The sequence below is a fragment of the Trematomus bernacchii genome, unplaced genomic scaffold (assembly GCF_902827165.1).
Source record: "Trematomus bernacchii unplaced genomic scaffold, fTreBer1.1, whole genome shotgun sequence".
Taxonomy (NCBI): domain Eukaryota; kingdom Metazoa; phylum Chordata; class Actinopteri; order Perciformes; family Nototheniidae; genus Trematomus; species Trematomus bernacchii.
Genome location: NW_022987728.1, coordinates 1220365 through 1327864, shown reverse-complemented (window position 1 = coordinate 1327864; position 107500 = coordinate 1220365). Strand labels below are relative to the sequence as shown.

Below are 107500 nucleotides of genomic sequence, written 5' to 3'. Positions count from 1 at the left end.
TGCCCAGGGACACGACGACATGCTGACTGCAGTGGGGTTTGAACCTGTGCTCCCCTGATCCGAACACCAACGCACCATCCACTGCGCCACACACACCTCCCATACCATATGATGAGTTTGAAGACAGAGTGTTTCTTTGTACTACCTGCTGATATTTCCTGATTTCCTTCTGGGAGCGTATGGTGCTGAACTCCTCTCTCTTCAGATTGGATTTCCTGAGATCCCGCTCCGTCATCCACAGATGGAAAATCCCCACGCAGTTCACACACATAAACAGAAACGCATTCGCCACCAGCTGCGAGAAGAGAAAAGGAGATTATTTACACTTGACTAATTATCCAGCGGAAACAATATTGTCAATCAATCACTGACAGAGAGTTGGAAAAACAAAAACATTATATTATATATCCAGAACATGTCTCTGAAGTGTTTGGCTCCAAACACCAAACAGATCATTGCAGCATCCCATAATCCCCTCTGTTTCAGCCCTGTTTCAAAAGTGCTGATTCTCTGGGTGTTTCTCAATGTCGAGGACGCTTCCTTGGTAGGACATGTCTTCCGAGTCAGGTCCTTCAGAAGCGAGGCAAGAATCCTTCCTAGCCTCGGAAAACGAAGAATGGTCGGAACAGGCTAACAGGTGTGCCGGTGTGCGTCATATGCGAGGCCCCGCCTTACATTTTCCACCAAAGATTTTGGAAATTGGTCCGTGCGCAAAGCATTGTGGGGATTTTAAGACCGCGGAGGATACACATGTGCAGCCTCGAAATTTCCCGCAACGAAGGACGCCGGCCTCGGTAGGATTCCAAGGATCCTGGACATTGGAACAGTCTTTCGGTGGGACTCGATGACGTAGCATCCTTGAAATAGTGGCTCTGGAGGATCCTTCCTCGACATTGAGAAACACCCTCTGTCTGTTACTTTAGATGAAAATAAGGAGCCCCTCCCCACGCCCCTCTGAGAGAGATTTGGTTCAAAAGAACACAATGGTGCTCTAGGAGGAGATTCAGGTGATAAGGTGGGGGGGGGGGGGGGGGGGGGTGGTTACCTTGGTTGCTGATTGGCTAATGGTTACACAAGCCAACACATCGTTATGACATCATAAAGTGGCCAAAATGATGTAGAAGAGACATGGAGAAGTGGATTTTGCATAATAAGTGACGTTTAACAAAGTAGAGAGTGATGCAGATCATTTGCATCTTTCCAGGAAACTGTAACACCTGCTGTTCACACACATTCCCCACAAGTGTGATTTGAATAAGGATGCTATTTTCTGGCACATGCGAAAGATGCTTATCTCTTTAGATGGCCGAGTCATTTGTTCATATTTGTCTACATTTACACATGTACTTTAACATGTACATGTGTTTTTTTAACCTTCACACTTTGTATGAAGGTAGATATGGTGCAAAATGCGAGAGTGCTGATATGAGCACTTGCAGAAGAAAAATCTGAGCTTGTGTGCATACATTTACACTTGTATAAAATATCCACGTATCTGTGAACCACATTTGAAGTCACAGAAGAAAAAAAAAAGTTTTGTAGCTTGTAGGAAAAAAAATGAACTTAGTGATGAAATGTTCACTTGCAGAAAAATATATATTTTTAAAATATATTTTCCATTACAACTGCAACTTGGTTATTACCACCTCTCAAATCAGTCATTACAACTTCACGAATCTGCTCTGTGGCAGTATAAATCGACGAATCTGCGGCCTTGACTTTTGCTACACTTCTTGCGATGAATGTGTCGCTCAAGTAATTTTCACCTATAGATGTGGGGGGAGGGAGGGGGGTTGGAGCGAAGGGGCGGAGCTATCAGAACGACAAGGCGCAAGCTCGGGTCAGTCACACACAAGTGACGACTGTTGCCCCTTTCACACCAACGCAGCTTTTATTATATAATAATAAAGCACTGGTTCTTACTATCATAATGGTTCAGGTATTATGCGATCATTTTATTAATTTATTCGTTTATTTGGCAGCGACATTAATGAACACTTAAACCATGAAATATGCCAAGTGTAAATATGCCGGATTTAGCTTTGAGCTACTTTCCATCCGCAGTCCCTCACATAAATGTATGTTAAGTTCAAAAATAAATAATAATGTTTACCTGCACAGCCAGGTCGGGTGTCTTTGGGTTGGTGATGGGGACGTAGACGCTGATGATGACGATGTGCGAGACGCTCGTCCAGATCCCAACCATGAGGGCCCAGGCCATGGAGAGAGGAAGCACCGTGTACACGCTCAGAGAGAGGAAGAGGAAGAACGCCACCTGAGGAGTTAGGGAAAGATGCACAGAGTTACTGAACAGCTAAAGAATATATAATATGGGATGGTGTTCATCAGGGGTGTCAAACTCAATTTCATCGCGGGCCACATTCGCATAAAGGTTGCACTCAAAGGGCCGGTTGTAACTATATAAATATATAATATATACATAATATATTATATTACATTATTGCCTCTGAATTGGATTATTATCGGATAGGATAATAACTTAGTAATTAACTACGTCTGAAAGCAGAAGTCCAGGGCAAATAATTGCAAGTCTCTTCAGTGAGCATGTCACAAAACGAGATGCATTGTGGGACATGTAGTTTATGGGCAACCTGCTTCTGTAAAGTGGCATGTAACCGTATAATAAACGTATTATATTCTTTGCAAGCTCTTTTGCGGGGCCACATAAAATGAAGTCGCGGGCCGGATTTGGCCCCCGGGCCTTGAGTTTGAGACCCCATGGTACTATCAGAGAAGTTAAGATATGAATTTCACCTGTCTCTCCTTTTACCTTATGGACTGTGAATCGTCAAAAAGTGACCAAAATCTTTTAAAGATCTTCATGACAGTGAGTTAAAAAGGCCGTAAAAAGGCAAGGGGCTCTGTAAGGAACCTCCCACTATCGACCAATGGGTACATTCAATTTATGGAACGTATGTCGTTCATTTTAAGACAAAATGGGGCATATAACTCACACAAAAGGGGTGACAACCTTTCTTGAATTTGATGTATTGATATATTGCCTTTATATTCTCTGATGGCCTACTCGTGATCCCTTGGTTGTAGCTGTGTTTGTTTTGAGTTACTAAGTATTTGATGTCTCTTTATCCGCCTTTTGTCCTGAAGTGTCCTTTCTACTGATGTACTAAACCTCATTATTTCTTTCTGTGTTTCCTTCTCACCTGTTCCCACGCAGTGACGGGTCCTCCAGTGAAGATGAAGACGATGGCGGTGACGTACAGCGTCCCCCAGACGAAGAGCGCCAGCGCCCCCCCGCAGCGCCGCACCGTGGCCAGCCAGGGCAGACAGACGAGCAGGAAGAAGCTCACACACAGAACCACACACAACACTGACAGCGCACCCACGTGACGAAAGATGTTCTGTGGAGGGATGGGCGAACGATTAAAAACATGTTATCATTCACGTTGTTTAAGACACTTAACTGTCATGGATGTTGTGTAGTAGGCAGAGTTAAAGGTCCCCTATCATACTGTTTTTTATCAATATATTATAGGTCTCAGATATATACAGAGCCTGTCTCTGATTGGCTGAAACATCAAACAGATCATTGCAGCATTACCCATAATCCCCTCTGTTTCAGCCCTGTTTCCAAAGTGTTGATTCTCTGTCTGTTACTTTAGATGAAAATAAGGAGCCCCTCCCCACGCCCCTCTGAGAGAGATTTGGTTACAAAGAACACAATGGTGCTCTAGGAGGAGATTCAGGTGATAAGGTGGGGGGGGGGTTACCTTGGTTGGTGATTGGCTAATGGTTACACAAGACAAAAAAACGTGATGACATCATAAAGTGGCCAAAATCTGATCAGCTCATTTTCAGACAGGTTTTTATAGAAATGGATCAGGACAAAAAAAGAGAGAATCTTTGTTCCTGAAACTTTCAGAATCTCTTTCCACAGAGGGGACACATGTTGATGTAGAAGAGACATGAAGAAGAGGGGACACATGTTGATGTAGAAGAGACATGAAGAAGAGGGGACACATGGTGATGTAGAAGAGACATGAAGAAGAGGGGACACATGTTGATGTAGAAGAGACATGAAGAAGAGGGGACACACGTTGATGTAGAAGAGACATGAAGAAGAGGGGACACATGTTGATGTAGAAGAGACATGAAGAAGAGGGGACACATGTTGATGTAGAAGAGACATGGAGAAGAGGGGACACATGTTGATGTAGAAGAGACATGAAGAAGAGGGGACACATGTTGATGAAGAAGAGACATGGAGAAGAGGGGACACATGTTGATGTAGAAGAGACATGAAGAAGAGGGGACACATGTTGATGTAGAAGAGACATGAAGAAGAGGGGACACATGTTGATGTAGAAGAGACATGAAGAAGATGGGACACATGTTGATGTAGAAGAGACATGAAGAAGAGGGGACACATGTTGATGTAGAAGAGACATGAAGAAGAGGGGACACATGTTGATGTAGAAGAGACATGAAGAAGAGGGGACACATGTTGATGTAGAAGAGACATGGAGAAGTGGATTTTGCATAATACTGTAGGTAACCTTTAAGAACTGTAAATTGTAAATACAGGTAAAGCAAGTTCATAGCAGGGATTACAATGATGGTTTTTAGAGATCATTAACATGTTTCCAGGGTTTAGGATCATCTAGTACAATAGACGCCAAAATGATAAATCTGCACGTAGAGAGTTTTCCTTACGCTTTTTAAATTAAGGTAAACCTGCTTCCCCTTATGTAAACATACAGTCTATGTCAGGAAGTTGCTACTTAATTTAACCAACCAGAAACTTGACACCTTAATTTGTCAAATCTAGTATTAATTAAAACATCTTTGGGTTAAAAGTTGGACTTGGTGATGTAGAGAAGACATGAAAAAGTGGATTTTGCATTATAGGTGACCTTTAAGACACTTAACTGTCACATATGTTGTGTAGTGAGCAGTGTCAAAGGGGTCTCAGTCTGCTTTTTGGGCTTTTCCCTTTCCTGTAGTGTGTTATATAGGTTTTTTCCCGCATGTAAATGGTCTGCAAAGGCTCCTTTGTTTACTTCTGCAACAATGTGACATCACTATGTAATGATTCCCCTTCTATTGGCTAACGCTCCAACACATTTTACGTGATAGGCTAAGGGGCGGGACATCTCTAAGCGGTTGACCAATCGCAACAGAGCCGGCCAGCTAACCAATCAGAGCAGACTGGGCTCTGGTTTCAGACAGAGGGTGAAAAGAGGTGCTGGAGCACAGGCAGTATGAGAAAAATAAAGAGCTTTCTGAACATTAAAGCATGGAGACATGTAGAGACACTACATACTGATATACACCTGAACATCAGCAGGAGAGGACTCTTTAAAGTAGAGACACTACATACTGATATACACCTGAACATCAGCAGGAGAGGACTCTTTAAAGTAGAGACACTACATACTGATATACACCTGAACATCAGCAGGAGAGGACTCTTTAAAGTAGAGACACTACATACTGATATACACCTGAACATCAGCAGGAGAGGACTCTTTAAAGAAGAGACACTACATACTGATATACACCTGAACATCAGCAGGAGAGGACTCTTTAAAGTAGAGACACTACATACTGATATACACCTGAACATCAGCAGGAGAGGACTCTTTAAAGTAGAGACACTACATACTGATATACACCTGAACATCAGCAGGAGAGGACTCTTTAAAGTAGAGACACTACATACTGATATACACCTGAACATCAGCAGGAGAGGACTCTTTAAAGTAGAGACACTACATACTGATATACACCTGATCATCAGCAGGAGAGGACTCTTTAAAGTAGAGACACTACATACTGATATACACCTGAACATCAGCAGGAGAGGACTCTTTAAAGTAGAGACACTACATACTGATATACACCTGAACATCAGCAGGAGAGGACTCTTTAAAGTAGAGACACTACATACTGATATACACCTGAACATCAGCAGGAGAGGACTCTTTAAAGTAGAGACACTACATACTGATATACACCTGAACATCAGCAGGAGAGGACTCTTTAAAGTAGAGACACTACATACTGATATACACCTGAACATCAGCAGGAGAGGACTCTTTAAAGTAGAGACACTACATACTGATATACACCTGAACATCATCAGGAGAGGACTCTTTAAAGTAGAGACACTACATACTGATATACACCTGAACATCAGCAGGAGAGAACTCTTTAAAGTAGAGACACTACATACTGATATACACCTGAACATCATCAGGAGAGGACTCTTTAAAGTAGAGACACTACATACTGATATACACCTGAACATCATCAGGAGAGGACTCTTTAAAGTAGAGACACTACATACTGATATACACCTGAACATCAGCAGGAGAGGACTCTTTAAAGTAGAGACACTACATACTGATATACACCTGAACATCAGCAGGAGAGGACTCTTTAAAGTAGAGACACTACATACTGATATACACCTGAACATCAGCAGGAGAGGACTCTTTAAAGTAGAGACACTACATACTGATATACACCTGAACATCAGCAGGAGAGGACTCTTTAAAGTAGAGACACTACATACTGATATACACCTGAACATCAGCAGGAGAGGACTCTTTAAAGTAGAGACACTACATACTGATATACACCTGAACATCAGCAGGAGAGGACTCTTTAAAGTAGAGACACTACATACTGATATACACCTGAACACCAGCAGGAGAGGACTCTTTAAAGTAGAGACACTACATACTGATATACACCTGAACATCAGCAGGAGAGGACTCTTTAAAGTAGAGACACTACATACTGATATGAACCTGGACATGATACGTCTCTTTATAGCAGATACAAACAGATAAAACAGGAGCATTTTATGTTAATATATATTTCTAAATACCTTCCCATTTCGACTCAGGTGTCTACTATATCCAAAAAGCCTAAAATGCCTTTAATCATCAGACATGAAAGTCAGGCTGAGCTTTAAACAGCTGGTGCAATGCCTTTTAATGTAATCCTGCCATGAGTTTTTTATTTTGTACCCCTAGGGAATTAACATTGTTGATATTGATGTCAACTTACTTTTTCAAAGCCTTTTAATGCAGTGGACGATTAACAAATTCAAGTTCAGCTCAGGTCGTGTCCACTGATTCATGGAAGCCATAAAATGTTGAAGAAAGAGCTCAAAAATTAATCTGTTAAATACATTGAATAATTCCTGAAAACAACGGCTGTATTATGAGGCCAACAATGTGTTTTCAGTGCCTTTTACTTCCTTTAATAATTGAGGCTTAAGAATGCTGTGGTGTTTTTGGAAGAACAGGTTTATTGATCTATTTCCTTGAAGTTGGCTTTGTTTCTCTTGTGAGGTCACTCTCTAAACTGTTTTTAATATCCTCCTTTACTTGGTCTTCCTTGTCTTCCGAGTAGGTCAAACTTAACTGTCTCTAACAACACTGAACTGTGACCTAAAAGTAGGGCTGTGCAATTAATCGTATTTTAATCTCGATTACGATTTTGGCTTGCAACGATTACGAAAACAACGTAATCGAAATAAAACGATTATTATTTTTATTAAAAAAAAAAAAAAAAAAAATGTAATTATTTTTTTTTAGTGGTTTTTCAGTTGAATTATACTTAAAGTTCAGGGTAATCAACTGTTAAAAATATACTGTTCCAATTTTTTTTTTCAATAAATAGATGTTTTCAAAGTAAATGGATAATCGTTTTTAATAATCGTGATATCAATTATTGACCAAAATAATCGTGATTATGATTTTTGCCATAATCGCACAGCCCTACCTAAAAGTGTGCAAAATATTAGCCTTAAACCCCAGAAATGTAGACTGATGAAATACATGTATGTTATGTTTATTGACAGTGGTCAGGGTTAGAGAAGGGATTTTGGTTAAAGTGGGGTATGTTTTTGGCTTCTAATGTTTCTGTATAATACATGAAATCTCTCACTTCTACATGTATTAATGATATATAATGTAAATATGTTATGTTATTTTGTGGGCCCCTATTGTCTAGTTTCCTATAGCTTATCAGGGTGTCTCCATTATGTCTTATGATTGTATCAAGTGGATTTGTATGCAAAATAATATTGAATAAATGCAATAAATTCTCCTGATTTGAGTTCTCCAGAGTGAGGACTTCTTGCTTTTCTTTCATATATAAAAAAAATTTAAAAAAAAACCTTTTGGTCAAAAAAATTTAGGACAAATTAACACATTTAAAGACATCATTATGAATGATTGTTTAGGGGCTTTAAAATAACTTAAAGTGGCAATAGACAAGAGTGTTGCTTTAATCTATTATTAAAAAGTAATGTAACGACATGATCTGAGTTTTGGCATCTAGATAAGTAGACTTTTCTGGGACTTTTTAAATAACTTAAAGTAGCAATATACAAGATGTTGGCCCCATCTGAGTTTAGATTGGTCCCCAAGCCCAATGATAATAATAATAATAGGTTAACAATGAGAAGGGGAGGGTTTCAATGTAAACTGTTGTTATATTGCAAATGTCTACTACTCCCTGTAACTGTTGAAATGTCCTCAACTGTCTTCTACTGTAAATAAAAGTAATAATAATAACAGATTACATTTGTATAGCGCCTTTCAAGGGACCCAAGGCCGCTTTACATGGTGAACACACACACAAACTAACAAAAGGGGCAAATAATAAAGTAAAAATGTAATAAATAGCAGTAGGAGTGGAAGCAGGGGGAATGTGATGGGTTAGGGGTCACACACACACACACACACACACACACACACACACACACACACACACACACACACACACACACACACACACACACACACACACACACACACACACACACACACACACACACACACACACACACACACACACACACACACACACACACACACACACAGTCTCACCCTTCCTGTGGTGGGGATCAGGACGATGAGGGCGACGCAGAAAGCCAAGGACAGCACCAGACCGGTCAGCATGGCGGGAGTTTCCTCCACACACTGCAGGAAGGCCCTGTGAAACACCTGATAGCAGCAGCACACCCCCTCCTTCACACTCTGCCTCGACCGGGTGCTTTTCTTGTCTTCTCCTATGTCCTCGTCGTCCCACCTGACGTCGATGCTGTCCCGTGTTTGTGGGAGTTTGAATGGCGTTGTTGGTGAACTGCCACTCAAAGAAGAGTCTGTTTTAAGAACGCCTCGATCATCATCCGGACTTTTTTTGCTGTTTTTAAAACTGTGTGCGGAGATTTTGACAGGAGAGATTTGATTTGTCTTTTTGAATCCATCGAGCTCCGATATCTCTTCGCCAAAGTTAGATTTTGTGCCTTTTTCTACGGCTTGTAGCCTATCAGAGGAAGAGTTAACCAGGTTAGCATGATCTGTTGTTGTTGCTCCCTTCATCAAAGACTCCAGAGGTTCAGGGCTCTGCACTTTTTTAGCCACACCGACCTCTACGGAAACAGGAGATTTGCTTTTATTTAACGCGCCGTCATTCCCTTCATTTCCTTTCAAAGTGTCACTGCTTAATCCGTCTTTTGTTTTACTGAAGTCGTCCAGCTCCATGATGTTACCTCCGGTGTTTTTCCCCTCTCCATCGATAGACTTTACCACAACGTCCGGCACTAAAGCCACTTTTGGTGCTTCGTCTTCTCCAGTTCTCCTCTTGTCCGTAAAACCTTGCGACTCGTCTGGCATCGTGACCTGTGTGAGTGAGAGGGATCTCCTCGTCTAGCGCCTTGTCACTTTACTTTTTCTTGCTGTCTGTCTCTGTCTACATGATAAAAACACACGAGGATAGCGACTTCTTTCGTTTTTCACCTGTCAGCTGCTGTTTATGTCCGTGCAGAAGGGAGAGCGTTCACCTTTGACTGCATGTCAGATGAAATGAATTAGAACAAAACAAAAATCTGGGATTTTTTTTTACACCAAATCCTTCTTTGACGATCACTGAAGCATACTGGATGAAATCGCTGCCCAAAAAAAGACATAAACAATAAGAAAGGTTAAAACACAATAACAAACATAATCATTCAGAGATTAGCTGAATTATTTTGTACCTGTGTCCCTAGCAAAGTCCACTAATGAGAGCAGGGAAGTCCTGCTCATTGTTTTCATGCCATTATAATGAGACACTTCTTCTAGTCATTTCCCCATTATGCAAAAAAAACTTGTTCTTCTAGCTACAAATTCTTCCACTGCAACACACACACACACACACACACACACAACACACGTATACACACTTCCAGGTGTGTAAAGGAATTAAGTTTCAGCGACGCACCCAGCTCACATTAAAAAACATTTTTTCCCAGTAACCTCCACCTACATTCAGTCGCTTCTTCCCCATCATGTGACTGCACAGATTACCTTTGTCAGCTCCAATGTCACCATCAATTTCAGGATTTAAAATGTTTAATCTTCTGCTACAGGTATATCTGATTTAATAGCGAAGAGAGGGATTAAACAGTATCTGATTAATAATGTTACCTAAATTGACCTGCGGTGAGTGTTAAAAACCTCGTGCTTTGTCCTTTACATTACATCAATATGGCTTCTTTGTTGACTTTTACAAAAGGGTGTACTGTGTGTCTTTTTTTTTTAAGTCTGACACACTTTAAACTCTGGCACTGTGTGGTAATGACAGTGCATTTTTTGTTGTCCACTGGAGTCCCTTTTCCCTGTTCTAAAGAATAAAGAAAGAGGGGTTTTCCGAAACTTACTCAGATGTTTTTGGCTTTAAAATCAAACCATGGAAATGTTATATTTTCACTTTATTCAGTGTCTTCCAAGTTCGGATGAAGTTAGACACCGTTAATTTGACTTACAGTCACTTTTAGAGAACTAACAATAGAAAATAAAGACAGTTATTGAAGATTATTATGTTGTATTTTAACCTATGGATGCAATTTTACCAACTTAATAGATACACTCAATCCATAAGCCTTGTTGTTTTGATATAAAATGCCTATCGTAAGACCTCCAATTGCTTGTTTGAAACCCCCCACAGATATTTCCATTATCATATCAGACAGCAAACAGCAGAAAAAATAAAAATAGAAATGTGTGTAAGTGGACCAATATAATCTGTCCAACCACACCATTCACAAATACAAAGCTGCATATTGAATGTTTTATTGTTGAATTACCAAAGGAGTATTATGGCAAAATATGTTATCACAAATAAGCGAAAAGTGACTGACAGTGTTAACAAAGCTATCTTTCAATTTAACTTGCCTTATCTTTGGTTTAACTTGGCAGCAGGTGTAAGCTTTCAATAAAGTCATTTATAATAATTCAATATCATGTAAAAATAATCAGCTAGTTAGTTATCATTGGTTCTAATAAATGCACGTCCTCCTCTCTCGTCATTAAAAACTCATTTAATTATCAAAAAGGACTACAAACTAGAGATTCAATTGATTTTCTGTTCTGAAAAGGTGACTTTTTATTATTGGAAGCCAATTTCTGGCAATTCTTTTGAAATACTAAGCCATTATTTTGAGAAAGGTTTTCAGTAAAATTACTTACAGGATATTTTGAAGCATACAATTGGCAGAAATGTGCTTCCATACATAATTGCGGCTATTTTTCATGGCATACTATTAGGAACAGTTAACAATTTCCTTTAATAGTTCACTTAGTAGGCTCTATTATCGGTTCAGTAACTTATTTCACGTTAATAAAGGCTCACTGTGTGACAGGACAAAACAGAAACACCGGGTTTGATCATTAACATGAGAGCTGAAGCACAGAAATGTAAGGAAATAAACCAAATCATATTCTTACCTCATCGTTTATTAATGTTCTCGTCGCTGTTTCCCTTTAACTTCAACGAGATAAAGTAAATTTCCCTTTGTGTTTTTAATCGCCCAGCTCTTAAATACACTTTGGGCGTTTACATCCGGGTAAATATGTCGAAATGATCCCGTAAAAACAGTCTTTTCTTCCAAAAAAAACAGACGTTAGAAAGTCTGCGTCTGGCTCTGGGCGCGAGCGAGTCTGTGTGAGGTGGTTGGAGCGCGAGGCAGGTGAATGCGGGGGCGTGCACGCGAGAGCTCTGGTCCTCCTATTCAAATATGAAGAGGTAAACAGAGATGGAGAGGAAGGTCAAAGGGCACACTGTCTGCAGGTGTTTTGTCTTAAAACGAAGTACACACTTAAAAAGACACTTGAGGTGGATTTAAGGCTTAGCTTGTTTGAACTAGTCTTAGGAATCAAAAGGTTGTTGGTTCGAGTCCCACAACAGACCAGGAGGGCTGCATGCAGAGGCTAAATGTCACTTTATTTGCAGTGTTGCTTTAAAGGGGCTCTATAATGCTCATGTTCAGGTTCATATTGGCATTTTGTGTCTCTACTGTGACAACAAAATGACCAAAAAAACTTAGAACGGTATTTGTATTACATCAAATGAAAAAAGAGAAACAGTAAACGACACACTATTGGAAAACCTTCAAGGCAAACATAATATATCATCCTCTCTGAGTTTATCTCTCCTCTGTGTACCCCTGTGCGTCTTTTTCATTCAAATCAAACATGTTTATTGGTGTAGTAATATGTCCCTATATTGCCAAACAACTTATTTTACAACATCTGCAAACACACACACACACACACACACACACACACACACACACACACACACACACACACACACACACACACACTGTAGTCACGATGGTGCAGCTGCAGGGTTCAGTGCCAAGTATAACAGGGATACATTTACTCAAGAAGAAAACTTAAGAATAATTTGAAGGTGATTGTCCTTTACTTGACTATTTTCATTTATTACATACTTCAACTCCACTGCATTTCAGAGGGAAATAGTGTAGAGGATAAGACTTAATTGATCATGAAGGGTACATTCAGATGTATATCAGTATTTATAAAACGGACAAGTCAAATCAAGCAATCTGATTGGTTCTTACCCGTGATATAATGAGCGTATATCACGGGTAGAATTGTATTATACTTTTCACAACAAGTCAGTATCCCTCCGCCTCCGCGTCTGAGAAAAGCTACAACCGTTACAACTGTTACATTACGTCCGTTACGAAACTAACTAACTAACAAAGCTTAAGATGGAAACATGTAAGGGATAATGTGCAGCAAGGACTTATTGACCGTTGTTAAAGGACGCTCACATCTGCAGAAAGAAGTCCGGTCGATTTAACTGTATACAGTTGGGCTGAAAAGCAAACTGCCTGTCGTGAGCTATTGCTTTGAAAGTAAGCAGTAGTACATACAAGTTATAAAAAACGATCTCCACCATTTAAGTGTTACATAAGTGACACATACATTGACGTAATTATAATTCAATATGGAGTATATTATTCTGAAATCGGCCATACAGTAATTACAACATTTACTTTATTTGTTATGCTTGTACTTTGGATTTTGATATATTTAATGCAGGATGTTTACTTGTATTTCTTCACTGCAGTATTGCTTTTTGTTCTTAAGTGAATATCTGATAACTTTTTCTACTACTTGGAATCCGGATAGATCCTAAACAAATAAATACCAGCAAGATACGGACAGTTAAATGTGCACAAAGGCAACAGGAAATCAAACAGCTAAATAAAGAGTCAAATTTATTAGAAGAATATGGTGCCAGGAAATACGCGGGAATGCTACAGGCCACGCTTTCTCGTCATCTATTTATCCGCCTCTATAACCTATAATATGCTCCGTAAACATTATTTTAACCAATATCTGGTTACAATAAGTAGTTCATTTGAAGTTAAGTTGAGAAAAGTACAGTCTACAAGACCACTAAGAGACAGAAAATGAGAAAACCGGCACAAAACGAGGCTTAACAACTCTGCATTTTGAGTGTCCTCTCATGTGTTTCCCCAGAGGCCAATAGTCTTATGATTCGTCAAAGCCTTCCTGTACTTTTCTGTTGTTGTTAAATACGCAAATCAATTAGTTACAAAGCCACAAAATACCTACAGCCACCACTCACTCACTCACTGAATGTATGTCACTCTATTTTAAAATATCTGCCGAGGTGAATTTAGGCGTCGGAGGGCAAGTCCATTGAGTCGAAGCCTGGAGACAATTCTCAGGTTGTTCCCAAAATAGATGTGCGGTATATTTTCACCATTGTTCACAAACTCACCTGACTGGTTTACATGTCTATTTATTAGAAGGATGCAACCTAACCTTCCTCTGTGAAGATACAACACATGCATTGGGTAGTAACAATAATTCAATTATTATTATTATGCTCTGAACAAGCGAAGAGGAAGTAAAGGACGGTAAACAAAATATGAAAAGAAGGATTAAAATACATAGAAATAAAACAAACTCAACAAATCGCTGTCAGAGTGACTTTGGAAAAAAAACCTTAACTGAGAAAGATCCTATAGGTTATTTTTAGTTAAGTGATCTTCACTAAGTGTCTCTTACAGCAAGAAATCAAAGAGGCTCACTGAGTTAATATACTACAGACTTCACTCAAATAATAATCTTATTGAATACTTGTGTTCATTTACTAATTTTACTATAAAACATATGAATAGACACATTCTTAAGATGTTCACATTCAGGGCTTTGAACGTCTTGTCGAAACATGGATGTATCCTTAAAAACAGAATACAATTTACTGCATACTTATAAGAGTGTAATCTTACCTATGTACTTCCAGAGTGAATGGTGAGTGGTGCCATCTTGTGGACATTGTCATTAACAGCAGTACAGTTCATGCTTCATTTATTGTCAATTAATTATCTGAATGAATAAATGGAAACATATTGTCTTAAAATGTACAATAACTACTTGGGCTATATGTAATATACAGAAAAAAGAACTCTTTAACAACAGAACAGGAACAAAACACAACTGTGACCTCTGTGCAGCACACACAGACCAGTCAGTCAATTTCTGGGGAGTAGCTACCTTGTGCTAGTTATATTAAAGTTCATGTTTGACTATTGGCTGTGTCTAACCTGTCTAAAATGAGCCGAATCCCCAGGTACATGTTTAACCGGACGGTAACTAAGACAGTAACAACACTTCAGCCTGAACTCACTCTGGGGCCTGTCTTCATGGACCTGTAGCATAACACCCTGACACTAAGAATGCACATACTGTCCCTCCTCTGTCTTTCAATGTAGTCAAACTTGTTGAGGAAAAACAATAAGTTTAACGTTACAGAAATAAAAGCTTAATTACTCACCCTCCTAATTGTTGACGTAACTTCACAAGTACAACTTGAAACATTTATTTTGAAAGATGTTCTTTAACTTCCGGTCCACCGGACTGCTTTTCTTCATTCTTCAATACAAAATGGAAAGTTTAATGAAGTTGTTATCAAAAACCAAAATCGGACCGTTTTCTTAATTAGGTCTTCTTGTTATCCGTCTTTTGATTCAGACAACAAAAACGGGAAAACGGCTTTGGTTTCCCGTTTTTTCGTTTTAAATCAATAGGCGCTTTCACACCGGAGTACTTTTCCCTTTTAGTTCCGATAGTTCCTGGGATTTTGCGTTCACACCAAAAAGAGAACTAAGTTCATGAGAACTTTTCCCCCCTTTTCAGTCCCTGCTAGAGAGGTGGTACTTTCCTGGGGAGAAAAAAGTTCCAATTTCTGATTGGCTGGGCGAATTGCAAACCACGCCCCGTAAAACTCTGAAAAGTTTTGTGAAGCCGCCATTGTATTTGCTGGCATTAGCATTATTAGCATTAGCATTAGCCCAGCGCACCAACGGAGAGAGACTAACTTATGGCAACACACACAAAAAACATGGGAGTGGTGGAGTGATGAGGAGGTGTCGGTGTTCTGGAGATTTACTCGGAAGGCTTCAGTAGAAGCTGCTGGGACTCCCAGCAGCTTCTACTGAAGCCAGTCCCCAGCTCCGGGGACTTCCGGCCGGGGACTTCGGGTGGCAGTATACGCCATGAAGTGGTTTGCGGCCTGCCAGTAAACCCAAAGCAGAAGAAGAAGAAGAAGAAGAAGTGACGTCAGCGGCTTCATTTGCGTAATCTTCCCTCAGGGACTTATTCCGGTGTGAACGCGATCTGCTCTTTAGTTCCATGGGGGAACTAAGTGCTGGGAACTAAGTGCTGGGAAATAAGTACGGCAAAGTACTTGGTGTGAAAGCGGCTAATAACAAAAAAACGAAAAAAGGCTGGTATTTTCGTTTTTTGGCTTTTGGTTTAAACTAAAAATCAAACTGAGAAAACGTACACGGACCATAATCCTATCCGTGACATATGGATCTTAACAAATATCTGCTATATCAGATACCTGTACTGTGGTGTCCCACAGTGGCTTACAATTGGTCTTCTTAGTTTTGAGAAATTCTAATCCCAAAACGTTCTTGTTTATGCACGATTATTGCTATTTACTGATCGGAAAGTTGAGTGACATTGTCATAGCTAACATAATAATTCTTGTTACTGCCACAACATCGTGTTTTGTGAGGTCACAGAGACTTTTGGCCTCTTGACCACAATCACAAGGTCAAAAATGTGACAGAAATGGATTCATCCTTGAGTCCAAGTGGAAGATTGTGCAAGACTTTAATGAATTCCTCACGTTCTCCTGAGATATAGCATTCACAGGAATGAAATAGCTGGATGGACAGACTCATAAGAATAGAGACAACAAAGAGATAATGTTTTTGACTTGTTGGCTGTTTCAGAAAAAATCAACTATGTGACTGAAATTCAAATAATTTTGACACACTTGTAATATGAGGGGCTCAAATACAGCCAGAATGTTCTCTTAAAGCTGTTTGACATATGGTAACAAGCAATATCCGAACAAAAATATAAAAAATATAAACATTCAATAGTTATCATTAGTGCATATTTTGGAATGGTACCTTTCTTTCCGTGTGTCAGACAGTCAACAAGGAAGTGTGTTCAACTTTTTTCCCTGTTACATGTAAATTATATTCTTTCCATCAATGGATCCTATATCCACCATGATAGACGTCTTTGACATCTGAATTTTAATATTCAAATGTTTGCCCAAAGCTGACTCAAAGAGAGCAGCGACCTTGTGGATATCTGAGTCTTCACCAGCACATCGAGAGAGACGGAGAGAGAAGCAGCTGACAGGACGACTCAGGAGAAGTAAGTGTGATTCTGTTCAGTCATTTTCATATTTTGTTTATTTTTGAGAAAGATATTCTCCTTCAGAATATTTTCCAAAGGGAAGGAACATTTAATGAATCACATCTCAATCAGAAGTAATGAAATCTAAAACCCTATTATGTTCATTTATTCCCTTAAATCATTTGTTTCTCTTGAAATCACTTGGAATATTTTATGTATTTGTATTAAAATCTCAATGTTTCATTTTGAATCATAAACTTTACCTAATGTTCATTTTAAAACTTTAAAACCACTATTTTCCTGCTTCAAAAAAACCATGGTAAATCTTAAATGTTTTATTGGAGACGATGTGTATACACACAACCCAGTCTCACGGCATTTCGTGTTATAGTCACGACATTTAATCTATTGATTCGTGTTCACCAACACCAACGATTTTAAAAGCAAAGTATGGTAGTATGTTTCGTGCCTGCACCACGTCTTTTTGTCCGGTCGGGTCTTGGAAGACCGGAAGCTGTATGGTTCATAAACACATTTTCTCACTCAATATCAAGCCACGATTATTGTTTTTATTTTAAATCGTATAATGTCAGACTTTTGTTGCCGTCCGTGAGGAAAATAAATGGGGCTCAGAGCCTCAGAATACTGAAATATGTATTTATTTAAATATTTTTTTCCTTCTAATTTGTTATTCTTTTCTAAATAACACACTGTTATTTACTCCACAATAACACACAATTATCTTTGTTTTTATTTATTTGTTTAATTCTATAATATCTTTTTTGCCGTCCGTCATGCAGGAACTGAATTTCAAAATAAAGTCACCGGAAACAGACGTAGGCGATACTAGTGTTAATTTCGTCAGCTATTTTTAAATTTAGTTTTAGTCTTAGTCCTGTGTTAAATTTCCTTTTTAGTTTTAGTCATATTTAGTCACCTTCATCCTGTTTGTATTTAGTCAAGTTTTAGTCGACTAAAAGTCTGAGCATTTTAGTCTTATTTTAGTCGAAGAAAACTAATTATTTTAGTCTACTTTTTGTCAATGAAAACTGTTGAGTCTTTTTTAGTCATCAGATTATATAGAACATTTCAGTCAAACTAGTCTAGCCAAAACCAATAATTTGTCATTTTAGTCAAATTTATTTCACAATAAGATTATATCTTGTCCTTATTTGATGAAAAACACAGGCTGAATGATTAAGAATGCAGCTTTGCAGAAAGTATCTGGTCAGGTTTGTGGTGTTTTTACCAGCTGTGTTATGGCCACATTGCTTCCCTTCTATGGTAGACTTTTTCGTTGTCAGTCATTTTGACGGACAGGATCGTAACATTTCCGTCATAATCCATTATTACCCGTCGAGTCTGTACACAACTCGTCACTCACTCGCGCTGACGGGGGGGGGGTGTATTCGGTTAACGCGACCACTGCTCCCAAGCCCTGTTGTTATCATTTTATTTTCTGTTAAATAAGGTCAGTTAGACCATGAGTTAGACCCCGTTATATACAGTCTATGGTTAGACCCGAGTCTTCCTGACAGTGCACAGTGTGCCGCTGGCCCGGTGTAATTCAAATGTACCTCCGCGCGCAGCACAGACACACAGCTGCTGCCCAGCCGCAGCACCAGAAATGGAACTGCTGGGAGAAAAACTGACAATCAGAGATGTAACGTTAACGTTATCTTTGATAATATTTCGTCTCCTCATTTTTCGTCAACGAAAGTAAAGAGAGATTTTGGCATAGTTTTTATTTAGTAAACTACATTTTCGTCTCGTCACTTTTAGTCAACGATATTGCATATTGATTTCGTTACAGTTATTACGGAGCGTCCACACAGCAGCGTTAAAAAAATCTTGGAGGTGGGCGTATCTGAAGCTTGGGGATTTTTTGCGAGCAACGCGACCAACAACCAATCACATGAATCTCCCGCCCCCGATATACAAAGCAAAAAAGCCCGAAGTAAACTGGATATAAACTCCCCAAACAGGCAAAAACATACCACTGTCTCTGCCACCTCGAAAGTAGACGAGAATAGCCGATCGCAGCCAGGGGAGGTCTCAAAAAGCTCGCCTGAAGTCGGACAGCTCGGAGTCGGCTTCTTCTTCTTCTTCTTCTTCTTCTTCTTCTTCTTCTTCTTCTTCTTCTTCTTCTCTCGGTTTTTTGGCGGATTGCAAACAACTTTAAGGTGTCGGCTTGACTCGGTTTGCATTTATAAAGAATGCACACATATGTTTAATCGTTAATGTCAGATATGTACTAAGTAAATACATTTGTTCCTGCTCAAGATTAGATTCAACTTTATTGTTATTGCACAGATTACAGGTACTGAGACAACGAAATGCAGTTTAGCTTCTAACCAGGAGTGCATAAAGCAGTAAAGTGAAAAGTAATGTACACAATCTACAGAATAAAATATAGAATGAATTGAATGATGAATAAACAGTGAGGGGTATGAATACACTATACACAGTAGCCTAGCCTAGTATGAACAGTGTGTTGTATGAATATGCTAAGATATATAAAGTATGAAAACGGTAAGCAGTGCAAGTATAGTATACAAATATATAGATATTAATGTCATGATGATAAACATTGTGGAACAATGATGAAAAATGTGAATGGAAGTGGCGACGTAAAACTGACACAAAACAACAACACACTTTTGCCGAGCCAATGGAGAGTTTCATCTCCAGCACGGGGTAAAACCCACCAATGAGCGCTCAGCTCGAGATACCAGCGAGTCGTTTCCCATCAAGCATTTAGCTTCCGAAGCCCGTGGAGAGAAACTGCGCCGCCTCGCCTCGCTCTCAAGTCTGCGGGCGTCTTTGTCCCGCGAGATTTCAACGTCTCATGGAGACGAGCCTCCAGAGCAAGTCGGACAAAATGACTAACCATCATGCAACGCACTAGCAAGACGTTGATCGCAATTGCGCAGGTCTGCGTCGGTCTCGCTTGTCTCAAACAAGCCTATAGTTTACTGCCGTCGGTGCCGTCCAAGCGGCAAACTATGGGGCAGAGCCGGGACGCCAATAAGGAAGTGCCACAAACTGCAGCTCATCTATTGGCCGATAGGCGATGACTGCAGAAAGGATCAATTTCCATCGACCCCCATGTTAAAATGCCCAACTTCACAGCAGAAATAAACACATTTCTACCCCTGGATGCAATACAAATTATTCGGGATATAGTTAGATTCCACCTTCATGATTATGAATTGGTGAGTGAATTGTTTTACAACATGACCCTTTTATTTATATTAGGTCTTAAAGTTTTTGCATAGATTAGGGTGTGGTCACATTGAGTGATACAGTAGCTCTGTCAAGTGACTGCTGCTGTTAGCTTCTTGTCTCTCTGCTAGCAACTCCGTGAAGCTACAGGGACTCTCCCCTAGATTCCACCGGGTCCGTCTGCGGCGCGTTACGGGCGCGTTACGGGCGCGTTACGGGCGCGTTACGGGCGCGTTACGGGCGCGAACGTTACGGGCGCGTTACGGGCGCGTTATGGCTGCGCCGCGGTGCTCACGGCGATCGCGGCCACTCTAGTCAATGGGTGCTATTCCACCACACGCGGCGCGTTACGGCTCAGAAGCGTCCCAGAAGCGTCCCAGAAGCGGCTCGGCGCAGGGCTCCTCTAAAATTAGGATGAATCCTATTTTTGACGCGGCGCAGCCGTAATGTAAGGTCGGGCAGGCAGGAAGTGGAACGGTCAGAGCATATATAGCATATATATATATATATACACACACACAAACTAATTTTGCAGACCTTATCCCTCCGTAGTCTTTCAAGTAGGAGGAGAAATGCCAGCGTTCTCCTCCGGTTTACAGGCACTGTGTAAATTATATATATAGAATAATTATGATGATGAATGCATTTTTTTACCACTAAAATACAGCAACACATCTTTGATTCATGTCGTTTATAACTGGAATATTACAGTTATTATTAACTTTGTCTGTACAAAGTAGCCTGTCCAGGAAATATGCCCAAATCAACAAAAAATGCGAACCGGCAGGCAAGACGCTCCGCTTCTGAAATGCTTCTGAAACGCGCCCGGTAGGGTATGACGCCGGAGGAGGCCGGACCAAAACCGCGGCGCAGCCGTAACGCGGCGCAGATGGACCCGGTGGAATCTAGGGGTCTGCCTGCTCAGTTCATCCAGGGAACACAACTTGAACCCGGTGTTGTGTCAAATTATGCACCCCCATCATGAAATGCCCCCCTTGTCACGGGAACGCGCATTTCTAAATGACACGTTTACACCTTAAAACGATGTTTAAAACGAAAAGTAAACGTTCAGGGTTTTTATTAATGGTAATTTTCAGACTGTGAGTTGTTTAGTGGTAGCTCATATAGTCTTGATTCTTGTGGTTAAACTTTTCGTTCCGTATTTGATGGGAGTGGTGTCGAAATTCATTCGTCACTTCCTTTTCAGTTTTTTTTTATCTTTTTTTTTATTATTATTATTGTTACGTCCTGTCTGTATACACGTGCTTTAAAATGTATTGTTTAATTTTACATATTTGTCATATAATAATCAAAATATATGTTTACAAATGTTACATAGTCTTTGTCAGCATATTTTTGCCACGTTATGCACCCCTTGCTATCTTACATAATAAAAGGGTCACATTCATGAAACTTGCTCCATTCATTGGTACTAGTCCTACAACTATACCCTGAAAAATGCTTGAGGGTGGGATTAATACAAACATCTTTTTGGGTGGGGTGCATTTTATGACAGGCCTGGTTATCACAATATGCCCCCCTTGCTATCTTACATAATAAAAGTGTCACATTCATGAAACTTGCTCCATTCATTCGTACTAGTCCTACAACTATACCCTGAAAAATGCTTGAGGGTGGGATTAATATAAACATCTTTTGGGGGGGGGGTGCATTTTATGACACTGTTGAGGAACCTTCCCTGAATTTTACTCAGGTGTAACTAAAGTCTGATTTAAGGGTTGTTGATATTTCACATCATTAATCCAAATCTGTAAAGTAACTAAAATAAATGTAGTGCAGTAAAAATACCAGGTTAACCTCTGAATTGTAGTGGAGTAGAATTACAAAGTAACAATGAGCTATTATGTGGGTAATGCTGCCCATTATGGACAAAACCTATTTTCACCCATTTAATAATTATATGTTTTAAATGTGATAACACCAATGTGTTTCTTATCCCCTAAACCTCCAGGGCTGTACACAGTTTAATACTGGCAACTTCTAATTGTGGGAAAAACGAAAACGTATTTTAAAACTACAATTCTCAGTAGAGACGCTATAGAACATGTTGCGAAACACAATAGCCAGCATGTGTAGTTCTGGGGGGGGGGGATAGCTGGGCTGGACCCGTTTGAGTCCAGTTTTGGATATTCTGCCGTGGGTTTAATTCCATTTCATAGAGCTGTTTGACGCTCGGCTTAACCTTGTCGCACTGCCACTCCAACATCCAATCACAGAGCTTGAGGACTAATAATCACAGGGTTTGTCAAGCAAAGCGGATGTTGTAGTCCCAAACGATAGCTGAGGATTATGGGTAGTGTAGTGTCTTCGGCCATCCTAAATTCAGAACAAACTATTTGTTTCTCGGAATCGAAGGGGGAAAACACAAAAGCATTGTACACAATTTAAACCAATCAATGTTGTGTAATTAACAAGGATAAACTGATGTTTTGAGTTGATGAGTACTGCAGATTACTATGCAAACTTCGAGACCGGAAATACTGTTTTCACCCCAAGCTGTTATGTTGATAGTTATTTCATATCGCATTAACACCATATCCCAACGTGCATTGTGGCTAAAACATCCAATCACCGAGCTTCAACCATAGCTGAGGATCTTGGGTAATCAGTTCAGTGGGTGTGTAGCCTGCGTCTGTTTCCGGTGACTTTATTTTGAAATTCAGTTCCTGAGGAACGGCAAAAAAGCCAGATATTATAGAATTAAACAAATAAATAAAAACAAGGATTTAATTGTGTGTTATTGTTGAGTAAATAACAGTGTGTTATTTAGAAAAGAATAATAAATTAGAAGGAAAAAAATATTTAAAAAATACAGATTTCAGTATTCTGAGGCTCTGAGCCCCATTTCTTTTCCTCACGGACGGCAAAAAAAGTCCGACATTATACAATTTAAAATAAAAACAACAATCGTGGCTTGATATTGAGTAAGAACATGTTTTTATGAACCACACAGCTTCTGGTCTTCCAAGACCCGACCGGACAAAAAGACGTGTTGCAGGCACGAAACACACACCAATAGAAATACATTGCTTTTAAAATCGTTCTGTGTGACACGGAAAAAGGGCAAAGTCGTGTTGGTGAACACGAATCAATAGATTAAATGTCGTGACTATAACACGAAATGCCGTGAGACTGGGTTTGTATACACAGCAATCTCACTCTCAATTCAACTAAACAAAATGTAATTTTCATTACGGTTAGTTTACCTATGATAAAGAAATGATCACACATCTTGAAATCGGGCTTATAAAAGCAACGATACACAATTTAATTAAGCTTTAATTTCAGTTTGCTTCTCTGTTCCGGTTAAAGCACCCAGAAAGCCTCACCCACACCTAAAACATAGTGTTTGTTTCTGATAGTAGGAGTAGGCTACATGTGAATAAATAAACAAATAAATATAGAACCAGAAAAATATAATGGCCTTGACAAAACAAACATAAAAAGTCAGTGTTGTTGTACGGCACTATACTGTTATTGTTTAGTTTCTAACTGGTGTTTGCATGTTTCATTCAAATAAGACCTTTTCATCTGCTTAAAATACATTTTACGGTGTGTGCCAACGGTGTGTAGCCCAAATATTCCCTAGTTAACTCAATAAACCTAATTTACAATGAACAATACGGTAATGTTGTCTTATTTCTCTTAAGTTATCCTGTTTATATTTTACCAATGTACCCTTTGTATTATCTTGAGTCCCTTTAAGCACCTTTACATACTGTAACTTCACTAGTATTAGATGATGTCTACTCTACTATAACATACACACACTGAACAATGTATTCACAAACACTACTTCCTCTTTCAACCATGAACTTTTAAAATAAAACACAATATTTATAATTATACATTTTAGTCTTTTAAACACATGTATTACACTTTCCCTTTTTAAACTGTTATGCAATATATTTTAATCGTTATCTTTGCATGAACTAGATATTTTAACCACACTTATAACTAAATGACATATTTATTATCTTGTTTTAATTACACTGTAAGGATTATTTTCAACCTGGTTACAGGAGCCCCTAAAGGGCAATTATTTATTTTGTCCCTTTAGGGGCTCCGTATGTTACTGCTGGTGTTGCTCTAAATTTGCATTTTCTAAATTTACATCTTCATTAAACTACTGCACAGAAGCGAGTGGTGCAGTCTGTGTTTGTGTTAATTTAACTGAAACATCAGGTGTTCAAAATAATTTAAATGTACCTGACATCATTTATAAGATTGATCAATGATCAATAACAATATTGCTTTCATCTAACAGAGCAAAGATGCAGTGGATTCAGTTCGTGCTGATTCTGATGGGTAAGTGGATCATCTTATCAGATTTGTAACTGATATCACATCTGGAGTCATGAAACAGCTCATAACAATAAAACGTGAAATAAGTGTCCTCAGAGCTCCATTAAGATGAAGGGGACGATGTAAGAGGTGGGGGTGATTCTAGTACTCATGGGTTTGATTTAATGATCAGGTGCTTGTCATACTGTCAGCTCCATCACTGCAGAATGGTCTCTGTTTTTAGGTCAGTGTTCCTTCTTCACATGTGACCTCTATGAGTACCACTTCATTCAAGAGGGAAAGACCTGGGATGAAGCCCAGAGTTATTGCAGAGAGCATTTCACTGACCTGGCCACAGTGTCTGACATGAGAGACGTGGAGAGACTGACTAACTCTTCACAGACTACAGACGCCTGGATTGGACTGAGGAGCATCAATGAAGGAGATATTAAAGTGTGGCACTGGTCTCTGTCGGGGGAGAAGTACAATCCTACAGAATGTGATCCAGAATGTGGACCTGAATGGTTAACAAATGAGCCGAACAATGCAGGTGTCGATCCTCAGAACTGTGTGTTTATTACACACTCAAAAAAATGGAGCGATGTCTTTTGTTCTTTTAAACTTAAGTTCATCTGCTACAATGGTGAGTATCTGTCATTATTAACGCTATATAAATCATATCATAGTGTGTAACAATAGTTGACAGATAACTCATGTGTTGTACACGTGTGTAGAGTTAAATTAAATTGAAAAATATTTTTGCTTTTCACCTTAAACATAACATTATTGGTAACTTTGATACAATTCTACTTGTTTAAATACATTGTAATGGTAAAGTTAAGGCCTATTTTTTGATTATTCAATCTACATTATTATACCAGAAGTAAAATGTGTCTTTTCGTTCACACAGAAACAGGGCAACTGAAATACTTTTTAATTGATGAACCAAAGAACTGGCTTCAGGCTCAGAGCTACTGCAGAGAAAATCACACTGACCTGGTCAGTGGAATCACACACATCAGATCAGATGGATTCACGGAACGGGTTGATGAATTCAAGGAACGGGTCAAAGAATTAAACAATGAGGATATTAATAAGTTCCTGTGGATCGGCCTGTTCAGAGAGATCTGGAGCTGGTCAGATGGGAAGAATTTCTCTTTCAGACACTGGGATCCGGACTCATTTAAAGATGAAGCCTCAAAGACATGTGCTATGACTAAGCCAAATGGAAAGTGGAGCTCCGACATCTGCACAGATCAAAAACCCTTCTACTGCTATGACGGTGAGTTTTGCAAAAGTCTTTGAAAGTATATTAATATTTTGTGTTTAGTTATATATTCATAAAGGTATGTTGAATTTACTTCAGTGGTGAACATATTTATTACATACAAAGAATTGCAGATTTGGATTATGTGTTTATTCCTATGTATAAAAGATGATTTAACTTAAAATTATAAAACCAGGAAAGACCTGAAAGTTTGAATATCATTTAGTCTTTTTTCTTTCTTTCTCCTAACATCTTTTTCGCCTGGCTTTTACATCGGGTACCAGATCCTTTACTTTTATTTATTTCTGATCAAAATTATGATTGAATGTTGAAGTCGCTATGTTTATATAGTTGAGAGTTCTTTTATTATGATAACTTGCAATAAGTGGTAACTTTGACTCAAACAAAATATCCATTTCAATTACAGACAAAGTGATCCTGATCAATGAGAGTAAGACTTGGGATGAGGCCCTGACTTACTGCAGAGCGAACCACCGTGTCCTGGTCTCCATCACTGACCGTCACCAGCAGAGATGGGTCCAAGAGAGAGCCAAGATGGCCGACACTGCGTTCGTCTGGCTGGGAATGCGCTACAGCTGCACTCTGGATCTGTCTTTCAGGGTCAGTGATCCTTCGGTCTGCAATCCCAACTTGACCCCCAAAAAAAAGACTGTTCGTTGTGACAGTGCTGTAGCGATGAAGAGAGATGGAAAGTGGTACAAAAAGGCTGACAGTGAAAAGTTTCATTTCATCTGCGCTAAGTAAACCCATTGGTATATTTACTGCAACAAGCTCACTCTTCTCTAATATGTGTCTGCTCTCTGGGTTTATTGAATGGCTCTAGTTCAAATATAGAAATCACAACCTGAAGAGGGGAGAAACTAAATTACTAACAGATTACTAACTGAGGATTAGAAATTGAGAAAAAGGGGTGACACTAAATTTAACATGTGTTTGTCTCTGTGAACATCTGAATGACTTGATATGTTTTTGTTGTAGTAGTTATTCATAGAGTACATGTTTATTTATCCTCTTAAAGTGTGAAACCTGTAATCTTCATTTGAATTGTTGTCTATTATGTTTAAGAGAAAATAATATATAAAAAGACAAATCTATAATGTTTTGCTTTTCAGAATTTGTTTACGTTTTGGTTGAAATGTGGTGATGGTTATAATATGTGTATCACTATTTTTGTCATATTTACCTTAATGGAGTTTTAACTGGATGTTTAATTGTCTAAAACTGAATAAACGATCTGAGCCAAAAACAAGGTGTGGTTCTTTCGTCCACTGGCTTTAAATAGTCATGTTTTACATTTACCTAAGAGGTGATTATTTGACAGTGAACACATAATGTATGGGTATGTAATTGAAAGGGATTTCTCCATAGCTGTCATTCTTACAAATCAAACTACATAATAAGGACTGTGTTTGAGTTCACTGAGAGATTTAGTTCGTGATTTTTTAGAGTGAATATGCAGCTTGTCAAAATGCACCCAAAGTAAACAGGAATGAGTCATAGAAGTGGAAGATGTTTTTGTTGTTGTGGTTATCTTTCAACACTAGAGGACGCACTTGAACCAGCTCTTCTGTTGGTGCCTGCTGTCGTTGGGATTTGCAAACTATAAGAACAGTGATTCAAGAACAACTGCTAGAAATAAATGATTCATTGGACAATAACAATATATTAATGACCAACTATGGCATGACATTTTACATTTGTTCGGGTATCCATCATATAATGTGTGTGTGTGTGTGTGTGTGTGTGTGTGTGTGTGTGTGTGTGTGTGTGTGTGTGTGTGTGTGTGTGTGTGTGTGTGTGTGTGTGTGTGCAAGGGTGTAACTTTGGTTTGAGAAGTGGGGGGGACACAAAACAGGGGGTCCTCCGCAATGAAACATTTTCTCAATTTAATTCCATTTCCTGCCTTTCTACAAATATATTAGGGACTATAGTGTTAACAAATCCAAGAAAAATGTGAAGTGTATATGATGAGTGTGCAGATTGATCTAGTATCCTATCCATGTGAACCTGTTTTATTTGTGATGACCTCACATCCTCTAGGGGGGTCCAGGGGCATGCACCCCGGGAAGATTTGTTGTCTTTAAATTGAAGCTAAAAGCATCAATCTGGTGCACTTTGAGGGCAACATTAAGAGATGTATGGATACAGCTCTCAACACTCATATAAAACAGAACTGTATATATTTCAATAATCAAAAAAACATTAGAATAAGCTCACAAGCAATAACACATCATTGATATACTCTCTCCTATCTTTATCATACCTAGTCTGCATTCTTTCTTTTTATTTATGCATATTTGACTAATCACTCCCCTTTCAAACTGTGTTTTTTATTTTTGTACTGACCTTGGAAGGATTTCTTAACTTATTTTATATACAACTAATAAGATGGAAATATTTGTTTACATAGATGACCAAACCGTTTGAGACCCATTGAGATAACTTAGACTAAAGTTTACAATCTAATCACTCAGAGTCCTTTAGCTCACTGAGCTGACGTTATCTCTCTCAGTCCCACAGGAGAGAGCTCTCCCTCTCCTTATTGTTGAAACAGCTTCTAATCTCCGTTAGCTCCGAGCTAGCTCCGAGCTAGCACCAGATGCTAACAACAACCCCCGTAACTCTCTCAGTCTCTCTCTCTGTCTCCCCGTCTCTCTCTCTCTCTCTCTCTCCGTCTCTCTCTCATCTCTCTCTCTCTCTCTCTCTCTCTCTCTCTCTCTCTCTCTCTCTCTCTCTCTCTCTCTCTCTCTCTCTCTCTCTCTCTCTCTCTCTCTCTCTCTCTCTCTCTCAGTCCCCCAGGAGAGAGCTCTCCCTCTCCTTATTGTTGAAACAGCTTCTAATCTCCGTTAGCTCCGAGCTAGCATCAAATGCTAACAACAACCCCGTAACTCTATGTCTCTCTCTCTCTCTCTTTCTATCTCTCTCTCACAAGATGCGCTCGTGCCACACACACACACATACACACACACACACACACACACACACACACACACACACACACACACACACACACACACACACACAGACGCTCCTCCGTGACGATGACCGCTTGCGTAAAAAAAAAAGAATAAACACATTTAAAAAGTGGGGGACACACAAATGGGATTTTGAAAAGTGGGGGGGACATGTCCCCCCTGTCCCATGTGGAAATTACGCCCGTGTGTGTGTGTGTGTGTGTGTGTGTGTGTGTGTGTGTGTGTGTGTGTGTCCTCCAGTTCTTGGTTTGTTGTCTCAGTGATCAACGAGTATTCTGAAACTCAAAGGTACAGTATACATATAAGTGGAATAAGAAAAACAAGCAAGATATCCATAAACAAAGCACTGTTTACTCCTGGTGTGAATTTGTGTACCTGTGTGTGCAGTAATTATAATTCAAGTGTTATCGTATGCGTTAGGATTTCTCTTCCTTTGAACTAATGGACCAAACCTTGCATTAGCATTTGCTCATAATTTTAATTTTTGGGAGATCTCAAACCACTACGTTGGTGTGAATAATAATTTAACAGTTGGGCTGCTTTTAAGTTTCAGGAGAACACGGGACTGAAGTTGTGAGATATTTTGATCTTGTTCTCTTTAAGTTAAGTCAAAGGCTTTGTATTATACATGAAATATACAGCAGGTGAAACATGTATTCAGGCCTCTTTATCAGAATAAGGACATGAAAACAGAGATGCCAAATTGTATTAAAAAGGTGGACACTGTGACTGTTAACATGGCAGAGTTATTCAGATAGGAGAGAAATATGGGATAGGTCTGTTTAGGTGTGCTGCAAACCATAGCGTGCACTCATTTGACTTGTAAAGTCAAGTCAAGTAAGAGCAGTCTTTGTTCTTGTTGTGCTGTTTTGATATGTTCATGTAAATGTGATGTTATCTTTCCGGGAGCCTTCTTGTGCCACACAGCGACTGCCCGAGTGCTCTGTACATGGCCTGGCTGGATCAGTCCGTAATCCTACTGTATTATGTTAATTTATATTTATATTTAATATTTTACTTTAAACATGATCTGTGAAGCTAGATAATTACCAGTTAAATAAGTGGTTGTTATCACTATCTTTCTTGTAGAAATCAGGCAGTAGTTTCAAATAATTCCACATCAAGTCGTTTAAAAATGTGTTTTGGTGTCCCACAGTGGCTTACAATTGGTCTTCTTTGTTTTGAGAAAATCTAATCCCAAAACTATCTTGTTTATGCACGGTTATTGCTATTTACTGATCAGAAAGTTGAGTGACTTTGTCATAGCTAACATAATAATTCTTGTTACTGCCACAAAATCGTGTTTTGTGAGGTCACAGAGACTTTTGGCCTTTTGACCACAATCAAAAGGTCAAACATGTGACAGAAATGGATTCATCCTTGAGTCCAAGTGGAAGATTGTGCAAGACTTGAATGAATTCCTCACGTTCTCCTGAGATATAGCATTCACAGGAATGAAATAGCTGGATGGACAGACTCATAAGAATAGAGACAACAAAGAGATAATGTTTTTGACTTGTTGGCTGTTTCAGAATAAATCAACTATGTGACTGAAATTCAAATAATTTTGACACACTTGAAATATGGGGTGCTCAAATACAGCCAGAATGTTCTCTTAAAGCTGTTTGACATATGGTAACAAGCAATATCCGAACAAAAATATAAAAAATATAAACATTCAATTGTTATCATTAGTGCATATTTTGGAATGGTACCTTTCTTTCCGTGTGTCAGACAGTCAACAAGGAATTGTGTTCAACTTTTTTACCTGTTACATTTAATTAATATTCTTCCCTTCAATGAATCCTATATCAACCATGACAGACCTCTTTGACATCTGAATTTTAATATTCAAATGTTTGCCCAAAGGTGGCTCAAAGAGAGCAGCGACCTCGTGGATATCTGAGTCTTCACCAGCACATCGAGAGAGACGGAGAGAGAAGCAGCTGACAGGACGACTCAGGAGAAGTAAGTGTGATTCTGTTCAGTCATTTTCATATTTTGTTTATGTTTGAGAAAGATATTCTCCTTCAGAATATTTTCCAAAGGGAAGGAACATTTAATGAATCACATCTCAATCAGAAGTAATGAAATCTGAAACCCTATTATGTTCATTTATTCCCTTAAATCATTTGTTTCTCTTGAAATCAACTGGAATATTTTATGTATTTGTATTAAAATCTCAATGTTTCATTTTGAATCATAAACAAACAAAAAAATAATTTTACAAAAGTTGGCACTTTACCAAGAACGCTGGACATTTATAATGAAAACAAAACATTTAGTCTGAGTCTAGTGGACATTTTTTGCCCTGAGTTTTACCTTTCAGGTTCATGTTAGGTTTTTAGAGCTTTGTGGGCGATGTATGCAGCCTGTCCCGTAGACATTACTCAGGGCTGGAAAAACACAATTTTCCTGCTTTAAAAAACGGTGGTAAATGTTAAATGTTTTATTGGAGACGATGTGTATACACAGCAATCTCACTCTCAGTTCAAATAAACACAATATAATTTTCATTATAGTTAGTTTACCTATAATATAGAAATGATCACACATCTTGAAATCGGGCTTATAAAAGCAACGATACACAATTTAATTAAGCTTTTATTTCAGTTTACTTCTCTGTTCCGGTTAAAGAACCCATAAAGCCTCACCCACACCTAAAACATAGTGTATGTTTCTGATTGTAGGAGTAGGCTACATGTGAATAAATAAACAAAAAAATATAGAACCACACAAATATAATGGCCTTGACAAAACAAACATAAAAAGTCAGTGTTGTTGTACGGCACTATACTGTTATTGTTTAGTTTCTAACTGGTGTTTGCATGTTTCATTCAAATAAGACCTTTTCATCTGCTAAAAATACATTTTACGGTGTGTAGCCCAAATATTCCCTAGTTAACTCAATAAACCTAATTTACAAATAAAGAATACGGTAATGTTGTCTTATTTCTCTTAAGTTATCCTGTTTATATTTTACCAATGTACCCTTTGTGTTATCTTGAGTCCCTTTAAGCACCTTTAAATACTGTAACTTCACTAGTATTAGATGATGTCTACTCTATATAACATACACACACTGAACAATTTATTCACAAACACTACTTCCTCTTTCAACCATGAACTTTTAAAATAAAACACAATATTTATAATTATACATTTTAGTCTTTTAAACACATGTATTACACTTTCCCTTTTTAAACTGTTATGCAATATATTTTAATCGTTATCTTTGCATGAACTAGATATTTTAACCACACTTATAACTAAATGACATATTTATTATCTTGTTTTAATTACACTGTAAGGATTATTTTCAACCTGGTTACAGATGTATTACGGAGCCCCTAAAGGGCAATTCTTTATTTTGTCCCTTTAGGGGCTCCGTATGTTACTGCTGGTGTTGCTCTAAATTTGCATTTTCTAAATTTACATCTTCATTAAACTACTGCACAGAAGCGAGTGGTGCAGTCTGTGTTTGTGTTAATTTAACTGAAACATTAGGTGTTCAAAATAATTTAAATGTTACTGACATCATTTATAAGATTGATCAATGATCAATAACAATATTGCTTTCATCTAACAGAGCAAAGATGCAGTGGATTCAGTTCGTGCTGATTCTGATGGGTAAGTGGATCATCTTATCAGATTTGTAACTGATATCACATCTGGAGTCATGAAACAGCTCATAACAATAAAACGTGGAATAAGTGTCCTCAGAGCTCCATTAAGATGAAGGGGACGATGTAAGAGGTGGGGGTGATTCTAGTACTCATGAGTTTGATTTAATGATCAGGTGCTTGTCATACTGTCAGCTCCATCACTGCAGAATGGTCTCTATCTTTAGGTCAGTGTTCCTTCTTCACATGTGACCTCTATGAGTACCACTTCATTCAAGAGGGAAAGACCTGGGATGAAGCCCAGAGTTATTGCAGAGAGCATTTCACTGACCTGGCCACAGTGTCTGACATGAGAGACGTGGAGAGACTGACTAACTCTTCACAGACTACAGACGCCTGGATTGGACTGAGGAGCATCAATGAAAGAGATATTAAAGTGTGGCACTGGTCTCTGCCGGGGGAGAAGTACAATCCTACAGAATGTGATCCAGGATGTGCACCTGAATGGGATCCAAAAGAGCCGAACAATGCAGGTGTCAATCCTCAGAACTGTGTGATGATGACACACTCAAAAAAATTGACCGATGCCTTTTGTTCTCAGAGACGCAAGTTCATCTGCTACAATGGTGAGTATCTGTCATTATTAACGCTATATAAATCATATCATAGTGTGCAGTGGCGGCGCCAGGGTATGGCTGGGGTAGGCTACAGCCATACCAAGAAATGGCTTAGCCCCACCTTAGCCCGACCATAAAAAATGATGTTAAAGTAAGCAAAATAAAGTCCGCCAACTCGCGCGGAGTAAATTGCACAGACAGCAGTTAGTGAGATTGATTTCAGTAGCCACTTGTCTGGAAATACCGAAGACTAGAAACGGTTTTGAAAACTTTTGTCACGTAGTGATCGTCTTCTCAATAAAACATCTTTGATAATGTCTTCTGGCCAATCAGAATCACGATAACGGCGTGGTGTTGTTGCAGGAAGTCCCGACGGAGAATACTTTTGCTGTAGTACATCTCTATATACATCGATACAACATTACGTGTTGATAGAAATCAACACGTAATGAAATAAGACCCCACGGTTTGATGATTGATAGGTGTGTGGGCTGTCTTTCATTTTGACACACAGAACAATGGGGGCTATCCACCCTTATCCACAATGTAAAGTAATTCACACAGCCTCTTCCCTCTTCTCTCTGTGAGGAGCAGCAGGTTCAGCTTTCAGAACAAATTCACACAAAACTAAAATGCCATTCATTTTTTTAAATATTTCGTGTAGAAATAGATTTATTTATTTTCTTCTCAAGAGAGTACCAGAATGTGTATTTTATGTTAGTATTTTAAAAAATCTCCTGGGGGAGAATCCCCCCAGACCCCCCTGCAGGGGTTGGGTCTTCAGCATGTCAACTCTTTCACCTGTGGGGAAATTGCAGGATTGGCTCCAGGTCGCCCTTTTTATTTACTACAAGACAAATGTGCCTTTTTATTTCATACAGTTCAATTTGGATTGAGACAGGGAAATAATCTAAACCTCACGCGTGGCGTTTCACTGTCAAGGGTGGCGATATAGCGTGTATGTAATTACATTGCAAATACTGACTTGAGCCCCACCACTGTATGGGTTAGCCCTACCATAGATTACCCAACAAAAATACTCTGGAGCCGCCACTGATAGTGTGTAACAATAGTTGACAGATAACTCATGTGTTGTACACGTGTGTAGAGTTAAATTAAATTGAAAAACATTTTTGCTTTTCACCTTAAACATAACATTATTGGTAACTTTGATACAATTCTACTTGTTTAAATACATTGTAATGGTAAAGTTAAGGCCTATTTTTTTTATTATTCAATCTACATTATTATACCAGAAGTAAAATGTGTCTTTTCGTTCACACAGAAACAGGGCAACAGAAATACTTTGTAATTGATGAACCTGAACTGAACTGGCTTCAGGCTCAGAGCTACTGCAGAGAACATCACACTGACCTGGTCAGTGGACTTGAACATATCAATTCAGTTGAATTCAACGATCAGCCTAGCTATCCTGACTACGGAGATGCAGATAAGTTCTTGTGGATCGGCCTGTTCAGAGAGATCTGGAGCTGGTCAGATGGGAAGAACGTCTCTTTCAGACACTGGGATCCGGACTCATTTGAAGATGTAGCCTCAAAGACTTGTGCTATGACTAAGCCAAATGGAAAGTGGAGCTCCGACATCTGTACAGATCAAAAACCCTTCTACTGCTATGACGGTGAGTTTTGCAAAAGTCTTTGAAAGTATATTAATATTTTGTGTTTAGTTATATATATTCATAAAGGTATGTTGAATTTACTTCAGTGGTGAAAATATTTATTACATACAAAGAATTGCAGATTTGGATTATGTGTTTATTACTATGTATAAAAGATGATTTAACTTAAAATTATAAAACCAGGAAAGACCTGAAAGTTTGATTATCATTTAGTCTTTTTTTTCCTTTCTCCTAACATCTTTTTCGCCTGGCTTTTACATCAAAATTATGATTGAATGTTGAAGTTGCTATGTTTATATAGTTGAGTTATTTTATTATGATAACTTGCAATAAGTGGTTACTTTGTCTCAAAACTATTATCCATTTCAGTGCCAGACAAAGTGATCCTGATCAAAGTGAAGAAGACTTGGGATGAGGCCCTGACTTACTGCAGAGCGAACCACCGTGTCCTGGTCTCCATCACTGACCGTCACCAGCAGAGATGGGTCGAAAAGAGAGCCAAGATGGCCGACACTGAGTTCGTCTGGCTGGGAATGCGCTACACCTGCACTCTGGATCTGTCTTTCAGGGTCAGTGATCGTTCGGTCTGCAATCCCAACTTGACCCCCAAAAAAAAGACTGTTCGTTGTGACAGTGCTGTAGCGATGAAGAGAGATGGAAAGTGGTACAAAAAGGCTGACAGTGAAAAGTTTAATTTCATCTGCGCTAAGTAAACCCATTGGTATATTTACTGCAACAAGCTCACTCTTCTCTAATATGTGTCTGCTCTCTGGGTTTATTGAATGGCTCTAGTTCAAATATAGAAATCACAGCCTGAAGAGGGGAGAAACTAAATTACTAACAGATTACTAACTGAGGATTAGAAATTGAGAAAAATGGGCGACACTAAATTTAACATGTGTTTGCCTCTGTGAACATCTGAATGACTTGATATGTTTTTGTTGTAGTAGTTATTCATAGAGTACATGTTTATTTATCCTCTTAAAGTGTGAAACCTGTAATCTTCATTTGAATTGTTGTCTATTATGTTTATGAGAAAAAATATATAAAAAGACATGTGCTTTTCATAAAATATTTTACGTTATGGGTGAATTTTGGTGATGGTAATAATATGTATATCACAATTTTTGTCAAATGTACCGTTATATCAAGTTCTAACTGGATGTTTTTTTTGTCTAAAACTGAATAAACGATCTGACCCAAAAACAAGGTGTGGTTCTTTCAAAGACTGGCTTTAAAAAAACGGAAAATTGAATGAAGTTGTTATCAAAAACCAAAATCGGACCGTTTTTTTAATTAGGACTTCTTGTTATCCGTTTTTTTTATTCAGACAACATTTTTGATTTAAAACGAAAAAACGAAAAAAGCCTGGTATTTTCGTTTTTTGGCTTAAACGAAAAATCAAAGTGACAAAAAGTACACGGCCCGACCTGCTTCACAAGGAAATTAATTCATGAAGAGTAGATGAAACTTTGGTCACATATCTCCAAAATTGATGTTAAAAACACCTAAATTAAGTTATACAGTTGTTTAAATCTTCTTAAAATCACCCCACTTCACTGTTTTAGCTCCAACTCAGTCTTTAATTATAAATACAAGTAGTGTTAGAGCCAGTATTTTGATTTGATAAGAAAGGCCACCTAATTGTGACGTCTGTAGTCAACGCACTATAAAGGACTACATTTCCCACGGCGCCTGTGCTAAAGCCACAGTGATGGGCAACCTGTTGAGAGACGCCGTCGAGGAACAGTTTTTAACCGTACACGTACATACAAATCGTACAAGTACCCTTTAAGTCATGAAGTTATAAGCATTATCAAGAAAGAAAGAATACCTAAGTTGTTTGTTATTTTATTTTAGTTTTGCCTATTTCTTTTGAATATTGTAAAGGCCTATTTTCTTTGTTGCATGTGGAAAAGTTTGTTATTTTATTTTGAGCAAACACATCGCAACATCATCTAAACCAGGGGTGTCAAACTCAATTTCATCTCGGGCCACATCAGCATTATGGTTGCACTCAAAGGGCCAGTTTTATATATAAGACTATATAAATATACATATATAAATATTGAATATATATAAAATAATGTATTATATTACATGATTGCCTCTGCATTGGATTATTATCAGATAGGGTAATAACTTCATCATTAACTACGTTTCAAAGCAGAAGTCTAGGGCAAATAATTGCAAGTCTCTTCAGTGAGAATGTCACAAAATGATTTAAAAAGAAAAGCCAAATTCTGAAAAGAAAAGTCAAAATCAATGAAAAGAAATGGAAATTCGAAAAAAAAGTAACATTTTGAGAAAAAAAAGTCACATTTGAGATGCATTGTGGGACATGTAGTTTATGGGCAACGTGCTTTTGTAAAGTAGCATGTAACCGTATAATAAACATATTATATTCTTTGCAAGCTCTTGTGGGGCCACATGAAGTGAAGTCACGGGCCGGATTTGGCCCCCGGGCCTTGAGTTTGACACCCCTGATCTAAACCATCGGAGGCCAAGCAACACTTCAAACTGTGAGTCATTTAAAGGAAAGAAACGAGTTAGAACTCTCTGTTTAAGGCGTCTAGTGGCTTGATGGAAAGACAAGGAAGGAAGCCACGACAAGTAGGCTCAGTGTTATAATAACATTTTCTATATTTGACATGCTCTTAAACATCTAATTCCACGATATAAGACACTGGAATAACCAATTCAGAGACAGAGAATAATGAAAACACTCTACAAACATTTTATACTTTGAATTAAGAAAACTTTAATACAGAAATATAGGCAGACGTCAGCATTAAGTTCTTAAAATATACAAATATAAAACAAACCAATAAGACCATTTTATCTTACAGTTGATGAACTTAACGACTTGCATTCGAATGGTTTGATTAAAGATCTGATCTTCAGTCATATGAAGAATTGGATGAAAAATGAACTCATTTTGTTTCCCCTCCTGAAGCACAGACACTCGGTACGATCAGAGCTACGATCAAAACAGCATTAAACCTGTTTAAAATAAATTAAAAATATATAAAATCGAGTGTACACAATATTGTAAGGATGATTTTGTATTATTTTAGCATTGGAAAATAACATCTAACACGGTGAAAAACAACAATAACCCCCTTGAAAGAGTTCTGATTAATTATTGACTGCTATGTAGCTTTAAAAGATGACGTTTAGCAAGTAAAATAAAAAACAACAACCGATTGCTAAAGTTAGATTAAAAGATAGAAAAGATAAAAGTCCTCTTTTTAAAAAATCACTCCAACTCCATTTGCTCAAAGGGCAAACAGGAAGTGCTGGTTTTTGAACAATAACACAAAATAAAATGACTGAAAGCTTAATATTGCTGCTGGATGAAAAACCCTCATAAAGGTGTTGATAGGCGGATGTTTTAAAGAGCATTGGATGTGTTTTAAGACTTGAGTGGCTCTATGAAGCTGTAGGCCAGGGGTGCCCACACTTTTTCAGCTTGGGAGCTACTTTTAAAATGACCAAGTCAAAGTGATCTACCTACAGGGCCGCCCCTGCCCAAAGTCATGTGGTGAGGCCTGAGTGCTAGTGGTCTGCGAGCACCGGAACCTCGAACCTGTGGCGCGCTTACACTTATTGTGCCGCATTTGCGCTTCAGATGAGGAGGTGAGGCCCCCCTTATACCCTTTCTTTAGAATAAATGGATAAATTGGACGGCTAACTAGGTAATCAGCTCGCCGGTGATTTGCAGCTGGCGCGGTTGACCGCACATACGTGGTGAACTGCGTGTTAGAAAATATGCGATTTCAGACTGGCTTACCTGTACGGCAATCAAGTGGCAAATGCCATAATAATGATGGATGATAGGCTAACTTTTCTTTCAATTTAATTGTTGTCATTTATTTTTTTCAATGCCATGCGATATACTCACACTACCTTCGACGCATTGGGCACCCCTGCTGTAGGCTAAGCTAAATGCTCTCATTAGCATGCTAACATGCTGATGTTTGACAGCAGCACCATGTTCATTTGTTAGTTTAACCCGTTAGCATTTGTGAATTAAACACACAATACATCAGAAGCTGCTAGGAATGTCATTAGTTTTGCTTGTTTCAAAAGGATAAATCCCTACCCGACCACCATGGGACGTTTTTTGGGGAAACCATATGTACGTAAGGCTCAACAGCAACAGACAAATCTTTTTCTAATTGTGTAGGAAGATAGGATAGAAGTGAGGTAGATGCGGGGATTATTAATCAAAGATAAGATGCCTTTAGTCTTATTTATAAAACTGCTTAATCAGACAAAATGGTTCTGACAAAAGCTATTTCACCTGTTAAAAAACATTGTCCCTGAGTCATAAATTGTCTATTTCTTTTATCTGCCATCTCACTTGCCTCTCAAGACTTTGGTAAATGGAGTAGGGAATACATCAGATTAAGATTCTGTATTAAAAAGCAGAACATCTTAGTTAATTTCTATGCGAGTCAACAGAAAGTTTCACAAGCTGACTTTCTGTGAAATCCTTGCTAAAGCAGACATATGACTCGTGGGATTTGTTGTGGTTGCTTTGGTAAGAAACACAATCACAATCACATCACTGAAACAAGCCACACTTCAGCGTAAAAACAGTCGGAAATTAAACTACGATAACTTTTAAGACTAAAAGAGTCCTTCTAGTGCTCCAACATCAGAACAGACAGTGCGTTCATGTCCGTCTCTGAAGGGTGACTCTGCAGAACCAGCGCCACCATGTTGTCGTGACCGGGGAAAACCTGACACAGCTGCTCTTTCAAACTGGCTGTTTCCTCCGGGGTCCTTTCTGAAGCCCCAAAATGTCTCCCCTGGTGTCCCGAGTCCAATCCCTTTCCATGTCCTCTGGCTTTTCCCCGGCTCCCTCCACCTGGAGTTCGGTCGCGGAAGTTCAGGAGCTCGGTTTGGGAGCGCGGCTCTTTGGAAGAAGGGAAAGCTGTGGCGACACCGGCAAAAGAGTGGTTTCCTGGGTCTGGGGTCCTGTGAAGAAACAAGAGAACTTGTTCAGAAAACACAAAAAAGGAAGCATGATTTCCACCCCAAAGAAGTCTGTATTATTGCTTCCACTTGTATGCTTCTTCTCAATAAAAATATTTGAAACATTGATTCAGAAAACACAGAAATATATAGTTTCTGAGCTCCCCTGCAGAAAATACGCAGAAGAATACATGCTTGGTGGATTTTAAAGGGACCTTTCCCCCTTAAAAAAAAAACAACAACCTCTACCAAAAATACATATTCCTCTTACATATACTCGTGTTTAATTACCATCATCACTGATTCCACTAGTTGTATAAAAAGTCCAGATTGTTTTGGTTTGAGTGTTGGAGAGATCAGCTATAGAAATGTCTTTCTTCTCTTCTATCAATGGATCAAGATCACTCAGCTTTAGGTGCTCAAATGTCAAAGAAAAACACCAATGGCGCATTGATATAGTTGGTGAATGAAGCTTTTGAAAAACTGGGTTGTAATTTCTCGTAATAAACATTGCTTGTGACTTTTTTTAAATGTATGTTCTGCCGCTTTGAGCACCATCTAGTTCAATGATATTGGAGAAAAGGCGGACATCTACACAGCAAATGTATTGATAAAAAGCAATAAGAAGATTGTGTGTGTGTGTGTGTGTGTGTGTGTGTGTGTGTGTGTGTGTGTGTGTGTGTGTGTGTGTGTGTGTGTGTGTGTGTGTGTGTGTGTGTGTGTGTGTGTGTGTGTGTGTGTGTGTGTGTGTGTGTGTGTGTGTGTGTGTGTGTGTGTGTGTGTGTGTGTGTGTGTGTTGTACCTGTGATCTGAGCGTAGGAAGATGTCCAGGTGAGGCCCTCCTCTGCCCAGAGGGTCGTCCGGCACCATGAAGTGATCCCCCACAAACGTGTACTGAAGAAGTCTGAGAGGGGAGGAAACGTGGTATTATGGAGATTTAAAATGAGGGTAAAGAAGACATAATAATAGGCTTTATTTGTATAGCACCTTTCATGGGAGTTTGCTGTTCTAAGATGTGTTTATATTCAGAGAAAGATAATCAGAAATGTCACTTTAGTTGTTTTAATAACCTCTTTTTGATGATTTCCCTCCACACCTGGGACTCGTCTGAAAGGTCTCTCAGGTTGTCGTTAGTGACGATCACTCCGTCTGTTTTTTGCGCGAGCTGCAGTATCAATCTGTGGAGAAAGGGGGGGGGAATACATATTTTAAAAACAGCCTTGAGACAAACCTTACATCTTTAGATTTTTGGCGCCACACAGTGGGGCTTTTAAAAAGTGATGAATGGCGGCAACAATAATGCATATCCCCGATTCCCCATACTGCAACCTGATCCTAAGGAGGCTCAAATATACTTGAACCAGAGAGATGGCATATTAAAAATGCCACCCCTGCTTCCACCCCAGCTTCCACCCCAGCTTCCACCCCAGCTTCCACCCCAGCTTCCACCCCTGCTTCCACCCCTGCTTCCACCCCAGCGTCCACCCCAGCTTCCACCCCAGCTTCCACCCCAGCTTCCACCCCAGCTTCCACCCCTGCTTCCACCCCTGCTTCCACCCCTGCTTCCACCCCAGCGTCCACCCCTGCTTCCACCCTAGCTTCCACCCCAGCTTCCACCCCAGCTTCCACCCCTGCTTCCACCCCTGCTTCCACCCCAGCGTCCACCCCAGCTTCCACCCCAGCTTCCACCCCAGCGTCCACCCCAGCGTCCACCCCAGCGTCCACCCCAGCGTCCACCCCTGCTTCCACCCCTGCTTCCACCCCAGCTTCCACCCCAGCTTCCACCCCAGCTTCCACCCCAGCGTCCACCCCAGCGTCCACCCCTGCTTCCACCCCTGCTTCCACCCCTGCTTCCACCCCAGCGTCCACCCCTGCTTCCACCCTAGCTTCCACCCCAGCTTCCACCCCAGCTTCCACCCCAGCTTCCACCCCAGCTTCCACCCCAGCTTCCACCCCAGCTTCCACCCCAGCTTCCACCCCAGCTTCCACCCCAGCTTCCACCCCAGCTTCCACCCCTGCTTCCACCCCTGCTTCCACCCCAGCTTCCACCCCAGCTTCCACCCCAGCTTCCACCCCAGCTTCCACCCCAGCTTCCACCCCAGCTTCCACCTGTAGGCTCGGGGGGTTAGTTATTTTAATCATCACTCATCGTGCTATGTATATCTGTGGAGTGATGAGGCCCGAGCCTAGACGCCAAACTCAACTATATGCAGCTTCTAATAAACACGTTAAAGAAACATGTGAGTTGTCTGACTGAACTACAAATAATGACTAATTTTGAATATTTCTGTATTTTCTTAGATTATATTTGTTTAAGTTATTAGTGTTGATCTGAACATGGTGTGTACCTGTCGTCGTAGGAGCTGATTCTCTTGCCCTGCACCTCTCTGGACGGGGTGTAGGAGACCAGGCCGAGGTTCTGCAGCTCGGTCAGATAGTGCTGCTCTGAGAGGACGAACAAACAGAGCCGTGTTTAGTCTGCGCTTCATCAAATATAAAAGCAGCACACATGCACGGAAGAGCCTTCGTCATTTCAAAACACACAACCCATTGAACGATGAGAGCTACACTGCAAAAACAAGCGTTGAGAAGGTTAGAAAGAGAATCTAGAAACTCAATTGATTCATACTTTTTTTAAAGGACACTTATATTGTCACTGCATTCAACCTCTGACCACCCCCCCCCCCCTCTTTTCTGTTTGTCTGTTTATGTATTTTTCTTCGTTTTTTGTTTTATTCTCTGTCTAAGCGTCTTTGAGTATTTAGAATAGCGCTATATAAGTGTCATGTTTTATTATTATGTATTATTATTGTATTATTTATTGGGGTAATTATACATTTTTAGTGTAAAGAATCCCTAGATCTATCCTTTCAAAAGTTTTGCTTACCTGTTTTTTAGTTTCATGTGATTGGAAATTGATTATTTTGGGGTGTTAGTCAGAGAAAAACAACAAATTTGAAGACATTTATATGGAACTAAAGAATTGTCTGACATTTTACAGCCCGAATTGAATGATATTATGTAATTATAAGACTAATTCATGATGAAAATAATGTACACGTTGTTGGGGAAAAGTACTGTTTGCTACTGTTATCTCATACTGTTGGAACTGTGCATGACCTTGCAGGTGCCACCTGTCTTAGGTGCCACGACTCGATTCATTTGTTTATCTAAGGAAAAGATAGACTGTTCTCCCCTGTTTTTCCTAAGAGGGCAAATTCCTAATATCAGGTTTATAATACTACTAGAGCAATTGCAAGTGGGCCGCCAAATAATTTGCAAAACATTATGATTTGTGTGGAAACATTTTCATTATTAAGATTTTTTTTTTTTATTTGAACCGCCTTTCCTTTCTCTTTCTCGATCCTCCTTAGCAACGGTCATTACAGTCCTTGACAACGGTCTGTTCTACTGGATTGACAACGTGTCACATGTTCTGAATCGACCAATCAGAACTTTATTTAGCCTCCATATTGTTTATGGTTGAATGTGGGCTGCGAAAAAATGTTAGATTCTTAAGTGGGCCCTGAGATGAAAAAGGTTAGGAACCGCTGTACTAGAGGAACAGGAAGTGATACCTTTGATTTTAGGGTCGCTCTTCTGTCTCCACTGAGGCAGCAGGGCGCTGATGTGACGATGGCCTCGATCCCAAAAGTGCTGGACGGCCAGAGCGATCCCTCGACAGGAGAAGAAGTGACCCAACCCGTGACTGGAAACACAATATGTAATAAGTTAAACAGAACTAGAGTTCTAGGAAGTTAAACAGTTCAGATCAATTATTTCCTACCTCATCGCCACATTGCTCCCGTCGATGATGATCGTCCTCACGTTTGGGTCCCCAGGTTGGTCTTTGAGCTTCAGATCGAAGGGCATCTGAAGGCCTTCCAGGAAACGCTGCTCCCCCGTCACCACGACTGAGGAAACGGCCATGAAGCCTTGCTTTTCCCTCGCTTTCATGGGAGGCAAATCATGGATTGTGAAGATGGGGTGTTGAGGAGCTTGGAAAGCTTTTTTTAAGGGTTTGAAGTAATGGGGCTTTGAGTTGAGGACAGGTTCTTGGGTTGGATGCTTTTGTCTCGACGTTGATGGATTCTGCCATAAGTTGTTTCGACCATGTTGTATGTTGGATTGGTTAAAGGTGGGTGGAGGATCAAAAGATGGAGGATATGTGGACATGGGTGGCCCTTTGACTTCAGGAAGGCAGACTTGATATGGCGAGTTTGTGTGTTTATAGAATATGAACTCGGCTTCAGGTGATTTCGGCACTTCTCCCCATCTTTTATCATCAGATTTTCTTTTAACTGCAGGCATAACAAGCTCCATTTCCTTTGCTTTGTCCTCAGATGGTGGCACTTTTGGTCCTTCTTTCTCTATCACCACATCGTCCATCTCTCTTGGTACTTTGGCAACCAACTCTTTGCTCTCCTCTCTCTGCAGCTCCAGGAGCAGCTTGTGAGTGAATCCATCCGGCAACATGTTGTAGAGTTTGGTCACTTTCTGCTCCATGTACCCACAGCTGGCTGCCGCTTTCTTCACCACCCCCAGAACAAAGTCTTCCTCGTGCCCTTTCTCTTTCTCCTTGGGTCGATCTCTTCCCGTTGCGCCAGCTTCCTCCCCTTCAGAAACTACCCCAACCTCACCATTACTACTCATCAACACATCTCCTCCTGATATTTCCATGTCTTCTTCTTCTCTGTGCTCTGTCTCGCAAGGTCGGTTCCTCTCGCTTCGGTTCGATTCATCGCCGTCTTGAGTTTTCTTCCCTTCCTCATGGTCACTGCGTTCCTGCTCCTGTTGAACAACGTCCAGTATCTGCGACGCCTCTTTAGGTCCCGTTCGGGCAAGGACTCTCTTAACAATCTCCTCTGTGTACCCCATGGCTGTGAAGAACTTTAAAAGAAGCAAGAACTCTTTGTTTCCCACTGACAACAGCACTTCCTGTTCTTCATCCACCCCTCGTACGTCTTTCACCTCTGTACTTATTGATGCTGCTTCGCTTTGTCCTACAACCTCTTGTGGAGAAAGCAGAAGTCTTTCGTCAGCACCCTCTGCCAATCCTCGGGACCCTGAAGACAACAACTGGAATGAGGAAGCGGCAGAGTCTTTACCAGAAGCTGAAGTCATCCCTTCAACCCAACGATCAGGAGACTCTGGGAATGTGTACGCAACGGATGAAGGTTCCCGAATCCCCGAATCCTCGAGTGGTCTAGCCCCAGCGTTTCCATCTGTAAGATCTGGACTAGGGTTTGATCCAAGCCCCGATTCTATTACCAACTCCAGCAGGATTTCCTTCACTAACACCGGGAGAACCAGAAGATCCAGGATGTGTTTGTCCTCCCAATTCTCCACCAGGCTTTTGAAAGCCCGCCGTGAATCCAGAGTCTCGCCCATGCCTCTGTCTGTAGTCTCTGAGCGTCTGGACTGTGTGCCTTCGTACCGCTCCACCATGTCTGTAATGAGGGAGTAGGCTCGAACAACCGGCTCCGCAAGACCGGAGATAAGCAGGAATCCGGTAGAGCCAACCTGGTTTAGATTAAAGAGAAACAGAATGACATTTGAGTTCACCCTCCGATATACAGCAGCAGAGAAAATGACAGACAGACAGACAGGTAGGTAGGTAGGTAGGTAGGTAGGTAGGTAGGTAGGTAGGTAGGTAGGTAGGTAGGTAGGTACCAACCAAGCTCTTTACTTAATGATACATATAAAATGTTTGAATGTGAAAGTAATCAAATAGACTCGAAGAGATCCCACAGTCACCTCAACACAGAACAATTGAGTGTAATTAGTATTAGCGTTTACTCTGTACTGGTTTATTTTTTACACAGACAACTGTGGTCAGGCAAACCAAACAATGGAGATGAAAAAAAAACTGCATTTTAATGAGCAGTCGGGGGCGTAGGCATCTTTTCCATAAGGTCATTGTAACCCACACAGATTTCTTAAAGCTGTATGTGGCTAATACTTTGTTTCTGATGTTGAGTTTAACCCATCCATATTGATTACACATGTTTACACAATCTAAACTGTTGGGATTGGGGGTTTTCTCCTACAAACTCACCTAAAAGGACTCTCTTGAGCCTACTTTCACATAGGTAAATACTTTAGAGTATTGACATCTAAGTGAGCCCATCATGTCTTTGGAATAAAATAATCAGGTGAGTCAAGTTAATAAACCCTTTACTGGTTATTCCTATTAAGAGTTGAGACACATTAAAAAGGGATTCCCAGGACATTTTTGCAATAACTACTAAAAAATTGCTTATAAATTCCCAGTTGCAACATCACAGTTACATGAGGAGGCATGTGTTACTTCATAACGGGTATGACACATTGTTAGCTGATGACATTGACAAATAATGTAAAAATCTTGGAGGATTAATAATGCAAGATATCACATTATTAGTCAATATCATTATTGCAACACTAGTTAAAAATGGCACTGGCAGGGGATTTGTGCAATAAAAGAAATTAGTGAATTCCTGTTAGGAGTCATTACCCTATAAATGTTAACACGTAGAAAAGAAAGTATAACCTCTTGAGTCCAAAGTAAATACATTCCTTCTAAAAAGTCACAACACACACACTTATGACTCCAGAACTAGCGTAACAAATATCACATTTTGAGTTTCGTTTGATATAAAAATCATCTAGTGATAGTTATCTTTACATCCATGGTCACGATGCTAACAAGAAATGCTAACAGCTAATTCAGCTTACTTTTAGAAAGGCAGGATATTTAGGTTTAAAGTCGTATAATACATATTCTCACTTTTACGTTTCTCCTGCCTTATTGGGAAAATATAAAACACAGTAGCCTATTGATTACCCAGCATCAGAGGTGGGAAGTAGTGGAGTACAAATACTTTGTTACTGTACTTAAGTACATGTTTCTGGTATCAGTACTTTACTCCACTACTTATTTTTCTGACGACTTTTTACTTTGACTTCTTACATTTTGAACACAAATACCTGTACTTTCTACTTCTCACATGTTGAACCCAAATACCTGTACTTTCTACTTCTTACATTTTGAACACAAATACCTGTACTTTCTACTTCTCACATGTTGAACCCAAATACCTGTACTTTCTACTTCTCACATGTTGAACCCAAATACCTGTACTTTCTACTTCTTACATTTTGAACACAAATACCTGTACTTTCTACTTCTCACATGTTGAACCCAAATACCTGTACTTTCTACTTCTCACATGTTGAACACAAATACCTGTACTTTCTACTTCTTACATGTTGAACACAAATACCTGTACTTTCTACTTCTTACATTTTGAACACAAATACCTGTACTTTCTACTTCTTACATGTTGAACACAAATACCTGTACTTTCTACTTCTTACATGTTGAACACAAATACCTGTACTTTCTACTTCTTACATTTTGAACCCAAATACCTGTACTTTCTACTTCTTACATGTTGAACACAAATACCTGTACTTTCTACTTCTTACATGTTGAACACAAATACCTGTACTTTCTACTTCTCACATGTTGAACACAAATACCTGTACTTTCTACTTCTTACATGTTGAACCCAAATACCTGTACTTTCTACTTCTTACATTTTGAACACAAATACCTGTACTTTCTACTTCTTACATGTTGAACCCAAATACCTGTACTTTCTACTTCTTACATGTTGAACCCAAATACCTGTACTTTCTACTTCTTACATTTTGAACCCAAATACCTGTACTTTCTACTTCTTACATGTTGAACACAAATACCTGTACTTTCTACTTCTTACATTTTGAACCCAAATACCTGTACTTTCTACTTCTTACATGTTGAACCCAAATACCTGTACTTTCTACTTCTTACATGTTGAACCCAAATACCTGTACTTTCTACTTCTTACATTTTGAACACAAATACCTGTACTTTCTACTTCTTACATTTTGAACCCAAATACCTGTACTTTCTACTTCTTACATGTTGAACACAAATACCTGTACTTTCTACTTCTTACATGTTGAACTCAAATACCTGTACTTTCTACTTCTTACATGTTGAACCCAAATACCTGTACTTTCTACTTCTCACATTTCCCAAACAGGCTGGTTCCTTTAGTTTGAATGTGTGTTTGGTGGCGTGATCATTATTATTTAGAGTCATTGCGTGCCTATTGATTTGAACACGATCCGTGTATCCATCATTTCCTGAGGCCTGTACTACGAAGCTGGTTCAACCTAACCTGGATATGTTTGAGTTAGCCGGTTGGCCCAATCCAAAACATACGCGCTCTCGCTAAACTGTACTACGACGCTGGTTATCAAGTGGATCGCTCAAGCCAGCCGTGTCCTATCTAGTTAGGTGCGCGTTCACATGAAAGGGGTGGTATTTGGAGCATTCGACCAATCACAAACATGGACAAGCGTACTGACAGAGCAGCGTCATACTTCCTGAATGAAAAGTGAACTTTAATATTAGTCAAATATGAGGAAGTTAAACTTTAAACATCCATGACTTAAACACTTTACCCAGGATCAAAGCCACATAGCTGCACCTGCAAGGTGAATACAGCTGGTAACAGAAAAAGTGTTTGAATGCGTACATTAACAGGTTTATGAAATCACTGCCCCGTCCAAGACACGAGTGGATCTGACTTTAATTACATTTGACTCGAGTGTTTCGTCAATTTAATGTGTTGCTTAAAATAATACTTCTGCATACAGTATGTGACACTGTGAGTGTTGCACGGCCAGATACGGCTCAAGAAGCTGACTCAAATAAGGAGATATATGATACATTATGATGTGATATGATGTGAATGATAATGGGACACATCTACGTCTGCACTCACAGTGCCGCGGACTGTACTTAATGTTACTCTGATCCGGTTACTTATGTCGTGGCAGATATTTAAGTAAGCTTTCTTAACGCTAATGTTATAATAGTCAGATTGCTCTGAAGATGGGAGGGGATATTCTATTAATTTTCACGTTCACACAGTCAGTTGATTTTGGCCGGTCGTCTTTCCTGCAACGGCAGTTTAAACTGTATTTCCTTTCTCCTCCTGTCATATGAATTGATCGCTTTAAACTCCGCACACGGAGCTCTGATTGGTCAGCAGGCAGTGCTTTCACTGAGTTGATCTCTTAGCCTGCAACCTAACCTCCTCCCGAGGAGGTTAGCCGCTCAGCATAAGTTACCATGGAAATCTAGCCTGCTAAAAAGAGAACCAGCGTCGTAGGACCGGAAAGCCCGAGATTTCCCTGAATTTAGCCGGCTAAGAGAATATCCAGCTTCGTAGTACAGGCCTCTGGTCTTCTCTAAAGAAGAGGGACCAATGAAAACGTTGTCATGTTGCCGTTGTTCAGCATGGAAACATTCATTAGCTAACAATGACATTATTGTTCTATTAATATAAAGGGAGGTCAGGTACTCTTTAAAACAGCTGCTAGTTATGGGTACTTTTTACTGAAGTACATTTCAAAGCCCTCTTTACTTTTACTTGAGTAAAGAAGTTTAGTCAGTACTTCTACTTTTACCAGAGTATTTTTAAACACGAGTATCTGTACTTCTACTTGAGTAAAGGATGTGTGCACTTTTGCCATCTCTACCCAGCATGCAACACTCACCACTATATGTGCGGAGGTGCTTTTGGTCAGGCAGTCCATGAACAGCCCTCTGGCTCCACTGAAGATGCAGTGCAGCGCTCCGGGGTACGAGAGCTCCTGCTGCTCCTCCTGGTTCACCAGCCCTTTCACAAATAACTACAAAACAGAAATATTCACTATCATTATTGTGTTGGTAAAGTATTCCTATAAACAGTGGTGAAAGTACTGCAGTATTAGTACATCATGTAAATATTATGTGTCCATTATGGGGTGGGAAGAATTATCATAGCATTCAAATTCATTGTTATTATTCTTATTTTTATTATTGTTTTGAGATGCTTCATAGTTTCTCTTTTTTTAACTGGACTTCACACTGTACATTTTACGTGTATATCTTATTTAATATGCCACTCTTGCACACTAATGTAAAAAAAAAAAAACTTTTAAACTGTGTTAGCTGTAATGTAGCCCTTCAATAGTGTTTTATTTGTCAGACAGTTTACATATCACGGTCTTCACGGTCAACTATTATCTTTCCACTCTTTTAGTTCTGTTCTATTTAATTTTCTTCTAATTATGTGCAATACTTCTTTTAGATGCTGCTGCAATGAAGAAATGTCCCTATTTGGGCCTAATAAAGTATATCTTATCTTATTATTAACAATATATACTGTATAAAGGAACATCTACTGTACACCTACAGGACAAATGAGCAAACTCTATTGGCAGATAGTGTCTTTACGATGTAGTGTCATATCAATAATATTAAATAAAGCAGATTTAAATTAGTCCGTTATTAGATAGCATAATATAATGTAAGAAAAAACTATAAAATACAAGATTTAAAGATATAAATTATTGTTTTTAGGTTGTTTCATTATGATTATTTTATTTATATTGAGTCTTACAAAATGTATTGATTGTTCTTTATTTGTGTTTCTTTTTTTACTCACAGACTGAGTTTGGTCTCAGGAGAAAACAGGAAGCATGACCTGGTTGTTATTGTCTTGTTATTGTGCAGGTCACATGTTGCTCAGTTCAGCACTCAACGAGTAACAAAGAGACATTTGAGTTAAGTCATCCACCAACACAATCCATTTTCCTTTTGTGAGTCACTCTGAACGCTCCTTGTGTCAGCGCAGACATGAGTCTTTATTTAACATTTGAACATGAGTCATTTACCGGAAAAGTGCCAAAGTGCTCTGGAGGCTAACCCTCAAGTTTAAAGGTCACCTATCATGCAAAATCCCCTTTTTCATGTCTTTTATACATCGTCATGCGTCCCCTCTTCTTCATGTCTCTTCTACAGCAACATGTGTCCCCTCTTCTTCATGTCTCTTCTACAGCAACATGTGTCCCCTCTTCTTCATGTCTCTTCTACAGCAACATGTGTCCCCTCTTCTTCATGTCTCTTCTACATCAACATGTGTCCCCTCTTCTTCATGTCTCTTCTACAGCAACATGCGTCCCCTCTTCTTCATGTCTCTTCTTCATCAACATGTGTCCCCTCTTCTTCATGTCTCTTCTACATCAACATGTGTCCCCTCTTCTTCATGTCTCTTCTACATCAACATGTGTCCCCTCTTCTTCATGTCTCTTCTACATCAACATGTGTCCCCTCTTCTCCATGTCTCTTCTACATCAACATGTGTCCCCTCTTCTTCATGTCTCTTCTACATCAACATGTGTCCCCTCTTCTTCATGTCTCTTCTACATCAACATGTGTCCCCTCTTCTTCATGTCTCTTCTACATCAACATGTGTCCCCTCTTCTTCACGTCTCTTCTACATCAACATGTGTCCCCTCTTCTTCATGTCTCTTCTACATCAACATGTGTCCCCTCTTCTTCATGTCTCTTCTACATCAACATGTGTCCCCTCTTCTTCATGTCTCTTCTTCATCAACATGTGTCCCCTCTTCTTCATGTCTCTTCTACATCAACATGTGTCCCCTCTTCTTCATGTCTCTTCTACATCAACATGTGTCCCCTCTTCTTCATGTCTCTTCTACATCAACATGTGTCCCCTCTTCTTCATGTCTCTTCTTCATCAACATGTGTCCCCTCTTCTTCATGTCTCTTCTACATCAACATGTGTCCCCTCTTCTTCATGTCTCTTCTACATCAACATGTGTCCCCTCTTCTTCATGTCTCTTCTTCATCAACATGTGTCCCCTCTTCTTCATGTCTCTTCTTCATCAACATGTGTCCCCTCTGTGTAAAGACACTCTGAAAGTTTCCGGAACAAAGATTCTCTCTCTTTTTGATCCATTTCTATAAAAACCTGTCTGAAAATGAGCTGATCAGATTTTGGCCACTTTGTGATGTCATAACGATGTGTTGGCTTGTGTAACCATTAGCCAATCAGCAATCAAGGTAACCCCCCCCACCTTATCACCTGAATCTCCTCCTAGAGCACCATTGAGTTCTTTTTAACCAAATCTCTCTCAGAGGGGCGTGGGGAGGGGCTCCTTATTTTCATCTAAAGTAACAGACAGAGAATCAGCTCTTTTGAAACAGGGCTGAAACAGAGGGGATTATGGGTAATGCTGCAATGATCTGTTTGGTGTTTCAGCCAAACACTTTAGAGACATGTTCTGTATATATCTGAGACCTGTGATATATTGATGAAAAACAGTATAATAGGGGACCTTTAAGTGTTAAAAACGTGTTCACAATCAGAAATAAATCATAAGAAAATTGAAATGAACAGTGATAGAGATTTGGAAAAGGACTGTGCGCTTTATATCATAATTATTTAAACAAAAGGAGAGTAAAGCGCTTAATTAAGGCTACGTTATACCATTATATTATTTATTGGGGTTTCTTTTCTATAAATCTTGTAAACTTTACATGACATGTTATGTATATTATAATCTCTAATATCCGTGTGGTCAACTCGTGGCCCCGTGACATGTCTTGTGAATTCTCCGGCCGAAGCTCCAAATAAACCCTCAGTGTTTGCCATCAAAGCTCCAGCTCTCCATCGTGTCTCTCTTTGAGCCCTGAATCCAATTGCTTCAGAAGTTTCCCCCACAAAGACAATTAAAGAAATGTCTGATATTTTACAGCCCAAATTGAATGACTTAACCCTCCTATTGTCTTCGTTTCCCCCCCCCCTTACTTTGGTGTTCACGGTCAAATTTGACCGGTCCTGTTTTAACTGCTATTACATGAACACAAAAACCATTAATCATCACCAAATTTCATTTAACACCCTTTCAAACTGTACATATTGTATCAGACTACTGGTATACATGAACAACTGCAGTACATATACAAAGAATAGACACTGAACATGTATTGCGTGTGCCAGGTGTGATCCATGTGGGGGGAGGGGCACATAAGATTGGGAAATGTGTCAAATTGGTCTGTGTGTGTGTGTGGGGGGATGGGCACATAATGGGGGGGAACACATCTAGAGTGTGTGTGTGTGTGTTTGTGAGTGCCAGGTGTGATTCACATGGGGGGATGGGCACATAAGGGGGGACACACACATCTAGAGAGTGTGTGTGTGTGTGTGTGTGTGTGTGTGTGTGTGTGTGTGTGTGTGTGTGTGTGTGTGTTTTATCTGACCCAGATGGTTACTAATTCCTTTTCTTTATGGCGGGGAACACCATGGGTGTTACAAAGTTGACTAAATCATCCAATATTAAATGAAAGTGGTGATCAGCAATGTTATGTGTTCAAATGTCTACTGTGAAGGATATCATAAAGCCTTAATGCAATCGAATGTAAAACAAAAAAGTTATGATTGATGAAAGTAGTAAATCGGTCAGATTTGACCCGAAAACAACAGAACGTACTTTTGCCGATTTCACGTCGTTGCTCCTCCCTCGTAGTTTCAGCCATATCTGCCCGTTGTTGTCCATTGATAAATCGTCATCTCCGATCCCAAACGTCACCCTGAAGATCCGCTCCACGGTGCCGTGCAGCGAGGCCAGAGATCCACGAAGCATCCCGGCACACGCAAACTCATCCTCCACCTCTGCTTCTCCACCTTCACCTCCATCACTTCTCTCACAGTCCATGCCTTGGTCTCAAATAAGCTTCAAAGTGTCCAACATACTGCAAAACATGAATCAAACACAGCTAATGTGAACACAAGGGGGAAAAACTAAGGCTGTATGACTGCTATATTTCTTAATGTTTACGAGGAAAAAAGCACAACAGCATACATTTTATGAAAGTGTGCTATAAGTTGACCTACTTTCTTACTTTTTGTACGCATATTTGCTTTTTTTTGTTACCTGTTCCTCATGATTTACTAAAATATGTAGTCTTGTGTTGCATTATGTTGTGTTAAAACTTAAGAATTGCCCTAGTTTTAGTCATATTTATCCGTCCTTGTTTATTTTTGGCTATTACATCTTTTAACGTAAAATACTGATGTCAACAATCATAATTAACAACCATAGTATACTGTTAAAGCTTCTTATTATTATCCAGGACCACTCTTGTGTTTCAGCATTAGATAATACAGACGTTATTTTTCAGTTTGGTTTCACCTACTCATGAAGTGGTATGCAAATGTGTTTACTGTATAAAACAAGTGCAAACATTGTATTATGTACTGTGTATATATAAAGATCTGGCCCCATATTGAACCTCTAATATTTACCAAGCCAAGTTGCTAAGCTGCTGGTTGTCCAAACAAACAATAGCACTTCATTTAAATCTTACTTTGGAAAATAACGAGTAACTTTACTTGTCACAATAAGGCAGTGGAGTAAAAAAATACACTGATGTACTATATTTAAGAAGCATAAAACAAGTACTTTTCCCTCACTTTGCCCTGATGTGAATACCTTTAAGACATGTCAACAAACTTGCAGTGTCTCTCCACTCATAGCTTAGTATGAGTGATGTAAAGAAGCGGCTGTGGCGCAGTGGGTAGTGTGTTCAAACCCCACTGCAGTCAGCATGTCGTTGTGTCCTTGAGACACTTCACCCCAAATTGCTCCTGTGGGGATTGCCCACAGTATTGAGTATGTAAGTCGCTTTGGATAAAAGCGTCTAACAAGTAACATGTAATGTAATGTAATGTAAATGTATTTACTCAAGTACTGTACTGAAGTACAATTTTGAGGGACTTTACTCTAATATGTTTGCCAATTTGTACTTCTACTCTACTCAAGAGGCATGTATTTAATACCTTTAGTTACTTTACAGATGTGGATGAATGATGTGAAATATAATCAAGTCTTAAATTAGACTTTGGTTCCACCTGGAGTAAATTCACAAGCTACCCTGCAGTATACAAAGTCATTAAAACTAGCTGCTCCTTTACCAGCTTTGAGAACACTATTATTCTGAAATGGACCAATCTGCACAATCACTACTTTTACTTTTGGTACTTTAACTATATTTTGATGATAATACTTTTGGACTTTTACTTGAGTGACATTTTGAATGCAGGACTTTTACTGTAACAGAGTATTACTACACTCTGGTAAGGCAAGGCAAGTTTATTTATATAGCACATTTCAACACAAGGCAATTCAAAGTGTTTTACAAAAATGAAAGACATTAAGAGCATTAAGAAACATAGCCTATTATGAAATGACATTTAAAAACACTCATTTAAAAGCAATGGTATAAAATGGTACTTCTACTTTTACTCAAGCACAAGATCTGAGTACTCTTTCCACCTCTGCCTTTAAACCATGTAAACAAGAGTGTGTGTTTTTATTAATATATCTTGTATGCCTGCTGCTATTTTTCAACCACACTCGATTCACAGAAAACACTGAGAGAAATGGTGTAACGAGCGTAAAGAAACCAAACATGGCCCGGTAAAATGGAGTGTTTTGACGCACGTATCCTCATAAAAACACGTGTTTCAGCAGAGACAGAGTAAGGAAGCCGATCGAAGACATGTTATGGTTTTAAAAGAGCATTTAAATGTAATAAATATGACATTTTTCCGTGTTGTTTTCTTACGTGAGCTCGATCCTTCCTCCCGAGTTTCGTTTCCAGCTGTTGTGTGGACTGGAGGCGGATCATAAAAACAACAACATACGTATCGGAGCGAAGTTCACTGCGCGTAAAATAAAGCCAGATGATCGCAGAGAAAGAGGGGATTGTGGAAATAAAATGACGGAAGAAAGACCGGATGAGGAAGCCTCAGAAAAACCCCGAAGACAAACCGAAACCAAACGAAACAACAGCTCATCTGATCCATAGCGGTTCTTCTGGACAGAGCCGGAATAATGTCGCTGCAACACCAACATGATATTTCACAACAATCATACACATTCAAAATGCACCTGTGGACCATTTTACCGTGTTAAAATGTCTATAAATCCCCAAAAATCACACATATTTCCTTACTGGTAGCTTCATCTGCATTTATTTTACATATATGAGTTTTATTATAGCTCATAAAACGTTTAAAAGTGTCATTTTATTATAGAAAATGTTATGTTGCACTGGGTTAAAGTGGGGATTTCCACTGACGTCAGAAGCGGGGGTTTTCTGGCTTTATTTTTTGTTAACCCTTGGTTGACTCAATAACAGAGGAGCTTTGTTAAAAGGAGACTTTATTTCATTTGTAACACGTTTTTGTCTGGATATGTCCTTATTCAGTCGATTAAAAACACATTTTATCTTGTAATTTTCATTTGTTTACTTCCTTAGTCGTCTGTGTAAAAGTCAGGAAGTGGTTTGTCCCCTCCTACATCCGGGCATTACCATAGGTAGGCATCACTGTCAGGGTAACATTTAGCATTTAAATGGACTTAATTTTTAATATTGACTTTTTTTTTCAACATTGTCAATATCAGCTTTTTTTTACCATGTGTTTATTTTATTTTATCCTATTTTATTTTATTTTTAAATATTTAATATTTTACTTTCATCATTTGTTCCCCCTGCAAAATTGTGTTCATTTAAATTTTGTTGGGAATTTGCACTCAAGGATCAATAAAGTTCTGTCCTAATCTATACATAATTTATTTCCCTATTATGTATTATGAATCTGAATCTGCAAACTACGTAAAGTTATCAAATAATACAGTAAAGGTCACATGAAACTGTAGTGGCATGTGACCTCATTGCAGAGCAGGTGATTTTATTGCGTCACCTATTCCAGGTAATAGTCAGTGGTTTTAATAAACCCTACCCATTTACTGTAAACCATTTTATTTTTAGACTCTGCCCTCTGCTGGCGAAACCTAAAACCATTTTTGGTGTAACAATAAGTCATTTTAAACATGATTTTTAACTACAATTTGATCATGGTGCCTAAATAATCAGATTTCTCATACATTTGAGATATTTAAACTATAACTACACTAACATGTGTTACAACCAAGCTCACTCTAGGTTCCTTAATTAAAGTACTTTTTAAATGTTTTTAATAAAAATCTTCATACAAATCAAATCAAATCATAAGTCAAATACAATACACTCACAGGGTTAATAAACCGTCACCACACGTGCATGTTTACAGAGCAGAGCAGAAGTAGAAGTGACTTTCACTTCTGGATTTTTCTCATGTTGAAGAGCTGCTGCTGACAGAAGAGAGTCTCTTAATGAGTGACTGGACTTTCACACTCATTCACCTTCATCGGCACCGGTTGAATGATGATGAAGAAGAAGAGTATATCTCTAAGGGTGAGTGGTTTCCCCATTTTGAAAAAAAACACCTTGATATTCTTGTTAGTGTTTCTGTGGTTTGAGTTCATCAGAAAAATGTTTTTGTTGTTGCTCCCACCTTTAACTTGTGTTATTTCTTTCATATATATGGCCATTTGTGTCGTGTTAATGCAGATCTGATGTGTTTAGCTGGTGTATTTAACCTTTTTTAAACTAAGCCATAGAATAATGGATAAGTTATATAAGCATAAGTGAGCATTTGTGCATTTTACAGGCTTCCTGAACTACACAGAATGTGGCTTCCTGTTTAAATTCCAGTAAAATGTGTCCATGTGGGTAGTATGAAACCACGGTATGTGTGTAAAAAACACATAAGAGACAAGCAAATATATTTAGTATGGCATATATTATTCACAATATCAAGTTCTCATATATTGAAATACCTTTGGGTATTGTATTTTTTGTGACAAACAATCGATTTTTGAAGAACAAGAGACAGAGCTCAAGTTTAAATTATTGTTATGTGTGTAGGAAGATATATTTATTCTTCTAAGGAAGTTATTCCTATCTAAAAAAATACAAGAGATACATTTGTAATGATAAGGTACACCGTGCACATATTATATTTATGACTGTATTTCGTTTATTAATACTTTAAAATGATCACATCAACAGTAACATTCAAAGAAGACTTGTTTTTATGTGAATGTGTGTCTCTCTAAATGCTTAAATGTATGAAATGCCACAATTTAATCCTAGGCCGAGATTTTTTGACTGAATGAATGTGGCTTAATAATGACTGGACGTGTAAATAAGCAATTTTTTGTATTTTACTTACATTTCCTTTGTAAAAATAATGATATTTAAACACGTTTTCTCTAAAAAATATCAGAGTCAGCATGCCTGGCCAACTTGTGAAAAATGTGTAAACCTTGTGTCCTTAAACCCCTCCCCCCAGATTTGAGATTAAAGGCCCTTTAGGGAAGAGTGGACACTGTGAAATCAAGGAATTAAAGCTGACTGAGTGACTGGTAAGATCCTCTTTATAATAGAGGAACAATTGAATTCATTTCTATGGAAGCAAAGTGTTTTAATTTGATATAACTTCCTCCTCCAGGGAACCATGGCACTGTCCTGTCAGACTCCTATAGTTATTAAAGAGTCCAGTTTGTCGGGCTGGGAAGTGATCGGCTCGGGGGGTTTTGGAAAAATCTATAAATGCCGGCATCAGGAGTGGGCCTGCGATGTGGCCATTAAACTGCTTCACTTTGACGACGGGTGAGTTATTAAAGGTCCCCTATCATACTGTTTTTCATCAATATATTATAGGTCTCAGATATATACAGAACATGTCTCTGAAGTGTTTGGCTCCAAACACCAAACAGATCATTGCAGCATTACCCATAATCCCCTCTGTTTCAGCCCTGTTTCCAAAGTGCTGATTCTCTGTCTGTTACTTTAGAGGAAAATAAGGAGCCCCTCCCCACGCCCCTCTGAGAGATATTTGGTTAAAAAGAACACAATGGTGCTCTAGGAGGAGATTCAGGTGATAAGGGGGGGGGGGTACCTTGGTTGGTGATTGGCTAATGGTTACACAAGCCCAAACATCGTTATGACATCATAAAGTGGCCAAAATCTGATCAGCTCATTTTCAGACAGGTTTTTATAAAAATGGATCAGGACAAAAAGAGAGAGAATCTTTGTTCCTGAAACTTTCAGAGTCTCTTTCCACAGAGGGGACACATGTTGATGTAGAAGAGACATGAAGAAGAGGGGACACATGTTGATGTAGAAGAGACATGAAGAAGAGGGGACACATGTTGATGTAGAAGAGACATGAAGAAGAGGGGACACATGTTGATGTAGAAGAGACATGAAGAAGAGGGGACACATGTTGATGTAGAAGAGACATGAAGAAGAGGGGACACATGTTGATGTAGATCGGAGAGGGACCATTGAAGAGAATGAAGAAGGGGACACATGTTGATGTAGAAGAGACATGAAGAAGAGGGGACACATGTTGATGTAGAAGAGACATGAAGAAGAGGGGACACATGTTGATGTAGAAGAGACATGAAGAAGAGGGGACACATGTTGATGTAGAAGAGACATGAAGAAGTGGATTTTGCATAATAGGTGACCTTTAAGGCCCCGGCTCCACGAGGACGAAAACGGGTTGAATCCGCATATTTCTCATGCGTATAGCCCTCTAAGCTCGACGACGCCGTAAGGGAAACGTAGAAACAGACCCCGCAAACGACAATGGGTCCAAAGGTGGATAGATCTGGGAACGGAGCGCTCTGGGGGGTCCAACGGGGCCGTGGAGTCGCCTATACGGTCATTCGTTTTCATAGCCCCGCCTCTCCCCCGCAGGGTTGCTATCGTGCTCCAGTCGCTACTGACCATGCTACAGTTCTTTGTGCAACATCTACAGGAGCTCCTCCTTGAATTCAGATTATTTATCTTTATCTCGATATGGACATATACGCGAGTGAAGTCTAATCTGACAGGACGGAGACACGCAGCTCCTGCCGCTGTGATGCAGCGGGAGCAAAACACACACTTCAAGTCAGATCATCACCCTTAGCTATTTTAATGACCTCTCAAACTAAACTAGTTATAAATATGTTCATTTTTACTGTCGGGTCACTCATTACAGGATCAGCTGCTGCATGAGACAGACACTGACGCTGTGAGAAGAGAGGAAAAAGAGACAGGCTCTGTGTATTTGATGATTATATATCATTATATAGTCGTTATTCATTTGTTTTAAAGCTCAATAAATAACAATGAAGACCTTTGACCGGCACTTTTATAATTTTGTCCGGAAGATTTAAACTTTAACACACGCTGACCGGCGAAAAACTCTGCCCGGTTCTGTCGGCCCCCACCGCGGAGAATAAACAGAAGTGCAGCCATGACAACCATTCTTCTTCGCTGCTTTTGTGGAGGAAGTTGCTGCTTTTGTGGAGGTTACAGCGCCACGTACAGGCTCGGCATATGTACTGCAGCTTTTCCAGCGTTTGGATGTAAACGGAGCCGTCTCGTGGAGCTTGACACAATCCGGTGTATATTGCGTGGGGACGGAAGGTTTTTTGCGGTTGCATTTGCGTTACTCCGATGCGTTTTGCCGTATTTGTCCTCGTGGAGCCGGGGCCTAAGAGACATGGTCAATTATGCAAATGAGCCATTGTCTGACTCTGATCCAATATTTCATCTGCACATTGGATAAAGCCAGGTTTCATTTTGTTAAAGTCAAAGGCTTTTACGAAGGTGATTTGTATACATTTTCGTGTCACAACAACCGTACATTTCTTTATTTTTCCCATTTACTTTGGAAAATAATGTTGTATAAATCAGACTATGAAGACACCTCTGTATAAACTATTAACTAAGGATAGATATTGGAATGAACTGCACTAGTTTCTGTGATGTCAGACTTTAAAGATTACATGTTGTAAAAATGGCATACAAGGAACTACAGGTAAGGGTAAACAACTAAAATATGTCACCATGACACCTCCCCAGTTGATTTCCAAAGGGGCAGTGTGGGCTCCAGAGGGTTAACTTTGAGATAATTATCTTTTACTTTTTCTTAAATGTTCAAATTTGCCGATTAAGCATAGTCTCAAACTAACTTTTGGAGAATTTACCAGAAATATACAGATGCAAATTGACTAAATAAATACACGTTTTTCTTTCCACTAAAGTCTAAAAAGAGATATGTTATGGAAGACAAATTGTTCCAAACTCTCTAGAAAAAAGTTTGCTGGTGGTGTCCCACCTTAAAGGTCACCTATTATGCAAAATCCACTTCTCCATGTCTCTTCTTCATCAACATGTGTCCCCTCTTCTTCATGTCTTTTCTACATCAACATGTGTCCCCTCTTCTTCATGTCTCTTCTACATCAACATGTGTCCCCTCTTCTTCCTGTCTCTTCTACATCAACATGTGTCCCCTCTTCTTCATGTCTTTTCTACATCAACATGTGTCCCCTCTTCTTCATGTCTCTTCTACATCAACATGTGTCCCCTCTTCTTCATGTCTCTTCTACATCTACATGTGTCCTCTCTTCTTCATGTCTCTTCTACATCAACATGTGTCCCCTCTTCTTCATGTCTCTTCTACATCAACATGTGTCCCCTCTTCTTCATGTCTCTTCTACATCAACATGTGTCCCCTCTTCTTCATGTCTCTTCTTCATCAACATGTGTCCCCTCTGTGTAAAGAGACTCTGAAAGTTTCAGGAACAAAGATTCTCTCTCTTTTTGTCCTGATCCATTTATATAAAAACCTGTCTGAAAATGAGCTGATCAGATGTTGGCCACTTTGTGATGTCATAACGATGTTTTGTCTTGTGTAACCATTAGCCAATCAGCAACCAAGGTAACCCCCCCCCCCCCCACCTTATCACCTGAATCTCCTCCTAGAGCACCATTGAGTTCTTTTTAACCAAATCTCTCTCAGAGGGGCGTGGGGAGGGGCTCCTTATTTTCATCTAAAGTAACAGACAGAGAATCAGCACTTTGGAAACAGGGCTGAAACAGAGGGGATTATGGGTAATGCTGCAATGATCTGTTTGGTGTTTGGAACCAAACACTTCAGAGACATGTTCTGTATATATCTGAGACCTGGAATATGTTGATGAAAAACAGTACGGACCTTTAAATAATGTTGCATATTACTCATAATTTCACAAATACCCACACAGGAAGAATGAAAGTTTGCTCCGTGAGATCGAAATGATGCGTCAGGCAAGCAGTCCGCACGTTATTCAGGTCCGAGGGGTCTTTAAAGGATTACCCCCCAACTCAAGGTCAACTCAGCTGGGTCTGGTGATGGAGTACATGGAGAGAGGATCCCTGGCCTCCCTGCAGGTAAACACTGGTGGAAGAAGTACTACCTTTTGGTTTAGTTGAGTTTATTTGTGTATACGGTTTTGGACAGTCCCCATTGATCAACTGTCACAAAAAAACAGTAAGTGGGGCAGCTTTAGCCAACATTGCTAATTCCCAGCTGTTGTCCACGGCCAGATGATAATGGACACCTTTTTTAAATCACAATACATCAACAGCATTAGTTACTTACAGTATATACCATTTTTATTTTTTGTTGTTGTGCCTTTTTTTGTGTATATATGTGTTTTTATTCTTTGGGACGGTGAGAAACGGCATATCCGTCTCCCTGTTTGTACCACACACACACACACACACACACACACACACACACACACACACACACACACACACACACACACACACACACACACACACACACGGAGAAATTGATAATAAACGTTGACTTTTTTTTACTTAAAGTGGACCTATCATGCTATATTATAATAATATAGTGTAGGACCATACCTATATAAGGCATATTTATACTTTTTTTTTTTCAAAATACCAAACAGATCATGCATTTTAGCCATGCCTCATTTTGCTCAATTTGACAATTTCTAGCTCTGTTTTTGCAAGGGCTGATTCTGTGAGAACAGCACCACCTACAGGCCTGGTATATGTACTACAGCGTCTCCAGCGCTTTCGAACGGCAATGGCCGTGGCTGTCTCCTCCTGATTGGTGGAGTTGGCCCAATAGCCGTAGCGCCACCGTCCTGACGTCAGGACAGTGTTCAAATCTGGATCAGTTTTTATCAGATCCGTTGCAGCCCCTTTTTTAGAGATTTGGGTATGGAGGAAAATAGAGAGGGTTGTGTTTTCTGACACTTGGTGAGTTCCCTGGAACACCGGGGACACATATTCATGTAGAAAAGACGTACCAAAGTGCATTTTGCATGATAGGTCCCCTTTAATGTAGCACTGTAAAACTCCTCTGTTACAAGTGGAAGCTTTGCACTGAAATAAAGACAAATATGGTAAAAACCTATGGAAGCCCATTGGGGACAAAAAAAACTGACAATGCAAACTTGAAAATGAAAAAGTTCACTTCACATTGACATTATACTTTTCCGCATATGTACATGTTTCTGGAAAAATGTGGGAAATGTTTGCTTTGCAGCAGCATAAACAACAAGGCAATGAGAATGAGAAATTAAGACACTATAAATAAATAAACAGTCCAAAATATTTCTGAAATAGAAATAGAATAGCATTAAAAAGTTATGTGGAAAATATACATGTAGAAATATCATGCAGGATATTATTGTTTTAACAAGTTATACATGTAACAATGGAAACTCTGTTACAGGGAAGTTTAGGCGGCACTCCTCCCTGGCAGCTGGTCTTCAGACTGGCTCATCAAATCGCTCTGGGTATAAACTTTCTGCACAGCCTGACCCCCACCCTGCTGCACCTGGACCTTAAGCCCAGCAACGTGCTGCTGGACTGCGCTCTCAACGCCAAGGTGAGTCCTCATTTTTAGCTTTTTTTGGGTATATAGCACCCGTGTCCACATGATCTGCAGCAAAGCATCATTTTCTGTAAGACAATAAAAGCCTTGAATCTTGAATCTTGTGCTCTTCCACCTACCTTCTCTCTTTGCACATATTTTCTCTCCAGCTCACAGACTTTGGCCTCGCCCGGGATCAAAAAACCACGAGGGTTTCCAAGAAGTCCAGCGGGGAGGAAGGAGGGACGACCAGCTACATGCCGCCGGAGGCCTTTAACTTATCATACAGCCCGACCAAAGCTTCTGATATTTACAGGTACGGGAGCCAATCAAACTCCTAGGTACTCGTATTCAAACGCTTAACCAGAGATGGCAAAAGTACACACATCCTTTACTCAAGTAGAAGTACAGATACTCATGTTAAAAAAATACTCTGGTAAAAGTAGAAGTACTGACTAAACTTCTTTACTCAAGTAAAAGTAAAGAAGTATGGGCTTTGAGTAAAAAGTACCCATAACTAGCAGCTGTTTTAAAGAGTACCTGACCTCCCTTTATATTAATAGAACAATAATGTCATTGTTAGCTAATGAATGTTTCCATGCTGAACAACGGCAACATGACAACGTTTTCATTGGTCCCTCTTCTTTAGAGAAGACCAGGAAATGATGGATACACGGATCGTGTTCAAATCAATAGGCACGCAATGACTCTAAATAATAATGATCACGCCACCAGACACACATTCAAACTAAAGGAACCAGCCTGTTTGGAAAATGTGAGAAGTAGAAAGTACAGGTATTTGGGTTCAACATGTAAGAAGTAGAAAGTACAGGTATTTGTGTTCAACATGTAAGAAGTAGAAAGTACAGGTATTTGTGTTCAAAATGTAAGAAGTAGAAAGTACAGGTATTTGTGTTCAACATGTAAGAAGTAGAAAGTACAGGTATTTGTGTTCAACATGTAAGAAGTAGAAAGTACAGGTATTTGTGTTCAACATGTAAGAAGTAGAAAGTACAGGTATTTGGGTTCAACATGTAAGAAGTAGAAAGTTCAGGTATTTGTGTTCAAAATGTAAGAAGTAGAAAGTACAGGTATTTGTGTTCAACATGTAAGAAGTAGAAAGTACAGGTATTTGTGTTCAACATGTAAGAAGTAGAAAGTACAGGTATTTGTGTTCAACATGTAAGAAGTAGAAAGTACAGGTATTTGGGTTCAACATGTAAGAAGTAGAAAGTACAGGTATTTGTGTTCAACATGTAAGAAGTAGAAAGTACAGGTATTTGTGTTCAAAATGTAAGAAGTAGAAAGTACAGGTATTTGTGTTCAACATGTAAGAAGTAGAAAGTACAGGTATTTGTGTTCAACATGTAAGAAGTAGAAAGTACAGGTATTTGTGTTCAACATGTAAGAAGTAGAAAGTACAGGTATTTGGGTTCAACATGTAAGAAGTAGAAAGTACAGGTATTTGGGTTCAACATGTAAGAAGTAGAAAGTACAGGTATTTGTGTTCAACATGTAAGAAGTAGAAAGTACAGGTATTTGTGTTCAACATGTAAGAAGTAGAAAGTACAGGTATTTGGGTTCAACATGTAAGAAGTAGAAAGTACAGGTATTTGTGTTCAAAATGTAAGAAGTAGAAAGTACAGGTATTTGTGTTCAAAATGTAAGAAGTAGAAAGTACAGGTATTTGTGTTCAACATGTAAGAAGTAGAAAGTACAGGTATTTGTGTTCAACATGTAAGAAGTAGAAAGTACAGGTATTTGTGTTCAACATGTAAGAAGTAGAAAGTACAGGTATTTGTGTTAGAAATGTAAGAAGTCAAAGTAAAAAGTCGTCAGAAAAATAAGTAGTGGAGTAAAGTACTGATACCAGAAACATGTACTTAAGTACAGTAACGAAAATGTGTACTCCACTACTTCCCACCTCTGCGCTTAACACTTCCAAACTTGACTCCAAATTGTCTGGTTCTGTATTATTGTTATTGAACATGTGTCCTGGTTCAAATATAAATATTAATCCTGGCATGTAATGGTCTCTCTTTCAGTTATGGTATTCTCTTATGGTCCATCGTCACAGGGAAACAACCATACCCACGTAAGTGAACATTGTGTCTTTTAGCCTCTCTTACTACCTCTGCTCGAATTACTAACCTCTGTCGCCCATTTTTATCCCTTCAAACAATCCATTTTTATAGCCAAATATCACAAAATACACTTTTGTCGACAGTGTGTGCAGCATACAGTACATCACACACTGTCCTTAGACTCTGCAGCCTACAGAAAAATACTCCCAAGAAACACAAGAATTAATGGAAAAACCTTGTAGAACGTCGTGGGGAGGGAAGAAATACACACTGGCACCAGGTGAACACAATATAGGGTAATCAAACAGGAGGGAAACTTACAGCCCTAACTATAAGCTTTATCAAATATAACTGCAGTTCTGAGGTCTTTACACTGGCTTCCTGTATGTCAAAGACTTGATTTAAAAATACTGCTGCTGTTTTATAACTCCTGGTATTAGGATGGGTTAAATGCAGAGGCCACATTTCACAGGGTGTTTCTCAATGTCGAGGACGCTTGCTTGGTAGCACATGTCTTCCGAGTCTCTTGCTTGAGAAGCGAGGCAAGAATCCTTCCTAGCCTCGGAAAACGAAGAATGGTGGAACAGGCTAGCAGGTGTGCAGGTGTGCGTCCAACCCAGTCTCACGGCATTTCGTGTTATTAGTCACGAAATTAATTTAATTTTTTTTGTCCGGTCGGGTCTTGGAAGACCAGAAGCTGTGTGGTTCATAAAAACATGTTCTTACTCAATATCTTACCCTAAGCCTAACCCTATCCCTTTTATTTTAAATTGTATAATGTCTGAGTTTTTTTGCCGTCAGTGAGGAAAAGAAATGTCTCAGAGCCTCAGAATACTGACATCTGTATTTTATGTCATCTTTTTTTCCTTCTAATTTGTTATTATTTGGTGCAGGCACGAAACATACTACCAATATAAATACATTGCTTCTAAAATCGTTCTGTGTCAGAATACTTAAATCTGTATTTTTTTAAATGTCTTTTTCCTTCTAATTTCTTATTATTTACATTGCTTTTAAAATTGTTCTGTGTGACACGAAAAAAATGGCGAAATCAATAGATTCATGTCGTGCCTATAACACGAAATGCCGTGAGACTGTGTTGGTGCGTCATATGCGAGGCCCCGCCTTAAATGGAGCGCCAAAGATTTGGCAATTGGTCCGTGCGCAAAGCATTGTGGGGATTTTAAGACCGCGGAGTCTACACATGTGCAGCCTCGAAAATACACCGGCCTCGGTAGAATTCCAAGTATCCTGGACATTGGAACAGTCCTTCGGCGGGACTCGATGACGTAGTATGCTTGAAATAGTGGCTCTGGAGCAGCTTTACTCGACATTGAGAAACACCCACTGTGTGTGCTGTGTGCTCTGCATGTGTGACCACCAAAGAGGGTTTCATCCCTCCGATTCTATTCTATTCTTTATAAAGCATTGAATGGTTTAGGCCCACAATACATTTCTGATCTACTGCTAAATTATGAACCATCCAGAACTCTCAGGTCTTCAGGGACGGGTCAGCTCTCTGTCCCCAGAGTCAGAACTAAACATGGAGCAGTTCAGTTATTATGCTCCAAATGTTCTGGAACAAACTACCAGAAACATGCAGGTGCAACTCTTACTACTTTTAAAATCCAGGCTGACAACTTTTATTCATGTACCTGTGTTATTCATGTTTTATTATCTTTGCTTTTAAATTTGCGTTTTTAAATGCCATTTTATAATATGTTTCTGCTGCACTATTTCTTAATGAATGAATTAACTTTGAATTGCCTTGTGTTGAAAGGTGCTATATAAATAAACTTGCCTTGCCACTGTAGATGCTCAGTCCAGCTTTGTGCGGTTTCGCATCCCGGAGGGAGACCGTCCATCACTGACCGAGATCCAGGCTCTGTCCGCTGGGATGGCAGGTCTGACGGGGCTGATGGAGCTAATGAAGGGATGCTGGCACCAAAACCCCAAAGAAAGGCCCTCTGCCCTTAGTAAGGAAACTCCTTTATTTAAAGGTCCCCTATTCTACTGTTTTTCATCAATCTAGTACAGCTCTCAGATATATACAAAACATGTCTCTGATTGGCTGAAACACCAAACAGATCATTGCAGCATTACCCATAATCCCCTCTGTTTCAGCCCTGTTTCCAAAGTGCTGATTCTCTGTCTGTTACTTTAGATGAAAATAAGGAGCCCCTCCCCCACGCCCCTCTGAGAGAGATTTGGTTAGAAATAACACAATGGTGCTCTAGGAGGAGATTCAGGTGATAAGGTGGGGGGGGGGTTACCTTGGTTGGTGATTGGCTAATGGTTACACAAGCCAACACATCGTGATGACATCATAAAGTGGCCCAAATCTGATCAGCTCATTTTCAGACAGGTTTTTATAGAAATGGATCAGGACAAAAAGAGAGAGAATCTTTGTTCCTGAAACTTTCAGAGTCTCTTTCCACAGAGAGGACACATGTTGATGAAGAAGAGACATGAAGAAGAGGGGACACATGTTGATGAAGAAGAGACATGAAGAAGAGGGGACACATGTTGATGTAGAAGAGACATGAAGAAGAGGGGACACATGTTGATGTAGAAGAGACATGAAGAAGAGGGGACACATGGTGATGTAGAAGAGACATGAAGAAGAGGGGACACATGTTGATGTAGAAGAGACATGAAGAAGAGGGGACACATGTTGATGTAGAAGAGACATGAAGAAGAGGGGACACATGTTGATGAAGAAGAGACATGAAGAAGAGGGGACACATGTTGATGTAGAAGAGACATGAAGAAGAGGGGACACATGTTGATGTAGAAGAGACATGAAGAAGAGGGGACACATGTTGATGTAGAAGAGACATGAAGAAGGGGATTTTGCATAATAGGTGACCTTTAAAGTAGAAAGTTGAAATGTCACAGGAAATGTTGCCTTTAACAGCCTCGACTTACACATCTTTTCTCTATGTTGTTTGCAGAAATTGATAATAAACTTTGACTTTTTTTACTTAATGTAGCACTGTAAAAGTCCTCTGTTACAAGTTGAAGCTTTGCACTGAAATAAAGAAAAATATGGTAGAAAATAAAACTATGGAAGCCCATTGGGGACAAAATAAATGTAAACTTGAAAATGAAAAAGTAACTTCACATTGGCATTATACTTTTCCGCATATGTACATGTTGTTGGAAAAGTTTGAAGTAATTATATTGGATGCTGGGTATATTTAAGTCTTAGAACATGAAGGTTAAATGCGGTTTTAATTTTCAAATGGTTACAAATCTTACACATCTTTTCTCTATGCTGTTTGCAGAGTGTACAACTGAGTCCGAAGACCTGTATAAGATGCACAAAAGTGGAATAAATGGCGCTGTCCATGAAGTGCTGGAAAAGCAGGTGAGGGACTAATCTCTTCTTAGGACTCATGCTGACATGATGCAGCAATATCTTTTAACCATCGTCTTTCTCTTCCTCTTTCCAGGACCAAAATGAACCAGAAAGATTGAGTGAGCAGATCGTCCGTCTTGAAATAAGCAAGTCTTCAGGTCTGCTTTCACTTTTTTTTTACCCACCACTTACAAATATCGTTTCTTCAACTTTAAAAGAGACATTAGAACATTTTAAAGCACCGGTATTCACATTTTACATCATTATATTTGGCCTCTTTTTTTACAGCGAGGGAATGTTTTCAAGAAGTGAACAGTGTGCCGACAGGTCGCCCTCCAGTTCAGGTGAGATTCAGACGATTTGAAACTACTCTAATTAAGAGAAATTCCTTGTATTTAACACCCAGAAATGTTGGATATTGCTTTACAGAAAGGTCTAGTTCCAAAAGACTATGAGGGTATCTTTGATGGAGAACAGACAACACTTTTAATGTCATCATTCAGTCTCTTTCTTGCACTGTGTTTATGTCATTTTTAACAAATCCCAATGTGGTCTGTGAGACATAGTTGTCCCAAATTGGCCAATGCTGTGCTGTTTCTACACATGTTGTTTTTTTGCTGTCACAGGAAAATGTTACATGTACTGTATCACGTCCTGCTGACCCAGGGAAGTTTTGCAGAGTGTTGAACATAGCGAATGTAAAACCCCCAATGAAGTGCATAGAGTTCAAATATGAAGATAATAGTTATTATTAAGGAAACCAAACTTTATAATCCTTGTGGCAACATATTTATCAAGCATATCATTAACTTGACTTGCATTAAAGTAGTGAGAAAAAACAAATGATTGTACAGTTATTGGCTTTATGCAAAAGTGTGTGCAAACTGGTAATTAAAGGTGGTTTTAATGGTGTGTTTACAGTGACATTTTAACTCACTTGTTACAGGAAGTGGCTGGTCGTTGGGATCAGAGAGACAAATCAAGAGTCCAAGGTAAAAAGGAAGTTTGCGTAAAAGCTGCCAAAACAACTTACAAACAAATCATGGGTTAATGTTTGTAGTAAAGTATCTTCCCTTTCAGATAAACCTCGACCTTCAAGCGCGTGTTTTGATGAAGTGGGCCGCTCGTCGACCAAAGACAAAGTGAAAGTGTCTTCTGTTTGCCCCATTCAATCCTCACCGCCGTCTCATTCAACTGGGACGTCGTCTCAAAAAAGAAAAGAAAAACCTTCCCAGACAGATTTCAGGCAGAACCTGTCTTCAAATTACCTGGTGGGTTTGTGCTGCTTTTCATTTTCTTTACCAGTTCTTGACTCATTAACAAAGGAGATAAAACGATTTTGCTTTCCCAGAATTAACTTTTTTACTTGCGTCTCAGGGTTTCTGTAGAATATCCATGTTAATTGAAAGATATAAACTAGTTGTTGATGTAAAAATGTAACTTAAAGGCAGAAAATCCTTCTGTATGTCATTTGAAGCGTTTCAGATCAATTCTCATGAAAACGGCGCTTATTGGGGACTTGAAACAAACCTCTAAAGACGCTATATTATGCTATGTTGGGGTTTTTCACTTCCCTGTAGTGTGTTAAATAGGTTGTTGTGCAAGTAAATGGTTTGCAAAGGCTAACATCCCAAAGTTCCCTCTAAAGGCACATCACTATGTAACACTCGCGCTTCTATTAGCTAGCGCTCCAACACATTGTACGGGATAGGCTAAGGGGCCGGACATCTCTAAGCGGTTGACCAATCACAACAGAGCCGGCCAGCTAACCAATCAGAGCAGACTGGGCTCTGGTTTCAGACAGAGGTTGAAAAGAGGTGCTGCAGCAGAGGCAGTATGAGAAAAATAAAGAGCTTTTTGAACATTAAAGCATGGAAACATGTCACATTAGAAGAACTAAATAGCCGCGTTCACACCAAGTACTTTGCCGTATTTAGTGCCGGCACTTATTACCCCAGGGCACTTAGTACAGATCGCGTTCACACCGGAATAAGTTCCCTGAGGGAAGATTATGCAAATGAGCCGCTGACGTCACTTCGTCTTCTTCTGCTTTGGGTTTACTGGCAGGCCGCAAACAACTTCACGGCGTATACTGCCACCCGAAGTCCCCGGCCGGAAGTCCCCGGAGTTGGGGACAGGCTTCAGTAGAAGCTGCTGGGACTCCCAGCAGCTTCTACTGAAGCCTTCCGAGTAAATCGCCAGAACGCCGACACCTCCTCATCTCCACCGCTCCCATGCTTTATTTTGTGTTGCCATAAGTTAGTCTCTCTGCGTTTGTGCGCTGGGCGAATGCTAATGCTAATAATGCTAATGCGAGGATAATAAAATGGCTGCTCTACAAAACATTTCAGAGTTGTACGGGGTGTGGTTTTGCAATTCGCCCAGCCAATCAGAACTGGGGCACTTTTTCCCCCCAGGAAAGTACCATCTCTCAGCAGGCACTAAAAATGGGGGTAAAAGTTCCCGGGATTAAGTGCTCTTTTTGGTATGAACGCGACATAAGGGGTACTAACGGAACTAAACGTGAAAAGTACGGTGAAAAGTACTCCGGTGTGAATGCGGCTAATGTAAAAATTCACCTGAAAATGAGCAGAATAGGACATCCATTAAGTGCTTCCCCAATGACACCTTCAGTCCCACACTCCATTCTCACCAGTTCTCATCACTTTTCCTATTTCAAAGCATTTACAGTAGTTGCAAACTGCAGCAAAAAGCCACTCGTCATCATTTTTGCTGCCTTCTAGGAAAGACTCATAAAAGACAACATGTCACAGTTGAGACACTAAATACAAATATGAACCTGAACATGAGCAGAATCCTCTTTAAACTTCAACTGCTGATGTGTTTCGCTCTTTTAATGCTTGTATCTGCAGCGTCAATCTTCGACCCCGGAATCTTCCAGTTTCCGTCCTGCACCTGGAGTCCATGTGCACTGCAGCAATGTAACCGGACTTCAGGTTGGCGACAACAACACCATGTACATCAATGAATCCCGGAAACGGCACCCAACAGCGCCCCCTACAGTCGACTTCCAGCCGCAATCAGCAGGAAACTCCAGGGACAAGACGGAAGGATAAACTCACATGGAGCTTTTTTTATCCTTAGTTCTCTAATTTAACAGTTCTCCATGAATGATTTATCCGTTCTTGCATAACAGGAAGGTCATGTTTTGTAAGTGAAGCTCCCTGTCTGAATGAATAGCTGTATTTTGTATTATTTTCAAATAAGACTTTTCTTTTGTAGGCTGTAATAGAGGTTTTTTTTGTATTTATTGTGCTTCTTCTCGTAGAACATTTTAAACCAGTGACTAAAAATGTCACACCTCTCTTTTGCCCTGTCAGTATTATAAATGAGGGCCAAGTCATGTGGTTTTTCTTTCAACTGTGTCAACAGATATCCACAGTTCACGGTGCCAAAAATCGCCATACGGAATTTTGTGTTAGGCTACCTACTCAAATATTGTTCATCAAACTATGCTGTAAATATCTATGTTTTTGGATAAGGTGCAAAGCATGGTTTCTTTTATTCTAATGCATCACTTTGTGGGTATATTTTTTACAATGTCATCGATCAATTGCAGCCGAGAAAATGTTTCAACAACTCTATAAACGTTTCGAAATAATCAAAAAAATCAAACAGGAAGGGAAATTTTAACAGAAGTATTTGCACAATGTTTCCCAGAATGTTGAAATGAATGTAACATGATGTAGCTTCAATGAAGTGTTGAAACAAGCATGTTTGGGATATTAATGTGAAATTGTTTGGTAGTATGTTAAAAAATAATAGCTTGAAAGATAGGTCTACTTATCTTGTCTGGGATGGGAACAATATATACAATATTCCAAGAGCTATCCTTTAATCCTAATTAAGGTACGTAAGAGGACATTACCAGTATAAACATTAAGAAGATGGATATTAATGTATTAGTTGAAAAGGACTGTTTACTATAACTCAAAGGTGTTAATAAAATGATATGTTTTACTCAAATGTAGCAGGAGTTTTATTTATTTGAGTGTTACACTTTTATGCTTCTCAAATGTGAGAATTAGCTGCGTTTCTCTTTCTTTTTAAAGTAAAGCAACTGAAAGTATTTGGGTTATTGACCCGTGTTAGAAGAAAATGACATTGACCGTGATTGGAGAATATGAAAGAGCTGGAAAATGTAATTTATAAGCAATTTCTGACAATGGTTTTATCATTAGTATGTAACCAAAACAGATCACCCATTCTAGCCATGCTTCATATCCCTCTATTTCATTTCCTGTTTCAAAAGTGCTGATTTGGGGTATAAACAGGTCTCTCTTGAGAATGAGACCCCGTGTCTCAATGAGATTTTCACCTGTATAAATAAAGGCTAAATAAATAAAATAATAATAAAGCTTTTTTTTTTTTTCTGCGTGAGTTCCCAGACACACCGGGGACACATGTTTATGTATAAAAGACATAAAAAAGTGCATTTCGCATGATAGGTCCCCTTTAAAGTCTTGCATTAAAGAAAAATTACATTCAATGTCCCCACTGCCCTAATTGTAATACAGTCCCTACATTTCTGTATTTAAATGTTATTTTGGTGACATGTACCATTTCCTCGAGCGTCTGCAGGTGGCGCTCATGTGTTTCTGTTCAGCTATAGCGTCTTACATCGACACTTAAATGTGTTTATCCATATATTCCTAACAAAACACTTCTGTTGCTGCTGTAAGTGTGTGATCCACCACATATAACAAAACAAGTGTTTTCCAAGGGATGTTCTAACGGAAAACTGTTTTAAAAAAAGGTATAAGGACATGATTTTAACAAGATCTTGGATGAAAACTGGGTGTTTACGGTTTATTTATTTATTTGGTTTGTTATTTTATCTTTTCTTGATTAACATTTACCTCTTTTATGTATTTGTTTGTATATGTGTTTGTTTATTTATCTGTTTATTTATTTGTTGTTTTATGTTTTTTTTTGTTTGTTTTTCAATAACAAATGTATTTCTTTAAGAAAATGTTAAATCTTTGTATTATTGTTTTACGCATTCGAAATGAATCTAATCAAATCAAAATCAAATCAATTTTTTTAATTATATTTTGTAACTGTCACTGTGGAGAAAAGAAAAGAATGAACACTAATTGCTCAAAACAGGTAACATTTGTTACGTGCCGTAGTGTTGTGTGTGTGTGTGTGTGTGTGTGTGTGTGTGTGTGTGTGTGTGTGTGTGTGTGTGTGTGTGTGTCTCTCTCTCCCTCTGGTTGTCCCGAGGTGCTCCCAATCCCCAATCAGGGCCTCCATATAGGACCTGAGGAAGGCTGCAGTCGCTCTCTCCTTCTCCTCTGGCTGCATGTGTGCAGCATGTCTCTGTCTCTGTGTGAGGCCTGTGTTCTTGTGAAGTGTTAGGAGATGTGCTCCAGTTTGTTCGTGTATTGTTTTATTTTGGTTTGCTTTGCAAGTTGGCTAGTGAGCCCTTTTTATTTATCCATTAAAACCTCACTTTGTGGCTTTATATCTCAGTTTCCTCTCCTTTTTTCTCTCTCCTGGTTATTTCATTATGTTGTTACTTCCCTCTGGTTCCCCTAGCCCAGTAGGGAACGTAACACATTATAAAATGTATTTTATGTTGTTTGTAACCTGGTGATCATCTAGTTTTGGACCCAAAGTCTTATAGTTTCGTACTCCAGACACAAATCTCCAAAGTGCAAACACAGACATCTGCTGTGCACCGGGCGTTGAAACTAATGGGTAGAGATGGTCCGGTGGGAACTCAGCAGGTTTCTGGCACCGATCCTTTCCTCTTCTGTCGGTCCTCCATCTGCCACCGGATCCACCGCAGAGACACGCTGTGTGTCCCCGCCATGACAAACTCACAGGAGAATATACAATTAGTTTAAGTACAGTTTTGCTTGCATGCTTACTGTAAATGATCTCTCTCTCTCTCTCTCTCTCTCTCCCCCTACCTACCTACCTACCTACCTACCTACCTACCTACCTACCTACCTACCTACCTACCTACCTACCTACCTACCTACCTACCTAATGTAGTGGCAAACTTTATATGTAGTGGAAAACTCTATATGTATTTCAAACTTTATATGTTACCTAATATGGTAAAACCAAATGCAGTAGTTCCATGATGATGTATTTTAATTCATGTCCTTTGTTCAACTTATGATTAACCTTGAGAATGTCTGGGGGTGAAACACAGTGTCGTGAGCAAGCTCCTGTGTTTGTTCCCTGTCCTACAATGAGTTTCTGATTTCCCAGTTATATCTGTCTTTGACCCACAATCATCGGCCATCGGGACGTTCGGGACGAATCCCGATGGGCCGGTACTGAAGTGGGCCGGTCGGACGATGTGGGCCGCTCGGATAAGTCACTAGCACCCCCCGTCGACAATTTCCTCGCGGTGTTTACTTGCGGCACCGAGGTGGGCCGCTCGGATATGTCACTAGCATTAGCAATGTACAGTTTCTGTTCCTCTGGAAAGCAGGCGTAGCTTATCTCTCCATCCAGCCCTGCCATAGTGACAGGTGACAAAGTGTTGTTGAACTGTCAAGATCCTATAAAACCTATACACACCCTTGCCCCTGTGTGCACTCTTCCAGAATACTCTGTACTCTGTGAGACCTGTACCTTCGAAGCGCTTCGAATAAAGAACCAGAAATATGTAAATGTACAATATAGAACAACACAATAGATTCCCCTCAGGCATTTCTGAGTAATCGTGTTGACAGGAAAGGGACCGACTGTACCTACGTGAGAATGTAGGCACGACCCAAAAAACATAAATCTCTCTGCCATAGCTGTCATCTGCGTGGAGATATAAAAACACAAGTTAACTCTCTGCCAACATTGCATTTGTACTTCAAAGGCTTCAACGCCCTTAAAGCACTTGAAAGGAAGTTGGCAAGCTAGCTAGGTGGATAGACTAAGATTGAGACGAGAAGAGAAGTGACACAATAGTATTATTTATTGCCATAAAAGTTTTCTACCCTGAATTTCGTGCATTAAAACAAAATCACAAAGCTATGACAGGGTGACACATGTTAGCAAGCATAGGTGACACAACTAACAGTACTAATTACAATGATAAATGGAAAATACATTCATGATTGTTTGTTGCTGAGCGATCTCCCCCAATCATCCGATACATATGAAGATGCATCACTGCAGTTTGTATTCAATGCATCTGTTAATGCTTCTTCCTTTGTACTTTCACATGACTTTGACAACAACATCACGTACGGCTACCTTTATCTACAAGGGGAACACCAGGAACCCGGAGAACGTGGAGTACTTCCAGCCTCCCATCAGGTTCCCCCTCTCCAGTTTGAGGTAAGTCTTGTCCCCTCGCTCCATTATCACCAGGCCGGCATTAGTGGCAGCTTCTCTGGTCACGTCCTGATCGCCTGCGAAGGCTGAAATCACCGGCCAGCTGTTGAGAACCAAACTCACCTGAGGAAGAAAGGTGAAGAGGAATAGTATGTGAGTGTCGTGTTAAATTATCATATACTCATTTAAAACACAATAGTCTTATACTCTGATTGCCTTTTACACTGTTAAATTGTGTTTTTAGTCTTGTATGTGTTTAACAGAGACATGTGTTTAGGATTTACATTGCAGGAGGGCAAAAGGAAATGTAAAAGGGGGATTTGCAAATGGTTAAGGACGAGGGGGTTTTCTGGTTTAATGGTGGGGATGTGTAGATGATGCCTAAGGGAATTTAAGGGTGGGACCAGTTGGATATTCTCAAGTGTGACTGTAAACTGTGTTCTGCAGAACTTCTCGATCCTCTGAGGATGAAGTTGCTCTGTTCCGACATTTGGGATCGATTTCACTTGTATATTGACTTTCTTTATTACTTTATTAAATATATCAAAGACAAACTTTGTCCATGAATCATTTATCAGTTTCTCTTGAGCAGTGGGGAAAGGCATCTGCAGGAAAAGTGTGGTCAGAAAACACGGATTATCTGAATCAGAATCAAGTTTATTGCCAGGTACGTTTACACATACAAGGAATTTGCTTTGGTATCTGGTGGTGCGAACGTAAACAATCTAAACAAATAAATTGCAAAGTAGGTAAAAAATATATATATAAGGATAATAAAAAATAAGTATTTTAAAGAAACAATTTAGCATTAAAAAAGGATGCTAAAGACAAGTATTTACACCAAATGTAACTATACAAATAACCTTAAAAGCTAAAAAACAAAAACACTTAGGACAATGTGGCAAACTACAGTGTACTATATTTTAAAGTGGAGGGATTACATGACGTGTTCAGTACTACATGAGTTTTACCTTTACCCATGGATGCACAATAAGAACGGATTATATGATTATATGAATACTTTCGTGACGTTTCGCTCTCTCAAAAGTTGGGCCATTTTGTCTTCATGCGCCAATGAGCAACTCTCATAGGAATGAACGAGACCCCGCCTCCCACGCTGTATCCAGTTCTTATTATACATCCATGCACAAGAGGCCCAGAGAGGTGGAGCTAGAAGTTATGGCTCTGCAGTGAGCACCACTTGTTGAATTCCATAACAATGTTAGTTTGTAGTTTTACACACATTTTAATTCATCCACTTATGCTGGCGTTGTAAAAAAGGTTTTGTTTGCCCGTTGGCAGGATACATTTCATACCCTGCAGAGGATTAGTTAAATTAACATTGTTAACAATCAACTATTACACGCTTAGAGCAGTTCTAATTACAGCTTTGTGGTTTAGCCAGGAAGTACAAATGACACTTGTCAAGTTTGAGTAACTCTCAGAGTAAAGGAAAAAAGAAAACTCAAATTAGAATATAGTTTTAAATGAATAGTTTGACATTTTGGGAAATATGCTTAATGGCTTCCTGGCAGAGAGTTTCTATATTTTGACAAAAAAATGCAAAAATGGTTGGTAAGGCATTGGAGGAACTTTAAAGAAGACACACCACCTTTCCTTTAAGTGTTCTTACTTGTATGGTCTGCCGGTTGTACACTTTGACAACATGAAAGCTGAAACTGTAGACTCCTTTTCTAGGCGCCACAAAGATACTCCGTGCTGGGTCAAAATGGCCGCCAACGTTTACTAGGATCTGAAGAGAAGAGGAGATTAGGAGAGAGATCATTATTAACACAACCACGCCTGAGCCAAGCTACTAATAGTGTATTAAAGTGTGAAAATAGTTGATCACAAATCTAGCATTTTGGAAGGTTCGGTGCTTAATAAATGCCAGGAGAACAAGAAAGGGAGGATATGAACAACATGTCCTGGCAGAAGACTTAAAAACACAACCTGCAGTTACACAGACAGACAGTGATTGATGATTGTTTTCATTGGTTTTCCTTTAGAGCTCCCAGACATTGCTCAAAATAAAATGTCATCAACGCTCTGTATCAGTATTTCGCAACAGATCGAGCCAATGATTAGTCACTTTTTAAAATGTGACACATGCAGATCAGTGTGTATTACAAGAACAAGTGTTGTTAAAAAATACCTGAAGTAACGCAATGTACTATCGTGCGTAGAGTGGGTTCAGTGACACACTGTCTTGCATAATGCAGTAGACGTTTGCCAACGTTGTAGAGCAGCTATCTAAGTTTTTATTTATTTTTAAATCAGAAGCAAAGACTCATCAGGCTATTGTTAATCCAAACTGCTGTTAAAGAGGTAACAATATAAGCCAATTGACGTTTTTTTCTGAGAGTTCAAGTATCCCACCTCCTTAGGTATAGTATCACTCCTTTTTAAGTTGGCTAACTAAAGTGTGTATACTTGGACAAAAGCATGATTTTGAGGTAATGGTTGGGCCCAAGCTAGAGTTAGCAGATTTAAAAACATCAATTTAAAAACTAGCCAATGCCAATAAAAGTTGTATTTGTCAACTGTGTTTATTATGAGTAGACTGTGTTCATTTTACTTTCCTTTTTGCTTGATTTTGTAATCAATTGGCCTCTATATTGAGTGGTAAAACGCTGGTACAACACCAGTCTCTCTTCATGCTAATCCAATCTTTTGTACAATGGTTTAAAGAGTCATTTATCTCACTTATGCAAAAATGTGTTTATGCATTTTAGTACTTAAATATAATTGATAAGTAATTGTAACCATTGTGTGGACCTTTGGGTGAAACTGTGTAAATGGCCAACAAGAAAGCATATCAACCTTCACAAATGAATATGTATTGACTAGTAAACCTCTTTTTTGTTGCTTCTTAAAGGTCACCTATTATGCAAAATCCACTTCTCCATGTCTCTTCTACATCAACATGTGTCCCCTCTTCTTCATGTCTCTTCTACATCAACATGTGTCCCCTCTTCTTCATGTCTCTTCTACATCAACATGTGTCCCCTCTTCTTCATGTCTCTTCTACATCAACATGTGTCCCCTCTTCTTCATGTCTCTTCTACATCAACATGTGTCCCCTCTTCTTCATGTCTCTTCTACATCAACATGTGTCCCCTCTTCTTCATGTCTCTTCTACATCAACATGTGTCCCCTCTTCTTCATGTCTCTTCTACATCAACATTGTTCATGTCTCTTCTACATCAACATGTGTCCCCTCTTCTTCATGTCTCTTCTACATCAACATGTGTCCCCTCTTCTTCATGTCTCTTCTACATCAACATGTGTCCCCTCTTCTTCATGTCTCTTCTACATCAACATGTGTCCCCCTTCTTCTTCATGTCTCTTCTACATCAACATGTGTCCCCTCTTCTTCATGTCTCTTCTACATCAACATGTGTCCCCTCTTCTTCATGTCTCTTCTACATCAACATGTGTCCCCTCTTCTTCATGTCTCTTCTACATCAACATGTGTCCCCTCTTCTTCATGTCTCTTCTACATCAACATGTGTCCCCTCTTCTTCATGTCTCTTCTACATCAACATGTGTCCCCTCTTCTTCATGTCTCTTCTACATCAACATGTGTCCCCTCTTCTTCATGTCTCTTCTACATCAACATGTGTCCCCTCTTCTTCATGTCTCTTCTACATCAACATGTGTCCCCTCTTCTCATGTCTCTTCTACATCAACATGTGTCCCCTCTCTTCATGTCTCTTCTACATCAACATGTGTCCCCTCTTCTTCATGTCTCTTCTACATCAACATGTGTCCCCTCTTCTTCATGTCTCTTCTACATCAACATGTGTCCCTCTTCTTCATGTCTCTTCTACATCAACATGTGTCCCCTCTTCTTCATGTCTCTTCTTCATCAACATGTGTCCCCTCTTCTTCATGTCTCTTCTTCATCAACATGTGTCCCCTCTTCTTCATGTCTCTTCTACATCAACATGTGTCCCCTCTGTGGAAAGAGACTCTGAAAGTTTCAGGAACAAAGATTCTCTCTCTTTTTGTCCTGATCCATTTCTATAAAAACCAGTCTGAAAATGAGCTGATCAGATTTTGGCCAATTTGTGATGTCATAACGTTTTTTTGGCTTGCACAGGAAACATGACCTGGTTGTTATTGTCTTGTTATTGTGCAGGTCACATGTTGCTCAGTTCAGCGAGTAACAAAGAGACATTTGAGTTAAGTCATCCACCAACACAATCCATTTTCCTTTTGTGAGTCACTCTGAACGCTCCTTGTGTCAGCGCAGACATGAGTCTTTATTTAACATTTGAACATGAGTCATTTACTGGAAAAGTGCGTAAGTGCTCTGGAGGCTAACCCTCAAGTTTAAAGGTCACCTATTATGTAAAATCCCCTTTTCCATGTCTCTTCTACATCAACATGTGTCCCCTCTTCTTCATGTCTCTTCTACATCAACATGTGTCCCCTCTTCTTCATGTCTCTTCTACATCAACATGTGTCCCCTCTTCTTCATGTCTCTTCTTCATCAACATGTGTCCCCTCTTCTTCATGTCTCTTCTACATCAACATGTGTCCCCTCTTCTCCATGTCTCTTCTACATCAACATGTGTCCCCTCTTCTCCATGTCTCTTCTTCATCAACATGTGTCCCCTCTTCTTCATCAACATGTGTCCCCTCTTCTCCATGTCTCTTCTACATCAACATGTGTCCCCTCTTCTTCATGTCTCTTCTTCATCAACATGTGTCCCCTCTTCTTCATGTCTCTTCTACATCAACATGTGTCCCCTCTTCTTCATGTCTCTTCTACATCAACATGTGTACCCTCTTCTTCATGTCTCTTCTACATCAACATGTGTCCCCTCTTCTTCATGTCTCTTCTACATCAACACGTGTCCCCTCTTCTTCATGTCTCTTCTACATCAACATGTGTCCCCTCTGTGTAAAGAGACTCTGAAAGTTTCCGGAACAAAGATTCTCTCTCTTTTTGTCCTGATCCATTTCTATAAAAACCTGTCTGAAAATGAGCTGATCAGATTTTGGCCACTTTGTGATGTCATAACGTTTTTTGGCTTGTGTAACCATTAACCAATCACCAACCAAGGTAACCCCCCCCCCCACCTTATCACCTGAATCTCCTCCTAGAGCACCATTGAGTTCTTTTTAACCAAATATCTCTCAGAGGGGCGTGGGGAGGGGCTCCTTATTTTCATCTAAAGTAACAGACAGAGAATCAGCTCTTTTGAAACAGGGCTGAAACAGAGGGGATTATGGGTAATGCTGCAATGATCTGTTTGGTGTTTGGAGCCAAACACTTCAGAGACATGTTTTGTATAAATCTGAGACCTATAATGTATTGATGAAAAACAGTATAATAGGGGACCTTTAAAAACGACAATGTTTGGAATCATGTAGAGTATAGAATCCCACCTGATCAAAGTAGATGGTCATGGTGCGGTTGCTCATCTCCGAGGGTTCATGGTTGGTGTTTCGAATGGCGGAAAACGCAACCCTGCCGCTTCCTGACCTCACCGACATGCCCAAAGCGTTCCCCGACGGCTCCGCAGACGGCGTGGAGTCGCACACCACCAGACACTTTCCCTCCAATATCATTGGCTCTGTGTCATTCTGGCAGTTTACCTTTTCGGGCACCCAATTGACCAGAAGCAGCAGTCCAATGAAAATGACTGAGCGGGGGGCAAGGTAGGGCAAAAAGGGCAAAAATAGAAAGGGCATTGTTCCAAATATGTGGGTTTTTTTCTTTTACGGGGCTCAGTGACAATATGGCTGCCACAATCTTGAGTGTCTTATCAAAGAACAACTCACTGTAGCAACAGGATCATAATTTCACCTTGAAAGACTTGAAACCAAAGATTTCTCGCATCCCATAGGACAAGAATCCTCACGTAACCGCTCTGAAAACAACGGGTGGGAATGCAGTCTCTCTTGTAAGATGTCTAAGAGCTGGTGAGATGGCGGATGCCCATAACAGCACATAGAAGAAAATCCGGATAAGAATAGTTGAAAGTAATCCAGTTCTTTACATCGCATCAAAAATGGACATCAGCCAAATAAACTGGTTTGGAGGCTGTTGAGACTTCAGGCCTGTTTGAAGGAGTAGACGCAACATCGCACAATTATTTTCTGTACAGTAACAACAGTCATGTCACCTGTCATGTGCTGTAACAACAGCACATGACAGGTGCTTGGCTACTTGAGAAGCTTTTCTATGTTACGGGTGTATGAGATAGTGCCAATGTCACTTCCTGCACACTGTATATTCTGGTTAAAATACCATTTAAAGTACACTTTTCCTCCAATCTAATTGAATTAAAAATGAATTAAAAAGAATTAGGTAATGAATACTCTTAAAATCCAACAACTGTGTCATGTTGACGTAAATTGAAACGCTTGACTGCAAGTTCTTTGTACAGCAATGATTGTTTGTCTTATCCAGAAGGTGTGTTTGTTTTCTCTGACGTAAAACATGAGATCAGAATCAGAACACATTCATTAGTCCCACAGAGGGGAAATGTACGTTGTTACAGCAGAAAAAGAGCCAAAGACAGCTTAATGTTACGAAGAAGCATGCATAAAAAGGTTTAAAAATAAATGTTATAATATAATAAAAAATATAATAAAATAAAAAGTGACACAATTCAAATCAAGTAAAGGAATGGTAGGGCATACTGTGGCTAGGGGAAAACAATCATTGCGCAGAAGAGGAAAATAAGTAGAAGAACAAATTATGAGGTAATGTTTTGGGCAGGAAGAAGCCTTGTGAGTGCCAGCTGGACACAGGGGGGGGGGGGGGTGCAGCGGGCTTTCACAATCCCACCCAGAGAGGCCATCTGTGGGTAAACATTACCACTCTTTCTCCACCTCCACCTTGCGAATAATCCCAATATATGCATTATTTTAAACAAACCCCCATGATCTCACTAAGAATAGAACAATATAGCGTTTGGTGAGTGTTGATGATCAGATAATAAATCACAGAGCTTCATGCACTGCAGGAAAGAGTAATCATTATATATATATATATCGTGGTAGTCAAAGACTCAAAATGTATAACGAGAAATTTGTTTAAAGACTAAGCGTTTTTTGTTACGATAAGTGCTGTTTTATTCCAATTTTATTTATACGATTTCAATCATATTCAATGTAAATACTGCTATATTTTACTACATTTTTACAATTTTTTAATGTTATTATAGTCAAATAGTTTTCTATCTGTGTTTTTAATTTATTTTATTTTAATTTTATCAACACCAAGTCAAATTGCTCGTATATGTTAACCTACCTGGTGATAAACCTGTTTCTGATTCTTCTGATTCTGATGTAAGCATTTCCACAATAACAACCTTTTCAACATGCATGCACACATTATATTATAGTTTGAGAAAAATAGTAAGATGGACAAAACACCCACCTTTCACTCTAAGCGTTGACTCTGCAGCGACAAAAATAACCCAGCGATGTTCAGTAAAGTTAAAGCATCCCAAGAGCCTTGTTCCCTGTTCCCTTTATCGTTTCCTCTACCTCTTCCCTCTTTCCCCATCTCCTCCTCTCTCTCTCTTCCAGGAAACCCCTGTGTTCGAGCAGACGTTTAATCATATCATGAGCCTCACTGTCCTTCTGTTTTCACAGCTCCTCGACCTCCTACTGTACTTGTTTCCCCTCCCTCCTCCTCCTCTCTTTCCCCTCACAACTCACAGAATGGATGGTGGAAAGGATGTAAATAACCCTGCTGTATACCCTTTCTTTGGGGGGAAAGAGGAGGCATATTGACCCTTAACCTGTTAAGCCCTGAGCCTGTGTTTCAGGTCTCAGGCTCGTAAAATGACATTCCCAGAACAAATGACTATAACTTCACTTCTAAAAGGGGTAAATTAATAATATTTTTTCTCAAAGCAATGATAAACCTGTGAGTTGGATGTAGAAGAGTCAGAAAACCACCCTTGGATGATGGGTTAGTAGACTAAAAGCTTTAGGAATCCAAACTATAACATATAATAAGTACCCTGTATCAAGATTGATGCAAAACAAGTGACATTTGACCTTTTTAGAGAGGTTTAGAAAAATAAAACCACTTCTGGGGTCATTTGGGTGGATTTTCCATATCTCTGGCCCCCCTCGGTCGGGGGCGGGGGCTGCCGGGCTTAACAGGTTAAGTTCGAACAGCAAGAAATAACCCAAACTGTATGCAAAGGATTGGTTTGTATTGGTTGTATGATATGTAAATGATGGTTCTTGCTAATATTAACCAATTGCTTTGTGAATACCCAAACTGGTCTCTTAGAAATGTTGTTTATATACTTCCAAACAAACAACATTAACCTAATCTATGGCATAACCAATTTGTAGTATTGACACAGGTTTGGAAATGAAACAGAAACCAAAAGATATATCGAGTCTGAGGGCCAATTAAACTAGTCGGATTTGACATTGTTTATTTGGGGAAAAGGATTTGGATCTAGAAATGCAGAATTCTGGGTCTTATGGCGCGTTTCCACTACACGGCCTCGCTCGGTATGGCTAGGCCTCGTTAGGACTGGCTCACTTTATGGCGCATTTCCATTACAGTTTAGGAACTAGGGCAGTATCTATAGTAACGCAGTGTAGGCGGAGCCGTGACGTGATCTTCAATGAGAACCCCAGAAAAACAACACAGCCATTAGCTGTTAGCACTCAGAGCTCACAGCTCCTCATATCTGTTCAGAAACTAGACCAAAGTTAAACAAGTACAAACCACAGACTGCCTGTGTCATGGCGAATACAGTCGCTGCTTTATTTATGTCTGTATAGGCCGTTGTTGTGAGTGTGGACGGTCGGAGCATATACTGCGTTAGCTTAGCCAATCTCCATTCAGAAAACACGCATTTTAAAACGTTTTTCGCCTGCCGTCTGTCTGCAGACTTGACAAAGCATTAATTCATGGTTTTTACTAACCGGTATCAGTATGTTGTTACTTCGGCATCATTTTGAAACGTGTATTACAATTAAATCACGGTCAAATATGTCCATCTTGTTGTAGTTGTAGCCTCCTTGCCAGCGACGCTCTCTCTAGTTTAGCATACTCAGCCCGACTCAGCCTCGTTGTCTCTGGCCCTAGACCCGCGATTTTATGAGGCCAGAAAAACTGTGAATTAGGACCCGCCGGCCGGTACTAGGCCAAGTGGAAACGCAACCAAAGACGGGCCGCTGACGTCACAGCCCTCTTAAACCATGCTCCGCGCTGTAGTGGAAACGCGCCATTAGACAGCTGATTATCATCTGTAACGATTGGCGATTTCATTATTTTGTGATTGGTATCAAGCCACTGAACACACTACATCACTGGGACGTCAGCCATTTGTCTTAGAATGATTTAACATATTTTTCAATACATTTCACTTGAATGGACAATTTGCAAAATGACACAATTTCACAGTTTTTGATTTGCGACATTTATTTTCGGATTTCACAATTTGTGTCTCAAGATGTTATTTCCCATTTTGTCTATGGGATAATGTTTCTCAGTTCATGCAACAATATTTAAATCAAAATAAATTGTCTGGTAACATTTACACGATACAAAATGATAAACTATGAAAAGAAAACAATTAATTATGTAAGAAATTGTGAGAAACCACGCTGCCATCGTTGAGGCTGTAAAAGTATATACAAAAATAAAAACTCAATAATTGTTGGCCTGTTGCAGGCTACTGTTAAATACTATTACAGTACAAAGAATCATATATAATATATATATGTAAACCTAATTTCTTGACATCACTTACTATCATCCTTTCCTATAACACCTCATAAAGCTGTCTCAATGGTAATGTCTTCCCTGACTATTCCTTCAACAGCTTCCACAGGACAGATGATCAACGGGGCTATGTTCTTCCCTTCATTTTGAAGACACGGGTTAAAGTAGGGGTACAGGGGCTCTGTGAAGTCACACTCGCTGAAAGTGTAAATGTGGGTCTTTGCGTCTGCGTCGTAGAAGGACACCGACCCTTCCTCGTAGTCCAGGAAGACGCCCACCTTCCGGGGAGTTTCCTGAAGGTGCAGGGCGACCGAGGGTCCGGCACAGGCTTTGAAATCACTGCCTTTTCGCAGAGAGATCGCCCAGTAACCGGTGTCAGGACGAACCGTGATGGTCCCCTTTCTGTTGATGGACTCCCTCGCCACTCCAAGATCCCACTCTGATTTATCTGCAACCTGAAACACAAAGTACAGAAAATATGATCAGAAAAAACCTGTACCATACTCATGCCTAAACTTTGTACACTGTGATCTTAAGGCGTTTTTTCGTGTTTTCTCACCTGGACAACCCAGTAGCGTCTTCCCGATGTGAAGCTTTGTTCCCCCAAAACACTGACGCAGAGGTTAAAACGCTGAGGATTGTCTGGGGTGTTCTTCCTCTGCTTGATGACGCTCGCCTGTGGATCAACACAATCATTGTTACCATCGCTAGCAAAAATAGCCTTACCATAGTCCTAAAAAACCATCATATTGAGACCCTTTGCACCTGGTTTTCTCATGCTGTTTTGAAACCCCACCCTCACATTACCTGAAATGTCTGAGATCCTACCTATTCTAAAGAACCGTGAGTTTTCATAGGAAGACTTTGCTCTCTAAACATTTAACTGAACCTCATCAAATCTGACAGTACCTTCTTTTTGTCTGGAGACAGGACCAGCCAGCCTGAAGCAGTCTCAGGATCGAGAGTGACATCAACTGCCGAAACAAAGAAGAATACAATGAGTGAACAAGGTGAACTTATCACGCTTCAATTAAGGTGATGAAACGAAAAATGGAGGCGTAACAGTGAACATACCTGCGTACTGATTCATCTTGTCTGCTTCTGCAAAAACAAAGAAGACGAAGGTTACATTTTCACAAAAAATGTTGGTCATTTTGTGAAGAAGATATGAATTTCCTGACAACATTTTACGGACCTTCTGCAGACAGTTTTTTCGCCAGTTCCTTGCAGACGTCCATAAGCTTGGTCACGGCTCTTGTCATCGTCCCCATGCAGTTATCTGAGTGAAAAATCACCTCAGACCACTCTCTGGTGGGTGGGAGTAGACTTGCAGACGGGAAACTCTAAAATGACGAAGGACAGATGGGTTTGTCAGTACACAGATCCTGTACTCAAGTAGAAGTACAGATACTCTTGTTTAAAAATACTCTGGTAAAAGTAGAAGTACGACTAAACTTATTTACTCAAGTAAAAGTAAAGAAGTATGGGCTTCGAAATGTACTTAAGTAAAAAGTACCCATAACTACCAGCTGTTTTAAAGAGTACCTGACCTCCCTTTATATTAATGAATGTTTCGATGCTGAACAACGGCAACATGACAACGTTTTCATTGGTCGATCTTCTTTAGAGAAGACCAGGAAATGATGGATACACGGATCGTGTTCAAATCAAGCCCCCCAGGAAGTGCTCTGGACTCTGTGCCCAAAATTCGTTGTGTCCAAACGGCGGTACTGCAACTTCCGTATCAGTCCATGACGTTACCCGGCTCAAAAATATTTTTTCCCATTGACTAACATGGGGAAAGAGACGTCTGTAAATCGGTGGATAATTTTTTTTTAACTAAATAAACTACCCAGTATGAACTATTTTATAGCCCTTATTAGAATCATTCGGTCATTAAAGTTGTAAAATGCACTAAAAGCCGAATCTAGATTTATTTTCTCTCATTCATTCTAGTGAGCCGAGAGTGGGCGCTCGGGGGGCGGGGCTTAAGGGGCAACTCAACTGTGCATGCTCTATGAGCGCACATACGGGTTCTTCTGCTCTGACAGCCAGGCATGACGGGTAATCTCTGACGTTTCGCTCTCTCAAAAGTTGGGCCATTTTGCCTTCATGCGCCAATGAGCAGCTCTCATAGGAAAGAATGAGACCCCGCCTCCGACGCTGTATCCAGTTCTTATTATGCAACCCAGTCTCATGGCATTTCGTGTTATAGTCACGAAATTAATTTAATCTATTGATTCGTGTTCACCAACACGATTTTCCCCTTTTTTCCGTGTCACACAGAACGACTTTAAAAGCAATGTATTTCTATCAGTAGTGTGTTTCGTGCCTGCACCACGTCTTTTTGTCCGGTAGGGTCTTGGAAGACCAGAAGCTGTGTGGTTCATAAAAACATTTTCTTACTCAATATCAAGCCACGATTATTGTTTTTATTTTAAATTGTATAATGTCTGACTTTTCTTGCCGTCCGTGAGGAAAATAAATGGGGCTCAGAGCCTCAGAATACTGAAATCTGTATTTTTTTAAATCTTTTTTTTCTTCTAATTTGTTATTATTTACATTGCCTTTAAACTCGTTCTGTGTGACACGAAAAGAATGGGAAAATCGTGTTGGTCAATCAATAGATTAATTTCGTGACTATAACACGAAATGCCGTGAAACTGGGTTGTATTATACATCCATGGTAAAAATCAATAGGCACGCAATGACTCTAAATAATAATGTTCACGCCACCAAACACAGATTAAAACTAAAGAAAGTATGTTCAAAATGTAAGAAGTCAAAGTAAAAAGTCGTCAGAAAAAGAAGTAGTGGAGTAAAGTACTGATAGCAGAAAAATGTACTTAGTATTTGTACTCCACTACTTCCCACCTCTGTGTTTAGATAAGCTATTACAGATAATGTTTACCCTGTTTTCACTTGTAATGCTAGGCTAACCGTCTGATAGCTTTAGTCTAATTTTCAATAAAAGGATTGGCCCCAGTTTGCACCTCTTTTGAATAAGCATTAACGATAACATAAAATGAATACACAGCGATAACCCTAGCTAAGCCTTTTGAATTAAATCTAACAATATCTCATGAGGGACTCAACTTTGGGCTAACTGTGTGTGATAACAATTAAGCTACAGCTAGCAGCTAGTTAGCTTAGTTTAGCATGATGACTGGAAACTGCGATTTTTCTGTCCAAAATCTGAAATTCTCTACCTATGACAAGACTTCATGATTTATCTTGGCCATTTAATATTCCAGCACATAATTCCCCTTCAAAACGAAGATATGCCATTTTTACATCTTGTTTTGTAGACAAGATTTAACAACATAATAAATGCTAAATCTTCATATGAGACTTTCATTTGACTAGAATTACAGCATCACCCTATTTTCAGCTTGTGTTAGGGTGCAGTTATGTTGATAGAGACCTGTTAACTTGACATTTTCAGTAAATTAAGCAGTAATATGTAATCTGTATTCTGTATACGGATTCGTGAAATGTTACCGCTGCACATGTAAAATGAGTTGAGGTATCTAACCTGCAGGAGGTAGAGAGGGCTCTGAGAGCGACCCAGCCTCTGCAGATCTTCACTTTTCGCCTGCAGATCTTTTATCTCCGTCCCCAGCTCTTTGATCAACTCGTCGGCTCTCTTTTCGGCTTCTTGTTGCTTTTCTTCCAGCTCTTCCTCCAGCCCAGCTTGGTGTTTCTGGATGACGGCTATCATCATGCTGCAGACCTGAGAACTGCTCTGTTTCTCCCACTCTGTGATATTCTGTCAATTGAAATGATAAGTGTAGAAAGAATATATATTATATGATCATGGTTTGCAAGCTATGCAAGTTTGTTCATCCTTCAGTGTGATTAAATAAGACCTTTGTAACTAGGGCGACCAGGTGTCCCGCTTTGTGTGGGACTGCACAGCATTTTGATCATTTGTCCCACATTTAGCCGATGTCCCGCATTTGATTGACAGTCGCCCGTCTTAAACAAGGCTTTTATACAAAGGTGTGTAGAAAACGAGAGGACTATCATCACCATTAGCTGTGTCAGATGTCAATCAATCAACAGTGAAATGTATTAACTTATGGTAGACGGTGCAGGGCAATTCCCAGAGAGTTATTGTCAGATTTGCCAGAATCTTTTTTAAATTGCACACCGAGGTGAATATGTTTTGAAGCGACGCTTCACCGAAACTCACAAGAAACGCCTGGCTTATGAGGAAAATATCGATCTATGGATACATTCCTCCTGAAACCAAAAGAGATGAGGTAACAGCAGCTGATTTAATTAACGTTTAGCACACAGTTCAGCAGACTGGCAGTAAACTAGTTTCGGTAATTATTTTCTGGTCATAATAATTTGTTATGTTAATTCCATTCAAAACAAGTATAATTAATTCCTTCACTTCCATAGTTTGTGCAAACATTAAACCAAAGTAAAGCGTTATTATTAATATTTATAAGCTAATAGTTTAATAGAAATGTTTATTCTTAAGGGTTAGATAGACGTTATATTATATACATCTAATCTAGCTCTTAGCAAAGCAGTAACATGTCCCGCATTGTCCCACAAAAACGTCCTATTTGTCCCACATGTCGCTTGTCCGCACCTGGTCACCCAATTTGTACCATGAATGTACACATGTCTGTTTGCAACGTGTTATTGAGCATAGGGTTTTGTAACATGTGATTGTGAAAGGTCTAAGGCAGGGGTTCCCAACCTTTATTGTGCCAAGGACCGGTAGATACATTAAAAAAAAATCGCGGACCAGGGTTGCATTCGAATAGTCCATTTAGCTTAGGAACCTTCCTAACGGAGTGAAATGACCCGGAAGTCCCTCAGTGGCAGCCATGATAAGTGCCGTTCGAATTCTCTAAATTAAAAGGAAAGGAGGTTTCAAACTTCCTTTATAACCTCCTTTAGCCTAGGAACCACTGGACCTCCCTAACCGAAAGGAGAGGAGAAAATGCTGCCCCACAATGCCTTGCGGCCGCAGCATTTGCCGTCACACAACAGTCGGCCGTTCACGGAAACAACCGATTATGAACGAGAAATTATATCATGAAAGTTACGGTGCTTATTAAGCATTTTAAAACGTATGTGGTAAGTTGCCAAAGTGCTTTGTTTTGAACGTTCATCAGTATTATAATCAAAAAGAGAAATATGAACGTTAGTTTTTACTGAAATGATCAAATAAAGTCAATTTTCATTTCACAGTCTTTACTGAGCTGTGTGGGGTTTGTTCAACTTGTAAAAGATGTTTGAATGGTGATATACACAGTGATAGATGTTAAGGACTAACGTTTATAATAAATACATTTGTATTGATTTTAAGATCTTTTCATACAATCATATGTATTGGGATCATTTGTATTAATGTGGACCGGAGGGAGAGGGTGACGAGCATAAGTTTCACTTTCCTTTTTTTATTTCAATTTCAACTTTGGTCATGAAGAATATGTTTCTCTGTTGTCCCCGTTCATAAAGCATAAAACAACAGCATCAGAGCACGGTGCAGAGTCTCTAGATGAGTTTACAGTAGTCCCTCGTTCTTATTAAACATCCATGTTGTAGTCCGCTGTATAGAAAACTGTAGTTTCCATAGTTTCCCCACAGCAGCAGGCGCACATTTATGACCTCTGCTGGCGCATCATAAACACGTCGGATAGTGAAAGTGCAGTCGGATTCTCTAAAGTGCCGCAGTCTCTTCTCCTAAATCCTTTTGAATTCTCCTATCCACTATCCCTTAACCCCATGACGTTTCACTCCGAGGTCAAGGAATAGACGATAGGGTTAGAATTTAGGAGCTGTTTTTTTGGAGTATTCGAACGCAACCCGGTTGTCAATTTTAACTGATTTTAATATTTACTCACCACCAGCAGGTAGCAACAGAGGCTAATTGTATGTAACAGCCTGAACAAATACTAGAACAATATGCATCCAAAACATATTAACAAAGTTTAAAAAATAACCGGTGTTGTTTTTTGGTTTTTCGGAAAACCAAAAAACCGACGTTATTCAGTTTTTAAACCAAAACGGGAAAACAGATAAATCAACGTTTTGGTTTTGTTTGTATGATTTACGGATAATCCAGTGAATGCTGGGAAAATGTCGTTCGTTCCGGTGCACTCCCGACAGCATTTAGCACTACATCGAGATTAAGATTAAACTAATTTATTTTGGGAACAGCCGCATATATGCCGGTGTCGGACAGACACACACACACCGAACACACAGAGCTGAGCTGAGCAGAGCACATACACACACACATCATGCGCCTTGGTGACTGACTGGACATCTCCTTCATAAAACTAATAAAAGGGGGAGTAATCGGGCAGTTCGATGTGTGTAGATGTGTGTGTGGTTAACACGGAGCAGCCTGCAGTCACTCTTAAACTGTTCTGATTAAGTTAAACACAGCGAAGGCGGTGCGTAAAAAGGCACAGCTCTTTACCGAGTATACGTCCCGCTGCCTCCTGATGCTGCAGCCATCTCATGAAGGAGGGTTTCCTTCTATAAAACAGCTGCGGGCAGCAGATCGTGAGAGTCCCGGACATTAATTCATAGATCAAGGCAGACTGGTTTACTCTCCTGTTTTGCCAATCCGGTGCTTAAACAAATAGCTTTACACCCCTGGCCGGGTTGTCTCCTGTGCGCTCCTCTTCCTACTTGGCGCACCGGTAACATGCTCGTGCGCACAAGAGGCTGAGACCTTAGGCTGAGCCGCCGAATCCCTCGGAACATCATAAAAGCAATTTTCAACGGTTTTCTGGTGAAAGATGAACTAGCTACTGGATGAAATAATATGACTGGTGGCATAGGTGCGAAAATTAAATACTTTTTGAAAAAAATATTATGATAAAATATTTTTATATATTTATAATTCTGCAAATATTACGATAAACTCACAGCTATTTCGCGGCCCGGAAGTAACACCTCCGCGGCCCGGTACCGGGGGTTGGGAACCCCTGGTCTAAGGTATAGTGTTGTGTAAACCAAAAAGAGGTGTATAAAATCTGTGTGATTCTTCTCATCTTTGGACATGTACTCTTGACTAACTTGATGCAAGGTAATCTGTTCCTTATACAGCAATATGACATTTAAATTCAACCACATCTGTGTCTAAATGTTTCCTTTGTGTTATACTTTATTCTCCTCTGAGTGTTAAGATTTCGGATCTACGACAATAGCAACGTGTAAATGTACCGTAAAAAGCAGACCAACCTGACCCTAATGAACATGAATCCAGACTTACTTTGCTTAGATGCCCTGATTGTGTTATCTCTTCCATTTTTCTCTGTCTGGCGTGGATCATCTGTTCGATGCTGGACTCTGTGTCCTCCAAACAAGTCTGCAAAATGTCAAGGAGTGTTACACTTTTTGCAGAGAAGGGATTCAAGGCACTATCTGTTAAAATATTGCTAAAGAATTACAAAAACATAGAGGGAAGTGTCATGTCAAATGATCATATAATCATTTAAAACATATAGTCTTATAATCTGATTGCCTTTTACACTGTTAAATTGTATTTTTAGTCTTGTATGTGTAACAGACATATGTTAAGGACTGACATTTCACGGGGGGTAAAAGAGATTTGCAAATGGTTTAAGGACGAGGGGGGTTTAATGGTTTAATACTACTTTATTAAATATAACAAAAGACAGACTTTGTCCATGAATCATTTATCAGTTTCTCTCAATAATGTCCTCCACAGAAAGCAGGTGGAAAGTATTTTTAGTTTTAAAGGAAGATGGTCATTAGGTGTCCTCACCTTGACCCTCTTGTGCTCCTGCTCCATGCACACGGTCTGGTGGTGTTTGTGCTCCTTCTCGGTGCATTTATCACAAACGGGGGCCTGGTCTTTGGTGCAGAACTTGGTCAGCGGCTGCTTGTGGATCCTGCAGAGATGACTCGAGGAGAAGAGGGTGGGGTCCTTCAGCCGGTGCCTCTGTAACAGTGGGTCTCTCAGGTGTGGAGCCAAGTGAACGTCACAGTAAGAAACCTGGCAAGTGTTGCACGACTTCACCGATGGCGACTTGTCTTCTTGGCAGATGTCACATGGGATTTCGCCGGCCTCGGAAAGTGGGTTTAGGGATTGTTTCGTGCTTTCTGGTGTCATAGCAGCGTCTTCATCCTCCTTCTGTGGCCTTTGGATTTGAAAGAAAAACTGTTAAATCCAAATACTAAAACATTTCAAAGTCAAAGTCAACTTTATTGTCAACAGACAGAGAGATCGAAATACCGTTTCCCATAATCCCGAATACAAAAAAATACAAATATATATCAAAATATGTATACATACACAATTAACAGTACATATGCACACATTAAGACATAACTAAAAGCACAACAATCAATATATACAAAATAACAGTCACTTCAATGACTTCAATTTCATGGTTTGCTTTCCAAAAAAATATTTATCACAAACCTATGTAAGAATTTAATGATTTCAGCGTATCCTCTGTTGATCCTGAGCTGTGGACGCGTGCTGAACGTCTCCTTGCACAGCGGACAGTCAGGTTTGTCCTTCGTGTCCCAGAAGTCTTCGATGCAGTCCAGGCAGAAGTTGTGTCCACATGGGATGGAGGCGGGGTTGGTGTAGATGTCCAGACAGATGCAGCACTTGAACTGCTCCTCAAGTGTGAGGGCCATGTTAGTGTCTGTAAACAAACACACAGGATTTGTATCAATCGTGCAAAACTCTGGCATGCATTGCTTTAATTCGTCCACAAGAATAATTTTGCTTTTTCAAGAGAAGAGTGCCTGCAATTTTGGGTTATTTTAGATATCTATCACGTCCTTGCTATGCACATCTTTGATCATTTTCTATGCAGGTTTTTCTTAGTGTGCAACATACTGCCTCAATTGTAATAGTTGTACGGCTCCTGCTGTTTTTTTAAATAAAGTTTTATAACCCTGCATGAGTTTCAAAGACATCAGACATACAGAAAAATATCACAACAATATTTGTTTTAATATATGAATAAATACAAGTTAAATTGTTCTTCTTGCTTATCTTTGAATGCTTTTTAGACAAAAAAATAACAATTATTATCAAAAATAAACTACTATTCAATGTTCAATTACATCAAAAGTGTATTTATTCTTTAATTGTCTGTCATGCTAATGCCATAACAGCTACTTTATGTTCCTATTTCTTTTCCTTAATGGCATCAGTGTTAGTTAAATAATTAAACCTTGCATTGTAAAATACAAAATAATGGGTATTTCCAATGTGTAAGTGCCCTTTTTCTATTTGTTAACATGTTTTAAATATACAAAATGATGTTACAAATCAGTGTGTTCTTACCTATTTGCGTCATGTTGCTCGTCCTGATCCCAGAGAGATGCAGAGTGCAGAAAGCGGCTACGTGCAGAAGTTTAAACACTTCTCCTCACAGACACTCCTTTGTACGATTTTGATTAGTCACTGTTTGAGTACCACTGAGCGTTTCACAAGATTCAGTTTCATTTACCCGCAAATGGTCAACCAATCTGGTATTTCTTGTTAGTGGGCGTGGTTTCTTTTATTTAACAGAATTCAACTCTGATGCAACGTTGTCACGATAATGCAATGATTGAAACGTTGGCTCTCGGCTGCAAACCATCTACTATAACACATTTACAATTTCCTTGCATGTGTATTATTTAGCAGACTACATGTGAACATTAATTGCTGAGGATAATTAACGTGTGTGTAACGTCCGAGGTGTTAAGGCTTCAAGAATACTGCTGTGTAACAAAAACTCAGAAACGTAGTACTTTTTGGAGCGTCACAGATAGCGCCTCCGTTTATTTAGCGTCGGTCACACCACACTCTCTCCCACCACTCCAGGACAGACTGCGCATGCTCACAACACATGACCTCTCGACCCAATGCTTACATGTGTGTGAAAATATAAGGTAGAAAATCCCCGTAAATAATAGCAATATGTAGGATAATATGCCATGTGCACTTCTTGTGAAAAAGAGTATCATCTTAAATAAAATCAATGCAGAGATCCTTTGGTTTTTGTTATAGTAAATAAATACGCTTTTTGTTACACTTAACGTGTCTGGTCTCCCATCTTTGTTGCAGCCTATGAGCCAGGCTGTCACACACACACACACACACACACACACACACACACACACACACACACACACACACACACACACACACACACACACACACACACACACACACACACACACACACACACACACACATTCCCACTCGCCCATTTCAAAGCACACCATTGTACTATTGTGCAATTCTACAGAGTGACTCAGTTTGAATAACACATTTTGACAGACAGATTGACTTCTAGAGTATGTTCCTTATCAGGTCAGTAAAGTACATAAACAAATTCACACAGCATGGTGCACTGGAGAAAATATTGATAACGTCAAACATTGGTACTGTACTTTGTATTTGTCCACATACGCGATTGTGATACTGTAAATACTAGGGCTGTCAAGTTAACGCGTTAATAACGCGTTAACGCAAAAAAAATTAACGCCACTAATTATTTTAACTCGATTAACGCATGTGTATTTTTTGTCCTCGGCCGTAGTTTCAGAGCGCATCGAGTTTAAAATACCATCTACAAGCTGATGCTGACAGCCCCGCTCCTGCCGCCCGCTTGTGGCAGACCACACTTCCACGCTCACCGGCAGGCCCGGACTGGCCATCGGGAGGACCGGGAGGGTGTGTGTATGGTTGCGGTCGAATAGTCCAAAAATCAGCTCCTAAGTTCTAACCCTATCGTCTATTCCTTGACCTCTGAGTGAAACGTCACGGGGTTAAGGGATAGTGGATAGGAGAATTCAAAAGGATTTAGGAGAAGAGACTGCGGTACTTTAGAGCAGTGGTTCTCAAACTATTTTCAATAATGTACCCCCTTTGAAAAAAAAAGTCAGCCAAGTACCCCCTGATCAGCGCAAAAACTATTTGTTAGGGACAAAATGCCTATAAAGAGGTACATTACAGTGCTGCACCATCAGTGTCTGATTTATTAAAACAACAACCTTGTAATTGAGAAACACTTAAATGCTACATTTCAAATGTTTACAATCCATCACTAAATTCATGGCAAACCAATTTTAACATCATGCAATAACACTAAGACAACATTAGTTGAACTGATCTTTTTAATAAGTTGTACTTACAATTTAGTGGGAAACATGGGCTTGTGCTTCACTGAGGATCTTTGTCATTCTCGGTGACAGGGAGGCACCCGCAGTTATTACACTTCGCGTTTTGATATGTGTAAATCTATTATCTATAATATAAAACCCACACTGCTCAAACTTCGTTACTTTTCCTAAAATTGGTATATTTATTTATTTATTTTGGGGCGTGGGGAATGAAGAGAAAAAAAGATATGAGCATTTATACCTATAACCGCCAGACGGGATTTTGACCCCTCATATAAGCATAGCCTATATGGATAATGCTGAGCTATACTTTGCGGCCACACCCCGTTGCCAAGCAACGCTTATTGTTTAGGTGTCCTTTGATAAGCAGGCAGTCATATAATGAACTAGAATTAAGGTTCAAGGTTCTTTATTGTCAATCTGACATAGCTACAGAGTAATTATGTAGTTGAAAATCTTATGTCACAGGCTTCTCCAACAATGCAACATAATGACATAATAACAATAAGAGCAAGAGCAATACAAAAAGAAAAATAGTTATAAAATAAAGTGAGCATGTGGAATAATGCAGTACAAGTCTATATACAAGTTATTGGAATGATATATATTAGATATTAGATACATATTACTGAGTAGCAGATGAATGTTTTGAAGTTGTTTCAACAGTTCAATTGTTTAACAGTCTCACTGCCCGTGGGAAGCAACTGTCTCCGAATCTTCTTGTCCTTGCCAGGATGCTGCGGTAACGTCTGCCAGACGGCAACAGAAAGAACAGTTTGTGGCTGGGGTGATGGGGGTCTTTGATAATCCTGAGTGATTTCTTCCTGAGCCGCTGGGAGTAAAGGTCCTCCATGGATGGCAGCTCCGTCCTGGTGATGTGCTGTGCAGTTTTCACCACCCTCTGTAAAGCCTTACGATCGAGGTCGGTGCAGCTGCCGTACCAGGCCGTCATGCTGCCAGTCAGGATACTCTCTATCGTGCACCTGTAGAAGTTGCAGAGTATCCTGGAATCCATTTTGAACCTCCTCAACCTGCGGAGGAAGAAGAGCCGCTGTCGAGCTTTCTTGGTGATGGTGGTGGTGTGAAGAGTCCATGTCAGGTCCTCAGTGATGTGGACCCCAAGTAACCTGAAGCTTTTGACTCTCTCCACCGTAGTCCCATTGATGGCGATGGGGGCGTGTCCCTCTCCCTGCTGCTTCCTGTAATCCACAATCAGCTCTTTTGTTTTGCTGATGTTGAGATGGAGGTTGTTATCATGGCACCAAGATGTCAGGTTTTCAACCTCCTCTCTGTACGCCGTCTCGTCATCGTCTGTGATCTGGCCGATGACGGTCGTGTCATTAGCAAACTTCACGATGGTGTTGGAGCTGTGTGTGGCCACGCAGTCGTGGGTGAACAGGGAGTAGAGGAGAGGGCTGAGCACACAGCCTTGAGGGGCTCCGGTGTTGAGAATCAGGGTGGAGGATGTGATGTTTCCCACCCGCACTGCCTGGGGTCTGCCCGTCAAGAAGTTCAGGATCCAGTCACAGAGGGCGCTGTTGAGCCTGAGGTCTCTGAGCTTGATGGCCAGCTTGGAGGGCACAATGGTATTGAATGCTGAACTGTATAGTCAATGAACAGCATTCTCACATATGTGTTCCTGTTCTTCGGGTCCAGGTGTGAGAGGGCAGTGTGGAGGGTGAGGGCTATGGCGTCGTCTGTGGACCTGTTTGCTCTGTAGGCAAACTGCAGGGGGTCCAGAGATTCAGGGAGGGAGGAGGTGATGAAGGATTTGACTAACCGCTCAAAGCACTTCATTATGATGGAGGTGAGTGCTACTGGGCGGTAGTCGTTGGGGCAGGTGATTATTGTCTTTTTGGGGACAGGAACGATAGTGGAATGTTTGAAGCAAAAAACTAGCTAGATCTGATGGATTCATTTGGACATCACATAAACGCGAGTGAAGTAGGCTATACCCGGCCGTACGCGAGAGAGAGAGAGATCGATCAGGATCAGCTGCTGCTGACGGAGAACACGCAGCTACCGGATCACAGCTCCGCCGCTGTGACGGACCGGTGAGCAGAGCAAAACACACACTAAGAGTAAGATCTAACACACTTAGCTATTTTATCTACTCTGGAACTAGCTATACTAATTATAAATATGTGTATTCTTTACTGTCGGGTCACTTATTACAGGTTCAGTGAGCTGCTTGAAACTGATACTGACGGGCTGTCAGGAGAGAGAGAGGAAAAGAGAGCACCCCGTTTATTTTTCCCATTTTATTATCCAGAATTACTGTAAACTTTTGAATAAAGTAGTTCATCTACTATGAGTAGTTTGTTTAAATGTATTACTTGTGTTTTTTTTTCATTAACATAAAATAAATCCAACGTACCCCTAGGGGTCCACGTACCCCCATTTGAGAACCACTGCTTTAGAGAATCCGACTGCACTTTCACTATCCGACGTGTTTATGATGCGCCGGCGGAGGTCATGAATGTGCGCCTGCTGCTGTGGGGAAACTATGGAAACTACAGTTTTCTATACAGCGGACTACAACATGGATGTTTAATAAGAACGAGGGACTACTGTAAACTCATCTAGAGACTCTGCACCGTGCTCTGATGCTGTTATGCTTTATGAACGGGGACAACAGAGAAACATATTCTTCATGACCAAAGTTGGAATTGAAATAAAAAAGGAAAGTGAAACTTATGCTCGTCACCCTCTCCCTCCGGTCCACATTAATACAAATGATCCCAATACGTATGATTGTATGAAAAGATCTTAAAATCAATACAAATGTATTTATTATAAACGTTAGTCCTTAACATCTATCACTGTGTATATCACCATTCAAACATCTTTTAAAAGTTGAACAAACCCCACACAGCTCAGTAAAGACTGAAATGTTGACTTTAATTGATCATTTCAGTAAAAACTAACGTTCATATTTCTCTTTTTGATTATAATACTGATGAACGTTCAAAACAAAGCACTTTGGCAACTTACCACATACGTTTTAAAATGCTTAATAAGCACCGTAACTTTCATGATATCATTTCTCGTTCATAATCGGTTGTTTCCGTGAACGGCCGACTGTTGTGTGACGGCAAGGCAAATGCCGCGGCCGCAAGGCATTGTGGGGCAGCATTTTCTCCTCTCCTTTAGGTTAGGGAGGTCCAGTGGTTCCTAAGCTAAAGGAGGTTATAAAGGAAGTTTGAAACCTCCTTTCCTTTCATCTAGAGAATTCGAACGGCACTTATCATGGCTGCCACTGAGGGACTTCCGGGTCATTTCACTCCGTTAGGAAGGTTCCTAAGCTAAATGGACTATTCGACCGCAACCTATGGGTGTTTCTCAATCGTGAGTAAAGCTGCTTCAGAGCCACTATTTCAAGCATACTACGTCATCGAGTGCCGCCGAAGTACTGTTCCAATCTCCAGCATACTTGGAAATCTACCGAGCCCGGCGTACTCCGTTTGGAGAAATATCGAGGCTGCACATGAGTAGACTCCGGGGTCTTAAAATCCCCACAATGCTTTGCGCACGGACCAATTTCCCCAAATCTGTGGCGGAAGATGTAAGGCGGGGCCTCTCATATGACGCACACCTGCACACTTGCTAGCCTGTTCCACTCTTTGTTTTCCGAATGTCAGGAAGTATTCTTGCCTCGCTTCTGAAGCAAGATGCTCGGCAGACATGTGCTACCAAGCAAGCGTACTCTCGATTGAGAAACACCCTTTGTGTGGGGCGAGCGAGGCACACCTACGTGTTGTTGTTGTTGTTAGCATCTGGTGCTAGCTAGCTGCGCTAATGGATATAAGGAGCTGTTTCAATGAAAACAGAGGAGCGACATTTCGCCGACAACTGCGCAGAGCACTTGACTTTATGTAGGTAGCCAGACAGTGGGACATTGTACGAAAAGTCAGCACACTCACCACGGATAGTGCGCGCAACATGATTGCAGCGTCCAGGCAGCTCCTGTTCGAGCATATATGCCTTGAGCTGCACATAGCTCCAACGATCCATCATAGGGCCGTTCTCATTTCATCAAATCCCCCTCCTCGACTCCTCGACTCCTCGGTCCTCCGGTGGTGACCCGGAAATGAATTTTAGCGCGCCATGTTGAAGGACATCTCATTTCTCTAAATGCACATCGAAGACCGAGCATCGAGCGTCGAGGAGGCTCTCTGGAGGAGCTATAACCGAGGATACACTGATGGGTCCTCCACGGTCCTCCACGGCTCCTTCGTGGATGCATTTCCGGCAACAGTGATGTTTCAAAGAGTCGTGACGCACGGCCGGACTGATCTCAGCCAATGACAGCTCTGCATGCATCCCCTGGATATTATTTTATTAACTGCTTTCATCGCGACGCGATGTTTACAGTGAGAACAGCTGTGAGGTCCGTGCAGAAAGCAGAGCAGTGTGTAAAATATATATCACTCAGTATAACAGGCCTACTCTCTTTATTTGCTTTAGCTTAGTAGATATCTACAAACAAAGAGTCCATATTTTTCTAAAACCATTTAGTGCTTCACATAATAAAATACACAACGGCTGTAGCTATGCTTTAGGAGCTGTAGGTGTGTGTGTGTGGTACAGTGCGTGCGTAGATGCAGCAGACAGACAGGTCTCAGTTGGTTATTTTCCTCATTGTAGCGACCAGAGAGGGGAGAGGGGGGGGGGATATATCCAGTCTCTGATAGTGTTACGTTATTATGAGAGTGCTCTGTTTGATTCTGAAATTGTATATATATGTGTGTGTGTGTGTGTGTGCGTGTGCGTGTGCGTGTGCGTGTGCGTGTGTCCGCATCTGTAGCCTGTTATTGTCTCATTATACCGCACTGTGAATGAATTCAAAGTAAATATATAAGTCGTCATGAACACATCTGTCCATCAGACAGAGGGCTGCTGTGCCTCCTGTCATCATTAATGGACGTCTCTTTAAAATGACCGCTCAGAGGAGAGGAGTTCTCATTTCTCTAACCGCCTGCTGCTTCCCCTCCTCTCTCCTCGGCTCGCATCTCCTGTGGGCGGGACTAAGTCTCGAGGATAGGAGTCGAGGAGGGACATTTGATGAAATGAGAACGGCCCACAGTGTCTCCACATTCTCACACACACACACACACACACACACACACACACACACACACACACACACACACACACACACACACACACACACACACACGCTTCCTGAACACATTCCTACTCGCCCATTTCAAAGCACACCATGTTCTTATCGTTCTTAAACGAGATTTTATTGTAGATTATACATTTTACTGATACCAATTATATAATATTTACCTTGTTTATTAAAAAATATATTTTTTAAATATATATTTTTTTATTTTTTTTATTTTTAATGTGGGAAGAGGGGGGGCGGCGCCCCTAGCGCCCCTATGGGCCGGCCGCCACTGGGGGTGGACCTCAAATCCTCTAGGGGGGTCCGGGGGCATGCTCCCCCGGTAAGATTTATTTATTTATTTTATTTTGGAGTTAAATGCATCAATCTGGTGCACTTTGAGGGGCAAATAAAGAGACTAGATCTATGGGAACACCCATATGAAACAGAACTGTATACATTTAAATAATCATAAAATCATGGCCATAACCAATAACATACCATTTCCAATATGAAAAAACACTGAAACTTACACACACACACACACACACACACACACACACACACACACACACACACACACACACACACACACACACACACACACACACACACACACACACACACACACACACACACACACACACACACACACACACACACACACACACACACACACACACACACACACACACACACACACACACACACACACACACACACACAACACACACACACACACACACACACACACACACACACACACATTCCCACTCGCCCATTTCAAAGCACACCATGTTCTTATCGTGCAATTGTACAGAGTGACTCAGTTTGAATAACACATTCTGACCGACAGATTGACATCTAGAGTATGTTCCTTATCAGGTCAGTAAAGTACATAAACAAATTCACACAGCATGGTGCACTGGAGAAAAGATTGATAACGTCAAACATTGGTACTGTACTTTGTATTTGTCATACGCGATTGTGATACTGTAAATACACATTTGCTACACAAGTGAACCAAATTGAATCATCAGCTGAAAATATATATACTATTTACTACTTTACAAGATATCTTTTAATAATTGGTCTTTTTCCACCACCATAAGCTGCACTGAACACGGCAAACACTATACTTGCTTAGCCTGTTAGCATGTAGCTCTCTTTATAGTCAGTCTTGTTAAAATATGAAAGGTTATATTTTTGATCTGTTTTAAATATTTACAGTAGAAATTAATTAGCCAAAAAAAAGGGGTAGGGATGTTAGAAAGTGTTGAGAGTTCCTCATTGTTTTGTTTTTTTAAATATAGGCCTAGGAAGAAAAAAACAGCTTCTTGAAAAAATAAAAATTCTGTTCACTGATCTCCCCGTAATGAAGTCTTTCCCAAAAAAGACATTTGTTTGTGAGATGCACCAACATTGGAGTCAGTTACAGTCGAACAAATAGTTTGCAAAGGTCTCAAAAAGTTCTGAAGAAACAATTTGTACGAGCTTGAACTATCATTATACTTAGAACCAAATGCAAACTTGAAAATAATCAACGCCTGTTCAACCGAAACAGTGGGATGGGCTATTCTGGTCCGTGTTTTGGTTTTTGAAAGGACACACTTCACCAGAATAACATAGGAAAAACAGTTTTTTATTTATTTGATCATGTCCCCATAATCAAGTTTTTCTCAAATAAGAAAAGAAAAATGGTCTAGTGTTTTTCACAATCACTAACCCTAACCCTAGGGATGGTCGCTGTCCCAAAAAGTGAGTGGTTTAAAGTTTCAGAAGTCAGATTTAAATTTGTTTTAAATGCTTCTTGGCATAAGAGGAAACAAATACTTCCACATACACCTTTCACACGCATTTCTATCGAACAAAATGCAATGAGCTTGAACTATCTACTCCAGAATCAAATGGATGCTTTAAGAATCAAAGCCTGTTCAACAGAAACACAGAATGGGGTTATTCTGGTGCCTGTTTGCGTGCTTATGTTTCTGAAGGCGCATACGTGAACATCACTAGAATAAAAAAAATTAAAACATGGTCTAGTATCTCAAACAAGCACTAACCCTAACCCTAGGGATGTTTGGTGCACCAACAATTGAGTAAGTTACAGAGGTCAGATTTAGATCTTTTTAAAAATGCTTCTTGGCATAAGAGGAAACAAATACTTCCACACACACCTTTCACACGCATGTTGTCAGGGTTGACTGAAGCAGGCAGGACCCAAATGCAGATAACAAAGAAAATACCTTTATTAAGGTTTAAGCGGTGACTAACAGAACACTACCCCGTGAACACAGTCACAGACAAACAAGGATCTAACAAAGACAGACAGAAAAACCAGAACTTAAATACACACAAGACTAATCACACAACAAGACACAGGTGAGGAGGGAGGAGAAAACACAGGGGCACAAGGTGAACACAATCAGGAAATCAGACACAGGAGGGCAAACACACAGAAAGCAACAGGCAAGACAGGAGGTGAACACTTTTCAAAATAAAACAGGAAACCAGAGACAGAATAAGACAAGACAAAACACAACACAGACAGATCGTGACAGTACCCCCCCCTCAAGTCCAGCAGGGTGGGTGGAGGGGGACCGGAGGAGGGACACATAACTAGGGCCAAAAAGGGTGGGTGGAGGGGGACCGGAGGAGGGACACATAACTAGGGCCAAAAGGGTGGGTGGAGGGGGTCTGGAGGACAGGTTTGGGCTGACAGCCCAGGGGCACAGCGGAGGACCCGGAAGGGGTTTCGGGCGGACGGCCCGGGGGCAAGGCAGAGATCAAGGAGGGGGTCTCGGGCGGACGGCTCGGGGGCAAGGCAGAGTTCAAAAAGGGGCGAAGACCACAGCGGGCGAACTCAGGGGGCCGGGCATGAGAGCAAAGGCAGCGGCTGAAAGAGTCAGGAGGCCGGGCTCGAGGGCGAAGGCCACGGCTGGGGAAATCAGGGGGCCGGGCTCGAGGGCGAAGGCCGCGGCACTCAGGGGGCCGGGCTCGAGGGCGAAGACCGCGGCACTCAGGGGGCCGGGCTCGAGGGCGAACAAGAAGGCGGCGACGGGACAACTCCGGAGGATGAGCAGGAAGGCGCTGACGGGACAGCTCCGGAGGCCGGGCAGGACCCAGTGTCGGCCGGACAGGAACCGGAGCCGACGGAACAGGCGTAGACGGGATCCTGAACATGACATGGGCTGGTGTCAATGGGACCCCCAACGGAACAGGACACAGAGTTGGCAGGACCCCCGGTGGAACAGGTGACGGCGGGACCTCCAACAGGACAGGACACAGAGTTGGCAGGGCCCCCGGCGGAACAGGTGTCGGCGGGACCCCCAACAGGACAGGATACAGAGTTGGCAGGACCCCCGGGAGAACAGGTGTCGGCGGGACCTCCAACAGGACAGGACACAGAGTTGGCAGGACCCCCGGGAGAACAGGTGTCGGTGGGACCTCCAACAGGACAGGACACAGACAACTCCACACACAAGTTAGCTCCATTTTGTAAAACATTTATCAAATGTAATTGTGCCTTAAATGTTAAACTTTCTTTAAAAGCCAACTGGGGGCTTATTCCAATGGTTGCAAAAAAATACCCTTTTTTTAATATCAAGATTTTTAAGAAAATGTTGTTAAAGCAAGGTTTGATTCAGGGCGAGGCTACCGTGCGACCAGGGCCGCCCCTGGCCAACTTGTGGCCCCACGCAAAGTTATATGATGAGGCCCTCTGTGTCGCGAGCGTCGACGGGGACGGACGGATGGACGGACGGGTGCTAGTGGAGCCTCGCAGCGGCGAAACTGTGGCGCGCTTACACTGTAGGTGCGCCGCATTTGCGCTTCAGATGAGGCTCCCTCCGCAAAATGAAGCACCGTCCGCAAGCTGAGGCCCCCTCCGCGAGGTGAGGCCCCACGCAGTCTGCGTGATCGGCCTGTAGGGAGGGGCGACTCACAAATCTCTACCGTGTTGTTGTTGGGTTTGGGCGTTGACAATTTTTTCAACTTTTAACCCTTTCACAGTATATCTTCATTTGGTGAAAGTTCATTTATACGTCTTTGTCGCTTAAAAATGTTTATGGTTCAGTTGTACTTGGCCCCATTATCTTGTTGTTTCTTTTGATACCAAAAAGAAGGAACACACCGAGCCGATTTCGGCCGTCGATAGATGTCTGGCCGTCGATGAGCGTCCTGTCACCCTACTCAGATTGGTGTGTCCTTCACCGTCGTGTCTTTTCGGCCATGCCGACACCTTCCGCCGCCGATTCAACATGTTGAATCGGGAGGCTGTCGGCAAAATAAATCACTCTGATTGGCTGTTCAGCTTAGCGAATCGGTGCATGAGAAGCGAAACGGAAGTGAAGAAGGCACACACAGACAGCTATTATTTTTTATTTTCCAGTACCGCACTAAACATGTTTTCGATTATAAGTCGTTATGTGAAACAGTCTGTGAAACAGTCTGTGATGGACGAGAGTGAAAATGGAACGCACGGTATTTGTTGTTTGTATATATCACGCAGTCTGTCTTCTTCTCTCTGTGTATCGCGCAGTCTGTCTTCCGGTTGCCTCTTTTGAATGACGAATACACACTACCGCCGCCTGCTGGTAAGGAGAGTTATTGCCACTCACGCATGCGCAGTGCGTACGTGCTACTTGGCCGTCGGCTGAAGTCTTTGCGGTGTGTTCCAGTGCGACTTTTTGGCCAAGACGCAGGAGACGTGAGGCGACACAACAATCGGGTCCGTCGGGACGTGTTCTTTGGTGTCAGTTTGGTGTGTCAGGGCCTTTAGATGTATTGTTTATTTTCAACATTTTTAACTGCTTCTCTGACTCTGTATTTCTACTTGTTCTTTTAATCGTTTTTTTCTTGAAAAATGTATGTAGATGTGGTTTAATTAAGTCAATTACACAAACCAGGTATTTGAGCTAAATGCTAAGGTTAGCCTCACCTTCACTCTCACAGTAAACATGCAAAAAACACTGATGTTTAGCAAGCACAATGTTCACCACGTTCACCATCCTAAGTGTATTAGTGTGCTAATGTTTGCTAATTACCAACATGACTTTTAAGCAGATGCTGATGGAAATCTCACAGTTTTGTTCTGATCATGGCACTACATGTAAAGTCTGGTGTCACCAAAATCAGTAGGATTCATTCTCTTAGAAACATGAATATCTGCACCAAAGTTTGTGCAGATCCGTCAAAGATGTTGAGACATTTCTGTCTGCACCAAAGTGGTCAGCTGGAATCCCCAAAGGAGGCACGGCTAAAAAAGGAAGCATATTTATAGTTCTGTATATTTGTGCTGTGTACCTCAACAGCTCCCACACAGCACAAACATTTTCACAAGTGATGCCAGCTTGGACTCATATTCTGGCCAATCGAGATACACCCCAAATTCAGGGGTCTCACGAGGCCTGTCCCATTTTCAGGGCTCTTTTTTCCAAACCTATCACATCCAGTGTGTCTGTTTGCAGCTCTCGGTATGTACTGTGCGAGACATTGTTAGTGTTATTAAAGTACAGCCATATCATGTAGGTAAAGGCTTG

General features: G+C 40.2%; 6 protein-coding genes across 10 annotated transcripts in view; 2 read left to right on the top strand and 4 right to left on the bottom strand.

Annotated features, from left to right (window-relative positions):
• Positions 1–11984, bottom strand: part of LOC117494653 (adenylate cyclase type 2-like) — a 34250-nt gene extending 22266 nt beyond the window's left edge. The window contains exons 1-5 of the mRNA XM_034145589.1: positions 11769–11984; positions 8889–9952; positions 3183–3380; positions 2114–2275; positions 146–295 (exon numbers count right to left, since the gene is read on the bottom strand). Of these exons, the coding sequence (XP_034001480.1) occupies positions 146–295; positions 2114–2275; positions 3183–3380; positions 8889–9677 (1299 nt within the window). The 5' untranslated portion in view covers positions 9678–9952; positions 11769–11984. The remainder of the gene's footprint in view (positions 1–145; positions 296–2113; positions 2276–3182; positions 3381–8888; positions 9953–11768) is intronic.
• A 5008-nt stretch (positions 11985–16992) lies between these two features.
• Positions 16993–35872, top strand: LOC117494652 (macrophage mannose receptor 1-like). Of its 4 annotated transcripts, none has more exons than XM_034145588.1 (5): positions 16993–17066; positions 24562–24602; positions 24823–25128; positions 25489–25860; positions 35090–35872. In XM_034145588.1, exons 2-5 carry the CDS (start codon positions 24569–24571, stop codon positions 35431–35433), a joined length of 1056 nt encoding a protein of 351 aa, XP_034001479.1. In that variant the 5' UTR covers positions 16993–17066; positions 24562–24568; the 3' UTR covers positions 35434–35872. The 4 variants fall into 4 exon arrangements, with proteins under 4 accessions (XP_034001479.1, XP_034001476.1, XP_034001478.1 ...); XM_034145585.1 differs by having other exon boundaries at positions 24823–25221; XM_034145587.1 differs by having other exon boundaries at positions 24823–25221; positions 35096–35871.
• Positions 35873–37456: 1584 nt separating this feature from the next.
• On the bottom strand, positions 37457–55496 carry khnyn (KH and NYN domain containing). Of its 2 annotated transcripts, XM_034145583.1 has the most exons (9): positions 55224–55496; positions 53087–53348; positions 49304–49438; positions 43491–45226; positions 43282–43412; positions 42052–42148; positions 40774–40881; positions 40506–40607; positions 39370–39706 (listed from the first exon to the last, which is right to left on the bottom strand). In XM_034145583.1, the coding sequence occupies exons 2-9, from the start codon at positions 53309–53311 to the stop codon at positions 39370–39372; spliced, it is 2871 nt and encodes a 956-aa protein (XP_034001474.1). In that variant the 5' UTR covers positions 53312–53348; positions 55224–55496. The 2 variants fall into 2 exon arrangements, with proteins under 2 accessions (XP_034001475.1, XP_034001474.1); XM_034145584.1 differs by lacking the exon at positions 55224–55496 and having other exon boundaries at positions 37457–39706; positions 53087–53311.
• Positions 55497–56754: 1258 nt separating this feature from the next.
• Positions 56755–72657, top strand: ripk3 (receptor-interacting serine-threonine kinase 3). Its single transcript, XM_034145590.1, has 14 exons — positions 56755–56897; positions 57838–57910; positions 57997–58157; positions 61592–61757; positions 63085–63240; positions 63396–63541; positions 65271–65320; positions 67124–67285; positions 68597–68679; positions 68765–68828; positions 68959–69014; positions 69617–69662; positions 69751–69941; positions 71544–72657. The coding sequence occupies exons 3-14, from the start codon at positions 58003–58005 to the stop codon at positions 71745–71747; spliced, it is 1479 nt and encodes a 492-aa protein (XP_034001481.1). The 5' UTR covers positions 56755–56897; positions 57838–57910; positions 57997–58002; the 3' UTR covers positions 71748–72657.
• Positions 72658–75598: 2941 nt separating this feature from the next.
• si:dkeyp-74b6.2 (cerebellin-1) lies at positions 75599–83559 on the bottom strand. Its single transcript, XM_034145525.1, has 4 exons — positions 83387–83559; positions 81385–82059; positions 77618–77737; positions 75599–76107 (listed from the first exon to the last, which is right to left on the bottom strand). The coding sequence occupies exons 2-4, from the start codon at positions 81688–81690 to the stop codon at positions 75910–75912; spliced, it is 624 nt and encodes a 207-aa protein (XP_034001416.1). The 5' UTR covers positions 81691–82059; positions 83387–83559; the 3' UTR covers positions 75599–75909.
• A 1820-nt stretch (positions 83560–85379) lies between these two features.
• LOC117494638 (E3 ubiquitin-protein ligase TRIM21-like) lies at positions 85380–95143 on the bottom strand. The gene is made up of 10 exons (XM_034145569.1): positions 95019–95143; positions 94137–94368; positions 93477–93852; positions 92961–93056; positions 89244–89477; positions 86904–87051; positions 86783–86809; positions 86618–86682; positions 86268–86384; positions 85380–86163 (listed from the first exon to the last, which is right to left on the bottom strand). Exons 1-10 carry the CDS (start codon positions 95029–95031, stop codon positions 85759–85761), a joined length of 1713 nt encoding a protein of 570 aa, XP_034001460.1. The 5' UTR covers positions 95032–95143; the 3' UTR covers positions 85380–85758.
• Between the last annotated feature and the right edge of the window lie 12357 nt (positions 95144–107500).

What these genes read in the sequence shown, in the direction of transcription:
- LOC117494652 (XM_034145585.1), top strand. Translation starts at nt 24,569, where the DNA reads ATGCAGTGGATTCAGTTCGTGCTGATTCTGATGG. An exon ending in TAAGTTCATCTGCTACAATG is followed by an intron (nt 25,222 to 25,488) that starts GTGAGTATCTGT and finishes TCGTTCACACAG; the next exon opens with AAACAGGGCAACTGAAATAC. An exon ending in ACCCTTCTACTGCTATGACG is followed by an intron (nt 25,861 to 35,089) that starts GTGAGTTTTGCA and finishes TATCCATTTCAG; the next exon opens with TGCCAGACAAAGTGATCCTG.
- khnyn (XM_034145583.1), bottom strand. Translation starts at nt 53,311, where the DNA reads ATGGACTGTGAGAGAAGTGATGGAGGTGAAGGTGGAGAAGCAGAGGTG. An exon ending in GGGAGCAATGTGGCGATGAG is followed by an intron (nt 43,413 to 43,490) that starts GTAGGAAATAAT and finishes TTGTGTTTCCAG; the next exon opens with TCACGGGTTGGGTCACTTCT. An exon ending in TTCCTACGCTCAGATCACAG is followed by an intron (nt 39,707 to 40,505) that starts GTACAACACACA and finishes GTTTCTTCACAG; the next exon opens with GACCCCAGACCCAGGAAACC.
- ripk3 (XM_034145590.1), top strand. Translation starts at nt 58,003, where the DNA reads ATGGCACTGTCCTGTCAGACTCCTATAGTTATTAAAGAGTCCAGTTTG. An exon ending in AAAGCTTCTGATATTTACAG is followed by an intron (nt 63,542 to 65,270) that starts GTACGGGAGCCA and finishes TCTCTCTTTCAG; the next exon opens with TTATGGTATTCTCTTATGGT. An exon ending in AGACAAATCAAGAGTCCAAG is followed by an intron (nt 69,663 to 69,750) that starts GTAAAAAGGAAG and finishes CTTCCCTTTCAG; the next exon opens with ATAAACCTCGACCTTCAAGC.
- si:dkeyp-74b6.2 (XM_034145525.1), bottom strand. Translation starts at nt 81,690, where the DNA reads ATGCCCTTTCTATTTTTGCCCTTTTTGCCCTACCTTGCCCCCCGCTCA. An exon ending in TGACCATCTACTTTGATCAG is followed by an intron (nt 77,738 to 81,384) that starts GTGGGATTCTAT and finishes TCTTCTCTTCAG; the next exon opens with ATCCTAGTAAACGTTGGCGG. An exon ending in ACAACCGGCAGACCATACAA is followed by an intron (nt 76,108 to 77,617) that starts GTAAGAACACTT and finishes TTTCTTCCTCAG; the next exon opens with GTGAGTTTGGTTCTCAACAG.
- LOC117494638 (XM_034145569.1), bottom strand. An exon ending in ATCATTAAATTCTTACATAG is followed by an intron (nt 93,853 to 94,136) that starts GTTTGTGATAAA and finishes TCAAATCCAAAG; the next exon opens with GCCACAGAAGGAGGATGAAG. An exon ending in GCCCTCTCTACCTCCTGCAG is followed by an intron (nt 87,052 to 89,243) that starts GTTAGATACCTC and finishes TCGTCATTTTAG; the next exon opens with AGTTTCCCGTCTGCAAGTCT.